Here is a 144,179-nt window from a genome sequence, read left to right as displayed (position 1 = left end):
TGAGGCATGAATTGAAGAGGTGAGTCACTGGTGGTGGACCCTGGAAGGGTGCATCTTCCCTGTGGCCCATACTCCTCTCTTTCTCTGTTTCCTGGCCACCCATGAGCAGAGCTTTACTACTCCATTACACCCTTCTGCCATGATGTTCTCCTTCATGTTGGATTCAGGACAATGGGGTCAGCAGATCATGCACTGAACTTCTGAAACTATGAGCCAAAATAAACTTTTTCACTTCCAAGTTGTTCTTATCAGGTATTTTGGTCATAGCACCAAAACCCTATCTAACTCAGTTATTTTACTGGAGGGATGGGGACTGCAGTTTATATTGGGCTGAAGAAGGAATTAGAGGTGAAAAATGTAGAAAATTATAAGAACGATTATTTTAAAAATACTCAATTGTGAAAACAATGATCAAAGAGTTTCCATTTATTTTATTGACTGCCATAAAAAGTCCAGTAGATAGTCAAAGGTCAAAATTCAAGGGATGATGGGGACTATTTATGGAGCAAGGCCTTAAAGTAATAGGGCAGCAAAGAGTTGGAGGTTGCACTGCAGTTTTTAGCTAATGGTTCAGAAGAAAGGTATTTGAGGCACAAAAGTATGAGGGTATGGAAAAGCAAATAATACAGGCAGAGATGAAAAAAATGTTTCATTCCTTTCAGTTGAAAAGGAGTCCTCCAATTCTACTGAACTTCTAGGGAAGAAGAGTGGAAATAAATGCAGATACAGATATGGTTGTGAGTATGGCAGCAGAAAATTAGGAAATCTTATCTTCTGATATCTGTTTTCTCTGTCAAGTAAGTGATGAAATCATATGATGAAAGCAGAGAATTCAAGGACAGTAGCAAATGTCTGAAATAGCTACTGGGATAAAAGGAATATGTGGGAGAGAGAGGCATATAAAGAACTAAAGGGCAAGTTGGCATTTAGAACTGGAGTTTATAAAGGAACATGTGCTTAGAGATATGCTTTTTTCCTTAGCTGTGATTAGCACACTTGGTTGATGTTAGGGAAAAAACAGAGTTGATAAAATCAGATTTTAAAGCTGCAAGTGAGAGGTTAGAATGGTCAAAAAGGACAGAAGGTTTTGTGTATTGTCAAGAAAGTGTTTAATGTTATAAATTTACAAGAGAGGGAAGGAAGTGAAGACAGCAGATTGTTGATGGAGAAAATGTAGAGGCAAATTCTTAAGGTATCAAGATCATATATAGATTTTAATGGTGTTTTAGTCAGCTTTTTCATGACTGTAAGAAAAACACCTGACAGGAACAGCATAGAGAAAGAAAAGTTCATTTTGGCTCACTGTTTCAGAGATCTCAGTCCATAAATGGCTGGCTTCATTTCTCTGGGACCAAGGTGAGGCAGAATAACATGGTACAAGCGCGTGTTGAACGAAAACAGCTCAGGACATGGCAAACAGAGCAGAGAAAAAAGCAGAGAGAGTTCCGCTGATCAGGGACAAAATATAACCCCCAAAGGCACACATCCAGAGGCTCATCTCTTCCAGCCACACCCTACCTGCCTACAGTTACCATCCAGTTAATTCATATTAGTGGAATAATCCACTGATTAGGTTATAAATCCCATAATCTAATCATTTCTCCTCTGAATGTTCTTGCATTATCTCACAAATAAGCTTTTGTAAGACACTTCATAAAGAAATCAGAATAAGTGGAAAGAAAGGAAGGAGAAAGGTGAAAAGATATGAAGTGGTGATTAGAAAGTTACATTAGAGTTTAAAGTGTCAGAAGTATAGAAATATGAGTGACAACTGTTTTCAGGATATGCCATGAGATGCTGTTCTCAGTATGGAGGAATGGAGAAAACAACTGGAATAGAATGAATTAAGAATGTGTAGAGTTAAGGAGTTAGCTGATTTTTATAAATGGACATTGAAGACACAGAAGATGAAAAAGATGAGAGGGAGGATATGAATAGGGACATAATGACCAGAAGGATTGTAAACAATAATGATAAAGAAGGCTTGATGATTATATATAATCAGATGACATGAGAAGAAATTTTTATGTGATGGCATAAGAAAAATGATTTAGAAGTGGCCATTAGGTATTGGGGAGAATGTTGGAATCATCTTTAGGTATGTGGTATGTGGATTTGAAAGAACCATCAATTCTTTCATAAGAGGTTCATGAAAAGGAAATGCCCTTAAATGAGAGCCAAGTATGAGTTTCAAGCATTCTGCAGATGTGGAAAACCAGTGGAATTTTCAATCAATGGAAAAGGTTCAGAGGAAAGAAAGAAAGTTCTGGATATAAAAGTATGAGGGATTTGATGAGCTATCATTATGGACAGAGATGACAGATATAACATATGTTGGGATTATCTACTTTCAAGGTTTTAAGTGAAACTCAGGAACAGGTGCTGTCTCAGGTAGTGCAGAGTAGAAAATCTGACAGAGGAAGGTATATATTTATTTATTTATTTTCACAAAATCCACTTAGAACACTAGTGAAAAATTTGGAGATCTCAGGAGAACTCTCAGCTTATAATAACATGTCAATAAAATTTATTGCCCCAAGACTCTTCAGTTCTTGGGAAAAAACAAAAGCAGTCTGCCAGGAAATAGGGAGTGATTAGTTACAGTCCTAAAGAGATCTTTACTTAGTTGTATAGGGACCTGAGCAGATGCTTTCTTCTGATGAAAAGACGAGCAGCTCCTTAGGAGGTGAATGAATTGGGGGAGATGTGCAGTACAAGAAATATCATAACAGAAATAATATTTGTTCAATGTGGACCTTGAACCTCACTGGGGACCTACAATAAGGGCTAAAGTGTTAAAGTTCACCCTGGCATGTGTAGTCATATAAAACCCCAGAAGCCCCACTCTGTTGCCTCAACTGGTTCCCTTAATAATCAGACATATGCGTTTCTAATATTTTCTTTCAGTTTCACCCCTGATAAGCCCTCTTAATTACACTAGGCAGACTCCAGAAGAATCTTGGCCTTTAAAAGTTCCAGGTAGCTCTCATGTAATTTAAAAACCCACAAATATTGGTGGAAAGGGTGGGTGTGAGGAGGTAGTCCTTGCTTCTAGAGATGAAAATTATTCTTGGGACAGATTTCAAAATACAGCATTTGAAAAATTAAGAAGAAAACCCACTCATTTCTGCCAAAACCTCACTGAGAAAAGATTTCAGTACTTTTAGCAAAACCTAAATGTCACAACACAACATTGTCATCTCAATTCCATGCTAATTTGAGGAAAGGAGATGTAATTCACGGTATTTGGCAAAGTTCTGTGTATTCCAAATCAAAAGAAAGATGGTCAAATGATAATAGGAAAAAGAAAGGAAAGATCAGCAATTCATGAAACACACAAAAAGTATGGATGAGAGTGAGCTTTGGACTCATCATCTCGCTGCCATGTTCAGTTCACTCATGAATTATCTACTATATAATAGCTCATGTACATATCCTCACCACACACACACACACACGCACACACACACCTTTTTCTACACTACCTCTCTCTGATAATTTTATTTTTCTCAATAAATATTTTAACAGATTAAGATACTAGATTTATCCAGAGCTTTGTAACACTCATAGCTAGCATTCGTTAAATGCCTGACATGGATTGTATCATTATTACACAACAGTCTAATTAAAAATTACTAATATCATCCCCATTTTCTTCAGAAGTGGAAACTAAGAAGTCAACCTGACTGAGGCTACACAGCTAGGTTGCACATTGAGTTCTAGAGATAGGAATCCTTTGTAGGTATCCAGGGTGGAAAAATCACTGTGTAACTCTATCTTTTTTTCTTTTTCTTTTTCTTTAAGTCAAAGTACTTTATATTCCAATAGCAGATAAATACAGTATTCCAAGAGTTTAAAATTTTTAAATACATTGTTCAACATGGCTGCTAGAATACATTTTTTAAAATTTCTTTTTATTGTAAAAAAATGGGATACATCTTGTATCTCTGTACATGAAGTAGAGGCATACCATTTGTGTAATCATACATTTACCTAGGGTAATAGTTTTTGACTCATTCTGTTATTTTTTCCTTTCCCCCACCCCTGCCACCCCTCTTTTCCCTCTATACAGTCCCTCGTTCCCCCATTCTTGCACCCTCCCATGCTTCATTATGTGTCATCATCTGCTTCTCAGTGAAATGATTCGTCCTTTGGTTTTTTTGAGATTGGCTTATCTCACTTAGCATGATATTCTCCAATTTCATCCATTTGCCTGCAAATGCCATAATTTTATCATTCTTTATGGCTGAGTAATATTCCATTGTATATATATATACTACAGTTTCTATATCCATTCATCAATTGAAGGGCATCTAGGTTGGTTTCACAATCTGTCTATTGTGAATTGAGTAGCTATGAACATTGATGTGGCTGTATCTCTGTAGTATGCTGCTTTTAAGGCCTTTGTGCATAGGCCAAGGAGTGGGATAGCTGGGTCAAATGGTGGTTCCATTCCAAGCTTTCTGAGGAATCTCCACACTGCTTTTCAGAGTGGCTGCACTAATTTTCAACCCCACCAGCAGTATATGAGTGTACCATTTCCCCCACATCCTCGCCAACACCTATTGCTGCTTGTATTCTTGATAATTGCCTTTCTAATTGGGGTGAGATGGAATCTTAGGGTACTTTTGATTTGCATATCTCTTAATACTAGAGATGTTGAACATTTTTTCATGTATCTGTTGATTACTTGTAGATCTTCTTCTGTGAAGTGTCTGTTCATTTCCTTAGCCCATTTGTTGATTGGGTAATTTGTATTCCTGGTGTAGAGTTTTTGAGTACTTCATATATTCTGGAAATTAGTGCTCTATCTGAAGTATGAGTGGCAAAGTTTCTCCCACTCTGTAGGCTCTCTCTTCACATTACTGATATTTCCATTGCTGAGAGAAAGCTTTTTAGTTTGACTCTATCCCAGTTATTGATTCTTATTTTTATTTCTTGTGCTATGGGAGTCCTGTTGAGGAAGTCTGATCCTAAACTGACATGTTGAAGATTTGTACCTACTTTTTCTTCTATAAGATGCAGGGTCTCTGGTCTGATTCCAAGGTCCTTAATCCATATTGAGTTGAGTTTTGTGCAGGGTGAGAGATAGGGGTTTAGTTTCATTCTCTTGCATATGGATTTCCAGTTTTCCCAGCACCATTTGTTGAAGAGGCTATCTTTTCTCCACTGCATATTTTTGGCACCTTTGTCTAGTATGAGAAAATTGTATTTATTTGGGTTTGTGTCCGTATTTTCTATTCTGTACCGTTGATCTACCTGTCTATTTTGGTACCAATGCCATGCCGTTTTTGTTACTGTTGCTTTGTAGTATAGTTGAAGTTCAGGTATTGCGATACCCCCTGCTTCACTCTTCCTGATAAGAATTGCTTTAGCTACTCTGGGTTTCTTATTCTTCCAGATGAATTTCATGATTGCTTACTCTATTTCTGTGAGGTACATCATTGGGATTTTAATTGGAATTGCATTGAATCTGTATAGCACTTTTGGTAGTATGGCCATTTTCACAATATTAGTTCTGCCTATGCAAGAATATGGGAGATCTTTCCATCTTATAAGATTTTTTAAAATTTCTTTCTTTAGTGTTCTGTAGTTCTCATTGTAGAGGTCTTTCACCTCTTTTGTTAGATTGATTCCCAAGTATTTTATTTTTTTGAGGCTATTGTGAATGGGGTAGTTTTCCTAAATTCTCTTTCTGAAGACTCATCACTTATGTGATTTATGAGCATTGATCTTATATCCTGCTACTTTACTAAATTCACTTATGAGTTCTAAAAGTTTTCTGGTGGAATTTCCTGGTTCCTCTAAATATATAATCATGCCATCAGCAAATAGGGATAGTTTGAGTTCTTCTTTTCCTATTCATATCCCTTTAATTTCCTTGGTCTGTCTAATTGCTCTGGCTAGAGTTTCAAGGCCAATGTTGAAAAGAAGTGGTGAAAGAGGGCATCCCTGCCTTGTTCCAATTTTTAGGGGGAATGCTTTCAGGTGCTTTTTTTCACCATATAGAATGATATTGGCCATGTACTTAGCATAGATGACTTTTACAATGTTAGGGAATGTTCCCACTATCCCTATTTTTTCTACTGTTTTGAGCATGAAGGGGTGCTGTATTTTATCAAATGCTTTTTCTGCATCTATTGAAATAATCATGTGACTCTTGACTTTATGTCTGTTGATATGGTGAATTACATTTATTGATTTCCAGATGTTGAACCAACCTTGCATCCCTGGGATAAAACCTACTTGATTGTGGTGCACTATCTTTTTAATATATTTTTGTATGCAATTTGCAATGATTTTATTGAGAATTTTTGCATCAATGTTCATTAAGGTTGTTGGTTTGAAATTTACTTTCCTCGATGTGTCTCAGTCTGGTTTAGGTATCAGGGTGATATTGGCTTCATAAAATGAGTTTTAGAGGATTCCCTCCTCTTCTATTTCATGGAATACTTTGAGAAGTATTGGAATGAGCTCTTCTTTAAAGGTTTTGTACAACTCGGCTGAGAACCCATCTGGTCCCAGACTTTTCTTTCTTGGTAGGCTTTTGATGACTTCTTCTGTTTCATTACTTGAAATTGATCTATTTAAATTGTGTATGTCCTCCTGATTCAGTTTAGGTAATTTATATGTCTCTAAAAAGCTCCTGATATCTCAAGATTTTCTATTTTGTTGGAGTAGAGATGTTCAAAATAGCTTCTAATTATGTTTTGTATTTCAGTCGTGTCTGTCGTGATATTTCCTTGTTCATTCTGAATTTTAGTAATTTGAGTTTTCTCCCTCTTTCTCTTTGTTAGTATGGCTTAGGGTTTATCAATTTTGTTTATTTTTTCAAAGAACCAACTATTTATTCTGTTAATTTTTCCGATTGTTTCTTTTGTTTCAATTTCGTTGATTTCGGCTCTGATTTTAACTATTTCCTGTCTTCTACTACTTTTGGTGTTGGTCTGCTCTTCTTTTTCTAGGGCTTTGAGCTATAGTGTTAAGTCATTTATTTGTTGGTTTCTACTTCTTTTGTTGAATGCGCCCCATGAAATAAATCTTCATCTAAGTACTGCTTTCATAGTGTCCCAGAGATTTTGATATGATGTGTCTTTGTTCTCATTTACTTCTAAAATTTTTTTTATTTCCCTCCTGATGTTATCCATTCATCATATAATAGTGTATTATTTAATCTCCAGGTATTGGATAAGTTTCTGTTTTTTATTCTGTCATTTATTTCTAATTTCAATCCATTATGATCTGATAGAATACAAGGTAGTATCTCTATCTTCTTGTATTTGCTAACAGTAGCTTTGTGGCATAAAACATTGTCTATTTTAGAGAAGGATCCATGTGCTGCTGAGAAGGAAGTGTATTCGTTCTTTGTTGGATGGTAAATTCTATATGAGTCGGTTAAGTCTAAATTGTTGATTGTGTTATGGAGATCTATGGTTTCTTTGTTCAATTTTTGTTTGGACGATCTGTCCAGCGGTAGAGAGGTGTGTTAAAATCACCTAGTATTATTGTGTTGTGGTCTATTTGATTTCTGGAATTGAGATGGAATTGTTTGATGTACATGGATGAGCCAATGTTCGGGGCATAGATATTTATGATTGTTATGTCTTGCTGATTTATGGTTCCCTTAAGCAGTATGTGATGTCCGTCTTTATCCCTTCTGACTAGTTTTGGCTTGAAGTCCACATTATCTGAAATGAGGATGGATACTCCAGCTTTTTTGCTGTGTTTGTGTGCATGGTATGTTTTTTCCCATCCTTTCACCTTTAGTCTGTGGGTATCTATTTCTATGAGATGAGTCTCTTGCAGGCAGCAAATTGATGGATTTTTCTTTTTAATCCATTCTGCCAGTCTATGTGTTTTTATTGATGAGTTCAGGCCATTAACATTCAGGGTTATTATTGTGATATGATTTGTATTCCCAGTCATTTGACTCATTTTTGTTTTTTGACATGATTTGGTTTCTCCTTTATTTGGCTATTCCTTTAGGCTAGTTCCTCCCATTGCTGATCTGCATCGTTGTTTTTTATCTCTTACTCATGGAATATTTTGCTGAGAATGTTCTGCAATTTTGGCTTTCTTTTTGTAAATTCCTTTAGCTTTTGTTTATCATGGAAGGATCTTATTTCATTGTCAAATCTGAAAGTAAGTTTTGCTGGGTATAAGATTCTTGGTTGGCATCCATTTTCTTTCAGGGCTTGGTAAATATTGTTCCAGGCCCTTCTAGCTTTTAGGGTCTGGATTGAAAAATCTGCTGATATTCTTATTGGTTTCCCCCTGAATGTAATTTGATTCTTTTCTCTCGCGGCCTTTAAAATTCTTTCTTTATTTTGTATGTTAGGTATTTTCATAATAATGTGCCTTGGTGTGGGTCTGTTGTAATTTTGTATATTTGGAGTCCTATATGCCTCTTGTACTTGGTTTTCCATTTCATTCTTCAGATTTGGGAAATTTTCTGATAGTATTTCATTGAATAGATTGTTCATTCCTTTGGTTTGTTTCTCTAAGCCTTCTTCAATCCCAATAATTCTTAAATTTGGCCTTTTCATGATATCCCATAATTCTTGTAGATTCTGTTCATGATTTCTTATCATCTTTTCTGTTTGGTCAACTTTGTCTTCAAGATTCAATATTTTGTCTTCAATATCTGAGGTTCTGTCTTTCAGGTGTTCTATCCTATTGGTTATGCTTTCTATGGAGTTTTTAACTTGGCTCATTGTTTCCTTCATTTCAAGGATTTCTGTTTGTTTTTTTCTTCAATATATCTAACTCTTTATTGAAATGATCTCTTGCTTCCCGTATTTGCTCCTTTAACTGTTGATTGGTGCGATCATTTAATGCCTGCATTTGCTCTTTCATCTCCTCCTTCAATGTCTGCATTTGCTCTTTCATCTCCTCGTTTGCTTCCCTGATTGTTTTAATTATGTACATTCTGAACTCCCTTTCTGACATTTCTTCTGCTGTGCTGTCATTGGGTTTTATTGATATAGTATCTAGGTTTGTTTGGGACATTTTCTTCCCTTGTTTCCTCATATTGGTCAGATGTCAGTGGGACTTTGTGATATTGCAGAATTCTTCTATTTGCTTATAGTGTCCCTGTAGATTTCCAGTGTATCACCTTCCTGCCTTCAGTAGCCTGAAATCTTGGAGTAACTTGATAATGCAGTACTTCCAAGAAATGCTGCCCCTAGCCCGCTACTGGATCCAGGAGTTGGAGCTGGCTCTGTGTGGAAAGGCTCTCACTGGGTGGTCTGCTCCGAGAAGCTAGCCTGGAAAGGCACTTCCCACCAGAGGGGGCCGGGGTGTGGGCTGCTTGGGGAAGTCCCTGGTTGCCCTGTCCTGGTCCCTGAAGCAACCTGTGGGCAGGAACTCACCGCCCTGGTTCAGGGACTTGAAGCTTGGTTCTGTGCAGAAAGGCTCTCACTAGGGGGCCTGCTCCGAGATGCTGGAGAATCTGGCCCTGTGGGAGGAGCCCACCCCCGGAGTGCGCAGAGCTGCCTGGGGGAGACTCTAGTTGCCCTACCCTACTTTAATAAGCCATCCGAATCCAGGCCTGTCGCCCGGGCAGCACTTCACCGGGTGGGGGAGACTCACCCCGTGGCTCTATTTTAGTCCAAGTCTCTCAATGCCTCCCCTTCTTGAATCCTGGGTTCTGGAGCGACTGGAGATGCAGTCACCCTCTAGTCTGCCATCTTGGATCACCCCATGGAAAAAGCCTGTGGCCGGGGACGCCGGGGGGCAGGTCCGCCTGGAGAGGTCTCTAGCTGCCTTGCCCTGGTCCAAGAGGCTGCTTGCACGCCGAAGGTCACCGCTGGCTTTGGGACTGTGGCTGGCTCTGTGTAGAAAGGCTCTCACTGGGTGGTCTGTTCCAAGAATCTAGCCTGGAAAGGCGCTTCCCGCTGGAGGGGACGGGGCTGCGGGCTGCTTGGGGAAGTCCCTGGCTGCCCTGTCCTGTTCCCTGAAGCAACCTCTCTGATCATTTTAATTATGTACATTCTTAGCTCCCTTTCTGACATTTCTTCTGCCATGCCGTCATTGGATTTTATTGCTGTAGCATCTAGATTTGCTTGGGACATTTTCTTCCCTTGTTTTCTAATATTGCTCAGGTATCTACCCCTCTAGTAGTGAAACTCTATTGACTTATAGTGTCCCTGTAGATTTCCAATAACTCACCTCCTAGCCTTCAGTAGCCTGACGTCTTGGAGGAACTTGATAATGCAGTGATACTCAAGGAACATGCCCCTCTAGGGGTGGTGGCCTTCAAGTAGGTATATTTCCTGCTGGTGAGAAGAGGCACCTCCACTTGTTGACTGTCAGTCAAAAGGGGGACTAGACTGCGGGCTGGGGCATGGCTGATCTGGGCCTGTGTCTCTGGTTCTACCACCCTGGTGGGAAAGCTTCACCTGGCAGGGAAGACTCACCAGCGGGGACGTCTCACTGGGCAGCTCTCCAAGAAGTTCCCTTTAGTCCAGAACTACCACCTGCGCTGGGCAGCCCTCCTCTGTGATGTTCCCAGGGGTCTGGACCTACCTCCTGGGCTAGGGAGCCTTGCCCTGTGATTGAGTCTCTCGCTGGGCAGCCCTCCTCTGTGACATTCCCTGCGGACTGCACCTACTGCCAAGGCCTGGGACCCTCACTCTATGCCAAAGCCTCTTACTGGGTGGTCCTTATCTAGAATGCTCCCAGTTGTCCAGTTTCATGGCTCCAGTGGGGGAGTCTCACTGGGCAACTCTACTCCATGAAGTTTCCTGCATTCCAGGACTACTAACCCATCCAGGGAGCCTCACCCAGTGGGAGAGACTCACCCAGCAGCTCTGAGTTGGTCATGAGTCTCTCAATACCTTCTCTTCTTGAATCCTGAGTCCTGTCAAAGGTCCTCTAGCCTCCTGTAGTTGTCTTAGGAAGGGAACTGCCCTTCCAATGATGATGGCCATGCCCTCAGGAATAATTCAAAATGCCTGCACCAGCCTCCGAAGAAGCTGGGGAGCCCCAGCAAGGGTGTGCTGAGTCAGCACAGAGGCAAGTACAGTGTCCCTCAGCAGTAGAGGGGCAGGCAGGCAGGCTCAGTGATGGTGTCCGACTGTGGCACGGGGGTCAGTCAGGACAGCTAGCTCCGCTCGATGGCATTCGACTTCAGCTTGGGGGTCAGCCTCACTCTAGAATACATTTTTTACCACTATACATCTTTTTTTAACATTAAAAAAATTATATTAACTAATCTCAACTTTTAATTTCTTTTTCTTAGTTGTAGATGGACATAATACCTTTATTTATTTTTATGTGGTTCCGAGGATCGAACCCAGTGCCTTATACGTGCTAGGCAAGTGCACTACCACTGAGCTACAACCCCAACCCCACTAATCTCAACTTTTAGGGGGACACTTTTGGATTAGGTAATCATGTGGTACAATATTAATGTGAATTGCAAAATGTCAACATAACATAGTGTACATAGTGCTCTTTATACTTATAACTTTGCATTAAGAAGATTCATTATTAATAAAAAATCACACAATTTTATTGCTGCAATGGATGATAACAAACTTTGCCACTTATTACATCAGGCAAATAAAGTGAAGTTACTAAAGGGAAAGTGACTAACTCAATAACATATATAGCTCATTTATGGCAGAACTTAGAATATAAACCATGTCTTTCTGACTGCAAAATGTTACTATCACTGTCAAGGTATTTCCTCCATTGGCCTACTGCAGTGATTGCAAGTCCACCAATAGGAACTTCCTTTGAAATAGGGTTTTGTGTTACTCCACCTATCTTCATAATTCATTTGCATAAAGAGAAGGCCCATTGCTAAATTTATTGGATAAGCCATTTTGATGGTTCATAGGACAGGATTTTGGTTTGGAATTTATTGGGGTTTTTGTTTTTGTTGTTTTTGTTCTTGTTGTTGTTTTATTTGCATACTGGGGACTGAACACAGGGCCTTCCACATGCTGAGCAAGTGCTTGACCACTGAGCTATATCTCTGGCTCGAAAGTAATTTTTGATGAGGAAGAGGAAGAAAGGAAAGAACTATAACTAGAGAAATGCAGACCAGTGCAGACATCAGTGTTTACTTCAAAAATAAGAGGACAAAAGTATATTGAGTAATGGGAGAAAAGAAGCTAAAGAAGTACTAAAGGAAGTGCTGGGGTGCAATGAAGGGAAATAGTGGTGAGTGGTAAAAACATACCTCGCCTATTTATTAATTAATACAGTTTGAAAAGTGCTTTTGTATTTATAAAGTGCTTTGTGTAAAACACTTTCTACAGAGTATGCTGCTAGGAAGCATTAAATGAATTGTAAGTTTATTTTCATTTATTTTCCTCTAACTTTCTATTCTTGAATATACTTTGAGATGCATTGGATCAGGTGGTGCTATTAGTTTTAATAGTAGGCTGTGGTGTAGTAGAAAGAGTGTGGTCTTTGGAGCCAGCCATCTAGGATTTGAACCCTGTTTCAGTCACTTATTATTTGGAGTGAGAAGGTGAAAACACAACCCCATTCCTGGCAATGATTTCTTTAGATTTTCTGCATACATTGTTTGATTAAGTCACTCTTCCTAAACTACCAAAAAAGTAACAGAAGAGTAGGCATTGGTTCCAGTAGAATAAAAACACTCTTATTTTATAGATGGAAATGAGGATCTTCCCTTACATTTTTTCAAGATACTATAGACCAGCCCTGCAATTGACATTCTTTTTGCGGAAAATGCAAGTCCTCTGGTCAGGATAGTATGCCTTATATTGTTCCCTTAATGTAGGAAGCAAAATATTTGCTCTTTTGTTCACCTGACCAACTTTGGATTCTGTAGAATTCCTAAATACCCTTGAACTTCTGACTACCCTCTTTTCCATGTCTTTCTGTATTATGGTCTTCCTTGAATTCTACCTGTGCTTGTCCCCAGGTTTACCCTATTGTATGCATCTTACAATCTTATGTCTTCTATTTGCAGGAACAGTTTCTGATTTGATCTTTGCTCTAACCTTTGATTTGAGTGTAATTTCAGGTTTCTAGCTGCTTCCCAATCTAGATAAAAAAGACTTCATATATTTTGAATTCTGGCCTTCTAACCTGTTCTTTATCATGTCTCAAACCTGTGGGTGTCTGCAGTATTCAGGAAATAAAAATGCTATGAACACAGAGTACTCTTCATAATGCATAGAAAAATAAAAAAAACTATTCTATTACTGAACAAGCATATCCATGTTAGGTGCATATATAGGTAATCTAAATGAGACTATGTCAAAAGATAAAATTACAAAAATTTTAAAGACCTTAGGTGTCTTTGTGATTATAGAATCAGGAAACACTTCATTCTATAAAGTACAATAAATGTTCTAGTGAGCTGAACAGAAGGGGTGGAATTTGTACACAGAGAAGGGCTGAAGAAAGCAGGAACAAAGAACAAGGAGTGAATTAGTTCTTTCAGAGTTCCTTTAAAAGTTACTTTCCTTGTAAGGAGGGACCAAGACAAAACAATATCAAAATAACTGATTGGTTAACATCAGGTTACTTCAGGTTACTTTTTTATGTTAGGATTGAAAACAGAGAGGATTTCTTTATCATGCTGATTTAAACTGGGCTGTTTGGGAAAATTGGCTATTATTTCTTTCTCTTTATCTTTGGAAGGTCAAATAACAACTTAATTTCGGCTTGGTGGAAGTTTAGTATGAATAACACCATTTTCACTTTTAGTCTGGACTGTTGGGGCCTCACAGAAGAATTTAGAATTCAAAACAATGGCCTCTGATAATTTTTTTAATGTTATAAAGTAGGGCATTTTCACACACATTTATAGAGATAATTTGTAGCTAGTACAAAACACAAGTCCTTCAAGTTTTATGGTATTTTTTTCTCTTATAAAAGAACTTAACAACGCAATTCACACATTGTTTTCATTATAGTTCCTCCTAAATTCATTATCAAATTGATATAGCTGTTCTACTTAACTTTCTTCATCCAAAGTATAAGAGAAACTCTCCTGAGATAGAAACTTGAGTTAATTCTCCAAGGAGCCAAGGAGACTTCCCAGGGTGTTTACATTTCAAAAAGGATGAAGTCCAGACTCTTAGAGAAAGTTATTTACATTCCAAAAGGTTAGAGTAAGGACCCATGGTTAATTAGGTTTCCTGAAGAAAAGCTCCTAGAAGAGGAGGGGAGACGCTCTATTTGTCCTTTACAAACAGACAAAATCATTACATTTGCTCTGTCACTGACAACAGCAGGCCTTTAGACCCAAAGAGCAGTTGTGGAAACTGCTTAACATGCAGCAAGAAAATCCACCCACAGAGCAGAAAAGACTTGAGAGTCTTATCTTCCTGTCTGATCTTATCTCAAGAGCACTAGAAAAATATTGAATTGCTCCTAAGTTCTCTATCAGTATCCTAGAGACCCAAAAGATTAAGAGCTGTCTATTTTCAAGCAGTACAGGAGAATCAGTTCATGTTGATCAGGCACGAATGCTGGCAACAAAATACTAGAAACCAATTAGCATCCAAAGAAGAGCAAAATAGTAAGTTTACTCATTCAAGTGCTTATATTAACTTACATCATTTCTTTGTTTCAGACAATTCATTTCAGTGGGTACTTTTGCTTTCCTAAATACATTTGAATCAAAACCATTTGTCAAAAGAGGTCCATGTATCTATCAGTTGGTTCATACACACTGTTATATTTGGTACTACACATATCTGTTAGCCTTTATTTTTAGCTTAATATAACATTTCCTTGTATGTCAAGTGCTAGGTGTCACAAATTCCTCCTAATTATAAGTATTATTACTATTATTATTATTTCTGATCTCTAATCTCATGATCTTATTTTAAAATACTTAATTTAAATTTTAAGATACTTAATGAACCTTATGGCATTCATGGAGAAGTTGAGGAATGCAAATCACTTAGAACACTATTACATATTTTGCTCAAATTTGTTGAAAGAGAATGTCTAGTGAATTTCAATTTTAAAAGAGAGTGATTGCCAAGGTTTCCAAACAATCTAGTTGAGTGACTATCATTCACAGTTTAACAAAAACACATTATGTAGATTATACCAAAAAGGTTCCTCTGAAAGAACGCTCAATCCTCTAATTTGTTATACGTTTGAAATAAGATAAGGGATACACAGACATGATTTAAGACCTAAGGGAGTGATAGATCAGACCCACTCCAGGAGCTTCAAAAATAATAAAAGGAAAACAGGGAAGTGGGCAACAAGGATCAAGGACAGGAGGGGATGAGTCAGAGAAGAAGGAAGAAGTGGGGAGAAAAAGGAAAGTTGAGTTTTCAACTTTGAAGAGTTAGCAGATATCTAACTGCATAGGTGGAGGCTAAAGACAGAAAAAACATAAATGGTCTTATCAAACTAAAACTATTTACCACTTAGATATTTACATGCAGATATAAAGGAGATCAGAGAAATGGTACCAACTTAAAATTTAGGGTGAGTCTGAAAGGTTGACATTCTAATGTGTTTATCATGCTGGGGAAAATCAAAAGACTAACGAAGTAAAGCAATGAGTGAAATGATACAGTGTCATTACTTGAAGGCACAAATAATCATTTCAACTCTCTCCTTTTATGAATGAGGAAACTAAGGTTTCCAAGGTACCAGGGAAATCATAGATGGAATGCCTATGGAAACTGAAAGCATATGGAAACTGAAGTGATTTTCCAAAACTCAGACATATGTTCCAAAGCCAGGCCTTTAAATTTTTCATAATGTGCTTGCATTTTTAAAGTTTTCAAAGCTTTTTATGCTCACATTTTAGATTTGGATTTTTAAATAAATATATCTATTTGATATTTATAAAAACTAGAAGTTCACAACTTTGAATGCAGAAGAATTCAAGCAGAGATGAACAATCTTAGTATCAGAGGAATGCTTACATTGTAGCTCAGACTGGAAGAGTTGGTTATGTTGTCATTAACTAATGGCATATTTGAGGTGAAGGGACAGGAATTAAAGCTAACACATTCATTACCAATAGCAGTTTAGTGTAAACATGAAAAGCTTTGAGAAACTAAGATTGTTCTATTTAATTTTGGGTGGGAAGGGAAATGGGATTCTGCCATCCTTAAAAAATGATACTTTTTTTTTTTTTTGCGGTGCTGGGGAATGATACTAAGAGCTGATTATAAACTGAATGTTTAGGGTCATGAGTATAGAGGAAGGATTTGCTGCCTTGCAAATTTAAGACATTTATACCTTGGGTTCTAGAAACATATGGATAAATATAGATCCATTGCATATTCTTCTCTGCAGCTTCCATAGTGCCTCCCACATGAGAAATACCCATTTAGCCTCATTATAAGTCAGTCTTTCATCTGGGGCTAGACTGTTAATCCCACCATGGACAGGTCAATATCAACCTATTAATGATACTAACTAAATTAATACTCCCAAATCTTCATATATTCCATCTTCATATGACCAGTGTGACATTGTGATAATCAAATTTCTTTGCCATAATCAGTCACAATATCTGAAATTCTCAGCAGTAGTTTAATCTACAAAGGTCCAAGAGGAGGAAGGAGACTGATGTTTGTTATTTGTCAACTATATGCTACTAACTTTACCTACATTATCTTGTTTGAATCCTCACAAAAATCCTAATAGGTAACATAATTCCCATTTTACAGAAGATAAAATTAACTTCCCTAAACTCAAATATATAGTAAATGGCAGAGTTGGGACTACAGTCTGGGTCTTTCTACTGTGCCATTTCTTGCTCTGTACAGCATCCTACACCACTACTCTAAAGGTCAAGGGATGCTTATTTTGAAAATTAACCAGTATGGACAGAATTGTAGCTGTAAAAGCCATCCTTGATTTGTTCCTATAAAAGACAGTTACAGAAGCCAAGTTGATAGTGCTGTACATACCTCCGAGTTGTTGTTTCAGCCCCCCAAGAAGAGTTTGTTCTTTTGTGTCCTTTCTGATAGTGCTCCTGTGTGGTCAAATGAATATAGCTTTTTCAACTGTTTTTCCTTCAGCCTTCACTGATTTGAAGAAGTTGATTCCTCATCCTTTTAGTTCCTTTGCTTTTTAAATCTTGCCTAAGACCTGGAGCTCAATTCTGGAGAGAAAAAGAAGAAAAGAGCAAATCAAGTTTGAGAAATCGAATGGTTCTTCCAGGTTTCAGGGATCTGTCTTAGAGATAATGACTTCCAATCAGTCCCTCTGAAAAGAAGAACTGAAACATAATAGATAACAATAATCTGTACCATTCAATCAATTATTGTGGAATCAGCTTAAATAGATTCCTGATAAAAGGGTGGCCTGATTATTATGCCTACAAATGTACATTTAACACTCGGTTATCTATAAGTAAGGAAGTGAGGAATAACAAATGATCATACCATGCCAAATTAAGGCAAATTTCTCATCATATCATTCCTAAATATAGCAAACACCTAGTTGCAGCCAAACAGGTGATTTCTTTACTTTGCTTCTGTGTTTGGCCTATAAACTCAAGCTGCTTAGTGAAATTTCTGAACCTTTTCTTGTTCTGAGTGCTGCCTACTTCATGAATCGTTCTTTGCTCAAATAAATTCTGTTAAATTCAATGTGTTTGAAATTTTTCTTTTATATATGTAATAAATACAGAATACATAGAGGATAGAGGCAACTACATAATTAATATCAACCTAAGCCAAACAAGATGGAAACCAGTGTGTGGACTTTCCAGCTATACAACTTCCCAAATGTCCAAATGCCCAGACAGCTAAATAAAATAAAGTGTGATCCCTTGAGGCTTGATCCTCATGTCATGTGTCTGTTCAGGATACAGAGGCTTCAATGACCAGGAATAAATATTCACACAGTGAATGATAGTATGAAAAAGGAAATGGTGAAAGCATCCACAAAGATAGACAGCCTTCTTTTTAACTTCACAGACAGACTAAATTAGACAAAGTGAGAAACACAAAGCAGGATTTCATTACTACAGGGGTCTTAGTCAAAGGCAGCCGCCTTCCATGTGCACTGAGGTAACAACTGAGTAAGCAATAGATAAAAGGCATCCACACACAGGCCTAGGCAACTTAGTGACCGCTTTGAGTAAACAAGTAAACTAATTAACACAAACCTATGACCCAGTCACTATTTCTTCTTTCGCAATCAAATCAAACAAGATGAAGAAACTTTCCCAAAGTTTCATGACACTTTGGTGACAAATCTAAGGTTATAACTCTATTTGTTTTTCCACTTCATAACATCATTGCCTGACTTTTCTGTTTGCTCTTGGATTTGCAGTGCATTGGAAATGAGAAAAATCAAATGATAATAAAGAAACCAAGATTGTAAAATATTTCATAATACTTTAAACATTTTGCCAATTGAAGACTTTATTCCAGTCCATAATACAATTTTAGACTAGAATATAAAACAGATTTGTGAGTCTGTAGGAAAAAAGTGAACAATTGAAATCTGGAGCATACTCAATTTCAACTATGAAGACAGTATTTCCAAAAGGATGAAATTTTGTCTAATAAGTGAACATTTATTAAAACAAATTTCTGGGGAATGATATTAGCCAAATTATGTTGTTATATCATGTGCATGTATGAATATGTAACAATGAATCCCATAATTGTGTATAATTATAATGTACCAAAAATATGGGGGGAAAGGAGCAATTTTCAAAAACATGAAAAATAAAACTAAAATCCAAATCTGAGAAAATAAAACAGAAGTATTTGATGATATCCTGCTTGGTCCTGACATGGAAAAAAAGTACTAATGAAATTATTGTTGAGTTCATTAATCATAGATAGATAATAGTATTAAAAGTATTGTTAAAATCTTCCTGTTGCTAACACAGTGGTGCATGCCTGTAATCCCAGAGGCTCAGGAGGCTGAGGCAGGAGGACCAAGGGTTCAAAGCCAGCCTCAGCAAAATCAAGGCACTTAGCAACTCAGTAAGAACCTGTCTCTAAATAAAATACAAAATAGGGCTGGGAATGTGGCTTAGTAGTGGAGTGCCCCTGAGTTGAATCTCCAGTACCAAAAAAAAAAAAAAAAAAAAAAAAAAAAAAGAATGTGGTGAAGTAACTATTGCAACCCTAGTGGGTCCTATTTTACAGTTTCTACTGTTCCAAATGGTTCTTTGTGAATTTGAAGACATAGGAAAATTGTTCTCCCTCCCACCCCGAGCTTGAGAAAAAGGTAAAAAGAAGTTTTATTGCTTTGCTAGTAAAGGAGAAATACATGTGCCTCCTGTCCCAGAGGCTGTGATTCTGCACATCGGGGGAAATAGTATTTTTTAAAGAGGTGATTCAAAGGCTACATTCCATGTTCTCTTTGTTCAGAATTGTAATTCATTTTTTTTTTTTTTTTTTTTTGCCCTGGAGATTGAACTCAGGGGTGCTTAACCACTGAGCCATATCTCCAGCCCTTTTATATTTTATTTAGAAACAGGTTCTCGCTAAGTTGCTGAAGCAGACTTTGAACTCATGATCCTCCTACCTCAGCTTCCTGAGCTGTTAAGATTACAGGCCTAGAGTAATTCACTTATTACATGGCTTTTTCTGAGATACTCTCTTGCCATCCCCAAGTCCAAATTACTTTGTTCCTGTAGTGGGTGTGTGCTCAAGGACAGATAAGTCTACCTATGATGGGGAAGAGAAGTCATCCTGTTTCCCCTGAGATTAGGAAGGGGGAGGGAGAGAGGAAGAGAAAGAAACATGTCTATTTTAAAAATAATTCGCAGTCCACAGAGCAGCAAGTGAAGCAGAAAGTGAACCACTGCTACATTTCCCCACTGACAATTTCTACATTCTATTTCTATGGAAAAATGGGCAACGATATCTCCAAACTGCTTTCTGCTGAGAGAGGGCAAAACTGGGGGAAGTGGCCCAATGTCCTTGTTCTCTATCAAGTGGGACATGAATAGTTAAGGGTATTCAGCATCAGGGCAGTACAGAGGTCCATGGTGGCAGTAGGCAGGTAACTGGACAGGGAATAAATAGGGCAGAGACAATTTGGATGGACAAAAGTGTTGCAACTTTACTGCCTTCAGTTTCCTTTTCCTCAAAGTGGACCAAGATGGAGCAATCCCTACCAATGAGGGAGAGAAGGTAGGAGTACTCTGAAGCAAAAGAAGTTTTGGCAGCTGCTAGGACAGTCCCTCAGTTCCTCCCTTTACTCACAGGAATAGCTCCTCCAATTCATCCAGAGGCAAACTCACCTCTTTTCTAATTCTCCAGAAATTGACTCAACAATTCAGTCATGGAAGTCGGAGGGCGGGGGAGTCACTCAGAGAGCCAGACATGCCCAAGAAATCTGGTGTGGAGACTGCTCTTGGGTCCCATCTAGTTTGCCAATTTGTTATCAAAAGCTTGGTCCTTGTCCATGAGGCCAACCCAATAATGAGCACACAGTTTTGAGAAAAAATTAAAAAATAAGTTTTATTGCTTTGCTAGCAAAGGAGAAGCACAGGGGACTCCTGTCCCGGGGGTGTTATTCCCCATAAGAGAACTTATTCTTACAGGTATAATACAGCTATAGTTAATGCCAGGTGAATTATTAGAGAATCAGGACCAGTTTGATATGTATTAAGTGATAAGATCCAGGAGGCAAAGGATAGGGAAATTCTACTTAATAAGAAGCATGGGTTTCCTGGTGCACCCTTGAACAATAAAGAGGGAAATGTTAAATGGAAATGGTAGGGATTTTGTGCCCATGATTCCTGGAGAATATTAAATATTATACTGGAAGTATTCTATAAGTATATTTTGGGTATAAAACACTAGAGCTACTTCATTGTGGGATTGTTATCTAAAAAGTGTCTTTGGGGCAAATGGAGTGGAGGTAGGAAAAGGCATGGACTAACAGTGATAACTATTATGATCATGCTTGCTTCCCCCTTCAGGCTATTTCTGACCTTCATCATTTTCTTCCTTGCCTTTTGTTTATACTCCAGGTCTGGGTTCTGACACCCAGAGTGTGCACATCCATCTTCCCTTTATTGACCTATGACATATTTTCATGTTTGCAGATATCTCAAAACTTGGCCCAGAAATATAAAGAAAGAATGATCAAAAATCAAAATTACATTGATTTTGGTGTGCTAGACTTACAGTAACCAGACAATAGTTTTTTGTTTTTTTTTGTAACCAGACAATATTAAAGGTGAAAATCTGACTGCAGATTACTTTTTAAAACTTGCAATATGGAAACCCTAGGAAAGCTCTCACTAGGCAGCACCATTGATTAAATCTCCAGCAATACCTAAAGATTATAATTGACTATATTTGCAACCCAACTTAAATTAGTATAAGGTCTTGCTGAAGAAGCTAATATGTACAAGAGCTAAAAAGATAGCTATTGTCCAGATGCAAGAGGAGTTGATGGCATTATATCTGGACTGTTATGCACCATTCAGGATACCATAATTTTTAAGTGTCATGATCAAGAATGGTAAAGAACCTGTAATTAGGTGTGTTTCTGCTGCTGTAATGCTCCTGTTGACTTCCCATTCCTCATTATCTCATCCGCCCCTGCTTTTTTCTTTCTCTTTTTTTCTCCCTTCCTCTCTACTCCTCCTTTTTGAAGGTTTCAGCTGCTTCTTAGTTAAAAGTCCTGAAGGAGTTTTCCATGCTCTGAAAAGTGACTTCTATTCCTGTAAGGAAGTCATCTAGTCCATGTGGATAGTCAAATTGGAAATGAGTCTTCCTTTTCCCAGGCTGAAACAGAAGATGGCCAAGAACATTTTGGTAACTGAAGGGTGTTGGGAATCAGGGAGATGAGAGCCAGTGTTTCATGGTGGGGACCTAACTTGAAGCTGCAATGCTAGGTCCCCTATCATCCCTTACATTGTAGGCAATGGACAAGGGGTATAAAGGTGGCTTTGGATATGTGGTAGTGGTAACTTCCCATAGACAAGACAGGATGCTCCTCTCAATGCCAATGACTATGTTGAAACAGGAAGATTGTTATAGCAACTAACATTTACTGAGTTCTTCCCATGTGCTTGTGATACCCATATGTTATCTAACTTAATCTTTACAATAACTCAGTAAAATGATGTTAATATTTGTACTTTATGGAATAGAAAACAGAATTTCAGGAGGTTACATGAGCTGCCAAATGTCACACCATTCGCTGATAATAGGAAATTGACTAGAACCCAGGTCCATCTGCTGATAGAGCTTCTGCTTTTAGCCATTACACTATAAAACCTAATTGTTAATTGGATATGATAGAATAATCTTAAGTATCCCTAAAGAGGCTTGTATCAATGTTAATTGCCTTGATCAAATAATTTTTCTGTGGTTATGAAAGACAGTGGTACTTAGAAAATCTGCAGGGTGAAATACATATGAGGATTCTCTGTATTTTTCCATTTTTTTGTAAAAATTTGTGAAAAGTTGAAAAAAATTGAGAATTGAAAATAAATGTGATCTTAACATGGCTTTAGAAGGTTACAGAAAGTGTGGGAAAGGATGGCATGAGACTTGAGCAAACCTCATGTTTTCAATATCTGCTTATCAATGAAGAATGAATATAATGGAAGGAGTGTGACCTCTGAAGTCAGACTTGGATCCAAATTCTTGCTCCAATATTCTTACCTATAGTAAGATATTACCTATAGTTTTTTATGTGTAGACATTTGCAAAATAAATTGCCTTAAATATCAATTATACTATCCTGTTTTTAAGATTAAATGTACAACCAGGTGCAGTGGTGTATGCCTGTAATCCTGGCAACTGTGGAGGCCAAGACAAGAGGATCACAAGCTCTAGGCCAGCCTCAGAAACTTAGATACCCAGTCTCAAAATAAAAAAAAAATAAATAAAAAGGGCTTGGGATGTGGTTAATTGGTAGGGTGCCCCTGGTTCAATCCCCAGTAACTGCAAATAAAAAAATAAAATAAAATGAAATGCTCAAATCTTAAATATACCACTGAATCAGTTTTGTGAAGGGCATGCACTACTATAACCTAACACCAATATCAAGTCAACACTTCCATCACTTAGAAAAGCACCCTATTGCTCTTTGTAGACAATTTGTCAACCTCTGAAACTAGAGGAAATCAGTGTGACTTTTACCATCAAAAGTTAGTTTTATGTGACATTTTAGAAAGTCACATAGATTGAATTATATATAGCATTTATGAATATATCTACTTTTATTCAGAATAATGCTTTTGAGATATCCAATATTGTTGCAATATTAATTGCAATATCAACAATGAATTCTATTTCATTCTTTTTTTTTTTTTTTTGCGGTGCTGGGTATCAAACCCAGGGCCTTGTGCTTGCAAGGCAAGCACTCTACTGACTGAGCTATATCCCCAGCCCCTTCTATTTCATTCTTGAGTAGTATTCTATTATATTAGTGGAGCATAAATGGTTTATGGATTCTCTTACTAATTAATATCTAGGCTGTTTGCAGTTTTTGGTTATTATGTATGAAATCTGCTATGAACATCTTTTTACAAAGATTTTTGGATATGTGTTTTCACTTCTCTGGAATGAATACCTAGGAGTGAATTACTGGGCCTTAAGTTATTAATATTTAACTTTTAAAAGCAGTTGATAGTCTTATAACATTTTAATTCTCACAACATAAGAACAAAAATATTCATTGTGATTGGAGAAAGGTCTGGCTCAAAATAATATGAATTTCAAGGGGCCGGGGGATGTTAGGTGACAGAAAATGAATCTAAAATTTTTTTAAGGTGAAAATTTTCTTAAGTTAGATAATAGTCATGGTTGCATAACTGTGAAAATACTAAAACTGGTGAATCAAATTATTTTAAAGGTTGAATTTTACAGTACATGAATTATACTTAAGTGAATCTATTATAAAACATCACCACTTTTTAGAGTGACCAATAGATAAACTTTTATGGATTACTAAGTTTTACATTCTTTTCAATTCTCCTACTCCTTTTCCTAGAGTTCATTTCAGTTCTCATTTAAAGAAAATTTTTTTACCAGGATCCCAAAATGTGAGCAAGGACAAAGAAGTCATGGTTTTTATTAGATGCCGCTCCACATTATCTCAAATACATCCAAAGAAATAGTTACTTGTCTGTGAAGTCGTGAGTTTGAGACATTATTTTTAAAATAAGGAATATACATGTATGTATATATATATAAGGTATCATGTTTTATACTATATACACTTTCATTTCTCAATTATATATCAAAAATTTGGCAAAATAATAAAAAGGAAAAAGTGAATGTTTTAGAATTTTTCACTTTATAGGTTTTTCACCTAAGCCACCATTACCATTATTACTAGTATTGTGTTAACATATTAGTAACATTTATGATTGCAATATAAATTTTTTAAAAATTCTGTAGTCATTCCTTGAAATAAAAGATCTGTGTTAGTAGCTTTAAAAAATGAATATGCAATTATGTCACCCCTAAGTAAATATACATATTCAATATAGAGACATTAAATTCTATATTCATAATAGGGAGCAGTAGCATACATGATAACTAAAATGTTAAGTGGAAAAAAATAATTATTCCTTTCACAAGATTCTGTTAAAAGAAAAGCTAAAGACAGTTGAATTTAACAAAGCTTACTTCAGCAAGAATATGCTAATACCAGGTACCATTAGAGACCAAAGATGGTTCAGAAATTCCCCCGTCCACCATCCCCTCCCAAGTCAGGTTATATTTATAGACAAAAAAAAAAAAAAAAAAGGTAAATGACATGCAAAAATAACCCGATTGGCTGCCGTTTGCATTTACCTTATATGGTCATGGTCTGGTCAGTTGGCAGCCTGTGATTGGCTGAAGTTCAACTGGTGTGATTGGCTGAGATTTTGTTCCTTGGTTACAAAGGTCTACTCTCAGGCTACTTTTTTTTTTAACACATCAAACTAAGTCTGGAAGCTGATTTAGGCTAAACTTTATCACTGAAGTATGGAGGCTGGTTTGGACCAAATCTATTTCTTTAACAATTCTAACTCCATAGTATAAACATATCAAACTGTGACTTTAAGGTATACCAAAATGTTAAAGGCACCTACCTTTGTGTGGTGATTTTTCTCTTCCTGCATTTTCTAAGTTAAATAGATTTTAGGTTATAATAAAAACCCCATCTAAATTCAAACATCAACAAAAGGGAAACTAATTTGCTATATTGGTTTCTCAGGAAATGGAAGTGAAAAAAGATGGATTTTGTCCTACAATATGGTAATATCCTCAGTGTCACTATTTATGATCCAAGGATTTCTAGCTTTTGTCCTAATTACTAATTTTATTGGTTTCCTAAGCTACTCCCCTGAACACAAATAAATAACTTACTACAAAGGAATCACACAGCCTAGATGAAAGTCTTGATACTATGTATGTGCCATTTATTTCTTTTCAAATTTTGTTTCAGGAAATATAGAAATGTATAATGTGTGTGTGTGTGTGTGTGTGTGTGTGTGTGTGTGTGAGATGACTGCAATATAGTCTACAACAGCAATAATTTCAGTTGTAAATCAAGTATGAACAAGGTTGTTAGATAATAAGGAACTCTTGTGTACTGCCACATAAGAGAACAAGTTGGTAGTAACTATTAAAATGGAAACTGTGAATACTCTAAGATCTGTATAAAACTACTGTTGGTTTTCTATTGCTGCTCAACAAGTAGTATAAAACATAGCTTAAAGGAATATGTATATATATATATTTTTTTCTTTCTATTTCTCTTTGTCAGAAGTCTGAAATATGGTTTAACTGGGTGTTTTGCTCAGGGTCTCAGAGCTGAAATCAAGGTGTGCACAATACTATTTTTGTTTTCTGGATATCTGGTTTTTTCTCCACATTTTTATTGGTGCATTATGAATATAATGGTGGGAATTGTTACGTGTTAGTACATGCACACAATATAACAATATAATTTGGTCAATATTCCTTCCTAATGCTTCCTCCTCCCTCATCTCCTCTTACCTATTTGGCCCTTGCCTCTACACTACCAATCTCCCTTTGCTTTTCATGTGATCACCCTCACCTTTCTTTTACTTTTTCTTCTCTAGCTTCCATATGACAACATATGACCCCTGACCATTTGAATTTGGCTTATCTCACTTAAAATAATGTTCTCAAGTTCTATCCATTTTCCTATAAATGACAAGTTCATTTTTCTTCATGGATGAATAAAACTCCATTCATCTGTTGATGGACAACTAGGCTGGTTCCATGGTTTGGCTATTGTAAATTGTGCTGCTGTAAACATGGGTATGCTTGGATCACAGTATATGATGCCTCATCTTTTGAGGAGCCTCCATACTTATTTTCTTAGTGGTTGTACTAATTTACAATATCACCAACAGTGTAAAATGTTCCTTTTTGCCACATCCTCTCTAGTATTTATTGACTGTCATTCCTACTGGTATGAGATGAAATATCACAAATTCTTTCTTAAGTTCATGTGGTTGTTGGCAGCTTTTAGTTTATTGTGGTTACAGGATAGCAATCCCCTTTTCTTGTCTTCTGTCAGCCACAGACTTCTCTCAGCTCCTAGAGGTCAACAGTGGTTCCTGGTGTCTGTCTCTCTCACAATATAGCAAGCAGCCTCTTTTTTCAAGGCCAGAACTGAAATCTCTCCAATCTAGTTAGTCCAAGTCTTATATAATATAATCATGTTAATCCTGTAATCATAGGAGTGATAACTCATTATTTTTGCCCTGTTCTATTGGCTAGAAACAACTCTCATGTTCTGTCCACACAAATTGTAGTTATCACATACAATCATCACCCCCTTAGGACAATCTAGACACCACTGTAAGGTATGCTGACAGGTGGTAATATTCATTCCCTGGAAATTTTAGTTAAAGATGAATCTTTATAGATATGAAAAAAAAAGACAAAGAGGATGCGGAGGGGTAGTGGGGGAGAGTTCTCAGTGTTCTAGATATCCACTCTTCACTTCCAAGGAGGGTTTCATAAGATACACTTGAAAAAATTAATTCATATCTTTATACTTTAAGGGATGAAAGCTATCCGTATTTTAGTCCCGCCTGTAGAAGACTGAAGGGGACAAGCTGTGACTAATGCAACACTAGCCTGCTCATAAAATTATACTATGGCTCTGTTGGAAACATACTACAGTTTCATTGAAAGCATAACAAAGGTGTGAGTTGTTCTGTATACTAAATACAATTCCAAGAGAAGAGGGCTCTTCTGGGGTAATCTTAAAATTAACCACATGCAAGAAGACTGTCTAGAGGACACCAAGACCTCTGAAGACACAGATCCATCAGAATCTCAGGGATTGAGAGGGATCTTAAAAATGACAGATGAAGGGGGCATGGTTCACAGTCAGATATTCCCAGAGAAAGATCACCAAGAAACGTCCTTAAGCACCCTAGCAGATGAATACTCAGTATTTTATCTACTTTATTGAAGGTCCTGATTTTGGATGACAACTACAAGTTATCATGCCCTGTTCTGTCCATCAGCACGTCTTCCTCTCCTCTTTCTAATTATGTAATTGCCAGGAGGAATATTTAGTTAGTAGGGAAGATGGAGAAAGAAAAGAGTGAAGAAGTTGATTTTATCCTTCCTCTAAGCTATAGAGTTCTTTGCCTGAGGCATCCATACTAAGAAATGGGAAAACGCTGATTAAAGGGTGCAAAATTTCAGTTAGATGGGAAAAATAGGAAAGAGAACTTTCAAACTAGTTAAGGATTTGATTTTGACATTACATTTGATGTAACTTCATAATGATAAATAAACGAACTATTCTTACATGTGAAAGAAGCCCCAAAAGCTGCTAGATATGACCAAGATTTCCAAAGGAATGAGAAAAATAATTCATTTAACCATATTTAAAGGTTAAATGTGAAAAAGAAGGATGCTTCTTTATGCTTCAATCTATTGAATCAAATTCACTTGATGAAATTAATTGCTACACATGGTGTTAGATAAGAATTCTTGTGCTGGGCACAGTGGTACACACCTGAAATCCCAGCAGCTCTGGAGGCTGAGGCAGGAGGATCACAAGTTCAAAGCCAGCCTCAGCAACTTAGCAAGACCCTATCTCTAAATAAAATATATAAAAGGGTTGGAGATGTGGCTCAGTAGTTAAGTGCCTCTAAATTTAAACCCTGGTACACCCCCACAAAATAATTCTTACCATTGACTTTATGGATTTTATCCAAGTATGGCTCTGCAAGACAGGCCCTGATGGTCTTCACAGGAAAGCACCATGTAAAACAAGCACTCTTTCCAGCCAATTTTCTTTGCTCTTGTCCATCTAGATGTCAATGCGTGTTTGTCCAAGAGTTCTCAGTTGGTTTCAGTCTCCTAGATAAACAATACACATATGTATTAACTTACTACAAGCAAGTTGTGTATCTATTCTCTCTAGAATGCAAGAGTCAATTTTATAAGCTTTTTCATTTCTTTATCCACAATTATTTATTATCAGTCTTATTTGTATGTTGAACTCTTCTTGGCTTGGAAATAAAGCAGCATTTGAGTGAAACATATAAAGTTGTTGTCCACATGGAACCACCTATCCCTATGTTATTGTAGATGGAGGATAACAATAGACAACAGAAAAAAGAAAAAAGAAAGTATATGATGTGAAAGTGAAAAGTTATTATGAGAAAACCAAAGAAAAATAGGGCCATATTATATATGTTAGAGACTGCATATTTGGTGGGAAATAAAGCACTTTGTACCCCTATAGGAGCATTGGAAGCAATGACTTTAAGCAGTATTAACAATGGGAACTGTTAGGGACTTGGTAGAGGAAGTTCCTGCTTGTCAGCACTGGTTGAACATTTTATGGAAATTGCCAAGGTAACACCAAAATTCACTTGGGAATACAGAGAGATCAGGGATGGTCAAAATAACACTGAAAAAGTACAAAGTTGACCCTTTTAACAATCCCAACTTCAAAACCTGCAAAGCTACAATAAGAAAGACTTTTATGGTACCAGGAGAAAAATAAACATTTAGATCATTATGTACTTACATTTATGTTCTTGGATAGGCAGAATTAATATGGTCAAAATGGACGTACTACCAAAAGTGCTATATAGATTCAAAACAATTCCCATCAAAATTCCAATGACATTCTTCATAGAAATAGAAAAAGCAGTCGTGAAATTCATTTGAAAAAATGAGTCCCAGAATAGCCAAAGTAGTTCTTAGTGAGAAAAGAAAAGCAGGAGATATCACAATACCAGTACAGCATGGTGTTGGCACCAAAACAGGCATGAAGACCACTGTAATAGAATAGAAGACACAGAGACAGACCCACATAAATATAGTTATTTCATACTTAACAAAGGTGCCAGGGGTGGGAGGGCTGGAGGAAGGAGAGATAGTAGGCTGAGACAGACAGTATTACCCTATGTATATGCATGATTACATGAATGGTGTGACTCTACATTGTGTACAACCAGATAAATGAAAAGTTGTACCCAATTTGTGTACAATGAATCAAAACACAGTCTGTAAAATAAAAATTTAAAAAAAAATTCTAAAAGGTGCCAAAACATATACTGGAGAAAAGATAGGCTCTTCAACAAATGGTTATGGGAGAACTGGAAATCCATATGTAATAGAATGAAGTTAAATTCCGTCTTTAACTGCACAAAACTCAAAGCAAATCAAAGACCTAGAAATTAGACCAGAACCCCTGCACCTGCCAGAAGAAAATGTAGGCCCAATACTCCAACATACTGGCTCAGGAAATGGCTTCATTAACAAGAATCCTGAAGCCCAACAAGTAAAATTAAAAAATCAATAATTGGGATGACATCAAATTAAAAAGCTGCTTCACAGCAAAGGAAACAATCAAGAGCATGAAGAGAGAACCTACAGAATGGGAGAAAATATTTGCGACCTGCTTTTCAGATAGGACATTAATATCCAGGGTATACAAAGAACAAAAAAAACCCTTAACACCAAACAAACAAACAAACAAACAAACAAACAAACCAATCAATAAATGGGCAAAGGAACTAAACAAACACTTCTCAAAGAAGAAATATGATTGGTAAACAAACATATGAAAAACTACTCAATGTCTCTAGCAATTAGACAAATGCAAATTAAAACTACAATGAGATTCCATCTCACTTCAGTTGGAATGGCAATTATCAAGAAAACAAGCAACAATAAATGTTGGTGAGGATGTGGGGGAAAAAAGTACACTCACACATTACTAGTGGGAGTGCAAATTGGTGCAAGCATTATGAGATTCCTCAGAAAACTTGGAATGGAACCACCATTTGATTCAGTTATTCCACTCCTCAGTATATATTCAAAACATTTAAAATCAGCATATTACAGTGATGCAGCCACATCAATGTTTATAGCGGCTCAATTCACAATAGGTAAGCTATGGAGCCAAACATGGTGCACTTCAATAGATAAATGGATAAAGAAAATGTGGTATAAACATGTAGAGACATATTTACAGCTGTTTGAGGAAGTAGCTCTAAGATGGTGGCTGGCGTTGGGCCAAGAGGTGATGCGTAATTAGTGTTAACATGGCGTGATCTCTCCTGACCTTTTGCCTGATTGGTTGATGTCTCTTCTGCCCTCGTGGTCAACACATGTTCCTCATTCTTTCTTAATTGGTACCGTGGCTCGTGCTCCTATCGTGCTACTTAATCCTAAGCTGATTGGCTGACTTAGCGTATATAAGACATTCCCTTCCTCTGAAAGAAAAGCACCTCTGAAAGAAAAGTACCCCTGGGAGAAGAAGCACCCCTGAGAGAAGAAGCACCTCTGATAGGAGGCACCTTCCTCTAAGAAGTAAGAAAGCACATTCAGAGAAAAATAAAGAAGTTGTTCATCCCCAGTCTGCCTCCGATTCCTTCCCGAGGTCTTGTTGCTGCAGGTGGCAACATATACATACAACAGGATATTACTCAGCCATAAAGAATGACATTTGCCAGTAAATGGATGGATCTGAGAACTATCATGCTAAGTGAAATAAGCCAGTCCCCAAAAGCCAAAGGTTGAATGTTTTCTCTGATATGTGGAAGCTAACCCACCATAAGGGGGTATGAAAAAGAGAATGCAAGTTCAGTAGAGTAGACAAAGAGGAATGAAGGGAAGGGAGGAGGCATGGAAACAGGAAAGATAGTGGAATTAATCTGACATAAATTTCCTATGTACATATATGAATATAACACGGTGAGTCTCACCATTGTGTACATCCACAAGAAATTAATTTTAAAAATAACTATGGGTGAATAGCAGAAAGATCAGCAGAGTAGACCAAAGGGAGCAGGGGGTTGGGGGAGGGCAAAGGAAGGGGAGGTACCCGGACTGAATTAGATCAAGCAAGGTATATTCCATGCTTGTGTGCTTATGTCAAAATTGATTCTACTGTTATGTATAACTAAAAAAAAAAAAAGAATCTATATAACTCATCAATTAAAATATAATCAAATTTTAAAATGGGCAAAAACCTTGAATAGATATTGCTCCAAAGAAGGTGCACACATGACCAGTGAGCATAAGAAAAGATACTCAACATCATTATTCATCAGGGAACTCTAAATCAAAACCACAGAGATAATCACTTCCTACCCACTAAAATGGTTGTAATAAAAAATATGGATTATAACAAGATTAGACAAGGATATAGTGGAACTAAAACCCTCACATATTGATAGTTGGAACATAAAATGATACAGTCACTTTGGAAAATATTTTGGCAGTTCCTCAAAACACTTAACCTAGATTTACTTCCAGTACTTGACTTTTCCTGGGAGGAAGAATGAATAATCCCCTTGGGTTGCCACTTTCAGTAAGTTTTTCCTAATGCATCTCTTCAATTAATTGTATGTGTGATGGTTCTTCTTTGGGAAGGGAGATTCAAGTGAAATACAAACACATTTTCACACAAAAATTATACACCAAAGCCTATAATTATTTATAAACACCCCAAATTGGAAATAATTCATGTCTATCAACTGATGAATGGATAAATAAACTATGGTATTTTAACAATACAACGAGATATTGTTTTGTCTTTCATGAAGACCTACTACTCCCAACCCTTTCTTAGTCTCCCCCCAATGCTCCAGAAGCTCTAGCATGTGAGTACCATGGCTTAGAGGCATGTTTTCCAAGGGCCAAAAGTCTTGCCATATCAGAATCATCTGAGATCCTGTATAACAAAATGCCCACGGACTGAATCCCTAAAATGGCATTAACCAGGTGGCTGACTGCCTCCCCAACCTCAGGCAACAAAAGAGGAAACAAAACTACACCCAATGGGGAGCAAGGCTCAAAAATCTAGCACAGAACTTTGTCTTTGAGCTCAGTGCTAGGCCTGCCATGGTGAGCACCTAGTACAAACCAAACTCTCCATGCCAGGCTAGAACTCATAAACAGATTCTGGACCTGCCCCAGGGTCAGATGGAGACCTGTGTGTTGGTAGGACAGATTCAATTTTCAGCCTGCATCATTGCCAGTCTTTCAATGGTCCTGGTACAAACCACACACACACACACATACACACAGGACTGCATACTGATCCTATGGGTGAAACTCAGGTGCTCCTCAGCTTAGTGTTGCAGCCTTGGTGGGCAACAATTTCTACAAACCATTCCCCAACCTGGGGCAGCACAGCTATCCTCAGACCACTGTTGGCTGAAGGAGCTTCTAGATCTATCCCCAGGACCAAGAAGACCCTTGTGCTCCAGTGGAACAGACTCACGTTTCAGGCTGCATCACTGCCAGTTGTGGCATGGGTCTCATTGCCCCCTTGAGAATGTGCAGGTTGTTGTGGCTATGAGACTCTGTCATGAACCAGCTTAGCATCAGTCTGCATGGCCAAGGGACTGCCTTCATCAACACTACCTGACAAGACCCCATTCATTGGGGTGCTCACAGGGTAGTGAGCACAAACTTTGCTCTGGAACTGAGTGTTGAACTGGGAAAACGTAACAATGGGCAAATCCTAACGGCTTTTCTCTCCAGGCCTGCCTGTGAGAAGAGCCTCTGGAATAACTGCAGTGCAAGAAGAAGCCATGTGGCCCTAATATATCAGACTTTATTCTAGTCAGCATCACCCATGAATTGTTGTAGCCACCTTGGGCCACCATTCCCTCTCAGAAATAGGCAACCAATAGATGTGTGGATCTTTGTCCTACCCAGGTGCCGTAAGTGGGCTGAGATCTCAGTGTGTGACATGGGTCTGTGATATTATTATGGACATGTTGGCATAACAGCACGGGCACTGGTTCCTCCATGGTAAAACTGCTCAGAGCCAAGTAGAATTTTGCAATACCCGAACACAAGCCAGTGACTGTTTACGAGGTATCTGGGCCTACACCAACCCCAGGGAGAAAATTGTGGGGATAGATTACTTTTTTTAGGTATTGTGATTCATTCTCAGCAGCATACTGACTGTGTATTTGGGGAAAACCTGGGCTTGGATTGACCTCTAGTGGTAAAAATGTGACAACACACCAATAGCAGATTCTAGGCAAACCAGGACCTGAGCACCATCCAGTGTGAAAGTAGTAGAAATGACTACAGACTCAGAGAAAACGAGCAGCTTACTTAAAATTACAGGAAATACAGGCATGAACAAAGTCGGATAACAAAGACTCAAATAAATGCCTAAGCTTTCAATGTGCAGATTTCATCATAAAATAATCATCAAGAACTTTCAAAGAACCATGACTTCCCCTCATTAGGCACCAACATAAGTCTCCAGAAACTGACCAGATGGTAACCAGTATAGACAATCTCTCCAACAGAGAATTTAAAACAGATGTTTTAAGGAAACTCAACAAGCTTCAAGAAAACACAAGAGTAATGATACAATATTCTGACAAAGAAAATTAACAGAAAGATGGAAGCAATTTTAAAATGTTAAACAAAAATTACTTGACCTGAAAATACACTAAGCAAAATTAAAAACATGATAGAAAGTATCAATAGCAAGAAAGGTCTTACAGAAGAAAGTATTAGTGTGCTCAAAGATATGCTTTCTGAAAATACAGTTAGAGGAGGAAAAATTTAAAATGCAGAGGAAAGAAGAAAGTTTATAAGCACTTTGGGACAGCGTTAAAAGAACATATATTTGTATTACTAAGGTTCTACCCCAAAGGGCTAGAAAGCTTAATTAAACTGATAATAATGAAAAACTTTCCAAACCTAAAGAAGGATACAAATGATGAGGATGGGAAGGTCAGAGGTCACCAGCCAGATTTAATTTACCTAAGTCTACCCCCAAGGCATGTTATAATTATCTCTCAACATGAAACAAAGAAGATCCTCAGGGCTCTATGAGAAAAGAACACAATAGGGTGTCTGCAGTCTTCTTAGCAGTATCCTTACAGGAGAGAATGACATGAGAGTTTCATAGTACTAAAGGAAAACTGCCAACCAAGATGCCGGTACCCAGTAATACTATCCTTCACAAATAAAGAAGAGATAAAGATATTTCCAGGCAAACAAAAGGGAGAGTATTTATCACTTACCAGAGTTGTCCTACAAGAAATGCTAAAGGAAGTTTTTCAAACTGAAAGATATATTAATGAGTAAAAAGAAAATATCAGAAGATCTAATACCCACTGGTAAGACTATTCAATTTCAGAATGCTTAAATATTGCAAATCTTTCTCTTCTTTACTATGAAGAATTAAAACAAAACAAGTAAAACAAAACAAGTAAATTAACATATGAAGAGATAGACAATATAGAAACGTCTAATAAAATATTTAAAATTCAAACTGTGGGAAGTAATGGAGGACATGTGTAAACTTTTAAATTAATATATTCTATTACTTTTGTTTCTTTTGTTATTATTTCAGTCTTGATGAGTTGCTATCATTTCAAAATAGTGTCATAATCAAAAAATGTTTATATATGCCTCAAAGTGACCACAAAGCAAACAATCTATAAGAGACATACCAAAAATAATAAACACGGAATCAAAACTTAACTACTAGAGTAAGTCATTTAAACACAAAGGGAGATACTGCAAAAGAAAGAAAGAAAAAAGAAAGGAAGGAAGCAATGAATAAAATTTTACAATAAAATTAGTAAAAATGAATTACAAAATGGTGGTGGTAAGACTTTACCTATCAATAAATGTCATACATGTAAATGGATTAAATTTTCCAATTAAAAGATATACAGAGATTCTCCAGCTTCATGGAGCAGACGCCCCAGTGAGAGCCTTTCTGCACAGAACCAGCGCACGGCCAGCTCCGGCCCACCCCGCGGCCAGCTCCAGCCAGCCCACAGGTTGCTTCAGAGACCAGCACAGGGCAGCCAGGGACTTTCCCAAGCAGCCCGGCTCCCTCCGGTGGGAAGCGCCTCTCTAGGCTAGCTTCTCAGAGCAGACCGCCCAGTGAGAGTCTTTCTACGCAGAGCCAGACACAAGTCCCCAAGCCAGGGGAGACCTCCGACCTGCAAGCAGCCTCTGGGACCAGGGTAGGGCAGCAAGAGACCTCTCCAGGTCTCTCTCCCTGGAACCAGTAGCGGGCTAGGGGCAGCGTTCTTCGGAAGCACTGCATTATCAACTTACTCCAAGATTTCAGGCTACTGAAGGCTGGTAGATGATACACTGGAAATCTACAGGGACAATATAAGACAATAGAGGAAATCTGGAATATCACAGAGTCCCACTGATATCTGACCAATATGAGAAAACAAGGGAAGAAAATGTCCCAAACAAACCTAGATACTATATCAATAAAACCCAATGATAGCACAGCATACGAAATGTCAGAAAGAGAGTTCAGAATGTACATAATTAAAACAATCAGGGAAGCAAATGAAGAGATGAAAGAGCAAAAGCAGGCATTAAATGATCGCACCAATCAACAGTTAAAAGAGCAAATACAGGAAGCAAAAGAGCATTTCAATAAAGAGTTAGAGATACTGAAAAAAACAAACAGAAATCCTTGAAATGAAGGAAACAATAAACCAAGTTAAAAACTCCATAGAAAGCATAACCAATAGGATAAACACCTGGAAGACAGAACCTCAGATATTCAAGACAAAATATTTAATCTTGAAAACAAAGTTGACCAAACAGAAAAGATGGTAAGAAATCATGAACAGAATCTACAAGAATTATGGGATATCATGTAAAGGCCGAATTTAAGAATTTTTTAGATAGAGGAAGGAACAGAGAAACAAACCAAAGGAATGAACAATCTATTCAATGAAATACTATCAGAAAATTTCCCAAATCTGAAGAATGAAATGGAAAATCAAGTTCAAGAGGCTTATAGGACTCCAAATATACAAAATTACAACAGACCCACACCAAGGCACATTATTATGAAATTACCTAACATACAAAATAAAGACAGAATTTTAAAGGCTGCGAGAGAAAAGAATCAAATTACATTCAGGGGGAAACCAATAAGAATACCAGCAGATTTTTCAATCTAAAAGTTACAAGGGCCTGGAACAACATTTACCAAGCCCTGAAAGAAAACGGATGCCAACCAAGAATCTTATACCCAGCAAAACTTACTTTCAGATTTGACGATGAGATAAGATCCTTCCATGATAAAGAAAAGCTAAAGGAATTTACAAAAAGAAAGCCGGCATTGCAGAATATTCCATGAGGAAGAGATGAAACAATGATGCAAATCAGCAAAGGGAGGAACTAGCCTAAAGGAATAGCCAAATAAAGGAGAAACCAAATCATGTCAAAAAACAAAAATGAGTCAAATGACTGGGAATACAAATCATATCACAATAATAATAACCCTGAATGTTAATGGCCTGAACTCATCAATCAAAACACATAGACTGGCAGATTGGATTAAAAAGAAACATCCAACAATTTGCTGCCTGCAAGAGATTCATCTCATAGAAAGAGATAACCATAGACTAAAGGTGAAAGGATGGGAAAAAACATACCATGCACACGGACACAGCAAAAAAGCTGGAGTATCCATCCTCATTTCAGATAGTGTGGACTTCAAGCCAAAACTAGTCAGAGGGGATAAAGAAGGACATTAAATACTGCTTAAGGCAAGCATAAATCAGCAACACATAACAATCATAAATATCATACCCCGGACATTGGCTCATCCATGTACGTCAAACAAATCCATCACAATTCCAGAAATCAAATAGACCACAACACAATAATACTAGGTGGTTTTAACACACCTCTCTACCGCTGGACAGATCGTCCAAACAAAAATTGAACAGAGAAACCATAGATCTCCATAACACAATCAACAATTTAGACTTAACTGACTTATATAGAATTTACCATCCAACAAAGAACGAATACACTTCCTTCTCAGCAGCACATGGATCCTTCTCTAAAATAGACCATGTCTTATGCCACAAAGCTACTGTTAGCAAATACAAGAAGATAGAGATACTACCTTGTACTCTATCAGATCATAATGGATTGAAATTAGAAATGAATGACAGAATAAAAAACAGAAACTTATCCAATACTTGGAGATTAAGTAATACACTTATACGATGAATGGATAACAGAAGACATCTGGAGGGAAATTTAAAAATTCTTAGAAGTAAACGAGAACAAAGACACATCATATCAAAATCTCTGGGACACTATGAAAGCAGTACTTACAGGAACATTTATTTCAGGTGCGCATTCAACAAAAGAAGTAGAAATCAACAAATAAACAACTTAACACTACAGCTCAAAGCCCTAGAAAAAGAAGAGCAGACCAACACCAAAAGTAGTAGAAGACAGGAAATAGTTAAAATCAGAGCCGAAATCAACGAAATTGAAACAAAGGAAACAATTAGAAAAATTAACAAAATAAATAGTTGGTTCTTCAGGAAAAAATAAACAAAATTGATAAACCCTTAGCCACACTAACAAAGAGAAAGAGGGAGAAAACTCAAATTACTAAAATTCGGAATGAACAAGGAAATATCACAACAGACACGACTGAAATACAAAACATAATTAGAAGCTATTTTGAAAATCTTTACTACAACAAAACAGAAAACCTCGAAGACATCAACAAGTTTCTAGAGACATATGAATTACCTAAACTGAACGAGGAGGACATACACAACTTAAATAAATCAATTTCAAGCAATGAAACAGAAGAGGTCATCAAACGCCTACCAACAAAGAAAAGTCCGGGACCAGATGGATTCTCAGCCGAGTTCTACAAAACCTTTAAAGAAGAGCTCATTCCAATTCTTCTCAAAGTATTCCATAAAATAGAAGAGGAGGGGATCCTCCAAAACTCATGCTATGAAGCCAGTATCACACTGATACCTAAACCAGAGAGATACACTTCAAGGAAAGAAAACTTCAGACCAATATCCTTAATGAACATCAATGCAAAAATTCTCAACACAATTTTAGCAAATCGCATACAAAAATATATTAAAAAGATAGTGCACCATGATCAAGTGGGTTTTATCCCAGGGATGCAAGGCTGGTTCACCATCCGGAAATCAATAAATGTCATTCACCATATCAACAGACTAAAAGTTAAGAATCACATGATTATTTCAATAGATACAGAAAAACCATTCAATAAAATACAGCATCCCTTCATGCTCAAAACACTAGAAAAAATCGGGGTAGCGGGAACATTCCTTAACATTGTAAAGGCCATCTATGCTAAGCCCATGGCCAATATCATTCTATATGGTGAAAAACTGAAAGCATTCCCCCTAAAAACTGGAACAAGGCAGGGATGCCCTCTTTCACCACTTCTATTCAACATCGTTCTTGAGACTCTAGCCAGAGCAATTAGACAAACCAAAGAAATTAAAGGGATACGAATTGGAAAAGAAGAACTCAAACTATCCCTGTTCACTGACGACATGATTATATATTTAGAGGAACCTGGCAATTCCACCAGAAAACTCTTAGAACTCATAAGTGAATTCAGTAAAGTAGCAGGTTACAAGATCAATGCTCATAAATCTAATGCATTCTTATTCGTAAGTGATGAATCTTCAGAAAGAGAAATTAGGAAAACTACCCCATTCACAATAGCATCAAAAAAAATAAAATACTTGGGAATCAATCTCACAAAAGAGGTGAAAGACCTCTACAATGAGAACTACAGAACACTAAAGAAAAAATTAAAGAAAACCTTAGAAGATGGAAAGATCTCCCATGTTCATGGATAGGAAGAATTAATATTGTCAAAATGGCCATACTACCAAAAGTGCTATACAGATTCAATGCAATTCTAATTAAAATCCCAATGATGTACCGTACAGAAATAGAGCAAGCAATTATGAAATTCATCTGGAAGAATAAGAAACCCAGAATAGCTAAAGCAATCCTCAGTAGAAAGAGCAAAGCAGGGGGTATTGCAATACCAGATCTTCAACTCTATTACAAAGCAATAGTAACAAAAACGGCATGGTATTGGTACCAAATAGACAGGTAGATCAATGGTACAGAATAGAGGACTTGGACACAAACCCAAATAAATACAATTTTCTCATAGTAGACAAAGTGCCAAAAATATGCAATGGAGAAAAGATAGCCTCTTCAACAAATGGTGCTGGGAAAACTGGAAAACCATATGCAACAGAATGAAACTAAACCCCCATCTCTCACCCTACACAAAAATTAACTCAAAACAGATCAAGGACCTCGGAATCAGACCAGAGACCCTACATCTTATAGAAGAAAAAGTAGGTCCAAACCTTCAACTTGTTGGCTTAGGATCAGACTTCCTTAACAGGACTCCCATAGCACAAGAAATGAAGGCAAGAATCAACAACTGGGATAGATTCAAACTAAAAAGCTTTCTCTCAGCAAAGGAAACTATCATTAATGTGAAGAGAGAGCCTACAGAGTGGGAGAATATCTTTGCCACTCATACTTCAGATAGAGCGCTAATTTCCAGAATCTATAAAGAACTCAAAAAACTCTACACCAAGAATACAAATAATCCAATCAACAAATGGGCTAAGGAAATGAACCGACACTTCACAGAAGAAGATGTACAAGCAATCAACAGATATATAAAAAATGTTCAACATCTCTAGTAATAAGAGAAATGCAAATCAAAACTACCCTAAGATTCCATCTCACCCCAATTAGAATGGCGATTTTCAAGAACACAAGCAACAATAGGTGTTGGCGAGGATGTGGGGAAAAAGGCACACTCATACATTGCTGGTGGGGTTGCAAATTAGTGCAGACACTCTGGAAAGCACTATGGAGATTCCTCAGAAAGTTTGGAATGGAACCACCATTTGACCCAGCTATCCCACTCCTTGGCTTATACCCAAAGGACTTCAAATCAGCATACTACAGTGATACAGCCCATCAATGTTCATAGCTGCTCAATTCACTATAGCCAGATTGTGAAACCAACCTAGATGCCCTTCAGTTGATGAATGATTAAAGAAACTGTGGCATATATATACAATGGAATATTACTCCGCCATGAAGAATGATAAAATTATGGCATTTGCAGGCAAATAGATGAAATTGCAGGATATCATGCTAAGTGTGATAAGCCAATCTCAAAAAACTAAAGGACGAATGATCTCTCTGATAAGCGGATGAGGACATATAATGGGGGGTAGGAGGGGATAGCATTAGGTTTAGGGTTAGGGTTAAGGAGGGTGGTAAGAATGGAAGAAGGAAGGGCTGTATAGAGGGAAAAGAGGGATGGGAGGCGTGGGCGGGAAGGGAAAAAATAACAGAATGAATCAAACTACATTGCCCTATATAAATTTATGATTTTTAATAAAAAAATGGAAAGAAAAGATATACAGTGATGGAATAGATTTAAAAGCATAAGAACCATAAACTGATGACAAGAAATTCATTTTTACCTCTGAGGACATGCATTTGACTGAAAGTGAATGAATGGAATAAGACATTTCGTGTAAATTGAAGCCAAAAGAAAGCAGGATTAACTCTCTCTCTCTCTCTCTCTCTATATATATATATACCTATATATACCAATTAAAATATACCTTAAATCAAATGCAGTAAAAATAAGACAAGGAAATCCATTATATAATGTTTAAGTGGTCAATTCATCAAGAGGAAATAACAATTCTAAATATATAAGCATTATATATATGTATAAATATATATAAAGCAAATATTATTAAATCTAAAGGGATATATAGATTCAGTGCAATAATAGTAGGGGGACTTTTAACACCCTACTTTCAAGCAATGGAGAGGTCATCCAGACAGAAAATCAACAAAGAAACATCAGAGTTAAACTGCATAGTAGACCAAATGGAATAACAGACTTCTTAAATGACATTCTAATTAATAGCTACAAAATACTTATTCTTCTCTTTAGTACATGGAATATTATCCACGATAGATCATATGGTAAGCCACAAAATAAGACTCAATGAATTTTGAAAAATTCAAATCATATGAAATACGATTTGATCACATTCTAATAAAACAAGAAAACTTTCCCACTCCTTGTCTATACCCTAAGGACTTAAAATCAGCATACTACAGTAACACAGCCACATCAATGTTTATAGCAGTTCAATTCACAATAGCTAGATTGTGGAACCAACCTAGATGCCCTTCAATAGATGAATGGATAAAGAAACTGTGGTATATATACACAATGGAATATTACTCAGATATAAAGAAGAATAAAATCATGGCATTTGCAGGTAAATGGATGGAGTTGGAGAATATCATGATAAGTGAAATAAGCCAATCCCAACAAACCAAAGGTCAAATATTTTCTCTGATAGGTGGATGCTGATACATAATGAGGGGGGACTAATGAAGAATAGAGGAATGTTGGATTGTATAGAGGGAAATGAGGGGAGGGTAGGAGGTGGGCAGAAGGAAAAATGGTGGAATGTGACAAACATTATTACCCTATGTATATGTAAGATTACATGTATGGTGTGACTCTATATCATGTACAACCAGAGAAATGAAAAGTTGTACCCCATTTGTGTACAATGAATCAAAATGTATTCTGCTATCATGTTTAACAAGTAGAACAATTTTTAAATCTTTGGGAACTCTACAAATGCATAAAAATCTAAAAATTTTATCTTGAAAAACCAATAGAATAAGGAAAAAATCAAGAAGAAAAATTTTAAATTTCTTGAAACCAAAGAATATTGCAGACATAGCATGCCAAAACCTATAGGATATAACAAACCTGAGAAGGTGGTTTATAGCAATCCACATTTGCATCAAACAAACAGAAAGATTTCAAATAACCAATTCCTTGCTACAAAAACTAGAAAACAAAAAAAATGAAGAGTTGGTAATTCTTTCCAATTCATCCTGTGAAGCCAGCTTTACCCTTATACTAAAACCAGACAAGGACAAAACAAGAAATGAAAACTGCAGGAAAATATCCTTTATGAACATAGATATAAAAATCCTCAAAAAAATACTAATAGATCAAATCCAACAGCTCACTGTAAAGATTATTCACCATAATCAATCGTATTCATCCCAGGAGGGCAAGGATGGTTCAAGGTTCAACTTATAAAAGTCAGTTAATGTGATACACATTAATAGAATGAATGACAAAACAAATGGTCACTTCAATAGATTGAGAAAAGGCATTTGAGAAAATTAAACATCAATTCATGGTAAAGACACTAAAAAAAATCATATATATAAGTAATATGCCTTAAAATGATAAAAGTCATTTATAATATGCCAAAAGCTAATGTAATAAGAAATTGGAAAAACTGAAAGCTTTCTACAATCTAGAACAAAAAAGGATGTTCATGGAAGATTATAAACAACTGTTTAACAACTAATAAGGTAGCCTAGAGGGACAAAAACTAACAAAACTGACATGATAAAAATTGGAATATACATTCTGATCTTAAAAACTAAACATTGAATCAGTAAGCAAAATCCTTTTAACAAAGTAAATCCAAGGACCAGATGGTTTTGTGAGTTTTAATGAAGATTTTTAAAAAGAATATCAATCCTTCTCAAACTCTCCCAAAGAATAGAAGAGTAAGCAATATCTCATAACTCTTTCTCTGAGTCTAGCACTGCCCTTATATGAAAGAAATGACATCTGAAGAAAATTATAAACCAATAATGCCTATAAATATAGGTCCTAAACACATATAAGTAAAGCAAATATAGTAGTATATTAACAGGCTTACCTAATAACATTTTACTAGACCTCATCTCTGAAAAGTTCCACCAATTCAACACTGCTGCTACAGCTCATATGAATCTTTGGGGAAAATGCTCAAACCATATTCGAACCATAGCAGTGGTTCAACAGGCAAAGATCAACCAATGTAATACATCATATTAATAGAATAAATAGAAAAACAACTCATAATTTTCTATATTAATGCAAAATTTTTTAAAAAGTCCAACATACTTTCATGATTAATCAATCACTCAGAAGACTAAGAATAAAAGGAATATTCTCAACAGTATAAAGAGTATTTATACAAAACCCACAACTGATATTACATTCAGTGTAGAAAGACTAACTTTCCCCCCTGTATTCAGGAACACGGCAAGGATGTTTTTGTCAGTGCTATTCAACATTGCACTAGAAATTCTCTTATTTTATTCTGTGGTACAAGGGATTAAACTCTGTGGCACTCTACCACTGAGATACATACCCATCTCTTTTAATTTTTTATTTTGAGATAGGGTCTTTCTAAGTTACCAGGCTGGCCTCCAACTTGTGATCCTCCAGTCTTAGACTTCCAAGTAGCTGGGATTAAGGGTATTCACCACCACGCTCAGCTAACATTGAACTAGAAATTCTAGCTAGAGCATTTTAGCAAGGAAAAGAAATAAAAGGCATGAAAATTGTAAAAGAAAAAGTGAAAATACCTCTAAACACAAATGAAATGATCTCACATATAGCAAATCCCAAAATATAACAAAAAAGAAAATTCTGGAGATAATAAATGAATTAAGAAAAGCTTCTAGGTACAAGATCAACACGTAAAAATCAGTTATATTTCTATGAACTGGCAATACTTATTCTTAAAGGAATATAATAAAATAATTCCATTTCTAACAACATGAAAAAGAATAAAATATTTAGGAATGAATTTAATCAAGAAAGTGCATGCTTTGAACAATGAAGACAATATGGTGAAAGAAGAACTAAATAAATTTAAAGGCATCCAGTATTCATGAATTGGAAGGCTTAGTATTGTCAGGATGGCAATACTACTGATGCAATCTACAGATTCAATGCAATCTGTGTTGAAATCACATCTTTTTTAGAAATGGAAAAGTTTATCTTAAAATTCATATGAAACTGAAAAGGACTTGAATGTCAAAAGTAATCTAAAAAAGAAAAAGCTGGAAGACACAATTCTTGGTTTCAAAACTTACTACAAAACATCCACAATCAAGAGTGTAATGCTGAAATAAAGATATACGTATATAGAGATGGAACAGAACTAAATCATTAAAGAAATCCTCACATCTATGGTCAAATGATTTTCCAAAAGGATGAGATACATACAGGTGATTGCAAGTAAAACTATATTTGAATATGTTTTTTTTCTTTGCAGTGCTGGGGATTGAACCCAGGGCCTTGTGCTTGCAAGGCAAGCACTCCTACCAACTGAGCTATATCCCCAGCCCTGAATATGGTTTTTTGATTGTACTGATATCAATTTCTCAGTTTTCACATTGTGCTATAGTTGTGTGAGACAATGCCATTTGGAGAAACTAGGAGAAGGGTTTACAGTGCCTCTGCATTATTTTGGCAATTCTTATGAGTATATTATTATTTAAAAATAAAAAATTTAAATAAAACAGGAATTAGGGGGACCGAGCAGAGTACTTGGCCATGTAGGTAGGGAGTGTGAGTAGATGTGATCAGGAGCAGAATGTTGAAATATGAGTGGAATATACATTGTTGGTGGGACTGAAAATTAGTGAATCCTCTCTGGAAAGCAGTATGGAGATTTCTCAAAAAACTAAGACTGGAACCACCATATGATCCAGCTGTCCCACTCCTTGGTATACAGCCAAAACATCTAAAATCAGCATACTATAGTAACACAGCACATCAATGTTTATAACAGCATAATTCACAATAGCCAAACTATGGAACCAACTCAGGTGCCTTTCAACAGATGAACGGATAAACAAAATGTGGTATACATACACAATGGAATATTATTCAGCCATAAGGAAGTATAATATTATGGCATTTGCAAATAAATGGATGAAACTAGAGAATATCATGCTAAGTGAAATAAACCAGTCCCCAAAACTAAAGGTTGAATATTCTCTCTGATATGCAGAAGATAGCCTAAACTAAGGGGGAAAAAAGAGGGGGGAAGGGGGGATTGCATTAAAATATAAGAAATATTGGTGGACTAAGTGAAGGGGATTGAGAGGGAGGGAGAAATGGTGTGATAATGGAAGAACAGAGGAATAATTCTGACCTAACTTTCATTCGTGTGTATGTGTGTGTGTGTGTATACATATATATGTATACCACAGTGAATCTCACCATCATGTACATCTGCAAGACACTAATTTTTTAAAAGATTAAATGTAAATATAGAAAGATCAGTGTAATAGAGAAAGGGGAACAGGGGGAGGGAGGAGGGAAGGGAAAGGAAGGGGAATACTGGGGACTGAATTAGAACAAATTATCTTCCATGCTTTTTAAATTATGTCAGTATGAATCCTAGTGTTATGCATAACTAAACAGAAGCACTAAAAAGAAAGTGGGTTACCAAGAGTGTTAGTAGAAAGCAGCAGTGGCATTAGCCTAGTGTAGTGTGTCAAAGATGAGGTAAGACAGCAGTGGCTGTAATGCTATGAGTCAGACTTTGGTTCAGGGTGAAATATTTATCTCTACTCAGGACAACACTGCTAGCAGCCCTCTGCATGGTGTTGAAGTTTGAATGATGTAAGGGGGATAAATGGCTACAATACTAAATCAATTAACATAATGAGTTTTGGACAGAAACGAGGTTCAGATTGTGGTGTTCAGTTCTAAGTGACATAAGGATACTAATGAGAGTGAGGGTAAAAAGGGGGCACAGAAACTGTACATAAATTACCCTGCTCTCAACAGATCATTCATCTGTGACACAAAGGGACACATCATTTGTACTTGTTTGATGCCTCAAATTCCAAAAATAAAAAAATTCCTGAGTTGGCTAGACTGTGAAACATACTTCCTCTCCTAAGTAAACCTAGATAGATATGGAGCAAAACCTGATTAATGCTTGACTATTCCAATGTCCTCAGTGATTTGAACTCTTAAGTCCTTATCTTTCAGTAGTGAATAAGACATCCTGGTCTTCATTTCAAAAATGCATATTCAGTCATAAAGACACTCAGTTTATACTAAGTAGAAAGTCGTGGGGCTGGGGAGATAGCTCAGTCGGTAGAGTGCTTGCCTTGTAAGCACAAGGCCCTGAGTTCGATCCCCAGCACCAAAAAAAAAAAAAAAAAAAGAAAGAAAGAAAAAAAAAAAGAACTAAGTAGAAAGTCACTTATTACAAGTCCATGTGGGCAAGGTGGGGACACTTACAGGATTGCTGAAGAAGATTATTGTCTCTTTTGGCTGGAATGTTTGTGTCCCCTCCAAATTTCATGTTGATAATACCCAATGCAACAGTACTAAAGTGGTATCTTTAGGAGGTGATTAGGCCCCAAGGGCTCAGCCTTCATGGATGGAATTAGTACCTTAAGAAAAGGCTCAAGAGAACTAATTGGTTCTTCTTTTGTCCTTCCACCATTCAACTATGTAAGAGTGCAAGAAAAAGAACCTCACAAGACACCAAATGCTGGTGTCTTGATCTTGGACTTCCCAATCTCCCAAATTGTGAGAAATAAATTTTTGTTCTTTATAAACTACCCAACCTAAGGCATTTTGTTATAACAACAGAAACAGACAGGCAGAAATTGGTACTGAAAAGTGGGGTATTGCTATGACAAATTTCTGAAAGTATGGAAGTAACTTTGAAACTAGATAATGGGTAGAAGCTGAAAGAGTTTGGAGGTATGTGCAAGACAAAGCCTATATTACTATAAATGGAGCCTCCAGTGTTTTTGGTGAGGGCTCAGATAGCTATGGCTCATTTGGATCCAAGCTCCGGAGAGCACAAGTGTTAAACCTTGGCAGCATCCACATGGTATAATCATGCAGTGTACACAAGCTGCAGAGGCATGGTTATCTCATCCTAGATTTCAAGAATGTCATGGAGAGCCTAGGGACTTAGACAAAGAATTCCCACTGAAGCAGGGCTGCTGTAGAAAGACTCCACTATGGAAATGCCCAGTGGAGCCATAGGGTCAGGACTGCTGTAGAGTTTCCACTAGGGCAATGCTCAGCAGAACTGTGGGGGTCAAGAATACTTCAGAGAGTCTTCACAAGGGCAATGCCTAGTGGAGTTGTCATGGATGGGCTATCCAGCATGATCTCATACCTATGGAGTTACCAGCATGGAATCAAGCCTGGGAGAACTTCAGGTATCTGATTCCAACCCATGAAAGCTGTTCATGGGTTGGACCTGACAAAATCATGGGTACAGGCCCACCTGGAGTCAAGTGGGCCCAACCCCTACCCTGTGTGTCCAGAAAGCAGGTCATAAAATTAGTCTCAACTTCAAGATTTAATGTTTACCTTGTTGGGTTTTGGTCTTACTTGACCCGTTTTCCCTTTCTTCTCCCCTAGTTCTTCCTTATGCTTGTCCCACTATTGTATTTTGGAAGTACCTAGCTTGTTTGATTCCACAGGCTCACAGTGAGGAAAAATTTGCCTCAGGATGAATCACATCTTAAGTTTCATACATAAATTATTTAATTGATATTTAGATTATACTTTATACTTTGACTTTAAATTTGATGCTGGAATGAGTTGAGACTTTTGGGGATATTAACACTGAATAAATATATTTTATGAGAAAGACATGAATTTGGAGGAAGCCAAGTGCAGAATTCTATGGTTTGTATCTTCCAAAAGGACTGAGACACTCTCCCTTTGGCTATTCTCAATTTCAATCTCCAGGGTAATTTCTAGAGGACTTCATTAAAAAATGCTACAATTGCACAGGCTGTGCTCCTTCAGGAGCTGATGAAATGAAGCTTGGCACAAAAGCACATGTTTAATTCCAGTACTTAAACAAGCATAAAGTCAATATCAATAAGCTTCTAGAAGACAGAAATAATTTAAATTAAACCTGGTTCATCAGAGAGTAAGCTTATATTTACTAAAACGTCAAGCTACAAGTGCAGAAAATAGAAATTACAAGCATCATGTGTAATACCTAATTGGTTTTTGGTTTATTTGGCAATTCACTGATAGTAAATCACAAGAAAGAAAGCACTTTTCCTATAATGGAAAATGAGAGCATAGTGAGTGTGAGACACAGCCCAAGATGCCCAGTTCTTCCTCACCCCACCCAATACTGAGGTAATTGTCACAGCTGTTTCCAAAAAGAGGCTGGGAACAATGAAAAGTAGCCACAAAAATCTACTAATCACTCTGCAGACTCCATCAGGATGATTGCCTCTGAGCTGCTTGGGTTGCCTGCAGAACACACCTCCATGTGGCCCCCAAAACATTCCAAACATTCCATGTACTTTATGCTCCCCACTGGATCAGCTGTGCAAGTATACAATTGTGGACTGTTAGTATAATTGTGTAATGCAGTCAGCCAGCTGACTTTGCAAGATTGGGAGAAGGCACACTAACTTGAGCATTTCAGGGCACTATCCTAGGGGGAAAAAAGTGAAGATCTTAACACTAAGACTGACTTTGCAGGATTGAGAAAGGGAATCAACAAAATGACAAAGCAACCTAGGACATGGGAGAAATATTTGCAAATTATATATCTGATAAGAGGTGTCTTAGTTCATTTTGTGTTGCTATAAAAATGTGTAAAGATGGGGATTTTATAAAGAAAAGAGGTTTATCTAGCTCATGGAGTTAGAGCAAGGCATCTTCTTGGGTCTGATGGGGACCACATGGCAGATGGCATCAAAATGGCAGGAGCACATGTGGACAAGTTCAAATGGAAATAAAAGACTGGGGAGAGGTCAGGATCACTCTTTTCATAGCAACGTGCTCTAATGTGAACTAATCCACTCCTACTAGAACAGACCCACTCTCACAAGACAGCACGTGTTAGTCTAAATAATAAAATGCTGGAAGCTGGATAACTTCTAAAGAAAATAAGTTTATTTAGCTTAAAATTCGGAGGGTCAAGGGCATGGTACTAACATTGTCTTGGTTCTGGTGAGGGCCTCATGACAGATGGCATCACAAAGGTGGAAGCTTGTGAGAGAGGGAGAGGTCACATGATGAGACAGGAAGCCAGATATATACTGTGGACTTACTGGGACCCCATAAGAAGTACCTTAATCCATCCCAAGGGTATGCTTCCAATGGGTTAAGGACCTCCTACTAGGCCCCATATCTTAAAGGTCCCAACACCTCTTAACATTGAGACTGATGAGCTTCCAATGAATATGCTCTTGGGGGAGAAATGCCCAACCAAACCATAGCACAGCATTAATCTGTGCATGAGGATGGAGCCCCTATGACATAATTACCTTTTATTAGGTCCCACTTCTTAAAGTGTCTCCTACCTCAATACTCCACACTGGAAACCAAGCTTTCAGCACATGAAACTCTGGGGGACAACCATAATAATATTAATATTCAAAAAATATAAGGATCTCATATACCTCAATAGCAAATAACGATCATCATCATCATCATAATCCTATTTGTGATAACTGCCTACCCTTGAATAGACAGTTTGCCAAGAAAGACACATATATGGCCAACAGGTACATAAGAAGTTTGTTAACATCATTCATCATCGGGAAATGCAAATCAAAACCACAAGATATAACCACATACCTGTTACGTTGGTTATTAATTAAATGTCAAAAGATGACAGGTATTGGCAAGAATGTAGAAAAAGGGAACACTTATAAATTATCAGTGGGAATGTAAATTTTTGAAGCCATTATGATAAACATTATGAAGATTCCTCAAAAAACTAAAAATACCACATGCGATCCAACAATCCCACTACTAATTGTATATCCAAAGGGAATAAACTATCTATTTTGAAGAGATAGCTGCCTTCCCTTATTTATCACAGTATTATTCACAAAAGCCAAGGCATGGAATCAACTTAATTGTCCATCAACAGAAGAATGGTTAGAGAAAATGTCAAACACACACACACACACACTGAAATATTTATTCAGCTTGGGAAATGATAGAAAATGTGCTATTTGCAACAATACGTATGAAACTAGAAGACGTTATGTTAAGTGAAATCAGCTAGACACAGGAAGATAAGTACTGTATGATCCCATTTATATATGAAATTTTAAAAGTTAAACTCATAAAGTGCAGAATCATAGTTTTCAGGGTTGGGGTGAGGGGAATGGGTAGATGTTGGTTGAAGGATAAAAACTTACAGTTTTAAGAAGAATAAGGTCTGGAGGCCAGTTCTGGACATTAATATTCAGCATGGTAACTATAGATACTAATGTATCATATACTTCAAATTTTCTAAAAGTGAAGATCTTAAATATTCTCATCATCCAAAAAGCAACCATCTGAAATACTAATATGTTAATTAGCTTGTAGCAATCATTTCACATTGCATATATATAAAACATCACATCATACACGTTTAATTTATATAATTTTTATCTGTCCATTGTACTTCAAAAAGCTGAAAAACATGGTTATCTCAGCAGTTGCGAAAAGTCTATTTATTATGTGATATTTCATATTAATTAAATATCCTTAGAAAGCAGAAAGTTTTTAATATTTCTTTTTTTCAGTGAAACCACTTATATTTTTATTTTTTCCAAATAACTAACTTCATGTCAACTACAAAAATCATGAAATGAAGAACCGATCATGAAACTGCAAACCCCAAATCACTGGAATGATGAACAGTTTTCCCACTATTAAAAGTAACTAGGATATCATAAATTTATATTGAAGTATTAAACACAACATCAAAAAATAATATAGAATAGCAGAGGGCAAATTAACAGCACAAAGAGACTGAAGCATAGTTTTTAATACAGATGACATTTCTAGAAAAAAGTTTTAGGCATTAAAGAGGACACAGAGGCATGTTAGTGTTCACTGCTCTGTACAAAAATATAGTCTGAATAAATTACATTACAGGCTATACAATTAAACATCACCACTTAGTTCATGGCATATATAATAATATACAGATACATGCTAACCCATATATATCATTTATATTTCAAACACATAGATCTCTCTATATTTATGCCTTTAAAATATACACATTGAAGTTACAAAAAGCTAAATACTTATGCAAGAAATATAAATAGCCCTGCTGAGTACTTTTATGAATACTTTTATGGTGTGTTTGTGTGTGTGTGTGTGTGTGTGTGTGTGTATTATTTCTCTAAGATGAACAATGGGTTTGTAGTTAACAATTTTACTTATGCAAACATAAAGCAAACCTAAAGCTACAAATATATAATGTTAAGTGAAAACTCCACTTATGTTTATTCTAATAGATAAAAATTTCAGATAAGCAACAATTTTCCTGTTGTACTGAGCCTTGTTAGATACGAGACACTCTCAAATATTAGTGATGGTAGAAATATTTTGTAGGGTTCTTTACTGGGAAGGGGAAAATGTTATAGAAGAAATCTACTTTTCAATAAATGGCAAATATGTGTGCCTCAATCTATGGCATATTCTGTCACTGCCCAGCTTGTCATACTGACAGAGGATAAAAACTTGATTAGACTCTAGAAAATATATTGGTCTAACAGCACACTGAATCCTCCACTAGATTCAAGAAAAGTGCCTCAATAATGTGAGCACCAAAGAACTGTACTTTCATTTTTCAGGAATAAAGAGGTCTCACAATAAAGTGTGTTTGGTAGCTGAAATCCCTATTCAAATATCATATTCCTCATGCTGCTCTTACAATAGGCAATTAACAACAATACAGTCTACCCCAGATTTTACTATTTCTCAAGAAAATTCCTTCAAAATATTCTATAATACTAATACCTTTCTGCAAATTTTCCACTCATGGTTTCTTGAGATTCTTTATAGAATCTTATACTTTTATAAAGGTTTCTCTTTAGGATACATTTAATCATTTTTGTCTATCACAACAAAACCTAGTAGTAATAAACCTGGTATTTTTGCTTTGTTATTCTACTGAAAATTCACAAATATCTAGCCTTTGGGGCATTTGAATAATAGTTTTATTTGAGGGGAGTAGGGCTGTTGGTTTTGACAACCATTCTTAAGATAAGCTGAAAGCAGAACTCTGTTCTGGACAGTAAAGCAAATTATTAAATACTTTTGTTGACATCCTACTTTTAATTGATGTTGCAATACAATAGCACATAGGGACTTTTTATTTTTCCAAAGCTTATTTTTGCAAGAGGACCAAACCAGAACATACTGTTTCAGTGTTTTGTCAACAAAATAATTATTTATGACTTTTATAGAATCGTATATTTTAAGTGTGCCAGTAAGGCTAGCCATGCCATGCAGCCTGGGACCTCTAGGCCACTAGCTGTGGGCAAGTTTATCTAAAGAGGGTAGCTTGGTGAAGTGCTCTGGTAATATGTGCCTGAGGCAGGGTGGGAGCAACATGCCCTCCTTGTCAGGAGCCAGCACTCCTGCCTAAAGCAAGCACATCCTAGTTCTTGGTGTGAAGTAGCTTTGAGCAGTTTGGCTGCTTTTTAGAAACCAGCTTTGTTTGATTTTGGTCTAAATTTGCAACAGTTCTTCTCCACGCGGCAATGTCTGGAGATGAGCAGGAAAATAGTACTATAGCTATGTCAGTGTGTAAATGATGCTATCTTGTACAAACCTAGCTACTGGAATCCCCAGTAGTAAAGTAAAATATTCAAGTGTCTCCTGCACAGACAATGGCTACATTGACCTTCAGTTTAAGAAAAACCCTCCTAAGATCCCTTACAAGGCCTAGCACTTATCATTATGCTGTTTTTGATTTACACCTTTCCCATTATTTTAGGCTCTATCCTGCTGTCAGGCTACATTAGCAAAGTGGGGGCAGACCAAGTGATTCTTATCCTGATCATTGGCATTGTGGTGTTCCTGCCAGGATTTTACCATCTGTGTACAGCCTACTATACATCCAAAGGCTACAGTGTTTACTCTTATGATGTCATTCCAAACTTTGATAATTAGCACTCACCTAAGCACTGAGAAGAGCCAAAATGGGACTACCCAGCTTTAAGAGTTTGAGCAAAAACTATGACTGAAGACTGAGGAATCCTGCAGTTTGCAGATGTTTAACAAAAAAATGGCCAGCGTTTATGGACCCATTCCAAGAATGTTCACTGAGCTTAATTAGCTGAGCAGGACATGATGTTTTTCATCTCCTGTCCCTGGCGAAAGCTCAACAAGTTTTACCATGTGAGTGTGTATCACGGAAGAATAGAAATGCTAATTGGGAATGCAGAAAATTTTGCTGTAAAGTGTTACCACTACTTCCCTCTTTACAGTGAGCATTTCTTTTAAATAGTCTTAATTGTCAATTTGTTTTTGTACCAAATGGAAGAGTGTGGTATGTCTAATTTCTTATTACTACATAATTTATTTTTAAAATATCAAAAGATCTTAACCCCTGCTCTTAACTCTACTTTCATGTTCTGGTGGGAGATCTCAGCAAAATCAAACATTGGTGTGGTCCATCTGTAATATTTTTCACTTGGTTTCTTAGTGCCATGAACAAGGAAATTTTTTAATCCTTTTTTAATCCACAGAGCAAGTTTTCAAAGTGTAATACTTCAATAACCAATCCTTGGTCAGTTCTGATCTGGTTTCCCAATAGGATGGCCTGAATATAATTTGGGTCATCCTATCCTTTGTAGATTAACATGTTCTGTGTAGCATGCCTTTAAAGACTGGGTTTTTGGCTGTTCCATAATGAAAAATGAAGATAAGTGGTTACTAAAAAGGAAAAAATTGTGTATTTTGTATAAAAATAAGTTCATAATTCAATTTCTAAATTTGTATATAAAACTTCTAAATTGTATATTAAACAGTATTAACACAAGCTTGCAATGAGAGATTAGTTGCAAACTTATTTCTTAGCATTGATATTTCCTTCCCTCGAAGTAGTTGGTACTTGTTATGGTTTGGATGTGAGGTATCTTCCAAAAGCTTACATGTGATACAGTGTGAGAGAGTTCAAAGAGAAAATGATCTGGTTATGAGAGCCTTAACCCAAAGGTGAATTAATCACCTGATGTGATTAATTGAGAGGTAATAATTGAAGGCATTTGGGTGATTGAGAGTATGGATTTGGGGTATATATTTGTATATGGCAAGTGGAGATCTATCTCTCTGCTCTCTGATCACCATGGGAGCTGCTTCCTTCTGCCCCACTCTTCTGCCATGATGTTCTGCCTCACCTTGAGCCCCAAGGAAGGGAGCTAGTCTTCTATGGAGTAAGAAACTGTGAGCCCTCAAATAAATTTTTCCTCCTCTACAATTGTTCTGGTCAGATATTATAGTTACAGCAGTGAAAAAGCTGACTAAAACAGTACTGAAAGCTGGGTCCTTGTCCCAAATGCCAATCCAATAACAAGGACATGGTTTTGAGAAAAAGGAAAAAGAAGTTTTATTGCTTCACTGGCAAAAGAGAAAAACAGGGACCCCTGTTTCAGAGGCTGTGGTTCTCTCCATCAAGGGAAGCAGGGTTTTTTTAAAGAGGTGATTTGAAGGCTACATTCAACATGTTCTCTCCTAGAATTTTAAGTCACTTCCTAGTTTGGGTGATGGTCATTTCTGAGATATTTGGGTGCCATCCCCAAAGTCTGAATTACTTAGTTCCTGTGGTGAGTGTGTGGTGAAGGACAGATAACTCTACCTAAGATGGGGAAGAAAGGTAATCTTATTTTCCCCAAGATTAGGGACGGGGAGAGATTAGGGAGGAGGAAGGAGAGGGGAAGAGAAAGAAAGTGGTCCTTTCAAAAATATTCTCAGTGGCAGCACCAAATGCTATATTCAAAACATCAAGTGGACCATTGTTACATTTCCCCACTGTAAATTTCTACATCCCATTTTTATGGGAAACAGGCAAGGACATCTCCAAGCTGCTTCCTGTTGAGAGAGGGCAAAGTTGCAGGAAGTGATCCAAAGTCCTTGTTCTATATCAGGTGGGGCATGGACAGTTAAGTGTATTCAGCATCATGGCAGTACAGAGGTTCACATTGGCAGCTAGACAAGGCATATGTAGGACAGGGATCAGATAAGATGACAGTAAACAAGACAGCAAAGAACTACTTTTTTGTTAACAATCAGCATAAAAACAGTTAGTATTTCAGCCAGTCTGAAAACTGTGAAGACAGTAACCCATAATCATGCCAGTGAAAAACAGATCAAGTTTATATATGTAGGAATTTGTGAAGATTTGTACGTCTATGAGATTACACTCAAACTGACTCAGAACAAACCTGTGACTCTAGAATTCTTTGTGATCATTATTATTAGGCACTCCCACACAAGAACCCTTCTTTATAGACTTCAGCTTTGCTTACTTTTGGTAGGGTTGATGAAAGTGCACATCTTAAGTTACATTAAAAATACATTTCCTTCCTTTTAAGTGCCCATATAGGACTCTGCTTTGGCTGTACTCTCCTGTCAGGTGTTTAAGACCTAGTTCGTCAAAACAGACCTTGTTCCTACCCACTGTTAAGAGACAACTGAGGTTCCTCGGAGATCACTCTAGGGAACATGTGTGAAGTGTCTTGGCTCCTTTAGTTTTCCTCTACAAGTAATGCCATCTGCCAGGATGGGTCAGAGTCTTGCTGACCATACATGGCTTTCCTTGGGAGTATCAGGGACATTGCCTCCTCCCAATGACCTCCACTTTAGGGTCCTCTAAATACCTCTAATCTGCAGATCCAGTGACTCACTGGAGTTGCAGGACCCAGAGAGGGATCCCATCATTCTCTGGGTCTTGGCTAACCTTAGAGGGCAAGGGCCAAAATATTGACTGCTCTTTCCTTGGCCCTTCATTGACTTTGGTCTCTAAGTTTTGGGTTTTAAATATCCAGCAGGCCAGTTTTACCAGTCTTAAAGTGGTTACAACTTCAATATCTATAATTTTACAGTTACTCTTTTCTTTTAATTGGGGTCAGTATTAGTACCAGAAGTCAGCATTAATATTCTATCTGTTCTATAGGTGATGGCTTATTGTCTCAAATTAATTAAGGATGTTCTGCTAGAAGTAATACTTCTGCAAAACACTAACAGGCAACAGTTATAAAGTTTTACAAGGAAAATACAAAATGAACACTAATGTGTCTTCGATGTCTATTTAACCTCTATAAATACCCATATATTTATCAACTCAATTACATACAAGTTTTATGTTCTTTTAAAACTCTTTTACAAACCTAAATACCTTTTTTCAATTTACCCAAACTTTGACTTAAGTTTTATATTATATCCCCTGTTTACTTTGAGATCACAGTAATCTTTATAACAACCACCGAAAAAAATCTATCTTTTTAACACAACTTAATTCTAGCCTACTTCAGAGTCATCCTAACATGGAGAAGGACAAGAGGCAGAGCCTTAACTCAGTGAGGCTGGCCTATTAGCAATTTTAAAAAGTGTTTTGTTTCTGAATCTCATCTTTACCCTTTTAAAAAATATCATGTATCAGTTTTCATGTATCATTTTTGAGTCTATCTGAATATCAATTAATGATACAATATTACATTCACAACATAATCAAACAAAACTATAAGAGCTCTTAATTTCCCTTTTGTGGAAAAGGTGGCAGAATATTTTCATGGTCCACATTGTCAACCTTTGAACAAATCAGTCTCCCCCTATTGCCTTCCAAAAATACATTTAAATTCCCATTCAGTGTAAAGGAACACTAAATTTTATGTATAACTGACAACAGGCTATGACAGGAGCCCTCTTCAAATAAAGTCTAGGTGGCATAGCTAGCGCTATACTAATCATGTGCACTTGCATTCCCTAGACAAAGAGAAGCGACATAGCATTGTCTGGGCATATGTGCAACTCTGCCCATACTCTGGGCACATACACAACCCTGCTGACCCCTCCCCTCTGTGTACCTGCACAGCTCTGCCATAACTTCCTTATGAATTTATAGTATAGAAAAACCCACAAAAAAATGTATTTTTCTATATAGGGGAAACAAAGGGACTAGTATGTACTGAGGAGGGAGAGAGGAGCATAAGGCAAAGCCCCAGTGCATTCACAGGCTCAGTCTTTGGATGTAATTCCCCTAAGTTCTGTGCTGGCATAAAATAAACACTGCTGCCTGTTGAACACCCCAGTGCCCTGTCTCTCTGTATATGAATCCTGCAACATTTCTAGAGAGTTCATGTCTAGCATTCAGAGGCAATGATAACACCTCCTTTGTCACCAGGGTACAGGTTCTAGGATTCCAGGGGAGGTGACCTCACCTGGCACCAGAGGACTGATTGATCTGTAGTGGACTAACCCTCCTGGTGTGCCAGCATAAAGACCCCAAGAACACAAGGGAACCCAGTTGGGCTGCAGGAACCAGCTCAAGCAGCTCTGCCTGTTGGACAGGTAGAAACCTAGGTTCAAGAGGTAGACCTGCCCTAAATCAGCAGAAGGAGAGCCTGATCCACTCTCAGAGTGGCCCCACCAGTCTTGATTGCACTAGACGAAGCCACAACTCTAAGGTGCTGGGTGGAAGGTTGGAGACTGGGTGCAAGTCAGTGGCAATTGGATGACGCAGGCTAAGCCCAGAGGAGTGAGTATGGATCCGAGTTTCTCTGGTGATCCTCACACAGCTTATGGCAGTGCCAGGCTCTCCACAATGTCTTTGAGCCTGGTCCAGGTTAGGGGTTTATACCAACGTGCCAATGATAAGAGGTGCCTGAAACATCCCCAATAGGGGAGTGGCCAGAGATGGTTGAAGTGATTGTACACTCTTCTTCCTCTTCCCCTTCCTTCTGTGTGTGACTGTTGTCTTTTAGGTGGAGGAAATGTGTTACAGAGTAAGTGTATACCCCTAGAGTGTATGGTAAGTAATTTTAAAAAGGGATATTCTAGAGACCATGGGGTTAAGTTGACTCCTAGAAAACTCTAGATCTTTTGTGAAATAGATTGCCCCTCATTCGGAGTAGGCTGGCTCACCAAGGGGTCCCTAGACAAAGAGCTAGTTAGCAAAGTACTTAGGGTCATTATAGGGGACATTGGGAACATTGACCAGTTTCCTTATATTGGTTGCTAGCAAGACCTGGTCCTCTCTTGGCCATGTCATCTAAAGGCTTGTCTGGAAGAGATCTGCAAATTTATGATGGCCCTGGTGATGGCTCCCTCAAAATGCTGATTAGAACCCAAGAAGCCCATTCTATCTGAGGAGATTCCCTGACCTTATGCACCCCCGAATCCCTTGCTACTGCCTGCAGTTCCTGCACCTACTGAAGCCAGAACCCTGCCAAAGGCTGCTCACCCCCTAAGACCACTCCTCCCATGAAGCCACCCCAAATGGCCCTGACATTAGCCACCCTGGAGCCACCAGTTTTAACCCTGTATACTTTGGGTGGGAAGTGTCAGGAGGACCCTGCTGGCAGTCCCCCTCCCAATAGATGCCAAGGTGCTTTGCAGATGCCATTGAAAGAAACTTAGGGGCCCATCAACTATGATCAAGATGGTCAGGTGCAAGGGGGACAACGCACCTTTACCACGGATCTCCTGAATTGGAGAAACCACACCTGTTCCTTCACTGACAAGCCTCAGACTGTGACTGATTTAATGCAATCCATCATTCAGATCTACAAGCCCACTTGAACTAATTGCTGCCAGCTACTCCTGACTCAGTTTAACACTGAAGTATGTCACCAAATTACCTAGGCTGTATTAAAGTGGCTGGACAAACACGCCCTGGCTGTAACTGTGAATGTCCAGGCTTATGCCCAGAGTCAATTCCCTGAGAAAAATCTCCAGTAGGGTCACAACAATGACCTGGGATTTCAGATGCTTGAGCATTATTGAGAGGTGGTGTTGGGCAGCATGAAAGAAGGAAATGAAAAGGCTGTGAACATGAGCAAGACCTCAGAGGTGCTCCAGTGACCAGAAGAGAGACTAAGTCAATTCTACTAGAGGCTATGGGAAGCATTCCATCTTTATACCCACTTCAGCCCAGAAGCAGCTGAAAACCAGTGGATAGTTAATTCGGCTTTTGTCAGGTCAAGGAAGACATCCAGTATAAACTGAAGAAGTGCAAGGGCTTTGCTGGAATGAATGTGAGCCATTGGAAGTTGCAACGAAAGTATTTGTCAACCAAAACCAAGAAGCCTGGTGTGAGGCAGACTAGAGAATGAAGAGGAAGGTAGATCTGCTTGCTGCCACCCTAGTGGAACAGTCACACCCCTGGAGAGGTATCCTGTCAGGCTGGAGCTGAAGCCAAAGAAGGAGATGACAAGTAGGACCACCTTGCTCAGAGGGGAGATTAAGGTGGAACCAATGTGCTTGCTGCTATTAAGGTCACTGGAAGAACAAGTGACCCCAACAGTCAGAGGCCCAGTCCCTGGAAGAAGAGGGAGGGGCCAAGTGATTCAAGGACAGTACCAACCACCACAGAAACTGTATGTAAGTCCTGGAGGGTAATTTTGTTGGATTGACCACCATGGGAAACTATGAAGAAGACTAGGACTAATTGGGTTCCATTTTGTTAGGTCCCCAGGAGCCTATGGTCTGAATGACTGTGTGGGGCTGGCCCATGAGCTTCATGGTTGATACTGGTGCAAAACATTTCATGGTGACCCAACCCCTCTTGCAGAGACAAGCCACTATTTGGGGAGCTACAGGTAGCCAAGCTCATTACCCCTTCTTTCTGCCCTGACAATAAAATTTAGACAGCCATGAAGTTATTCATGAATTCCTATACCTCCTGGACTATCCTGTGGCTCCAATGGGTCAGGACCTACTGGGAAAACTATAGGCCCAGATAATTTTCAACTATTGTGGTCAGGCTGCCCTGACCCTAGGAAAGCCAGAAGAAAAAATTCTGATGTTCACAGTCCCCCAAGGAGAAGAGCATCACCTGTAGAGGTGTCTTGTCCAAAGTCCACAACAGGGACCTGAGCTTCCATTCAAGGTGCCTGGGGGCATGTGCTGAGGACAGTCCTCCTGGATGGGCCCAAAACATACCCCCAACAATAGTAGAATTAAAGCCAAGGACTGCACCTGCCCACCAAAGCAATATTTCATTCCTCACAAGGCACATATTGGGATACAGAGGTACCTGGAAAGGCTTCTCAAGTATGGAATCCTCCAACCTTGCCTGTCAGCCTGGAGCATGCCTCTCCTGCCAGTCCAGAACCAGGTATTATGGTTTGAATATGAGGTGTCCCCCGCTCCCCAAGCTCACATGTGAGACAATGCCAGAAGTTTTAGAGGAGATATGATTGGGTTGTGAGAGTCTTAACCTAGTCAGTGAATTAATCCTTAATGGAATAAACTTAGTGGTAACTGGAGGCAGGTGGGGTGTGGCTAGAGGAAGTGGTTAATTGGAGGCATGACCATGGGGTATATGTTTTGTATCTGGAAAGTGGAGTCTCTCTCGCTCTCTCTCTGCTTGCTGATAAATGTAATGTGAGGTGCTTCCCTCTGCCACTCTCTCCTGCCATGATGTTCAGCTTCACCTTGAGACCCTAGGAATGGAGCCAGCCTTCTATGTATTAAGACTCCTGAAACTGTGAGCCTTCAAATAAACCTTTCCTCCTTTACAGTTGTTCTGGTTGGGTCTTTTAGTCACAGCAGCGAAATAGCTGATTAAAACACCAGGAACAGATGATTATTGTCCAGTTCAAGAATTAAGAGCAGTAAATCAAGCCATAACTCCTATAATCTTTTGAGCCTCATCTCCACTGAATCTGCCTTCTTCACATGTCTGAACCTCAAGGGTTCCTTCTTCTCTATTCACCTGGCTCCTCTAAGTCAACCAATCTTCATCTTCCAATAAGAAAATCCCTGAGAAAGGGGATGAATTCCAGCTGACATGGACTAGACTGCCTCAAGGATTCAAATATTCTCCAGCCATTTTCAGCACCATGTTAGCCTCTGACTTAAAGCCTTCCCAGTGGACCAACATAGCTGTACACTGGTTGAGTGCATAAACAACCTGGCCAGACAGATGCAGGAGGATTGTATAGAAGGGACATGGCAACTCTTCACACTCCTATGGAAGCTGCCTGAAAAGTTTCAAGGAAAAAGGCACAAATCTGTCAAGAAAAAGTCAAATACCTCAGCTTTCATCTATCCAGGACCAATGTCAACTCAGCCCAAAGAGAAAGCAGGCCATCTGCTCAATTCCATTTCTGTCAACCTGATGCCAGTTTCAAGAATTCCTTGGAGGTGGTAGATTTCTGTAGATTCTGGATACCTAACTTTTCTATCTTAACAAAACATCTTTATGAGTCCACAAAGCAGGGAGTGCAAGAACATTTGTCATAGGAAACAGCCCAACAAAAAGTCCTTTGAGGAAATCAAGTGTGCTCTCATCAACATGCTAGGCTTGGGACTCCCCGATGTGTCCAAGCCTTTATTTATTTATTTATTTATTTGCACTGCTGGAGATTGAACCCAGGGTCTTGTGCTTGACAGACAAGCACTCTACCAACTGAGCTACATCCCCAGCCCAAGCCTTTATTCTTCTATGTACATGAGTATACTGGTGTTGCAGTGGGAGTGCTGATCTAGATGTCAGGGTCAAGGCATCCTCCAGTGGCATACCTCTCCAAGCAACTTGACTCTGTTGCTCAAGGCTAGCCACTCTGCCTATGAGCACTTGCAGCCATGGCTGTCCCATGCACCTGTGCAGTTTTACCCCAACTTCCTTACAAATTTGTAGTATAGAAAAATCCGTGAAAATGTATATTTCCATATAGTGGAAACAAAGGGACTAGTATGTAGTGGAGAAGGAGAGAAGGGCACTAGTAGGGGTATATAAGGCAAAGCCCCACTACAATGAAGGGGCTTGACCTTTGGATATAATTCCACCGAGTTCTGTGCTGGCACAAAATAAACACTGCTTCCTATTGAAGGCCCTGGTGTCCTGTCTCTCTGAACAAGAATGGTGCAATAGGGTACCTTTATCCAGTTAGGAAACATTAAATTACATAAATAAATGCCAACCAAATTTGTCATTTTGATATAAATCTGAAGGAGACTATTGCTACAGTTTTAGTTTGGAGAACACTAACTTGGAAAAGAGCTCTCCTAAACTTTACATTTAACTTTTAAATTTAGAGTAAAATTTAAAATCCATAGTAATCACAGGTCTGCATGGGTTAGCAGTACTAGGAAAACTCAAAGGATAGCCTTAAATCTCTTATACATCTAGGAAGCAGTGTTAATGATCAGAAATAGACTTAATCAAAGCAAATAGATATGAAACAGGTCTTCAAATGACAGTGTGATCCTTCTATGTTAGATACAATGTATAAAAGGGAGCACTTATCAGTTACCTTGCCAGTAAACCTAGATAGAGAAATTTCCATTTTTTAATTTTTTATATAACAATTAGACAAGGCCCATATATAGTTCTCAGATGTATACATATATCTAGTTACATATTTGGGGTGTCAACTATATTGTTATAACCTAAAATAACAGTTGTTTATTTAACCCATTACAAAGTAATCATTTAGAAGACTTTAAAGCAGGTACGAACCTTAATTCCTTTAAGACTTAGTTTACCTAAGTAATAAAACTTAACAGAGTCACGAAAATTATCTCGATAGATAAGAGTAGATCAATGTTTCAAGTTTTTCTTCATACATTAGAATTTGAATAACTTTGTGATAATTATAGCCAATTTAATCACATACACAAACTTCTTGAGATTTACCTTCCACAAACCTTCTGAACTTAGACATTTGCAACTTCTTTACATCCTTAATTTTGTCCTCTTTCGTCTTGGACTTTAGCACAAGAATATTACTTTACCAGACAAAATACTTTCTCATCCAGAAACATTTTCTTTACCTTGTAATTTTCCATACAAAAAATATTTCCATACCTATAACTTTCTTACATCTTTTTTCTAGTTTCAGACCCTTTTTAAATTCATTCTGAAACAATGCTTATGAATGTTATCTGTGCATTTAATTTACAAAACAAATTTTATGGATAATCTAGCATATACAAAAACTGTGCCTTAATCATTTTTCTCCCAGATTCCACTTAAGGGGTTGGAGCGCAGGGTATTTTTGAGCCTGACCTGTCTCCTTTATCATTATCACAATGCCATCAACTTTAAGGGAGTTACCCACTGTCAACTGTACCCAGGGTTTCTTCTAGGGGCTTTTTTGTAAGTAAGCATATTGATATTCAATAGAGGAGTCCCTTTCCACTCTTTTCTTTAGGCTTCCTTGAAGATCCCTTTATAGAGGCTGTCAACAAAGCACAGGTTGGCCCTAGTTCCTGTTTTTTTTCTGGGTGCAGTTGTTTATCCTGCCAGTCTCCCCATGCATTTAGTTTGATGGGAAACTGCTATAGCAGGAATTACTTTGCCCCAGTGATGGATATCCCCTGGTCAAGTGGGGTGTTCTGATAGAACTTAAAAGAGGAGATTATTCCTGTCCCCAGGTCATAAACTAACAGTATTGGAAACTACTGTCATGTTCTTTGTGGCTAGTAGACCCCACCCACCATGGGCAAAAGGGTCTGGAAGGCAAGGCAGAGGCCAGGTTCCCCTTGTCCATTTTTCTACAGCCCAGGAAGCTTTCCTGGGATTTTTTTTCCAGTCCAGGGCTGGTGTCCTTGATCCACAGTGAGATGATCTGCAGTCACTGGAGCAACACTGAAAAACAGTGCTGGGACTGCCAACACTGAGTTGAAAGGATTTACATATTTTTAAACACTTTATTCTGTTGTCCTATCCTTGCACACCAGAGGCAGTGCCTTCTTACACCTTCAACTTGACTGTTCAGATTCTTTATCTTACAATTGCATAAATGCCTATACATACAGAATTTCCATGTACTTTATCTCTGACAGAACAACTCCAACTATGAGATTGAATAATAACCCAGAAAAAACATTCAGAAGGCCAGATTGTGTTTACAGAAAAGCATCTTACTCTTAGACAGAATTTTAACTATAGATGGCCCATTCAGTCACAATTTTCTTCCTGAGAGGCAACTAGTAATATCAACGTAGAATGGCCCATGCCTTAAAGGGACAGTGTCAGACACAAAAAAACGAAACACAGAGACAGACCACCAGAAAGAATCCCCCAAACCATGGCCAACACATGGGAGCCTTTAAAACAGACAGACCTGCACATATTGAATTTCTTCCACTTACTTTACCTCTGACAGACCAACTCCAAGTGAAATATTCTACAAAAAAGAAACACAGAAACAGACAACCATAGAGGATCCCTAAAACCATGACTGACAGAGAGGAGCCTTTAAAACAGACTATCAAGATCTTTCACAAGAGACTACCTATAGGATCAACATAGCATTTGTCCATGTCTTAAAAGGGGCAATAACAGATACAAACAAAAACACAGATGATCAGAGGGAATTCCCAAACCCAAGGCCAACAAACAGATGAGAACCTAGAACAGACCGGAAGGGAGCAAATATCCTAAATTCTCACATGTCACTTAATCATGCTCCACATATACCAGTGGCACCACATATGCCCTACACAGAGGGACCAGATGTCCCCACAGAGGAATCAGATGTGTGGAATCAAGAGTCATGGTGTGGACACCAAGGGACTTACTAGATGACCAAGTTTGTCATGACTTTCCTGAATTCCATTTCCCTTTTCTCAAAGAGGACCAAGATGGAGCAACCTATACTGTTCAGGGAGAGAAGGTGAGAGTTCGCCAAAATAAAAGGAGCTTTGGCAGTTGTGAGATGCTCCCTCATTCCCTCCCTTTACTCACCGAAATAGTTTCTGTTTCAACCTGAGGTAAAATCACCCATCTCCTAACTCTTGCAGTTGGATCTCAATAAGTTCACCAGCACCTTGCATCCTCAGCATGGAAGTGTGGTTCCTTCAAGAATCAGGCCTTCCCAAGAAAGCTGGAGTGGAGGCAGCTCTTGGGTGCTATCTGGGGTGCCAAAATTTCTTACTGAAAGTTGGGTCCTCGTCTCTATGCCAATCCAATAATGAGGACACAGTTTTGAGATAATGGAAAAAGCAGTTTTATTGCTTTGCTATTAAAGAAGCACAGGGGACTCCTGTCCCAGAGACAGTTGTTCTCTCCATCAAGGGAAGCATGGGATTTTTAAAGAGGTGATTGAAAGGCTACATTCTGCATGTTTTATGCTGGAATTTTAATTCACTTGTTAATTTGGGTGACAGTCATATCAGATATTCTGGTGCCATCCTCAAAGTCTGAATTACTTAGTTCCTGTGATGAGTATGTGGTGAAGGACAGATAAATCTACCTAGGATGGGGAAGAAAGATAATCTTGTTCCCCTGAAACAGAGAGGGAGGGAAAAAGAAAGATCAATAACATATCTGTTTTAAAAATAACTTGCAGTGGCAGACCAGCAAGGACTATATTCAAAAGCATAAAGTGAACCATGGTTACAAGACATGGGTTTGAGAAAAAGGGGAGAAAATGGTATATTGGTTTGATAGCAAAGTAGAAGCACAGAGGGCTCCTGTCACAGAGGCTTTGATTCTGCCCATCAGGGAGAACATAGGATTTTTAAAGAAGACATGGATTCTAGGTGTTCCTGGTGGGGAGAGTGGGAGGGGGTGTTGTGATTCACTTGTTAATTTGGGAGATAGCCATTTCTTAGATCTTCTGGAGCCATCCCTGAAGTCTAAATGTCTTGGTTTGTGATCAAAGACAAATAACTCAGCCTAGGATAGAAAAAGGGTAATCCGGTTCCCCATCCCCAGGTTAGGGAGGGGCAGAAGGAGAAGAGGAAAAGAACACAGGTTCATTTTAAAATAAGCCTCAGTTGCAGAGCAGCTAGGGTTATATTCAATGCATGAGGTGGTCCACTGTTACATAGTCAGTAAATGATTCCCCTAACATAAATCCATCAAAATTCTGTGCAAGAATCAGTCCACTAATTGAATTTACTGGACCAGGTGATAATCACATGAATTATATTCCTCTCTCAGGAAATGTATATAAATCTATGGCTATTTCTTTTTTAAATTAAGACATTTTAAATACTTGCAAAAATAGCAGCTTTCTATTTAAGTGAATTTCACACAAAGTGATCATCCTAATTGCTACTCTCTTTGGAACTGCAGTGCTTACAGAAGAATCGTTAATACTGAGATTAACACCATTTCAATTTTTCTTCTTAGGCAATTCCATTAATATTTTCCAGTAGAACAATATGGAACATAGACCAAAATCTTTAAGGTATATGTACTACTGTATGGTAAATAAGTTTGAACCAATCTAAGCTTCTTAAGAATGTATGTAAGATTAGTGTTCAATCCACTTCACTAGAGCAAATAGTAATTTTATGTGTAATTTGTAAATGTATGTGGAGGGTTATGAAACAACTTATTACCATTTATACTAATAGTTCACTTTTTTCTATAAAAATTTATGCACAATTGTTTATTACAATGTTTGGTAAATGATTTATAGTGCTCAAAAGGAACTCATGCATATTTCTTTCTGATTATCCCACGGAAAGCAGAGACTTTCAATTTCCCCCCATTCTACATGGGTCTGACTACATAATGAAAAGCACATGTCTCCAAGTCTTAACTTCCTTCCCCAGGGAGATGCTGATTGCTAAAGCGTAACCTCCCATTACAAAGAGTATTCTTGAAGGTGGAATGTATAACATTAACCAATTATATTCACAATTCACATTTGGTGCTGAAGGGCATTCACTTTTCAAGAGCTCACTGAAGCAAATAACCAGCACTCACTGTAATCATTGAGTGGGATAAGCAGATGATAAGAACTCTAGCCATGGAATCCTTGTCAGTGCGAAGGAACTTTTATTTTTATTTATTTTTATTTTTCTTTATCTTTTTTTATTGTAAACAAATGGGATACATGTTGTTTCTCTGTTTGTACATGGAGTAAGGCATACCATTTGTGTAATCATACATTTATATAGGATAGTGGTGTTTGATTCATTCTGTTATTTTTTCCTTCCCCCCTTCCCCTCCCACCCCTCTTTTCCCTCTGTACAATCCCTCCTTCCTCCATTTTTGCCTCCTCCCACCCACATTATGTGTCATCATCCACTTATCAGTAAGATCATTCGTCCTTTGGTTTTTTTGAGATTGGCTTATCTCACTTAGCATGATATTCTCCAACTGCATCCATTTGCCTGCAAATGCCATAATTTTATTATTCTTTATGGCTGAGTAATATTCCATTATGGCGATTCTCAAGAATACAAGCAACAATAGGTGTTGGCGAGGATGTGGGGGAAAAGGTACACTCATACATTGCTGGTGGGGTTGCAAATTAGTGCAGCCACTCTGGAAAGCAGGATGGAGATTCCTCAGAAAGCTTGGAATGGAACCACGATTTGACCCAGCTATCCCACTCCTTGGCCTATACCCAAAGGACTTCAAATCAGCATACTACAGAGATACAGCCACATCAGTGTTCATAGCTGCTCAATTCACCATAGCCAGATTGTGAAACCAACCCAGATGCCCTTCAATTGATGAATGGATAATGTGGCAGAGGAATTTTTATATGTTGTTATGCCAGCTGCTCCCCTGCAGGCAATAAGAAATTCAGGTAATTCTCATCCCAACTAGTTTCTCACAATGGTTGCTGTTTCATATAGCCCCTTCACTTGTCAAGAAAAATGACATGGACGTAGTGGAAGTTTGCAGCTTTTGCCTATGTCTAATCAGTATCTTAATTTGTGCAGGTCACTAAAATGGATGTAAAAGCTGGTTATGATGTTGACAGGAAAAAGACAAAGGATATTAAATCAATTGAGCAAACTGATTTATGCATCACAAGTGTTTTAGAAAATAGTTAAAAAAGAGAAGTACATCTTTTGTTGATTGGTTGCTTTTTCTATTTTTTTTTTTTTTTTTTTGGGTCTTGGTTTTAGTAGTAGCTTTCATAGTTCTTAGGGTTCAGGCAGTACAAATGGCACCCCCAAATGAAAATAGTTGCACCCCACACACTATTACCCCAGTTGAACTCAAGGTAAAATTTAAAGCTTACAATTTCAATCAACTTGATTTGGTAAAAGATCAGACTGCACACTTGTAAAACAACTGCTGCAAAAAGCATGACAGCAACAAGTCTGTAGAAGCACCTTCAATATTCCACCCAGATATAAATCAAACCCACCAGGAATGCAATGAGGATGGCAGTGCCTCCCAAGAGTAAAGCCAGAGAGGCTTTCCTCCAAATGCTGCTGAATGTGGACTTGAAGTGCCAGTTGTGTAAGCTGGTGGGTTTCTTGCAAGACTCCCACAAGAACAGGTAGTACTGGTGGTAATTGGTGATCCTAGTCAGGTACAGTACCATTAGCATAAAAGACTGGTGTACAATGAATCAAAATGTGTCTGTAAAAATAAAAAATATTTTAATAAAAAAAAGAAAAAAAAGATGCAAACTGCACGAATCATCTCCGCTGTTTATTCAGGAACGAAGTTTCACACAGGAACAGGGGATGCGGGGATGAAATGGCATTGGTGGACCCACTTTCCTGGTGGAAAATGAGTCACTGAACAAAGAAAGAAACTGGGTTTATATAAGCTATTGTGAGGGGTGGTCTAGTGAGCATATTAGTTTTTCTTGGGCACTCAGGATTTTGGGGTCTGTTCTATTAATCAGTGAAAGTGACAGTTTGAGGGCTTGGGAATTTAACCTTCTGGGTCAAGGGTCTGCAGACAGCATCTGGAGAGGATCTGTTTTGAAGGGAATTAATGCCTTTTAGGGACTGTCACTTTAGGGTTGATAAAACACTTCCTCCCTGTTTGTACTCAATATCTGGAAAACCTTTGTCTCAGGAGATGCAGGCTCTCAGTGTATGCCCTTCTTTTTCTCTCCCTTTTCCCAGGCCACATTATCTTGGGGATTTTTCATTTTCCATATCTAATAAGTACTACTTTCAGGTCCAGATACAGCGCCAGGAAGAAGTATACAAAGGCAACCAGCTTCAGTGGAGTTAGCACCTCTTCCATGCCACTGCCTGCTAAAACTGCCTGGAGTGCAGTAGCTGCCCGCCCCAAGGTGACGATGCAAATTGGGTACTGAGAGCTAGAGCCCAACCTCCTGAGGGGCAAAGCAGCCAAATCACTGGGAGGTTGCGGGGGTGGGGGGATTGTTCTTCGGCCCATGGGAAAGTTGAGTCTGTGGAGGCAGGTGGTCAGATGGAGGTCGTTAGGTCGTTAGCAGCCACAGTGACACCGATCCTGCCACGCATGGACTTTCACCGTGTGCTCTCTCTGAATATTTCTTTAACTTGATTAATCAGACAGCTCTAAAGGGAAAGAGAAGATCTTGCATCCATGGGTCACACATAGTGTCCCTGTTATTAGAAGCAAGCAAGGGTTCCTTTGGTACTCAATATTAATTATTACCCAAGAATTTTAGACAGTGCATCTAAGCATGAACAAAAACTACAGAAATGATGACATGAAATCGTATTTTCAAGCTGAAAGGACTGCATGCCTAAAAAGTGCTGGAGGAGGAAAAGCAGAAATAGCAGATACAAATCAATAAAATATTACTTGACAGTTTAATGACTTCAACTCTACACACAATTTGGATGAAAATTGCATAAAACGTGTAATCATGAAAACATTAATATCTAAAAAGGAATATAACAGGTTCATACATATGAACCTCCCTATTGAGAGAGAAAAACTCAGAACAGAAAAAAAAGACCAAATTTCACCCAAATTAATTTACAGATTTAATCTAATTCAAGTACAATTTTCCAGAGTACTGTGTATTATGTATATGTGTGTTTGAACATTAGAGAAAAATAAGAATAAAGAAAATTCTTTTTTATTGCTATTTGAAGAGTAAATTTCATTCTTCACACTATAAACAAAGGGCCAAGACAAAAATTGCCCAAAGCAGTTCTCCAGGTACATGGCCTTGGAAAAGCTATTCCTGAGGCAAACCTGATTTTGCAACTCACAAAGAAGTAGTTAGCATAGTTGTTCATACTGCGTCATTTTCTCTTCTTACCTTTCTTCTTCTCAAGTTGGGCTCATGATTCATGAAGCTCTACCGTGATAAAACAGACTTGAGATTGCCTGGAAAAGAGGATTGGTTCTGGAATCATGACAAATATTCAGACAAGGTTTTGGGAAAACTCAAAGTCTGAGTGAAGTAAAAGCAACCTAGGAATTTATGTAAACAATATACTCCAGCTCAATTCTCATTGGATAGTCCTATTGGACCTCAACAGGTCATTAATCAGCAAAGTAGCAGAAAATGGCCTTCGGAACATTTAGTTTGGAAAGACTCCACCTGTAACACCTAGATTTTTAAATTTTTGAAAGTTATAGATGGATACAATACCTCTATTTTATTTATTTTTATATGGTACTAAGGACCAAACCCAGGACCTCACTCATGCTAGGCACTCTACCACTGAACCACAACCCCAGCCCAACACCTAGATTTAATAGGTTCCATAGAGAGATTTTCAAGCTTTTATTTGGAAGTACATACATTAAAAATACATTTTTCAAAGTACCCAGTTAACACGAAGAACGACACAATGCACAAAAATAGCTAACCAAAATATTCAAACAAAATGAACTTTAATAGGAATGAAGAATTCTGAGATTAATCTTCTAATTTATTGCGTTTTAGTCTATTATTTTATTTTTCTCTCCTACTGTATTTCTTTCTCTCTTTTGTCAATATACTATCCCTGACAAGTGTTTTATGACCTGTTATATGGGAAAAGAACACTGATAATATGGAAAGGACCAATCAGAACAGCAATTGTTGCCCTGTCCAGAGGCTCCAGCTGATAAAGCACTTCACCTCAACGCCAGCCACAGTGGTTCCTCAGACGAATAGGGGTACAATGCCATAAAGAAGCATAAAGAAACAGGGAAATGTGGTCTTCACTGCATGCATGCATATCCTCTCACACACACATTCATACAAGAACCAGGTTCTGTTATCACAATACTGGGATTCTCTTAAGTCAGTGTGCTGGGTTCAAAGTAGACACATTCAGTTCACCAGTGCAAATAGCCATGTGAACTCTACACTGAACTGTACCCTTAAGTAGTATGCAGACTCAGAAAAAATGCCCGTCACACAGTGTAGATAATAGGTAATATCAGAACACTCTAAAACACCATTGTGAAAACTGATGGAATTCTAGGCAGAGATTAAAAGTGAGTTAATAAAGAAAACAATGGAGAGATGATTTGTTGCCTATCAGATCAGCAAAGTCTCACATTATTTCTAATGCATGGAAAAGCAGGCACTTTCATATTTTGTTGTTGGAAATATAAATTAGTAATAGCATTTTGAATGCAAATAAGTGTTAATTTAAATACAGCTTTTATGGATTTGAAAGAACACTTTCAGAATTCTATTACACATGAATGCTTACAAATTCACATTACTAGGGTACTGATGAAAAGTATTTTGAGAATTTCATATTACAAAACACTACATCAATGTAGAAACAAAAAACAAGCTTCAGTTGTAATGAAATTTAAAATGTTGCCTTGCAAACGTTTTTACATGGAATGATGGTTATAAAGATTATCAAGGTTAGAAATGACATAAATTCATTTTTATACAGATCTCTATCCAGAGCTCTCAGAATAAAAATAAAATGATCTTTTACTTCTACTCGCATAAAGCTTTCTCCTTAGCATTGAAAACGCACATTCTGCCTAGAGACCATCAGTGTCCCTTTAGACAGAGAATATCCACTTTTCCACCCAAACCTCCATAAAGCTATATCTGGAAGGTTTGAAACACAGCCCCCTCCCCTACCTGCTCAGGGTGTTCAAGCTGCAGTTCAGAATTAGGTTACAAGGCAACAGTAATGTACCAATATTTTCAAACTTTTCTACAAAGTTATGGAAGGAGCAAAAAAATATACCTACCTTAAACTTAATTTATGAACTGGGCATGGTGGCACATATCTGTTACCACAACCACTGCAGAAGCTGAAGCAGGAGGATCACAAGCTCAAAAGACAGCCTCAGCAAATTAGCAAGTTCCTAAGCAAATTAGCAAGACCCTGTCTCAAAATTTAAAAATAAAAATAAAAAGGGCTGGGGATGTGGCTCAATAGTTAAGCACCCCTGGATTCAATCTTTGGTATAAAAAATGGTTTATGAACCTATGTACAGAAATATTCTAATTCTTCTGAAGAATACTGAAAGATGTAAAAGAAGATGGTTAGTTAGCTTTCCATAGCCATAACAAAATACCTGAAGTAATCAATTTACAAAGGAAAAAAATGTTTATTTTAGATCATTGTTTTGGAGGTTACAGACCATGATCAGTTGACTCCATTGCTTTGGGTCTGTGGCAAGGCAGCACAACATGTTGGGAGTGTATGACAGAACAAAACCACTCACCTTGTGCCCAGGAAGCAAAAAGAAATAAAGAAAATGAAAAAGGAAGAAGCTGGGGTTCCACAATACCCTTCAGGGACACACCCGCAATGACTTAAAGAGCTTCCACAGGGCTTCACCTGTCAAAGTTCCCACCACCTCCCAATAGTGCCACCCTGGAAATAACCTTTTAACATGTGGACCTTTGAGGGACCCTCAAGATTCCAACTATAGCAAAGACTAAAAACCGTTATTCTGGGGCATCCATAGGATGAAACATCAAAGTAACTCTAGTGTACTTTGGTAGTTACCAGCAGGTATAATGCAGGCAGGAAGTCTGTTAGAGGATTCGCATGCTTGGGTGGAGTCTGGGTAGTTTCCAAACTACCCTGGAGAGGAGGTGAACGAGAGGTAGTGGGTAAAGTCTCAGAAGCCTGTGTAGGGTAAAGTAATGGAGGATGAATGCCCTGTTTTGCAGGAGGGGCCCTTCTACAGTGTAGACATTTCAACCTACACTAAGGGAGGAAGAAATAAATCAATGAACATTATGTAGCTTTTGGGAAAACAGCAAATAGAACTGCTTTAACCTACATATGAATTTCCAAAACAGAATTGACGCCATAGTAAATAAACCATCCCAAGACAGTTGTTACTTTATGCAAAATACACTCCTTTTCATTAAACAACGAAAACGGAAATTGTTGTGATGCCTCCTAGTGACCGGATCCAGCATTGCAGACCAGGGGGTTCAGCGGCAAGAAGAGGATGAAGTTGGATGCTTGGTTTAATGATATCAACCAGAGTTTTCTGGTATTTTTCATCTACTGACAAATAGTCATTCTGTGTCCATTACTTCCTGGACTATCTAATCTAAAATTGGAAGTCTAGTTCCTGTTTGAAGTGAAGGTAAAACTGGTAAAGCTGCCTTGTGAGTGTGTAATGTGGGGAGTATACAACACACACACACACACTACCAAAGCAATTGTTTTTATCTGCTTTGTTTCCCCATAAGATCAAATAAAGTGATTTTCCAAAGTAATATATATGCAAATTCCTTTTGTTAACCTGATCACAAGTATTTTCTGTGTTCAAATTTTTGAGAAAAAATATTTTATTGATTAAAAATTTGAAACAATGGACAAAAGTATATTCATAAATTGGAAATTAATTTACATCTCCAATTGGTCTGACTCTGTCCCTTGAGTCAAATATATCTGTTGTCCATAGAATGGAACATATTTTCCAGATGTGTCCCTGTAGGTGAAGAATAGATGAGCATACAGACCTACACACACACACACACACACACACACACACACACACAAACACACACACCCATAGCATTTTCCAAAAGCAGAATCACAGTAATCCTCTTCTATAGGAAGTATTCTTTTTCACTTCATATTCTCAGAATTCAACTTTGTATCTTATTAGTTGTTGTGTTTGGGTATATTTTAATGTTTATTGTTCATGTATATTTTATATGAATTACCTGTTTAAATAGCTTCTTAACATTTTTGCTAGAAAGTGTGTTTCACAAACCCTGGATACTAACCCATTATATGAGTTTGTCAATGTATTCTCCCTGGTTTTCACACAATTCTTGGTGTGTTTATTCTGTGAGAACATGTTTTTAACTTTCAATAATATTGTGTCTTAAAAGCTATATGAGGCAGGATATTTTTTTTAAATGTTGAAAACAACCCAGGGAACATTTACTAGTAGCCCCCAGGGACTCTGAATTAGACATTTTGGAGGTCAGGATGATAAAAGACAAAATTGGGGGAAGAGAATCTTTACAATTATTCCAGGGTTTGCTGATCAGGAAATAACAAAGTTGTTTCTGATTTGTTTAAACTCCCTTAAAGTTAGTACCCTAATCTGAATAATGATGATAATAATGAGTAACTTTAACAGCTTTTGGGATAAAGGAAATGAAATATAATGTGCATTAGCATAAATCATTCAGTACTTATTATTTTTTTATCTCTAGTTTATTGGTCTCAAGGATAACATCTGAACTTCTTCCTGCCCCCACTTGCCACTTCAAGGACCAGCCACCTCATGTGGTCCTAATCCCAGGTGTCCTGGCACAGAGGTTGGAATTTCTTTTCTATTTTTGTCATGGAAAGGGGTTGTTGAGTGGGGCCCATGGGACCCCAATAGCAAGGAAGTGTAATCTGATCATGTCTCAGGCTCTGGAAGCCTAATTTCTGCCGGGTAAACTGCACAGTTACCTCTAGGGAGAGCCAGGAATGGAACTTCATTTCAATCCTCACACTTACCTTTAGAGGTGACATAAGCTCTGTAAGTATGAACTTGGTCATCTGTGAAAAGGAACTTAAGGCATATTTCTTACTAATCTGTCCCAGGGGTTAAATAAGAAAACCTGTCCAGAGTCCATAGCATGTAGTTGGACTTTGTTTAAATAAAGCAACAGGGGCTGACTGAGCTTCTGAGCTGACACTGACATTTTATCCTGCATGGCATCCTGCCTGGCACATTCCAGGCCACTCAGCATGTAGGAATGAATGAATGAATGAATGAATGATTGTGACTACTGGGTTAAATCTCTACATGAGCACCCACATTCTTAGGCATGGTCTTGCAAAGATGCAGAGTCTGAGAACCTCTGTTCCATGGCTGCTGGGTATCATCTGCTCCTAAGTCAAAGGGCAACATATTTCAGGAACCCTTATTCTCTCTCATGTAGATACAGAACCAAGCTCCTGAAAGGAATCCAAACACAACCCTACCCTCCATTCTGGGCATTGATCCTATTAGGAAATGGCTCTCAGGAATCTGATGAAAATACCTCAAAAGTAGAGATCTCAGTGTTATCTGACTGTATGATGGGGACTTAGCAGGTGAGAATTTTATTCCAGTATCAGAAAGATGGTTCAGAATGAACCTTTGAAGGTCCTTCTTGGAGAAAACCAAAAATTACTGATTTCTGTTGGATAGAATAGGAACCTATATCATAAACATGCACTCATGTGTATAGCATGATCAAACTTTATTGGTAATGGCAGAAATACTAAAACCTTGGGATCGTGTGCTGATTTTGAACATTCCTCCCTGTTGCTAACCTATAGCGAATATGGGTTAGAACCTCAGCAAAGGAAGCTCTTTACTACTGTGAGGTGAAAGCTAGACACAATAATGTAGTACAAATGTGCACCATTGGTAATGGGCTTAGATGAACTGTTGTCACTGCCCTATTGTCTTCTCAGCCAACCATTCAGGACTGATTCTCTCCCAGTGCCCTGTGACTGGAGGATGAGGTGGTATATGAAAAAGCAACTTCCTGCCAATTCAAAGATGATGGTTCAGACACAGTACCATAGTACAATGGAAAGATTAAGTGGAAGGAGTCACCCTTCTAGAAACAAGACAGGCACAAAGTCAAGGCAAGTATTCTCTAGCAAAGGTCTAAATGAGAGTGTGTCTAAAACTCCTCCTTCCTACCTTTAAGAATCCAAGCACTCCAAGGATTGCCTCATCCTTTATTCAGCATCCAGCTCCATCTGGAGTGAGATTCTATCAGAGAAGGTAACATGTCAGTATTTGTTTGAAAAGAATTGGAAACACTAAGTACTGTGTGAAAATTTAGGTTCAGACATATCATTTTATTTCTCTTTATAAATATTCTGACTTTCACTGGGGAAAACAAAAAAAGTAAAAAATGGAGGAAAAGGAAATTGATGCCATCTGGCAAAGTCAGAATTGCAGCTCACAAAGTCTCAGACCAGGGGTCCAGCAAGTAGTGTGGGAATGAGGGAAGGGTCTATGCTTCATGACATCAGCAGAACTTTTTGGAATCTTTTACCCATTGGCAGGAATTCCTCTGAATCCTTAACTTCTTGACATGTTTAATTACAAGATGTGAAATATAACCGTGACGAGAAGGCTGCATTTCAATATTAGAGGTGAAAGGGTTTGAGATTGATACATACATATGCCAATACACACACACACACACTCACTCACTGTCAAATATCTTAGAAACAAATACAGATAATAACATAAATATTTGCTTTCTAATAAAATTGATTTTGCTTCTTTTACCTATAAAACTTATTTTCAGTTTATTTCCAAAGTAATACCACAGATATATTTCTTTTTAAAAATGTTATCTCAATAATTTTCCTATTTACAGTATGTCAAGCAATATGGAAGTACATATTTAAAAAATAAAATTATCCTGTGTCACCCACCTGCCTAATCCTTACCCCTGGCCTAAAGTTGTCTACTGTCTACAGATTAGTGCATGTTTCCCAGATATGTTTTTCTATAAATCATATGTCAATTTGTATTTAAATAAAAACAAATATATATTCACACTCATGTGTTCTTCAATATTGGAATCTCATTTTCCATATTCTTCTCAGGATTTTAATTTGCTGTTTGTCAGTTAATATGCTTTGGCATATTGTCAGATACTTATTGGGCATGCATATTAATTATAAGAATATTCTGTTGTAATCATCTACCCATTATCCCCTATTTAAATAGAACAAGCTTTAAACACTATGGTTACCAGTTTTACATTGTTTGCTGATATTTTGTTGACTTTTCAGCCAACTTTTATTTTGCCAAATAGATGATATTTAAAATTTTCCAACAGTATTTTGACTTTAAAACAACACATATTGTAATAGAAATTGAGTAATACCATGGCCAGCATCAATTGCCAAGGGAGATTAGAACATTCATAGCTCTGAGGTTTCAAAACACAATGGAAAAGCTTTAGAGTAATTCCAGATTTAATTATTGCACAGGGATACAAAACTGTGTCTCTGATTTATTTAACCATCTCCTAATTCATGTAATTTGATCTGAATAATGGGGAAAATCACATGCACTGTGAATAGCTAAGATTAAAGCAAATAAAATGTAAAACAACTCTTGCTTAAAGAAATAAACTGACTTTTTGCTGGCTTCTGGTTTTCTTTCAGGAATAAACTATACCTTCGCTTGTATCTGAGCCCCACACAGTCTTTCATCTGAGTCTTTTGACCTAAAGGGCAAAATTTCATGTCTTGTTAGATGAGTTCCATCCTACTCACCAAAATGGCGTTTAAAATTAATGGTCCTCAAGCCAGGAAGCTCATTGTCTACATCTGTAGTTGCTGAGAATCCTGTGGGATGGACAAGAAATAGAGCTCCATTCCTGTCACCCAAAGATGTTTGACCCTAGAAGAAGATGTTCCTTTCAGAGCTTGAGTTTAGTCATATGTAAAATTGAAATAACATAATTTTTCTCATACTTAAATGCTAAAATTTAGGAAGTATGAGTAATACATCATAGGACTTAACAAATACTTGTCCTGTCCCTATGTTGCCTCCTCACTCTCACAAAAGAGATGGCTATGATCTAAAACAAAGGGTTTAGCTGTCATAGCATCTGAAATGTAGCACCAGGTCAAACATACATACTTCTATGAAACATATGGATTTGGTGTCATTTCTGTGTTTTTGTATATATCCCTGATTGAGTTGAAATAATGGAAGAAAATTGTCATGTCTTTTTATCTAATCCCACCTATATGCCTTTCACTGTTTCTTTACATTTTAGATTGAATGTGAGAAATGCAGATTACCATTGAATTCTAGCAGAACAGATATTCCAGGGGAACAACACCTAATAAAGGATCTGTTGGACAGAAGATTGGCATCAATGGATGTGAGCTTCAGATACTAGAACCATCACTGACCACAGGACCTTGGGTGAGTCACTTCTGTGCTGGCCTCAGTTCTAACACAGAGTGAGTCATACTCGATATAATCCTGTGTTTAGGGACAGGGACTTTAGAGTCAGATAAACTGGAGTTTAAATCTAGACACCATTAATTTCTGGTTGCATGGTATTGAGCAAGATCTCCTTTTGTTCCATGTCTCCATGTCTTAATTTCTAAAATGGAATAAAACCTACCTCATATGCTTATAGTGAAGAATAAACGAGATAATATTTGGAAAACATTCAATACAGTGCTTGATACTTCATAATCAGTAAGTATTCATTCCTTTTAACAATATTGGTATTATCAATAAGAAGCATAATACAGGCAAATTTACTGTACTGTATGCATATGTGCAATGTGTGATGCTATTTACTATCAGATACATATAGTTCAATAATGGGTTTGTCAAAATAAATTCCACTATTATAAACAATTATAATACACTAATAAAAACCATACATTTTTTTAAAAATGGGGCTGGGCCAATTGTACACTGTTCCCCAAAAAAGAAAATTTAGATACTTTCCTCATACAATTTTATGTTCAAAAGAAAAAAAGACAATGTGCGTGTGTCTATGTATATATATATATATATATAATGTATGTATATATATTATGTATGTATGTATATTATGTATGTATATAATATGTATTATATATATAATCATAGCCATAGGAAATGAATAAATAATGTGTGTATTCATATAATACATTTGGATATAATCATACATAAAATGGCAGAGGGGTTAGAATGTGAGCAACTTTAGGAAGTCACTATTCTTCCCATGACAATATTTTAGGGCTCTATGACTATGTGCACAATAATTCTTAATTCTTATATCTTAAATCGACAATTTTTTCATTATGAAAGGTCCCATTTTATCTAAGACTTGTGGATATTTTTTAAAGTTTATATTGCCTCATATTTGTATAGCCACATCAGATCTCTTAGGATTCCTGTTTACATGATATATATTTTGTCATTATTTAACATAAATCTACTTTTAGTTTTTAACTAGAATGTCTCCCATAGAGAGCATACAGTTGGTGGGTTTTTGTTTGTTTTTACTGTGGTGGGGATTGAACCCAGGGCCTCACATATGTGAAGCAAGTGTTCAAACACTGAGCTACATTTCTAGCCCAATAGTTGACTTTTTCTAGTCAAATCTGATAATCCATTCTTTTTGATTGGATCTTAATTCATTCACACTTTTCTATTATTGGTAGAATTTATGTCTGTTAATTTACTTTTTGACTTATGCTATGTCTTTTTTGTCTCAAGAGGAAAAAACAATGAATTACATTCCTCAGAATGTTTTCATATTATATTAATAGATTTCATTTAACATTTTTCCTTTAAATACTTTGACTTTTTGTTTGAGATTTTGTTTTGTTGTGAGAGTTTAGGGAGGAAAATTCAGATAATAAACCAGCGGGTATTATTGATAATTGAAAAATTAAAGCTGAAGAACATTATATCTACTATGACACATTTTTAAAGCATATTGTTTCATAAATTGTATTAAAATATACCTAGATTTACATATCTACAAAGAATTGTTAACAATGTTGATTTCAGAAAGTAGAGATCTAAAAAGACGTTCACTTTCTATTCCAAATATTGTTAGCTTTTTTTTTTTTTTTAAAGAATCATGTACTATAATCTGGAAGAAATAAATATAGGCTGAGACTAGAGATGGGGGTGAAAAATATCCCTTTGAATTGTATCTCAATAGTGTCACTTGTGGTCTACTTAAGAATGGTTTTAATGAGCTGCAAGGACAGAAGACAGATGGAGTAGCCTGAGGAGTGAGTAGGAGGTGAAAAAGTTAGAGAGTGACTATAGGTTACTCTTTGGAGAAGCTTGGTTGTTAAGGTGGAAAATAGGAAGTAACATCATCTGGAAGAGAATAAGAGTAGAGAGAAAGTAGGTGAATATGAAGGGAAAAGTTTAAATTACCTGGATGTAAATTTGAGCTTGTTTACCTCTTGATAAGGGAAGGTTGGTGGATGAAATATGACAATCTGCAAACACTCTCTTTTCTTTAAGCAAACACTCTCTTGTATATGTTTTACTTGGGGAAGTTTTCTCCTTGAAATAAGCTTTGTTGTAGAGTTCTTAAATAATACACACAGAAACATACAATACACGAATAAATCTAGAAGACTATATACCTAACTATAAACATGAATATCTCAACGTGTCTTTAAAAATTATTGTTTTATAACCTGAATTTTATATAAGAAAATAATTGAAATGTATTTTAAGATATGGAATGTGGAAAATTTTTGCTAAAATTATTCATTAAAATATTGTAAAATATATTCATTATTACACAGTAGATTTTTTTCATTTTTATATAAAATTCACCAAGTCTACAACCTAAAATGTGCTCATGTTCTCTCACATTAAGTACATACAAATATGAACATACACACATTACCCTTCCTTCCTCTATTAATATCAAGAGGCAGGAGCAGTATTTCCTATACTTAGGCTTAGAGATCCTGGTGGAAGAGATCACACAGTGTCTTGGGCAATGTTGCACATCCACAAAGGGCCATCTGATGGGTTGGAGGTGGCCTTCTAATGCCCTCCACTCAGCTTTCTCACCTGGGATGGTCAAGATACATTTCTATTTCTGGCCACTGGAAAGTATTTTCTTTCATTTTATTTTTTTTTCTTCAATGAAATGGTGAATTGGCAATAAGAGAAAAATATAAAAAAACACTATTTTGTACATTTAAAAGTTTTGAAAGAAAATATACAAAACAAGTCCTTATTTCTTTGAAATAAATAATACTGTAGGTCATTCTTTCTGCATTAACTTTCAATGGGTTCATTTTACAACCACCATTAAAATATAGGGAAAATCAAACTGCAGAAAAATAGACATACAAATGTTTTTACAGGCATATGCAAAGGTACTAAACATCACTAATTATCAGGAAAAAGTAAGAAAACCACAGTAAGATATCATAGCATACCTGCTACGGTGAATATTATCAAAAAGATAAGATGGGGAGAAAAGGAGCCCTTGGACACTGGTGTAGGAATGCAAAATAGTGCAGTCACTATGAAAAAATTAAGAAGTCTACTCAAAAAATTAAAAATGAATTCTACTACTGGCTAAATATCTAAAAGAAATAACAACCAGTATTTTAAAGAGATATCTGTACTCATGTATTCATTTCAGCATTATTCAAAATAATTCTGCAAATAATCTAAATATCTATTGATGGATGAGTGGATAAAAAATGTGTTTTGTGTATGTAGGTGCACATATAAATAAATATACACCCAATATTCTGTCTTTAAATTAAAAGGTAATCCTATCATTTTTGACAACATTGATGAATCTGATAGACATTATGCCAAGTCAAATAAGCTAGTTACAGAAAGATAAACACTGCATGAACTAAGTTACATATGGAATATAAAAATGTCAGACTCATGGAAAGAGAGGGTAGAATGGATGTTAACAGGGACTAGGGGAAGGGATATGAGATGTTGATCATGGGTGAAAGTTTTGGTTAGGAAAGATAATAAGTTCTGGAGAGCTAAGGTACAACAATATGACTGTAGTTAACCATGTTGTTATGTATACTTGAAATTTGCTGTGAGGGCAGTTCTTAAGTAGTCTTACCACAAAAATGTAGCTACATAAGGCCACAGATAAGTTAATTAGCTTGATTAATTTTACACAATACATACATATATCAAATCATCAAGTTCTACAACTTAATGTGTACAATTTTTAAATGTCAATTATACCTCAGTAAGTTGGGGACAAGTAAGGTATTCATAATAGTCTGTTGAATAGAAAAACTATTTGCTTAATTTACCAGACTATTAGAAGTTAATATTTCTAGTTGATAAAATTATATGGCATTTATATATTCAATTTACAGATTTAAAATTTCTAGCTGTGTATCAACATACAAGCTTTATTTTTTCTAAGAGAATATAACACAGAGAACTTAGACTTTTAAACAGCAGGCAATGAAAGACTGCAAAGTGTGATCTCAATTCTGTTCCAAAATGCCTTTAGTTGCATTTGGTGATGACTCCATATCCACATTTTCTTCCTTTATTCTTTCTTTTATGCTTTCCTTCCCACTTTCTGCATTTCCCTCTCTTTTTCTACTCCATTTTGATAAATACTTGTTGGTTGAGTGTTGTATGCTAGATAGTGTAAGCAAAGACCTATCTTACCATCTGAGATCTTTCTTCTGACCTTCAGGCCCAGAGCCACCTGCTAACTGGACATACCATGGACCAAAATCATAATGACATATATTCATATATGTGGATCACAGCATATATATATGTATGTATGTATGTATGTGTATATATATACATACATATATATATATGTCTTGAATCTACTTACTCAACAAATTTCTGAAATTGGGAAGATTGCCATGTAAGAATGATAAATTTCATATAGTGATAAATGAAAAAATAGTTTCAATAGTAAATGTGAGTTAGAATTTCTGTTTTACCTCTTAAGAACAGGTTGACCTTAGAAAATGCACCCAATCTCTTTAAATTCAATTAAACTCATAAACAAAGGGATATTGCATACTTCGGAGGTTTATGGTGAGGAGTTAAAGAAAAATTCAATGCATCATCCACAGTGACGGCAGCAATTAATATATGATAGTTTCTTTCTCACAGTCTCTACTTCATTCTATAAAAGAAATGTATGTGACATACCCTAAATAGTGTAACTAGCATAAAGAAACATTTGGAAACCTCACAATGAGCAAGGAAATGTACAACTTGTCATAGCATATGAGCTGATATACCACATTTGTGTGATTGAGTCATATGATGAGTTTCTAGAAAGGAAGCGTGCATTCCACCATTTCTGTGTAAACAAGTGGAGTGTAGTTTGGGTAAAGACAATCATCATCCCTGTATTAGTCAGCTTCTTGTTTTGATATAACAGAATACCTGAGATAAACAATATGTGAAGTTTCAGAGGTTTCAGTCCACAGTCAATTGGCCCAGTTGCTTTAAGACTTACGGTGAGGCAGTACATCATGGCAGAAGCATGTCATGAAGGATAGCTGCTCACTTCATGCTGGCCAGGAAGCAAAGAGAGAGAGGTCATTTTTATAATAAAGCCTCTCCCCTAAACACATTAAACTATACCTAAATAAGTGGATGAATCCCCTCATGCCATCATAGCCCTTATGATCCAATCACTTCCCAAAATCCCAACTTCTGAACACAGTTGCTTTGGGGACCAAGCCTTCAACACACAATCTTTAGGAAGATATTCACGATCCAAACCATGAGAATCACCCTTTAACTTTTCTAATGTACCTCCTTATTCAAGCTAATTTTAATTTCATAGCTTAATCTTTGGAGGGGACCATATCATTGAATCCCCAGCAAGATAAACTTTGGCAGATTAAGGCATTAGAAACATCTGCCTAACATCACAGTAAACACAACACCTTGGGTTGGTCATTTGTCCTTTGCTGTACAAAGTTTTCTTCCAGAGTGTGAAAGAAAATGCCATTCTGGAATATTATAGAATGGTGTGAAGGAATGAGGGAATGAGCTTGCTACCACCTCTCAATTGCATTAGCAATGTGAACATTGGAAACAGCCATTGTTTATTTCAGCAGTATTGAAGTATAACTCAAAGACACGTTGTATATATTTAGAATGTACAATGTGATGATACACATACACGTGGTGCAATGATAATCACAATCAAGTTAATCCATCTCCTGTTATTTTTGTTATTGGTTCTTTGTATTTTCTGTGTGCAAACACTTAAGATTTACTCTCTTAGCAAATTTCAAGTATATAATAGAGTGCTATTAGTTATTTGCTGTACATACAATACCATACATTATATTTTTCAGAACTTATTCATCTTATAACTAAGTTTGTACCTTTTTGGAAACCTTGCCCCATCCTCCTCTCAGACTCTGGCAATCATCATTTACTGTTTCTGAGTTCTGCTGTTTTCTAAGAGAGTTCACATATAAATTATAACATACAAAATTTTTCTCTCTGTGTCTCGCTTACTTTACTTACCACAATGCCATGCTGGTTTATTGATGTTATTGCAAATGGCAAGATTTCCTTCTTCATATGCCTGAATAATATTCCTTTATATATATATATATGTGTGTGTGTGTGTGTGTGTGTGCATAAATATATATATTTATATCACACTTCCACATTTTAATTCATTAATCCATCAATAGACATGTCTTCGCTATTATGAATAATACTATAATGAACTTGGGGTGTATATATCTCTTGGAAATACTAATTTCATTTCCTTTGGATATATACCCAGGGATGAGGTTGCTGGATCCTATGGTACTTTTATTTTTAACTTTTTTTAGGAACTTCCATGATGGCTGTACCAATTTACATTCCAATGAACAGTGCATGAAGGTTTCCTTATTTATACATGCTCACCAGCACTTGTCTTTCCTCACTTTGATAACAGCCATCTTAACAGGTATGATGATTAGTGAGTGCTTCTGAGCACCTTCTTAATATTCCTGTTGGTCATTTGTATGCTTTCATGGGGAAATGTCTATTAAAGTTCATTTCCCATTTTAATTGTTTTCTTGCTCTTATATTGTTTGTGCTCCATATATATTTTGGACATTAACCTCTTGTCAGATACATATAATTGAAAGTATCAATGTTTATAGCAGCTCAATTCACAATAGCTAAGCTATGGAGTCAATCTAGGTGACCTTCAACAGATGAATGGATAAATAAAATGTTGTATGTATAAAATGGAGTATTACTCAGTCATACAAAAGAATGACTTTATGACATTTGCAGTAAATGGATGGATCTTGAGACTATCAGGCTAAGTAAAATAAGTCAGTCCCCAAAAAACTCAAAGGTTGAATGTTTTCTCTGATATGTGTATCCCCACAATAAGTGGGGGGCAGAGTAGAAGAACAGAAGTGCAGTAGATTGGACAATGGGAAATGGAGGGAAGGGAAGGGAGACAGGAAAAGGAAAGACAGTGGAATGAATCTGTCATAATTTTCTCATGTACATATATGAAAACAACAGTGAATCCCACCACCACGTACATCCATAAGAGTGAGATCCTAACTAGAATAAGATATATTCCATGATTGTATAATTATATCAAAGTGGATTCTCCTACCATGTATAACTAAAACGAACCAATAAATAAGTAAAAAAAAAAGAATGTTCTCTCATTTTCTAGGTTGTCTATTTACTCTGTTCCTTGTTTCCTTTGCTGTGCAGAAGCTTCTTAGTTTGACATAATCCCATTTATTTATTTTGTTTTGTTGCCTGTGATTTTTGGAATCTTGTCCAAAAAATCATTGCCAGTCTGATGTCATAGAGCCTTCCCTTTGTTTCCTTATAGAAGTTTTGTAGTTTCACATTTCATTTGAATCTTTGATTTTCAGTTGATTTTTGTATATGGTGTGAGACTAGGATCTAATTTAATTCTTCTGCATGTGGGTATCCAGTTTTTGAAAATATCGTTTATTGAAGAAACTTCCCTTCTCTCACTGTGTGTTCTTGGCAATTTTGTTAAAAACCAGTAGGCTGTAAATGCACAGGTTTATTTATGTTCCATTGGTCTATACGTCTGTTTTAATGCCAGTACCATGCAATATCAGTTACTTTAGCTTTGTGGTATAATTTGAATTCATGTAGTGTGATGTGTCGAACTTTGTTATCTTTGCTCAAGTTTGGTTAGGCTATTTGGGGTCTTCTGTGGTTCAATTCAAACTTCAGGGTTTATTTTCTATTTCAGTGAAGAAAGTCTTTGGTATTATGATAGGGACGGCATTGGCTCTACAGACTGCTTGTGTGCAGTGTGGATACTTAAGCAATATTACTTCTTCCAATCCAAGAGCACAGATTTTTGTTTTCATTTGTCTTCATTTTCTTTCATCAATGCATCATAGTGTTCAACATAGATATATTTCACATTTGTTATATTTTTTCTAAGTATTTTACTTTTGGAGCTATTAAAGATGGCTTGTTAGAAGATTTATTGATTACACATTCAATCTTCTTTTCAGTTATAGATCTACTCAGATTTTCTCTTTCTTCATGACTCAATCTTGGTTGGTTGTAAATTTCTAGTAATTTATCCATTTTTCTAGGTTACATGAGCTTTTGGCATGAAATTGTTTACAGTAGTCTCTTATGATCCTTTGTATTTCTGTGGTATGTTTTAATGTGTTCTCTTTTGTTTCTGGTTTTAAATTACTTGAGTCATATATCATTTTTACTTAGTGTAGCTGAATGTCAATTTTTTAAAAACAATATAGGTACCAATATATAGCACCTTTTTTTTCTTTATTAAATGTCCCGTGGACCATGACAGGAAATCTGGAGAAATTTTTGTAAATCACACAGGAAAAATTAGCTATGTCTTAAGGCTTTTCTTGAACTAATAAGACCCACTTTTACTCTGTCCCTTTACTTCTGTGATCCCATGCTTTCCCCCTAAAGCTTTTATGAAGTCATGTAATATTTACTGCACTCTTTAGCTAAAGAAACAAAATGACCCTGGCACATAGAAAAAAATCTTGAATACTGACTGCTGATTGCCACTGACCAGCGGGACAAATGACACGTACACTTAAGAGGTTCATGAAGCAGCTTCCAGCTTCTGCTTTATTCAGATAACACCCTCAATATATAAGCAGTTTCATGCATATGCAATTGTAAGCAGATATGTCCATCCAATCCTATTAAAGGTCAAGCAATCACGAGCTCAAGCATACATGTAAGATATATCTGTCCATGCGCTAGGCGGCTGAACTAATTATCATACAGCCAATGGTAAATGCTTCCTGTTTTTCTCAAGGCGCATTCAGCACGCCGTTTGGCTCTCTGCCAGTCGCCATCTTGGATGCATGTGGCATAACCCTGGGCCCCAGGTCCCGCCTGCCACAACTGACTCATTCCCCTTTCATATTACAAAGATAACCACATCACAAGGACATTTAGGCCTTCTTCAAGCAATTCTGAAAGATGGAAGGACTAATGGATATATACACATATACATTTTATCTTACTGCTTCTCTTATGACTAGTTTCTTGGATTTTAAAATGTACATCATTTCTATAAACACAAAATCTTTCAGCATGTTTCTCTTTTGAGTTAATTGACATAAAGAAAGAATACATGTAGGTATATTTCCCAAATTTCAGGTGCATTCACACATTTTAAAGAACAGAAGATTGACTCATGGGGTATTCTGAGGAAAGTAGATTTCATTTATCAGTTTATTTCATTAGCTGAAACTACATGATTCAATGATTTGTCCCCCAATTTGTTAATTTTTATTCATGCTAAGGTAAAGAATCTAATTTCATTTATAAGCATACTGCTTGAAATTGTATTAGTTGGTTATTTTCTCATCAACTCAATTTTTCATGCTTCATCAGGCAGTGGTATTTGAAACCATATGCACATAAAGTGCAATGCATAACTCTTCCCTCAAAGATTCAGGACTTGAGGAATATTAGTATTATGCAGATTTCTCTTCCGACAATTATTTAAATTAAATTCTGTTAGGAGAAGGTTAAAATACTCAAATAATGTTTTCCTTTTTCAGTTTACAAAGTGACAGACATGCCAAGAGCTGCCATAGAAGGCACCTGTTACTCTGGAGTATCTCATGGATATTTCTGAGGAGGGCAAGAGAGAATGAAATTTTGACCTCCTCTTACCTTCCTCCTTCCACTCCCCAGATCAAGCTTCCCAGCCTGGGTGCTCTGTTGGTCCAGACCTGCTGTGAATCTCTGGCCTTGCCTGCTTCAGGACACACACCTGACTGATTTAACTTCTTTCTTTTCTTTATCACATAGTACTTCTCTTTCTTCATTGAAGCAATGAACTCATAGTGTTTTTGAAACATGTTGTCCCAGAGATTCATAAGGGTGCAAATCAAACATTCAGGCACATGTTTCAAATCATTATCAGAATCCTCATTGTTAGGAGAATTCTTCATTTTTACATTAATTCATAATTATGAAATTCAGAAGGACTAGTGATACTTCTGGTTTCCCACTTTATTATTGCTTTATGAAAATTTTCAATAAGTATATTAAATAACTGCAAAAAGTACATACAGAAAGCAATTTTAAAAACAAGTATACATATTCCTTTTCTTGAATACCTGATTTAATAGGTCTGAGGTATGGCAGGGGAACCTAAAGAGTCACCCCAGGCAATTGTCCAAATTGGTTAAGTTAGAAAAACTCAGAGAGTATAAAAGTTCTGCTTATTAGTTTGCCTAATAAACATTTCTTTAATTCCTAGTTCATCACATACATAACTTGTTTTATATATTGTTTCAATATGATTAACTTTAGCCTACTTTAAGATTTTTATATGACACAAACATTAATAAGGTAGAATCTGAACTGATATATCTCTGTTCCTTCCCCCTTATGTGGAAGTATGCATTTGTCAGTAAGGTTTCAAGCAATTCTGAAAATTAGTCAAATCTGGATAACTTTTGCTCAGTTTAATTAATTATTATCTTAAACTCTTAATTTTCTTTAGCTATTTTATTAGTGATGTCTTTGGAGATTGAAATATTACACTTATAGACAACTGAATTTTTTTTCTTTCATTTTTAATGCCATTCAAATTATGCTTTTCCATATTGTCATTATCTTTAATGATTGTTTAAAATATTTTAAAATAGACATGTACACTGCAGCAAGTTAGTAAATTTGGTAAATATTCCTACTGGATTTTACTATGCAAATGTGTATGTGAAGGGCAAGTTTACCAACTCAAGGAAGAATAATAAGAATAAGAAGCCAGGCATGGTAGCATACACCTAGAATCCCAGTGACTTGGGAGGCTAAAATAGGAGAATTGCAAATTGAAGACCTGCCTCAGCAATTTAGCAAGACCCTCAGCAACTTAGGAAAACCCTGTCTCAAAATTTTAAAATAATAAAATAAAAAGGGCTGGAAAATTAGCTCAGTGGTAGAATATCCCTCAGTTCAATCCCCAGTACAGAAAGAAAGAAAGAAAGAAAGAAAGAAAGAAAGAAAGAAAGAAAGAAAGAAAGAAAGAATAAGATAAGAGCTGGGGGTGTCACTCAATGGCAGAGCACTTGCCTAGCATGTGTGAAGCTCTGGCATTGATTCTCCAGCACCTCAAAAAATACAATAAATGTTTTTTCAAGATTACTAAGCTGTGAATAGCTTCTAAGTGGAATACTGCTTATGCAAGAAACAATTTTTTTCACTAATCTAAGTAACCCTTACATGGTAGATGAGAATTTTCTACTGCTAAAAGTTATACTATTGTTCTTTTAATCATCATTAAAGATTTCATTTGCTTCAAATTGAAATATTTTCCATATAACACAAGTCAATAAACAATGGCAATTGTGAAAAATAAATATACTTTAAAATTTGCAACAGATACTGTAACATCTGGTTCTAATTTGCCCTAGAAAAATGCCAAAGATTCCTCAAAGCTGAAATAAAAGGTCAAAAGGAGATAAACTCACATGAAGAGATAAAATTATAATGATAAAGATAACTATATAGGTAAACATAAAAGCCAATCATATTGCATTTTTGTTTGTAAATCGTCTTTTTCTCTAAATGACTTAAAAAGCAAACATACAAGCAAAAATTATAAAGGTATGTTAATATTCACACTATGAATAAAGATGTTTTTGATGACAACCACATAAGGGAGAAAGAACAAAGATATATCAATTCAGATTCTAATATAAATTCAGTTGTTTGTAAGATTAATATTTTAATTTTCAAAGAAATCACTAATGAAATAACTAAAAATTATAAGAAGGGGAAATGAGAATCAAAAACATATTATACATAATAAGTTAAACACAAATGAAAGCAGCAATGGAGAAAAATAATTTTTAAAAAGATATAACAGATATTTGGAAGAAACACAAAACGGTCCATTTACATTACTAATTATGTAAAATATAAACATGACTATATTAAATTCTCCATCTAAAGGAAGAGGTTGGCAGAATGAAAATATATGCTCCATCTCTACTTTGTATACAAGAAATTTAATTTATATCAAATGACAAAATTAGGTCAAAAGTAAAACGATTTTTAAAAATTATGTCAAGCAAAGAGTACCAAAAGAGGACAGTAGTGTCTATGACTATATCAGACAAAATTACCATCATGTTAAATATTGTTACAAGAAGCAAAGATATTATTTATAAATGAAGGTGTATGTTCACCAAGAAGGTAAAGTGATCCCAAAAACACACATACCTAACAACAGAGACTCAAATAAACACCACATCCAACAATAGCAGAATATATTCTTCTTAACTACGCATGGACTATTCTCCAGGATAGAATATATGTTAGATGAGAAAACAAGTCTAAATAAATTTTAAAAAGACTGAAATAACTTGAATTTCCTTCATCCACAATGGACATAAGAAAGAAATCAATAACAGAAGGAAAAATAAATGATTAAGAAATTTAACAACCAATAAGTTAAAGGAAAAATCAGGGGGATTAGGGCTAGGGTAATGGCTCAGTGGTAGAGCGCTTGCCTCACATGTATAAGGGAGTTGGTTCAATCCTCAGCACCACATAAAAATAAATAAAAGGCATTGTATCCATCTATTTAAAAAAAAAAAAGCAGGGGGGTTTGAAAATACTTTGAAATGAATGAAAATGAACTCAAACCAATAGAATATACAGGGTGCAGTAAAAGCAACGCTCAGAATAAAAATTTTTATGTGAATATATACAATATAAAGGAAAGAAATATCTCAAATTATTAAGTAAATGTATACCTTTAGAAACTAGAAAAAGTAGGAAAACTAAACCCAAAGGTGTATAAGGAAGGAATAATAACTTATTTGGATATATTAATATGCCATAATAAAATTATTATTCTGTATAATTATAATGCACTAATACAAAAACAAGCAGGAGTAGCTATACTCAAAAAAATATATCATTATATATTGATAAATGATGAATTCAACAAGAAGACATAACAATTGTAAACATATTTGCCCCTGATATGGGATTACCCAAATATATCAAGCAAATATTATTTAATCTAAATTGAGGGACTGGAGTTGTGGTTCAGTGGTAGAGCACTTACCTGGCATGTGTGAGGTACTGGATTCAATCCTCAGCACCACGTATAAATAAATAAATTAAATTAGAGATCCATTGACAACTAAAAAATATTTTAAAAGAATAAAAATTGAGAAACAAATTCCAACAAAATTACATCTCACTTTCCTCAGTAGACAGATCATCCAAACACAATATCAACAAAGAAACATCTGACTTGAACCAGACATAACTACAACCATCTGACCCTCAATAAAAGTACAAAAACATATGTTGTAGAAAATGCTGCCTCTGTAACAAAAGTTTCTGGAAAAACTGGATATTCACTTGAGGAAAATTGACACCAGATAACTCTCTCTCACCCTGCAGAAATATCATCTCAAAATGGATTAGGGAACATCTGATTTAAACAAATGGACCTAATAGATATTCACAGAACGTTTCATCCAACAGCAACTGAATACATATTCTTTTTGGGACTATGGATGTGGCTCAGTGATAGACCACTTGCCTAGCTTGTGTGAAGTACTGTATTTGATCCTCAGCACCACATAAAAAAATAAACAAATAAAATAAAGGTATTGTGTCCATCTATAACTAAAAATATTTTTAAAAGAATACATACTTTTCTTCAGCACATGAAATATAAATTGTATCATATGTGATCTTAGACCAAAATAGAATAAAAATATAAATCAACATGAAGAATGGAAAGAATACAAACACAACAAAAAAGATGTAATTAAGTTGAATTGTCAACTTGATTAGATTAAGAGATGCCAATAATTAAGAGGCTTCTGGGTGTGTCAATGAGGGCCTGTCTAGGAATGATCGGAATGTGGGATAGTGAACTGAAGTGGAGACCCTCCTTAAACATGGGAAGCACCACCCAATAGGATGGTGGCTTGGATGGAATAAAAGTTGGAAGAACAAGAAAGCAGATGCAGATGCAAGCTCAACTCTTCTTAAATGGGTTCTTGATTGATACTTCAATCATTGGAGGATATCAGACTCTCGCTTCCTTACTCTTCCAAGGTGGGCTCTGCCAGTGATTCTCCAGGTAGTTCCCAGAAGCCTTGGTCTTGGACTAGGGTAGCACTGTTTATCCTTTTTGTTCCTGGGGCTTCTGCCTCTTGGACTGCACAGCTACTGGTTCTTCCAGTTCTCTAGCCTGCAGATGGCCATTTTGGACTATTCAGCTTTTGGTCATGTAAGTCAATCTAATAAATCCTCTTTTTATAATCAAACTTCCTGTTGATCCTGTTCCTCTAGAGAACCCTGACTAATACAAAAGATATCCTGTGTTCAAGGATTGAAAGAATCATTATTGTTAAAACAACCACTACTACTCAAATTGGTGTATAGATTCAATGAAATCGCCATCAAAATTTCAATGGTATTCTTTACAGAAATAGGGAAAACATCAAAATTCATATGGAACCACCAAAATTCCAAAGCAATCCTGAGCAAAAAACAAACAAATCAAAATAAGACTAGAGGCATCACAATACCTGACTTTAAAACATGCTGCTAACTAGTTACTAACACAGCATGGTCCCAGTATCATTACAGAAACAGATCAAAGAACAGAATAGAGATCCAAGAAATTAATCCACACTCAGTCAGCTGATTTTTGACAAAGGTACCTTAAAGAAACAACAGAGAGAAGAGAGTCTCTTCAATAAATCATGCTGGCAAAATTGGATATGCATATGCCAAAGAATGAAACTAGATCCCTTTCTTTCAACATAAACAAAAATCAAGTCAAAATGGATCAAAGACCTAAATCTTAAACCAAAATATATGAATTTACTACAAGAAAATATAGGGGACTAACATTTCAAGATACTGATATAGGCAATGATTTTTCAGATCAAACTCCAAAAGTACAGATGAAAAAAAATAAAAATAGAAAAATGGAATTACATCAAATTAAGAAGCTTGTGCACAGCAAAAGAAACAATCAACAAGATTAAGAGACAGCCTATAGAATGGTAGAAAACATTTTTCAAATGGTATGTCTAATAAGGGATTGACATGCAGAATATGTAAGGAATTTTAAAAGTTGATTATCTCCCCCAAAACCACACAAATTCTATTTGAAAAATGGGTTAAAGAACTAAACAGATACTTCTCAAAAGAAGACATAAAAATGGCTAAGAAATACATGAAAAATGCTAAGTTTTTGTTAATCATCAGAGACATGCAAATCAAAACCACAATGAGATATCTTCTAACCCAAGTTAGAATGGATATCATCAAAAAGGCAAGAAATAACAATTGTTGGTGAGGTTGAGGAAAAAAGGGAACTCTTAAACATTGTTGGTTAGAATGTAAATTAGTACATCTAATATGAAAAACAGTATGAAGAGATGTCTCAAAAAACTAAAAATAGAACTACCACTACTGATAATTCCTTTACTGAGTATATACACCCAAAGGAGATGAAATCTATACCAAAATGATACCTGCACCCCATGTTTATTCTAGCCCTATTCACACCAGTCAAAAAAAATGGAGTCAACCTAGATACCTTTCAGTGGATGAATGGATTTTAATAAGTGTGATATATTTACACAATGAAATACTACTCAGCTATAAAGAGAATGAAATCCTACTGTTTGCAGCAACATGAATGGAACTGGAGAATATTATATTGAGTGAAACAAGGAAGAGACGGAAAGACAAATACCAAAATGTTTCATTCACTTATGGAAAACAATAGGTCAATCTTGTAGAAGTATGGGATAGAATTGTTATCACCAGAGACAGGAAAGTGTAGAAGGGATGTGGGACAGAAAATATTTAAGAGGGACTTTTGGAACTGAGAAGGATGCTTGGAGGAGAGGGATAGAGGGCAGAAGTAGCATGGATGGGCATGATCAATGCACAATGTATGCATGTATGGGAATATCACAGTTGATCCCTTTAATTTGTACAATTTACATATATTAATAGATATATTTTTAAAAAGTGACCAGAAAAAAAGGCAATTTAAATGTGTATTTCATTCTAAAATCCAGTTTCACCATTGGATTTTTGTGCTCAATATTGTATGTGGTCATCAGAGAAGCTAACTTTGAGCTCTATCTTGCTCTTTATGGAACTAGTTAAACCATGCACATGTGTGAACACACACACACACACACACACACACACACACACACATCACAGAGCAGTAAATAAATTGGGGCAAACTCATATTGAGAAATAAATATCCAATGAAGTGTCTCTATTCATTGAAAACAAAATAAAGAAAAAGAATAATCAGGTTCATGAAGCAATTTTAAATTGATAATCATTTTCTGTTTTCTGCATCTTAAAGAATTTGTGTATTATTTGTGTAATTTCATCTTAAAATGTTTGGAAGAATTCACTAGTGAAGCCATCTGGTCTTGGAGATTTAGTTTTTGGATAGATTTTAGTTGTGGATTCAATTTCTTTAATAAATATGGGATTGTTCCAATTTCTATTTCTTCTTGAACCCATCTGTTTAGCTTTATTTTCCAGGGATTTTTTTTTCATTTTATAAAAGTTGCCAAATTTATTGGCAATGATTTTTTAACCACTATCATATTTGCATCATTGATGTAAATTTCAACACAGTATAAAAGATACATGAACATGAATCAAGGCTGTGGCACCAAATTGTAATAGTGTTAATTAAATTCTTCACCTGCACAGTCTGACAGTAAGAAAAAGAAAGAGAGGAAGAGAGTAAGGAATAAAGTTTCATTTGCAAATGTCCTTTATGAAGCAGTGTAAATTCAATTCCTTTTATTAGATCTCAACACTTGAGAATATGTACTTTTAATACTCTGTGTGATAAAGTCAAAACTACATATGAAGTGTTTTTCTACATATTAAAGCAGGATGATCATATCATCTTGAATAAAAACACTCATATAATTGTTTTAGTTTTATGCAATCTGTGAGAAAGATTGGTAAAGAGAGGAAGTGGGTCGGTGATATAGCTCAGTGGTGGTGACCTGCTTGTGCGTCAGGCAAATGTGAGCTGGAATTCTTATTATGCCTTATATTAGTTATCTTAAAAATGATCTTAAACTATTTGTGCCTCATTCCTCATTTATAAAGTGTGAGCAATGATTCTTACATTAGTGAATTATTGTAAGTAGCTAAGGAAACAACATATTTAAAGTGCCCAGTACAGCAGTTGTCATCGAGGGCATAGAGCTGATATCACTTCCCCCGTCACTTCATACCCTATTTTAACATTGGGATTTGGTGGTGTCCAGGAATGTATTTCCCGTGGCTGTGCACAGACTTATAATTTATATGGGTTGATCCGCTGAATGTACCACCACAAGCCATATAGGAAAAGATAATATTTATTAAGACATATAAAGTATATACAAAAGGAAAACCATCCCAGGTAGCATACCAACTCAGCACCAGAGAGACATCACAGGCATTTCGCAGCATACATAAACAAAGAAAGCAGTCTTGTCACCTTTGAGTTCTTCTCCTCTCTCTTAAATACACTGGAATAAACATATAAAGTTGTTGTCTGGAGCCACTGGGCTCAGAGCCATCAGTACGTTTGGTCTCCAGATCCTGTCCTTGAACGGGGGCACTGCCAGACCACTAAGTTTCTCATGTAAGTTGTTTACTCCTTGCACTGATTTCACTTTTTGAAAGCACTCTTAAACAAGACTCCATTTTTCTCTACAGGTGGATGATTAGGGTATAACTATCTACATGATTAAAATATCTGTGACTAACATTGGAGTCATATGTGAGAGTTCATTAGGTCAGCCTTAAGTCTCATCAAATACATGGTGAAGAAGGTTCCTATCTATTATTACCAGACAATTTTCACTTACCTTATAGATAAAAAAAAGCCTTAATATCCAAGTCCTTCATCTTCTTTATTATTGTAAGAGATGTAATGATCTTAGTGATTACCCAGCCCACCAACTTCAGTTTGTAGACAATGAATCTGAAGCTCAGAGAGGCAAAAGCAATTAGTAGCTGAAAGAGTAGCAGACCCAAAATAGAAACCACTCTTGTGATTTTCCTGGAAGGCCTGCTGAGTGCTCTTACCATTTAATAATTGTGTTTTCCTGTCCGATTTGCATTTTTGCTTTAGGTTAATATCAGAAAAATGAGTGAATTGCACGTCTATAAATAACTTTGAGCCCTGAAAGATAAAAAAAACCCTGTATGAGAAGGTCTTATGAAAGAATCAATCATAATTGAGCTACTGGTCAACGCACTACAGGAGTCAAAACGTCTTTATATTAGTGCCTGAATCATCACTGACTCTCACAGTTTGGCTAAGTCTCTCTCACATCAATATTCTCATCTGTGTAATAGGGTAACACCATACATTATTCTCAGTCATCAGAATATGTTGTGCAGAATCCTTCTTTATACCATATGCTCTACAGGAATAAGAGCAGAATGACAAAATTTATATACATTATTATCAGTGTAATAATAAAATAAGTATATTAATATATAAGAACATAATTATCAACATAAATGCACTAATATTTTATCTGTATAGGAATTTTAATCATGATTGGTTTGGCTTATCTATTTAAATCCTCAAAGGTTATAATCTGAAACACTCATTCACATATTACTTCTCATACACATAAGTGTATGCATGAAAGACACAAGCTTGCACTAGTGTAACACGTATTCACATGACATGGGAGTAGAAAATACATCTTAGCCACCCAAAATAAAGTACATTTTATCTTTTATAGCAACAAATGAGATGCTATGGAAAACTGGAGGGAAGCACAATTGCTTCCAAATGATAGGGCTTGAAGACATCAGAGAAGGTTTTTAAATGAAACTGTTTGAGACTCATTCCTACCAAACTGATCTTAGTCACTACTGATGGGTTTATCTAGTACCAAATCCTGTGAATTCTCCTGCAATAATTATCTCACCACATACTTTAGGAATGAGATAAACACTGTACTTTCTAGCATTGTCTTTGGATCATGTGACCCTACTCTTTAATCCCACATTGCAGGTTAGGAGATCTTTGCTAAGAATTCAAGGTTTTCCCTTGCTGTCCAGAGATAACCTATCTTAATTTATTCAGTGAGGAATAGAGAAAAGGATGATTTAACAATTAAAAGCATTTCTGCTTCTAGCCCTACCACAAACTCCTAAATTTCCTGCTGGAATAGGGGTAGGAGGAGAAAAACAAAGGGAAAGGAAGTAAACATTAACACTTTGCAAGTGTGTCCTCCGCATAGGTTTTTTTCATTCCTTTAGGTGTCTCCAGAACTTAACAGTAATTCTCTTAGTTCATATGCTGTATAAGTACTAGAAATTTTAAATACCTGTCATTCAATGTTAGCTATTTGAGTTCAAGTTTCTAGGATCCTCAACACAAAATAACATACCAATAAAATATCACAAACATAGTAGAGATTTCTTTTTATAGGGATTTTTGGAATAAATTTTATTGAAGTGTAAAATACACACAGAAAAGTGGTCAAATCATAGTAGTATAGCTCAATCATATTTCACAAAATGAATACATCTCTGTAATCAGGAATGTGGAAACTAAACCACAATAAGGTGGGGGAGGGGTCATGAGAAAGAACAGAAATGCAATAGATTAGACAATGGGAAATGGTGGGTCAGGAAAGGGAATAAGCAAAGGATAGAATAAATTTAACAATTTCCCATGTACATATATGAAAAAACACAGTGAATCCCACCATCATGTACATCCATACTAATGAAACTCTAGAATAAGATATATCTCATACTTTTCAAAACAGATTCTGCTGTCATATGTAACTAAAAAGAACCAATAAATAAATAAAAAGGAACAGGATCACAAAACATAATATTATATTCAAATCAAGAAGCCATTCTTGATCCTTTTCACTCACCACTGGCCCATCCTAAACATCTAAAGCCATTGGTTAGTTTCGTCTGATTTTGAACTTTATATAACGAACATCATACTGTGTATCCTGTTTTGTGCCAGGTTTCTTTTGACCAATATTATATTGGTGAGTCATTCATATTGTTTGTCTCGGGCTTCTATTAAACCTTTCATTCACATTTTTAACACAGAATGTATGTAGCTGGGTCATAAAAGCTTGACCACCCTGTGGGCAGGAGTGGGCAATAAGTAGGTTCTCTTTTGTACAAACTATTATCTGAATTCTTCTTTTAGTTCTGAATCTGCATTGATAATGCTTAAATGTCAAAATAGATCCAGGTATGGTGACACATACCTATAATTCCAGTGACTTGGGAGGCTGAGGCAGAAGGATCACAAGTTCAAAACCAACTTCAGTAAAATAACAAGGCCCTATCTCAAAATTTTTTAAATATTAATTCAAAATGTTTTAAATGTTTTAAAAGGTTTTAAAAACCAGATCCTTGGATCCGTATGATTTTCTTTCAGGGGATTTTATTTGCATCCATATGGAGACTGATTATGAAATATATACTATGATACTCTTTAAGCAACCAGAAAACAGGAAAGCTTTTGGGGAAAAAAAGAGTATTTGAGTCATGTACTTTTTTCTTCCAGACACCAGAAGATTTTTGTAAAATTAAACTTTTTTAGAGATGATCATGAATGTACATTAAGTTATAAGAAATAATACAGAAAAAAATCTCATGTACTATTTACCCAGTTTTCCCCAATGGTTAACATCATGAAAAACTATAGTACGATATCACAAACAGGTCTGGGGATATAGCTCAGTTGGTAGAATGCTTGTTTCACAAACATAAGGCCCTGGGTTCAATCTCCAGCACTGCCAAAAAAAGAAATCATAAACAGCAAATTGACAGATAAAGTCAAGATACAGAAAAATTTCATCACTATAAGAGTCCTTCCTATCCTCCTTTTATAGTTGGAGCCCTTCTCTCAGGTCCCTCTCTTCCCTTTCTTCATCTGGGGCAATCACTAAACTGCTCTCAAAAGCAGTCAACTTTTGGTCAATTTTATTTGTTAGTTGACAACTTTTTAAAAAGAATTATATATATAAAAAGTCATGCAATGTATAACCTTTTAGGATCTGCATTTTATCATATAACATAATTCCCTAGGAGGTCTGTTAAAATTGTTACAAGAATCAATAATTCATTCTTTTATATTGCCATGTAGTATTCCATGGTATCACTGTACCCATTGAAGGACATCTGAGTTGTTTTCAGTTTGGGGCTATTTATAGATTTTACATGGAAATAAGTTTTTATTTCTCTGGGATAAATAGTCACCAATGCCAGTACTAGATCATATTGTGAGAATACATTTATTTTATTTTTTTAGAAAGCTGGCAAAGTATTTTCCCAAATGGCTGAATATACATGAATGAGTAACCAAGACACAAACACATATTAGCTAGCCCTTTTCAGGGTAAGGATCATTGATATCACTGTTTTCCACCTCTGTATTTTGTAAGGTTTTCAGAGGCAACAGCATGGATGGAGCTGTAATATCCTATAACAATGTTTTTTTTTTTTTTTTCTTTCTGATTTACCTCCTGAAGGACATATCTGAGGCTCTTCAGGTGATGTCACTTTTCAGAATTATGTACACAATGGTTTACTTTGTTTGCTTCAGTTTTTCATCCTAGATTTGCTTTTCTATTAATTAAAAATTTCCAGTGTTGGGATTCGTGTTTCCAAACTTTTTAAAGAGATTTTTTTTATGAGATTTGTAAAAGCTTTTGCTAACCCCCTTTGCTGTTAATTTTCATGGAATTTTTTCTTTCTTTTCTTCCCCTACAGGTTACTTTTCTCTTGGTTCTTCTTTAGCTAGGTGTTCCTGTTTCAGTTCCATTAAATTTCTCTGGGACCACCATTGTAAACTAGGTCTATTATTGACTAGAATGTTATGCAGCGCATGGTTGTATGTAGAACACTTCACAAATGCAGGATACCATTCTTTTCATGTATAGATATTCTGTAAGATGGACAATATGCTAAGCCATAGCATAAATCTCAATAACTTTAAAAAGTAGGAAATCACAAGTGTTATTTTTTTTCTTACCACAACCAAATCAATTGAAAGTAAGTGAAAAACACAAATCTGGGTAATAAATATTTAGAGATTAATATGCTTCAGAATAACACATGGGTAAAGGAAAAACACAAAAAAGGATATTAGAAGATATTCTGAAGTGAATACTCAATCACAATATATATCAAAGTTTATGGATGCAGCAGTGTTTCGAGATACATTTATATCTTTAAACACTCACGTCAGAAGAGTGTTTCAAACCAACAACCTAAACTTCCATCTTAAGAAACTATACAAAAGAAGAATTAACTAACACAAAGCAAGAAGAAGAAGGCAAAGAGTAGAGCAGAAATGAATGGTGACAGAGACATAGGAATAACAGTAGAGGAAAAAAATTGGTGAAATCAAAAGATGATATTTGGATAATATATGAAAAATTGGAATACTACCCAGCTTGGATTCATTTATACTTTTAAAATCAATAAAATTCTTGAGTGAAATCATTCGTCCTTTGGCTTTTTGAAGCACTGTATAGAGGGTAAAGAGGGGTGGGAGTGGTGGGGGGAAGGGAAAAAATAACAGAATGAATCAAACAACATTACTCTATGTAAATTTATGATTACACAAATGGTATGCCTTTGCGCCATGTACAAACAGAGAAACAACATGTATCCCATTTGTTTACAATAAAAAAAACAAAAAAAAATTCTTGAGTGAAAAAATTGACAAATCATCAGTTAGACTGACATATAAAAATACATAAAAAGTAAAAATGAGTAATGAAAGGTGAAGGATATGGAAAATAACATCCCCTAAGAAAAGGGGAATGGCAGCCCCCAAGGAGAAAAGGAGAACAGTGTGATCTGGCAGGGGAGGAGGGGAAGGCAAAAATGGGACCTGGTCTCTGGGCTTTCATCCCAGTAACAATGAGTTTCAAGCTTTTACAACTGTTTTCCTGAGTTAAGAATTTAAAATTCTCTCTTGCTCAAAGTGGTGGAGCAGATGTATAATCCCAGCATCTCAAGAAGCTGAGGCAGGAGGATTACAAGTTGGAAGCCAGCCTGGACAATTTAGCAAGACCCTGTCTCTAGAAATAAAGGCCTGTGGATGTAGCTCAGTGGTAGAAAACCCATGAATTCAATCCCTAGAACTGTAAAGTCAAATAAGGAATATGTTATGGCTTAGATATTATGTGCCTGCCAAAAGTGGATGTGTGAGACAATGCAACAAAGTGTAAAGATGAAATGATTGGGTTATGAGAGCCTTAACCTAATCAGTGCATTAATCTGCTGATAAGGATTAACTAAGTGGTAACTGTAGGCAGGCAGGCTGTGGTTGGAGGAGGTATGTCCCCCTTTGGGTGTGCTTTATGTTTTGTCCCTGATGAGTGGTATTTTCTCTCTACTTTTTTTTTGGGGGGTGGGGGGTGCTGGGGATCGAACCCAGGGCCTCGTGCTTACAAGGCAAGCACTCTACCGACTGAGCTATCTCCCCAGCCCCCCTCTCTACTTCTTGATTATTATATCCTGAACTGCTTTCCTCCATCACATCCTTCTACCCTGATGCTCTGCCTCACTTTATGCACAGAGGAATAGAGTCGACCACCTATGAACTGAGACCTCTGAAACCACGAGTGCCAAATAAACCTTTCTCTAAAATTATTTCTTGTCATGTGTTTTGGTCACAGCAGTGCAAAAGCTGACTAAAACAGAATGCTATCAACAACTTTATGCCAATAAATTAGACAACTTTGATGAAATGGACAAACTCCCAGAAAAATACAAATTATCATAACTAATGCAATGAGAAATAGTTTGTACAAGACATTAACAGATAATGAAAATGAACTGGTAATTATAAATCTTCCAACAAAGGAAACCTAGGCTTAGATGGCTTCACCAAAGAACTCCATCAATATTTCAAAAATTCATTTGGAAAATGATAGCAGTATTACATTTATTTAAAAAATGGAACAAAAGTGACAAAAGAAAATTAACCTATAAATGAATATTCTATATGAATATAGTCATGAAAATACTTTAATAATATTAGCAAATTGAATCCAGCACCATATCCCTAGAACATCTAAAAATCAAATAATTCAATATATTTTATTTGTAGAATAAAATAAAAAAACACATCATCATCTTAATTGATGCATTAAAAAATTGGCAACATTCAATACCCTTCAAGGGAATATGAAGGAACTTCCTTAGCATGATAAAGGGCATCTATTGTGGGTAAAACCTGGTGGACAAAATTTCTTGGTTTTGTTTTCTTGCCTCAAGGGCCCTGATATTCTAGTATGGTCTCCTCTCAAGTTAATAATTACATCTGCAAGGAACTTATTTCCAAATAAGGTCACATTCTGAAGTACTAGGAGTTAGGATTTCAACAAATCATTTTGGAGCATGATTCAACCATTAACCCCTGTAGTCACTCAATTGCTTTGGCCTCTATGCTCTTTCTGTTACTTTAATATATTTCTCTATTGGAAGATTATAGAGAAAATCCAAATTGAAAATACCACCAGGTACATTTTGACCTATCTACTTCCTGGACATTAAATTTTTCTGCTCACAGGTCAGAAGACTTAGGGAAAGCCCAGGAATTATTCCATGCATTCTTGTAAAATTCCAGTCTTCGGCAAACTGACAGAGATCAATTTAGAGACAAATGAAAAGGAATTGTAGGATATCATGATAAATCATTGAAAGCATCCAAAATAATCCAAAATGAAAGAGCAATTGTTTATGAGGAAGTAGGTACAGATAACATAATAGAAATCCAGAAATAAAGATCATACCTCAGGGAAACCATGAGCAGAGATTCTACAGAACACAGTTGAAAAGATCAGGTGGTGTGAACAACTGCAAAAGGCATATTTGAGTAAAGCATGACAAGCTTATGTGTTTACAATAGCACAAAGTTTGCCAAAAATGCAGCTCTGTTTAGGTTGGTAGTCAGATCTTGATTCTACAGAAATGACCAAGTGGGAAGCAAAGCTATGCAGGGATAGAGGAAACAAAAGGAAATGCCGAAATTGTTAGTACACACACTCATGCACACATACTCTCAGGTACACTCAAGTTCCATTACCACAATATTAGAATTTTCCCAAAACACTTTGCTTGGGATAATGAGAGCACATTCAGTTCACTAGTGTAACTATTCAGGCACAATGTTCTCTGAACTGTGCTATGAACTTTATCAGTATGCAAACACTAGAAACGTGTCATCCACAGTGTTGATAATATGGAATATTAATAACACTCTGAATAACACATATTTGTGAAAACTGATTATATCACAACCATAGGATAGAATCCTAGGTAGGCAGTAAATATGAGTTGTAATGTCCTTTTAGGCCAGGCAGGGTTACAGGTATATTGTTTTGTGGCAAAAAGGCCTGTGGGGGTCAGCACAGTGGGCCCATTTTATGGAATTACTCTCTTAACCTCATGTTCCCACCATCCTCATCTGTCTGTCACCTAACAGTACCAAAAAATTTGTATAAATGGCTATTTCAATAAACAAAAACTACCTTACTGTCTACATTTTACAGTTTTATAGTGATGCAAGATATATGTGCTTTTGTACAATGGAATAAAATTATGCCAATGTTGTAAATATTATTACTCAGAAACATTGAAGTATGTTTGATTTTTAAAAAAACATGATGAGAGATGATATTTTGTCTATCAGATTAGCAAGCAACCATCCCCATTATCTTCAATGTATAGAAAAAAAAGCACTTTCATACTGCAAGATTAGGAATATAAATTAGCAATAGAATTTTGAATATAATGTGTTAATATAAGAGTTAACAAATTGTATAGTTTTGAAGAACATTTTCAAGAACTTATAATAAGAAATGCATTAAAATGTCTGCATATATATGAGAAATATTGTCAAGTACACTATTGTGTATAACAGAAAATAAGGCAAGGAGTCTAAATTACTACAGTACTGATGAAATTCATTTGGGCCTCCATACATATAATGAAAACCTCAATAGATAGAAAAAAGAAAACACAAATGAAATTTTGCTGTAAAGTAATAGAAAATATTATAGAAATGTATTTATATAGAAATGTCATCATAAGTAGGGCAAGAGTAGATTGCAAAGTTCATATATGGTACAGGGTTTTTTTTGCACTGGAGATTTAACTTAAGGGTGCTGAACCACTGAGTCACATCTTCAGTACTTCTTATTTTTTATTTTGAGACAGAGTCTCACTAAGTTACTGAGTGCCTCACTAAGTTGCTGGGGCTGGCCTTGAACTTGCAATCCTCTTGTCACATCCTCCCAAGTTGCTAGGATTACAGGAGTGGGATACCACTCCTGACAGATCCATTTTTACTTGTATAAGTCTACCTATCAGGATGTCTTAAAGGATAGAAATAAAAATTAAATAAATTCATCTCACATAGAACTTTCTTTTCATCATAATGATAGTCTGTACTTTATGATTGAAGCCTTCAGAATCCCTGTATATTGGGAATGCTCCCTTTTCCATCTGAACTTCCAGAAGGTTCTGGTGGGCTCGGTCACAGCCCCTCCCTCCCACTTTTCCTGTTCAGCAGTTCACGATGAAGTTCATGCTACTGTCACAAGGTGGCATCAATGTACCTTCATTGTCAAACATCTCTGCAAAGAACTGTATACAAGGAGCCAAAAAAATACAGTAGTTCCTCTTTATTCATGGTTTTGCTTTCACAGGTTACAGTTTTTGATAGTCAAATTGGGCCTGAAAATACTGTTATAGTGCAATGAGGAACTAAGATATTTTGAGAGACAGTGCACACTCATGTAAGTATTACAATGGTAAATTGTTATAATTTCTCTATTATTTTTGTCAATCTCTAACTGTACCTAATTTTCAAACTTTATTATAGGTATATACTAAAGTAAAACATATAGTATATATAGAATTTGGTACTATCCCCAGTTTCAGAGAACCCCAGAAATTCTTGGAATGTATCCCCTGAGGATAAGAAAGTACTACTCTAACACCTCTTAAAACCCAGCTATAAACTTATGTACAAAATGATTTTAATTGCATCCAAAAAAAAAAACCTGGGAGGTGTGAAAAAGGATTGTAAAAACACATACACAGGTAATGCATACAATAAAATACCAGGTAGCTCTAATGAACCTTGGCAATCACCAGTGGGCATCAGTCAGTGCAGTGCAGGTAAGAGGTGATTAAGAGGATGGGGCACTAAAGCAGGGTCTGAACAGTTGTGCCCACAATGTTCTGGAGAAGGGATAACTGGAAGGGAGGTTGGAAGTCTGGAAAGCCTCTGCAAATATGGGTAATGGAGGGTAAAGGTCCTGCTCTCTGGTAGGGAACCCCACTGCAGTATGGACATCTTAACCTACATTAAGGAAGAAGAGATAAATCAGTAAATGGCATGTAAACTTAGGGTCAACAGCAACTAGAACTTTAATATTCATGGGAGTTTTCCAAATAAAATTACTATCTTTGTAAACAAACCAGTTGATGATATTGGATACCCTAGAAAATGTATTTGTTTTCATTAAAAAGAAAGTGCATATGATTGCCACCTTTGATTAGATTCAGAACAGCAGTTCTGAAAATCTCAGACCAGGGGACTCTGCAGCTGGAGGGAGGAGGGAGGAAGTTTGGAGCTTGGCTTAGTGTTATTAAGTAGAAAGTTTTAAAATTTTTCACTTTCTATGAGCAATCCTTCTGTTTCCACACTAAATTGAATGCAACAGATGCTCTTCTTAATTAAGGAATATATGTGCACATTACTTTTGTCTATATTCCCCTAGTATTTTGTGTGAAATTTTTATGAAAAATTTTTTTGCAATACAATATTTCAAATGATACACAACCATATGTTTATAAATTGAACTTAAACTGCATCTCCCACTAGTTTCCCTCCTAGCCCCCTGACCCCAAAATGTCTGTTGGACATACAATGGTGCATACTCTCCAGACGTGTCTACTTATGAAAAGTGTACATGAATACACACACACACACACACATACATACACACACACAGAGTATTTTCCAAAAGTACAACCTCAGCATTTGGTTTATATTGAAACTATTCTCTTTCACCTAATATTGTCATAATTTTTCTTAACATTTCACCAGTTACTGTGGTTTTTGGCATATTTCAATGTTTCTTGTTGGTATATATCTTCTATTAGTTATCCATTGAAAGTGCTAAGATCTTTATTTATTAGTAAGTGTGCTTCTGAAATCATGGATATTGAGCCACTATATGAGTTCACAAACGTTTTTCCTCATTTTCACACAATTCTTAGTATATTTTTTCTTTTAGAATGTTTTAAAATTCCAATAATATTGTTACTTAAAAACTATACAGACCTTATATTTTTTTTTATTTTATTGTAAACAAATGGGATACATGTTGTTTCTCTGTTTGTCATGGCGCAAAGGCATACCATTTGTGTAATCATAAATCCACATACAGTAATGTTGTTTGATTCATTCTGTTATTTTTCCCCTTCCCCCCACCCCTCCCACCCCCTTTACCCTCTATACAGTACTTTCTTCCTCCATACTTGCCCCCCTCCCTAACCCTAACTCTAACCCTAACACTAACCCTTCCCTCCCCCCCATTATGTGTCATCCTCCACTTATTAGCGATATCATTCGTCCCTTGTCTTTTTGAGATTGGCTTATCTCACTTAGCATGATATTCTCCAATTTCATCCATTTGCCTGCAAATGCCATAATTTTGTCATTCTTTATGGCTGAGTAATATTCCATTGTGTATATATACCACAGTTTCTTTATCCACTCGTCAATTGAAGGGCATCTAGGTTGGTTCCACAGTCTGGCTATTGTGAATTGAGCAGCTATGAACATTGATGTGGCTGTATCTCTGTAGTATGCTGATTTTAGATCCTTTGGGTATAGGCCAAGGAGTGGGATAGCTGGGTCAAATGGAGGGTCCATTCCAAGTTTTCTAAGGAATCTCCACACTGCTTTCCAGAGTGGCTGCACTAATTTGCAGCCCCAACAGCAATGTATGAGTGTACCTTTCTCCCCACATCCTCGCCAACACCTGTTGCTTGTATTTTTGATAATCGCCATTCTAATTGGGGTGAGATGGAATCTTAGGGTGGTTTTGATTTGCATTTCTCTTATTACTAGAGATGTTGAACATTTTTTCATATGTTTATTGATTGCTTGTACATCTTCTTCTGTGAAGTGTCTGTTCATTTCCTTAGCCCATTTGTCGATTGGATTATTTGTATTGTTGGTGTAGAGTTTTTTGAGTTCTTTATAGATTCTGGAGATTAGTGCTCTATCTGAAGTATGATTGGCAAAGATATTCTCCCACTCTGTAGGCTCTTTCTTCACATTACTGATAGTTTCCTTTGCTGAGAGAAAGCTTTTTAGTTTGAATCTATCCCAGTTATTGATTCTTGCTTTTATTTCTTGTGCTATGGGAGTCCTGTTGAGGAAGTCTGGTCCTAGGCCGACATGTTGAAGATCGGGACCTACTTTTTCTTCTATAATCTGCAGAGTCTCTGGTCTGATTCCAAGGTCCTTAATCCATTTTGAGTTGAGTTTTGTGCAGGGTGAGAGATATGGGTTTAGTTTCATTCTGTTGCATATGGATTTCCAATTCTCCCACACCATTTGTTGAAGAGGCTATCTTTTCTCCATTGCATATTTTTGGCACCTTTGTCTAGTATTAGAAAGTTGTATTTATTTGGGTTTGTGTCTGTGTCCTCTATTCTGTACCATTGATCTACCTGTCTATTTTGGTACCAGTACCATGCCGTCTTTGTTACTATTGCTTTGTAATAAAGTTGAAGTTCGGGTATTGCGATACCCCCTGCTTCATTTTTCCTGCGAAGGATTGCTTTAGCTATTCTGGGTTTCTTATTCTTCCAGATGAATTTCATGATTGCTTGCTCTATTTCTGTAAGGTACGTCATTGGGATTTTAATTGGGATTGCATTGAATCTGTATAGCACTTTTGGTAGTATGGCCATTTTGACAATATTAATTCGGCCTATCCAAGAACATGGGAGATCTTTCCATCTTCTAAGGTTTTCTTCCATTTCTTTCTTTAGTGTTCTGTAGTTCTCATTGTAGAGGTCTTTTACCTCTTTTGTGAGATTGATTCCCAAGTATTTTATTTTTTTCGATGCTATGGTGAATGGGGTAGTTTTCATAATTTCTCTTTCTGAGGATTCCTCACTTATGTATAAAAATGCATTGGATTTATGAGCATTGATCTTGTAACCTGCCACTTTACTGAATTCACTTCTGAGTTCTAACAGTTTTCTGGTGGAATTTCCTGGTTCCTCTAAGTATATAATCATATCATCCGCAAATAGGAATAGTTTGAGTTCTTCTTTTCCTATTCGTATTCCTTTAATTTCCTTGGTCTATCTAATTGCTCTGGCTAGAGTCTCAAGAACGATATTGAATAGGAGTGGTGAAAAAGGGCATCCCTGTCTTGTTCCAGTTTTCAGGGGGAATGCTTTCAGTTTTTCACCGTTTAGAATGATATTAGCCATGGGCTTAGCATAGATGGCCTTTACAATGTTAAGGAATGTTCCCACTATCCCTATTTTTTCTAGTGTTTTGAGCATGAAGGGGTGTTGTATTTTATCAAATGCTTTTTCTGCATCTATTGAAATAATCATGTGGTTCTTGACTTTAAGTCTATTGATATGGTGTATTACATTTATTGATTTCCGGATGTTGAACCAACCTTGCATCCCTGGGATAAAACCCACTTGATCGTGGTGCACTATCTTTTTAATATATTTTTGTATGCGATTTGCTAAAATTTTATTGAGAATTTTTGCGTCAATGTTCATTAATGATATCGGTCTGAAATTTTCTTTCCTCGATTTATCTCTGTCTGGCTTGGGTATCAGGGTAATATTGGTTTCATAGAATGAGTTTGGGAGGGTACCCTCCTCTTCTATTTCATGGAATACTTTGAGAAGTATTGGAATGAGCTCTTCTTTAAAGATTTTGTAGAACTCGCCTGAGAACCCATCTGGTCCTGGACTTTTCTTTGTTGGTAGGCTTTTGATGACCTCTTCTACTTCATTACTTGAAATTGTTCTATTTAAATTTTGTATGTCCTCCTCGTTCAATTTAGGCAATTCATATGTCTCTAGAAACCTGTTGATGTCTTCGAAATTTTCTATTTGGTTAGAATATAGATTTTCAAAATAGCTTCTAATTATGTTTTGTATTTCAATCATGTCTGTTGTGATATTTCCTTGTTCATTCCGAATTTTGGTGATTTGGGTTTTCTCTCGTCTTCTCTTTGTTAGAGTGGCTAAGGGTTTATCAATTTTGTTTATTTTTTCAAAGAACCAACTATTTATTTTGTCAATTTTTTGTATAGTTTCTTTTGTTTCAATTTCGTTGATTTCAGCTCTGAGTTTAACTATTTCCTGTCTTCTACTACTTTTGGTGTTGGTCTGTTCTTCTTTTTCTAGGGCTTTGAGCTGAAGTGTTAGGTTGTTTATTTGTTGATTTTTACTTCTTTTATTGAATGCGCTCCATGAAATAAATTTTCCTCTAAGTACTGCTTTCATAGTGTCCCAAAGATTTTGATATGATGTTTCTTTGTTCTCATTTACCTCTAGGAATTTTTTAATTTCCTTCCTAATATCTTCTGTTATCCATTCATCATGTAATAGCATATTGTTTAATCTCCAGGTGTTGGAGTAGCTTCTGTTTTTTACTCTTTCATTTATTTCTAACTTCAAACCATTATGATCTGATAGAATACAAGGTAGTGTCTCTATCTTCTTGTATTTGCTTACATTAGCTTTGTGGCATAATATATGGTCTATTTTAGAGAAGGATCCATGTGCTGCTGAGAAGAAAGTGTATTCGCTCTTGGTTGGATGGTATATTCTATAAATGTCCGTTAAGTCTAAATTATGATTGTGTTATTGAGATGTATGGTTTCATTGTTCAATTTTTGTTTGGAAGATCTGTCCAGTGGTGAGAGAGGCGTGTTAAAATCACCTAGTATTATTGTGTTATGGTCTATTTGGTTTCTGAAATTGAGAAGGATTTGTTTGACATACATGGATGAGCCACTGTTTGGGGCATAGATGTTTATGATTGTTATGTCTTGCTGATTTATGGTTCCCTTAAGCAGTATGTAATGACCTTCTTTATCCCTTTTGACTAGTTTTGACTTGAAGTCCACCTTATCTGAAATGAGGATGGATACCCCAGCTTTTTTGCTGAGTCCATGTGCATGATATGTTTTCCCCCATCCTTTCACCTTTAGTCTATGTGTATCTCTTTCTACGAGGTGAGTCTTGCAGGCAACATATTGTTGGATCTTTCTTTTTGATCCAATCTGCCAGTCTATGTCTTTTGATTGATGAGTTCAGGCCATTAATATTCAGGGTTATTATTGAGATATGATTAGTATTCCCGGTCATTTGGTTCATTTTATTTATTTATTTATTTATTTATTTATTTATTTATTTATTTATTTATTTATTTTGAGACAACTTGGTTCTTCCTTTATTTGACAATTCCTTTAGGATGGTTCCTCCCATTGCTGATTTGTTTCTTTGTTTTTCATCTCTTCCTCGTGGAATATTTTGCTGAGAATGTTCTGTAATGCTGGCTTTCTTTTTGTAAATTCTTTTAGCTTTTGTTTATCATGGAAGGATTTTATTTCATCATCAAATTTGAAGGTAAGTTTTGCTGGGTATAAGATTCTTGGTTGGCATCCATTTTCTTTCAGGGCTTGAAAAATGTTGTTCCAGGCCCTTCTAGCTTTTAGGGTCTGGATTGAAAAATCTGCTGATATCCGTATTGGTTTCCCCCTGAATGTAATTTGATTCCTCTCTCTTGCAGCCTTTAAAATTCTGTCTTTATTTTGTATGTTGGGCATTTTCATTATAATGTGCCTTGGTGTGGGTCTGTTGTAATTTTGTATATTTGGAGTCCTATAAGCCTCTTGTACTTGATCTTCCATTTCATTCTTCAGATTTGGGAAATTTTCTGATAGTATTTCATTGAATAAATTGTTCATTCCTTTGGTCTGTTTCTCTAAGCCTTCCTCAATTCCAATAATTCTTAAATTTGGCCTCTTCATGATATCCCATAGTTCTTGGAGATTCTGTTCATGATTTCTTACCATCTTCTCTGTTTGTTCAACTTTGTTTTCAAGGTTAAATATTTTATCTTCAATGTCTGATGTTCTGTCTTCAAGGTGTTCTATTCTATTGGTTATGCTTTCTATGGAATTCTTAATTTGGTTTATTGTTTCCTTCATTTCAAGGATTTCTGTTTGTTTTTTTTTTCAATATCTCTAACTCTTTATTGAAGTGATCTTTTGCTTCCTGTATTTGCTCTTTTAACTGTCGATTGGTGCGATCATTCAGTGCCTGCATTTGCTCTTGCATCTCGTCATTTGCTTCTCTGAGCATTTTAATTATGTACATTCTGAACTCCCTTTCTGTCATTTCTTCTGCCGTGCTGTCGTTGGGTTTCATTGATGTAGCATCTAGATTTGTTTGCATCATTTTCTTTCCTTGTTTTGTCATATTGTTCAGGTATCAGTTGACCGCTCTGATATTGCAGATTTCCTCTATTGTCTTATAATAGCCCTGAAGATTTCTATTATATCCCCTCTTAGTCTTCAGTAGCCTGAAATCTTGGAGGAAGTTGATAATGCAGTGCTCCACAAGGGAGATGACTCCCTAGGGGTGGTGACCTTTTGGTGGGGTATATTCCCTGCTAGTGGGCAGAGGTACCTTCACTTGCTGATGAATGGTCATCCAGAAGGGAAGTAGGTTGTGGGCTGATGCAAGACCAGTTTGGGCCTGTGTCTCTGATTTTACAGTCCTTTTGGGAGAACCTCACCCAACAGGGAGGAGTCACCCAGTGGGGAGGTCTCGCTGGTCGGTTTTCCTCCCAGAGGTTCCGTTCAATTCACAACTACCGCCTGGGCTGGGCAGCCTTCTTCTGCAATGTTCCCAGGGACCCGGACCTACCTCCTGGGCCTGGAAGCCTCACCCTTCGCAAACAAATCTCCTTAGGCTGCCTCTCCTCAGAGAAGCTGCCTGCAGTCCTGGAGCCTTCGCTCCGCCCCTCAGTTTGTCTGTGGGGCCCTTCCACCAAGAAGCCGTCTAGGACCCTGCTCTGCACTTTTCGCCTGGCTATGCGGCCCCTCCTCTGAGCAGCCACCTGGAGCCCCTTACAATCGCTCCGAGTCCCAGTGACCCGCCACACGCCTTTTCCTCCGGCAGCCACCTGTTGTTCCGTGCGGTCGCTCTAAGACCAAGTGACCCACCACGCACCACTTTCTCCACCAGGCAGTCACCCAGAGATCTGGTGCGTCACGAGACCCAAGAACTCACTGTGCACCTTCTTGTCCCAACTGCCTCCCGTAGCCCTGGTGCAGTCACTTCGAGCCCAAGCACCCCGCCGCGCTCCTCCTCCTTCTCCAGACAACCCACCTGTGTTCAGGAGCGGATGCTCTGGGACCAAACCACTCACCACGCTGTTCCACCGGATAGCCGCCCAGAGCCCTGGCGCAGCTGCTCCAATTCCAAGCAATGTGCCGAGCCCGTATTTCTCCTTCTCCTCTGGGCAGCCCCCTGTGTTCAGGGGTGGTCACGTTCAGTCCAAACAGCTCACCAAGCACCTTCTCCTTTGGGCAGCCTCCCAGAGCGCGGGTGGGTTGCGCCGAGTCCAAGCGCTGTGGTGAACAGCCACCTCTCCAATGCTCCCAGCTGTCTGCGATCACTGCTCCGGCGGGGGGAGGGGCGCCTCGCCGGCAGTTCTACTTTGCAAAGATCCCTGCTTTTGGGGCTACCGCCCTGTCCGGGGGCTACCGCCCCATCCGGGATGCCTGCCCAGTGGGAAACACTCCCCCGGCTGCTTTGAGTTGGCCCCAAGTCTCTCAATATCTCCTTTTCTTGAGTCCTGAGTCCACGCTGCTCCTCCGGATAGCCGCCCGGAGCCCTGGCGCAGCTGCTCCAATTCCAAGCGATGTGCCGAGCCCGTATTTCTCCTTCTCCTCTGGGCAGCCCCCTCTTCAATGCTCCCAGCTGTCTGCGATCACTGCTCCGGCGGGGGGAGGGGCGCCTCACCGGCAGTTCTACTTTGGAAAGATCCCTGCTTTCGGGGCTACCGCCCCGTCCGGGACGCCTGCCCAGTGGGAGACTCTCGCCCGGCTGCTTTGAGTTGGTCCCAAGGCTCTCTATATCTCCTCTTCTTGAGTCCTGAGTCCTGGAGCAACACGAAACGCAGCCACCCTCTAGTCCGCCATCTTGAATCCCCCAGACCTTATATTTTTAAAAAGTTTTAAAACACCTCAGAGAACATTTAATAGAAGCCCTGGAGATTAGACTATTCAGAGCTGAGAAAGAATGAAGTCAATTGGGAAAAAAAAAAAAAAAAACTTTACAGTACTTTCAAGGCTAGCTGACGATCAGGAGACAACAAGGTTATTTTTGATTTGTTTAAACTCCCTCAAAGTTAGTACTGTAATCTGAATAATGGTGCTAATAATTGGTAACTTGAATAGATGTTGGGATTAAAGGAGTGAAATATAAAATGCATTAGCACAAAGCTTATTTCAGTACATATTATTTTCTCTCTAGTTTACTTGCTTCAATGGCAACAGCTGAACTTATTTCTGATCCCATTCACCACTTCAGGGATCAACCACCTTAAGTGGCCCTACACCCAAGTCTCCTGGCACAGAGATTGGTATTTCACTTCTTCTCTCCTTTTCACCACTGAGAGGGCTTGTTCTACGGGGTCCATACAATAGCAGGGGAGTTAAGCTGACCATTTCTCAAGCCCTGGAAGCCCATCTTCTTATAAGAAAATCTGCTCTGTGACCTGTAGGGATAGTAAAGGATGGAACCTCATTTCAGTCCTGCTACTGTGACTTAGGCTTTGTGAGCCTTGACTTGGTCATCCATTAAATAGGACTGACCTGAGGATAACTAAGAAAACTTGCCCAGAGAGTATGGCATAGAGCAGGACTTCAGTGTCCTTTAAAATGTTGGGGACACAGCACTAGAAGCCTTAGGGCTAACTAAGGTAGGCATTGTGAAATCATTTCTCAGTGTTTCTGCTAATAAGAACACAGACAGCTGGACAATGGAAGCAAATCTCTCTCAGAGATGGCTTGAAATCAGTTTTAGAAACAGAAGTTTTTCTATATTCTTGGATTTTTCATTACCTTATAAAGTGGTTCCATATCATTCACCTGAGCAGATCCAATTCCAGTTCCCCACAATGGGAAGACAGGTGTGTCTGAACTCATCTGGTAAACTCAGTGATAGATAACACTAGTGAGTTTGCCTAATAGCTGTTCCTAGACTGCTTAATATGATAATATATTTAGAGGAAAATTTGAGACATCCCACAGTCACAATGTCCTCAGATCACATACTATCCAGTCTTATCACATTATTCAGTCATCTATTGTGTCTTTCACAGAGACAACAATCCAATTGTTACTGGCATTTCTTTTACACACATTTTTCCATGTTTCATTAGAATAACTATTGTGCTTAAAACCCATACTTCACTGGAGGCATCTCATGTGCTCTAATGTGGAAATGAAAAGACAAATACATGGGTGATTTTAAAGGTTAAGTCTGAGATTAGATGGCTCCTTCAACTTAAATTTTGTACTTGTTCTAGTTTCAAGATATTGAAGGTTTTCAACAATCCCTCTTGGCCCCATTTACCCATACCTGCACCAGATAAATATTCTGCCTCTTTCTTCCCTTTCCCATTTAAAGTTCTGAAAAAGTTTCAGACATTTCCTTTTAACATTTGTTACTTCCCACTGAGTCATCCTACTGCACCATGGTTTCTGTCCTCAGGATTGCAATATTAGGGTTTTCCAAGGTCACAAACTATTTTTTTTGTCACTAGGTCCAATTGTTTGTGTCAATAAATATACTGAGAAATACTTTTAATGACCTAAAATATGCATGTTTATGCAGACTGCTTGTTCACTCAAAGGACATATTTATTTGACAGTTTCCCAGGCTCTGAAGCACAACATACGTGGCTCAAATGCGAGCTGTCCTTTTCCCTAACTGTGCAGTCTTAGGTAATGTCCTTATTATGTCCTCAGTTATTCATGTATAAAAAGGATATTAGCAATATTAGCTGTATTGTAAGGGTGCTGTGAGCATTAAACAACTCAATGCCTTAAAAATATTTGGTACATTACATTCTACCTATTTTTATTTATTTTTATCTATCTTTATTGGCCATTAGTATTTTTACTGTTTTTATAAACATAGATTTATATTTATTCACACTCAATGACCTTTGAAATATGCTCTTAGTAAGACTTGCAGGTTACAAAACTTTTATTTTAAATTTTTAGAATGAGACTTTTCTTTTTTTAAAAATATTTTGTAAAAAAATTTTTGTAAAAAAAAAATTTTGTAGTTGTAGATGGACAGCATGCCTTTATGTGTTCTTTATGTGTTTATTTTTATGGGTGCTAAGGATCAAACCACAGTGCCTCACACGTGCTAGACAAGCACTCTGCCACTGAGCTGCAACCCCAGCCCAAGACTTTTTCTTTTGAATAAAAATATATAAATGCATACATTTCTGCACAAATAACTGCATGAGAAATTTTCTATGAAAATGTTATGGAGATAAAGACATTATCAAGACTTCAATTTGTATGGTCTGTTTTAGGGTAATATTATTTTATTTCTCTTCCTATGTTATTTATTTTTAATTATAATATGCCCCTATTGGTGTTGCAATTACACAAAATAATACAATGGCAGGGAAATTTAAGCATTTATAGTTCTAATCACAGAAAAGATACTCATTTTCAGTATGAGGAATGTTTGTTAGGCTCAGGAAGGAAGACAAGATATTGAAGGAGAACTTACCACTGTATTACAGGATGTTTTCCCCAGATTTCAAACCACAGTGATAATTATCAATATTTTTAAATGCTGCCCTCTCCAATAAGAAACACCAAGACACCTTTTTAAAGTATGTTTTAAATGCTAAAAGTTATTGGACAAAGGATGTAGTTCAGTGGTTGAAGACTTACCTAGAATGCCTAAGGCCCTGGGTTCAATCCCCAGCACCACAAAAAAAGAAATTCCTTTCACACCAAATGTCACTAAAATATATAAGAGTGAAAATTTGGGAGAAGTTATTCTCAACCCATATTCAATCAGATTTTATACTTCCAATGTATAAAATACTCTTAAAAAATACAGATTGCCCAAATACTTCAAGAGACAATAAACATAAAAACAATCCTGAAAACCACTCAGAGGCATAATAAAACATGTAATAAAAGATGAATCATATTTAGTTAGTCACACAAATTGTAAACTATAATATAGATTATAAACTCTTGATACAATGGAATATATAAATCAACATGGTTTTTGAGGATTATATGATAACTAAATATGTTAGTAGGCTAAATAAGAGAAAAAATTTGGAGAATATACACCAATAAATTAAAGAGATTCTAATATGGAGGATTAAATGGTGAGAATAGAATGAGAAGCAGAGTATTTTTAACTTCTACCATAACTTTTGTTATGTTTGATACATCTTAAATAACAAAAGAAATTAACAAATAATGTGACAAAGTTATGAAGAAAAAATTCTGTAGATGAGGAAAATGTGTAAACTGGGTTACAAAATGAAGTGCAGAAAAACATTTGTTGATGAAGTATCATGTTCATATACTCAGTGAAAATAGCACATTAAAAATCAATAATTTGGTGTGTAGGTACTGACTGAGGATTTGTTACTTTTATGAAGGTATATTTTCTAGTATTTTATAGACAGGATCCTTTTTGTATAAAATGTTGAAAACCTGGTTGTGAATTGATTATAAACATGATACTCATATATTCATTGATTTGGAAACATGTTCATGGTATATTGCTTTATGTTTAAAAGAAGCATAAAACAATTATTTGACAGTGTATCTGTGGGGGTATCTGTTTCTTGTGTCTCAAACTTCTTTGCAGTAAGTACTCATATACTATCTTATTTGATTTTTTACTCAGTTCAAATAGGGCCTGGACTTACAGTCCCAGGGAAGAAAGGTCCCAGAGTAGACATGAAGATAGTAGGATTTCCACTGGTATGTAGAAAAGTCCAGAAAGTTTTGGACTACACAAAGGAATTCAGGCATCTTCTTCATCCAACTGGTATCATGCTCCATTTTCTAAAGGTCATTTTTTTTTCAATGAAAAGGCATAATTTTTATAATCAGAAGACATTTTTTCCTCAAAGCTAAAGAAATAGTACATTGAAACTGAAATAGTACATTGACTAAAGAAATAGTACATTGAAACTGAAACTGTCTTTGAAAAACTCATATGTGAATAAGAAGAATGAAATGTCATATACTTAGTTTCATTTCCTACTTACTCCTACATCTACATGTAATTAATTTGATTACATGTACTTTACTTATTATTGCCTTCCAGGCACTGTCAATCCAATTCTGTATGTGCATCCCACATTACCCTTGCATAACTGGAAATGTCCACAGGGAGAAACATGGATGTTGCAGCCCAGCCCATGCTATATGACCTCAAACTCCATCTAGGAGGCCCTAAACAGGAAATTATATGGCTGAATGGGGAGACGTGGAACTGTGGGAAATTGAGAAATCTAGTGCTAATGGGCAACCTTCTCCCCATGGGACCTCACTCACAGAGAGTAAAGGATGAGGAAACCCTTGTGTGTAATCAATTATAGTCTTAGTTCTTCTCACGGATAGAGATCTACATCCTTTTCCCTTTAACTTTTTGCTAAGTCAGAGTAGTGGATTTCTGAACTGCATATTTACTTCTTTTCCCTGGGAGGGAGGTTCCTCCTATTGAATCTTCTGATGAGACGTGGAGTTTTGATTTATGCAAGACCCCCTCTCCTAGTTGGCAGCAATGACCTAGAGCCACAGAGACAGAAAATAATAAAGATTGAATTCTCAAAAATAAGCACAGAACTAGGCCCCAGTCCAAACATCTAATCGTTCTTACTTAATGGAATAATTTTCACAAATTTCTTACATGATGTTAATATTCTTTCAGTTCTTCTTAGAAATTGTGAGGACATAGGCACTTTTAGGCATTGTTGGTGGTAATATCAAATGGAACAACACCTCTGGAGGGGATTTGATACTGTCCAGTAAAATTACATGGGAAAAATTATGCAGGCATTTATTCTAGAAACCAGCACTATCTCTTCTAAGATTGATACCAGAGAAACACTGTGAAAAGACAAATGGTATAACACAAAATTCTTCCTAGAGGAACAGCAGAAGACTGGAAACATCACAGTTGACCACTAAGTGGGAACTGATTGAGTAACCTAAGGTACATCAATATTCAGTGTTACTATGCAATCATAAGAAGCAGTGAAGACTCTCTAACGATATTACTATGGAGCCATCTCTGGGATAGATTGTTAAGTGAAAAACAAAGGTGCAGAAAGAAGTGCTAGCTGTCACTTTCCAATATAGGAGCCAATAGCTACAGTTGGTAATTTAAAATTGATCAAATTTAAATTGCAAACTCAGCTCTTCATTAACCTTCACCATACATCACCAGCTACTGGCTACCATATGTGATGATGCAGAACATTTTCATGTCCACAGAAATTTCTACTGGACAGTGCTGGTGTATAATATGCAACATTCTAGCTACAAACAGGGGAGGGAAATAATTTACATATTGTGTTTGGTTATATTTTTATAATGGCATATTAAAATAACAAGAGAGAAGTAGCCCAGGATGGAAGTGGATTATGTCTATTCTCTAAAAAATAGAATACCTATTTACTGGATTCATATACTTAAAAGGATAGAAACAATGAGCATCAAAGTATCAATGAGATACTCTAGCACTCAGACTGAATCCTCTAAAACTTCATCCTCTTTTTAAAAAGTGAGTTCCCTTTGAGAAATATCTGATTCTAAGTCTAGAGTCTGGATTGTACTAGACCAGTATGGACCAAAATATCATACCAAAGAATATGTTGAAAAGATGCAAAAGTCAAGCTGAAGAAGCTGCCACTAGACAAAGAACACCAAAAAGGTTAATGCTTACAGGGTATTAAAGTACACCAAATATAAGAACACCTATGAGTTCACGAAGACATTCTACCAAAAAGCAAAACACAAACAAAACGAACTCAATGTTTCTCTTTCAAGGGTCCTAGGGAAACTAGGAAAAAGTAGAGATACTGAAAAAGAATTAAATATACACCCTACCCTTCCTGTATGCTACTTACCATACCTCAGTATATCCAAGTAGTTGATTAGGGGAAGTTTCTTTTACAGAATTCCAACTGATGAATGTAAAATAAATCAGAATTAGAACATCATCATTTTATAGCATTTTATGAAATGCAGCTTTAGTTGGCTGTCTGCAGAGACTGCAATAATCATGAAGTGAAAAGCAATAGAGAAATTGTTAATGGTATTCCTTTTTCTAGGATGCATAGTCCACATGCTTTTCTGATGTTAAACTAGGGATTTTTTTTTTTAAAAGCAAGTGGAATAAAGGAAAGTAAGAGGGTGGGAAAGAACATGAAATGCAAGCGATAGGGGGATGATGTCTTGCCTATCCCCACTCAGTTTTTTTTTTCCCCAGATTTATCCCACAACCCTCCCACACATAGCAGAGACACCGTAGCTCACTCATAATGGAAACATGGGCTTCTCTTTGCTTGCTGCTGTATTTACAGGTATTCTCTGTAGTTATGATATCATGTTAATGTGAGAGGCATCTCACTGACAGAATGAAGTAAAGTTAGAAAGGGGAGCTAACATTTTGTTGAAGGCCTTTTAGACACCACACCCCATAGGTTGTTATTTTCAGGCTTTTTCTCTTCCAGTCCTCAAAGCAATGCTTTGAGATAGGCATCATGACTTCCTTTCTACAGATGTGGAGATGATCAGGCTCAGAGATCAAAGTACATTCTCAAGGAATTCTAGGGAGTTATCAAAAATGGATACTGAGGTCAGCTTGAAGGTGCTTCTGCTGGTCAATTCTACAGCAATTTCAGCATCTAAATATGAAAAGAGAATAACAGAGTAAATTTTTGAGAAAAATGTGAATCTCTGAGTCATACTAATATATTAATAAACACATAAACAAGGGAAAAGTGAAAGCTTTATATAAAAATTCCAAGTAATTATCATAGAACGAATAACAGTATCAGAAGAGCAATGTTTGTCATTGTAGTAAATGATTAAGGTAAGAATCATAAATGGATGCTCAGTTTGTACCAAACCTACAGCAGTCATTGAGTCTTTGGTAACAATGCTAAACAAGGAAAGCTAGAAGAAAACAACCACCACCCTGATCTTGTTTGTAATATGTTCTAGGAACCAACTGGGGCTGATATGATACACAGTGATTAACTTCATACAGGTCCCCTCACAATAAGAACACCCCAAATTATCAGAAAATACATATTCATGTATACACACAAACCCACATACATACATGTTATCTTCCCCTGCACCATTATCACTCAAATTCCCAGGAATTCATGGAGATAGATTGCTGGGGGATAAAGAAAAGAAACCACATGATTAAACCCAATCAGTTTTGGTCACACATATGTAACTGAAAGCAACTGAATTATTTTAGAAATGGATTCTTCTGGAAGTGATCTGTTGACTTAGCTCTAGGATATTTTTCTCCCTAGTTTCAATACATTCACAATAACATCAAAAGTGACATAAGCAACTACACAGTGAGTATCCTGAGATATTAATGTCATAGATTAGTTAACAATTACTGTCAAAAATTTTGCTGCTGACATCTCAGTGCTAATAAAATACATGAAAATGATAATTTAAAATGTTATATATAATAGCATAAGTAAGTATGAAATAATTAGGAATATCTTCTTACTGATATATAATACCTGCACACTGAACATTACTAAACATCACTGAGAGATAACAAATCTAAATAGAATGACATACCATATTCATAAATTTGATGACTCATTATTGTAAAGATGTCTACTCTCCTCAAACTGAAAAAAGACCAACAGACACTTTCTTTTAAAGAAATTGACTGGCTGAGTCTAAATTTCATGTGGAAATGCAAAGGATGTAGAATATGAAGGAATTGTAAAAAATAAAAACGCCAGGGGGCAAACTGTCTGATTTCAACACTCCTTATAAACCTGCAGGAATTCAAAGAGTGATGCTGGCATCAAGATAAAAAGAATTCAGTCAGAAGAAAGGAATAAAGAATTGAGAAATTGACATATAGTAATATTGACAATTGATTTTTGACAAAGGCACAAAGTCATGACATTCAAAAAGGATAGTCTTTTCAAGAAGTTGTGCGGGGACACGTGGATATCTACATTCACAAATAGAACCTGTGATGTAAGTGTCAATTCAATATAGATAACAGGTCTAACCATAAGACTTAAAGCTATACAACTTTGAGCAAAAAAAAAAATCATAGACAAGAGAAAACCCTTGTCATGTCGGACAAGGGTTAGGTAAAGAGTTCATAGTTCATATATGAAACACCCAAACCACAATCCATAAGTAAAAGAAATAGACAACTTCCTCAAATTTAAAAATTTTGACACTTCCAAATACATGGTTGAAAAAAGAAAAAAGATAAAGCCCTGATTGGGAGAAAACATTTGAAAAATTGTATATTTGGTAAAGGGCTTGCATCCAGATCATAGAAAAAATTATTATTTTGGGGGGCACCAGGGATTGAACCCAGGGACGCTTAACCACTGAAGCATATCCTCAGCCCTTTTATTTAGAGATAGGAACTCGCTAAGTTGCTTAGGGCCTCACTAAGTTGCTAAGGCTGGTTGAAGTTGTTATCCTCCTGCCTCAGCCTCTCAAGCCACTGGGACTACAGAAGTGGACCACTGTGCCTGGCCAGATTATAGGAAACTTTGAACAAACAATAAGAAAACTGACAATCCAATAAACAAATTGGGAAAGGATTTGAAAACAGACTCCACTAAAGAAGATATGCAAATGTGAAATAAACAAGTGAAAAATACTCAACATTATTAATCATTAAAAAAATGTAAGTAAAAGCTACAATGAGATATTATTAAATTTCAGGAGAATGACCAAAACTTAAATGACTGGCTATAACAACTACTGGAACATTTTTGGAGGATGAAATTCTCAAATACTGCTGGTGGCAATAAAAATGTTACAACTCCTTCAAAACAATTTTATGGTTTCTTACAATGTAAATCTTACATTTACCATATGATCCAGTCTTTGAATACCTAAGTATAAACTCTAGGGAAATATTGCATATTTCCATGAAAAGAATCACTAATATTCACAAAATCTTTACCTACAAGAGCCTAAAAATGGAAATAATTCAAATGTCTATCAACAAGTAAATGGATAATAAAATTTGTGGATAGCTGGGTATGGATGGTGCATACCTGTAATCCCAGGGGCTTGGGAGGCTGAGGCAGTAGAATTGCAACTTCAAAGCCAGCCTCCGCAACATAGTGAGGCCGTAAGCAACTTAGTGAGACCCTGTCTCAAAATAAAATACAAAAAGGGCTGGGGATGTGACTCAGTGGTTAAGTTCCCCTGGGTTTAATCCCTTGTATTAAAAAAAAAGTGTGGGATAATCATATGCCAGAACACTATTCAGCAATTAAAAAAAGAATGAAGTATTGACATATAAAAAATGGATAATTAGAGTGAATGAAAGAAGCTGGATTGTGCTGAAAACAAACAACCCCATTTGTATGATTGCATTTAAATAAATTTGTAGGTCATGAAATCTAATCTATAATTTATTAAAGTTCTGTGTTTGCCTGAGACCAGGGCAGTAGAGGGGTGGGGAGCCTGGATACCACAGAACTAAAAATGTTAAGTCTTGGAAAATGCTAATGATGTTTAGGCCTATAGAGTTATTTTAGGGGACATGACTGGGTATCATCATAATATAGCAACCTATAAGGTAATTATTATTTTTTGAAAATACAGAATTCTTTTTAAATTTTATCTTTATTAACATGTATTAATTGTGTATGTCGATGGGGTTACCACAATATTTCACTACATACATACAGCATACATGATCATTACCACCCTCCCTTTTATCCATCCTCTTTCCCCACTTTCCAACTCTCTAGTGATCACTATTCTGCATTCAGATCAACTTTTTAAACAAATTATACACATAAGAGAAACCAAACCTGACATTTCGACATGTTTAACTACACTTGACATAATTCTGACTTAATAAATTTTATTTTAGGATATATAATGGTGACCATTTTAGAATGCATACCAAAATCTCAAATTGCTAGGGAGAACATATAACCAATGGCATGTTTCAACATTCAAGAGAAAGATACACAGGGATCACTGATAATTATTTGAGCAAGTGTTACCCCTGAAGGTCCTATCAATCCCATATGTGAGCATTCTTACCCCAATTTTACAAAGGAGAAGCTGGGTCACATAGGGTCGTTCCCTGTCTTATCCTCCATTGCCCCTTTACATGGAAAGTAGGTCCAGGACACCCTGGAGCAGGACACCACACTTGTTGGGAACAGGAAGGTCCCACATCCCTCTCCTTCTTGAGACAGGGGGCATTGAGTCCCAAAGTTGGAATGAGGTGACTTGAGTCTGGGATCTCTTCTTCTCCCCACACCCCAGGGAAGTTCAGCTCCCATAGACAGGGTACCCACACCCTCACTGGGACCAAACACCTGGAAGTGGGACCCTTTTCTCAAACCAGATCATATCAGCCTCCATTAAAAAGTTGTCATGGTCATGATAATGTCATCAGGTTTCTATGGCTACCACTATGCACAGACCTGTCGCTCATATCTGAAAAGTCTTTGCATATCCATATGTCCTAATTCATAAGTTTGGAAGAAAAAAAAATGGTGTTGCTCAGTCCGGGTCCTCTCCCTTCAATAATTTTGGTAAGAGGCTGACCTTCAGAATGCTCATTCTGCTCTACCCTCAAGGGTGATTATTATAATAGGATCAAAGCTCTACTCCTCTTTATTTGTGTCCTTAACCTCTCAGTTTTTCCTATAGACTTACTTCCCAGTACTTGGATTGTGACAGGAGTCCACTTCATGCTCTGAATATAACCCTTTCTGCTCTGTCACTGTGGCTTATTTTAAAACTGACACAAGTTTTTTTTCTTCCTCTCTTTTTTCCCTCTCCCTAACCATGAGGGGAGGAAGATTAACCTTCTTCCTGTTCTAGGCCCAGTTATCTGTCCTTAAGCTCATGCAACACAAGAATGAAGGAATCCAGACTTCAGGTCTGGTACCAGAAGTTCTAAGAAATGGCTACCTCTCAAGGTTACAAGTGAATTATCACCCTTGACAGAACACAGTTGGAAAGTAGCCTTTGAATCACCAGTTAAAAAGCCCTCTGTTTCCCCTGAGAGAATCACAGCCTTTAAGACAGGAGTTCCCTGTGCTTCTCCTTTGCTAGCAAAGCAAAAAAACTTATTTTTCTCCAAACCTTGTCCTCATTTTTGGATTAGCCTCAGGGAGAAGGATCAAGCTTTTGGTAACAGGATCTTTAAAAGGCCCCCAAAATATGTTCCTACTCATAGTGGGGGCTTTAACAAACTAAGCAATGTGATTGAAGAATAAGAGAAGCAATATATTGACTTGATTTCTTATAAAAGTAATATTATAGAATACTGACTTAGATTTGCTAGTAAGTTGCCCTTCTAAATGAACCCCAGAACTGGACAGTCTCATCCAACTGAGTGCTGTTTGGGGATAGTCACGAAGTTGAAGGATTGCAATGCATAACTTTCTGCTGTCTGCTGAAGGAGTCCTGGCTGTGTGCCTAAAGAGACTTCCTTTCGAAGGGACCCTGTAGCAAGAGACAGTGTCTTCAGGATACCTTCCTTAAGAAACACTTCTCAAAGTAAATAAATGTGCCTTGTTTGGAATGAATACTCACTAAGCCAGCTCACAAGCCTTTCTTTATGGAGTGGTTTATGTCAACAGCCTCTCAGTATCTTCATTAATGTGACTGCAGTAGAGGCTCAAACTTCCAAGGTAGCTTGAAAATCATAGATTGTGAAAATTACCCTTGGAAATCTCTTTAAGAAAAAAATTGATGAAATCTTCAGAAATTTATATAGACACATAAATCCATGCACAGACTATTGACAAAATCATAATGAAGCCCACCTTCAAGAATAAGAGAATTTCTTATCTAATAATAACATATTACAAAAGAGGTAAAGTTCATCAGAAACATATTTGGATATCCATTTCTGTTAAGCAAATGCACAAAACGACCTGAGGTTCAGACTTAGGCCTAAGGTAACCATTGTAAAAATTCACTGTTCATTGTTTACCCTTCCTCTAGATGAAGGAAGCAAATATCTCTCTTTCTGATACACCATGAGTTCAAAGTTTTAGTGACGGAAGTTGCTCTCCTTTTTGGTGTTTCATCAGCTCAAAAGAGCTGTTTTACATTGTGCCTCTCTCTGAGCAGTCCCAAATCCAGTTTCCCACGCTGGAAAGAGGAATGCCTTTGAACTCATGTGGGGATCTCAGTGACAGATCACATCAGGGAAGCAAGGCATGGTGTCTGCCTAATGATTATTCCTGAATCGTTCCATATGTTAACATTTGTGTAGAAAATTCTGACCTAGACCCTCATCACCAGTGCAGGGTCCTTAGATGATACATTATCTGGCCCCAATGCATCAGGGTTTCAGATACCTGCTTCCTTACACAAATCCAATAATTAATAGAATTTCCTTAACGTATAGTTGTTTGTTCTTTCATTCACTAATAACTGAAAGTTTTGTACTGAGCTCATAATCCATGCTATTCTACCAAGGGCATCTCATAAAGTAAAAATAAGGAGGTATGAAGAGAAATGAATATATGACCAACTTCAAAGGTTAACCTGGGATGAAATGGCTCCTTCACTTTTACTTTTAAACTTGCTCCAGTAACAAGGAAATGAAGATTTTTTAATCTCCATTTAGCCAAAGGATCTCACCTCTACTGTGAGATCCTTTCTCTCTCTTCTTCTTCTTCAATGTTCCACAGAGTATTTTATACTTTTCCATGTATTTTATTCTATTCCCTGTTAACATTCTTCACTTTCCATTGACTCCTTATTCCACTGCACTAGGGCTGCTGACACTGGGACTGCAATGAATGTGATCTCATCAAGGTCATAAACCACTTTTTGTAAGTAGAGGCAGTTATTCTGCATGGATGTACCAACATACGAGTATTAAATTCAATGTCCTTCTAAAATGTTTGTTTTTGTAGACTACATATTTCACTTAACAACAAATCTTTGAGAGGTACTCAGGCTCTGGAGTATCACATATTGGGTACAATTTTAAGCTATCCCATTCCCTAACTGTGCAGTCTTGGGCAAAGCCATTATTATCTCTGTTCCTCATTTTTTTCAACTATGCAATGGATATCAGCCACAATATCTACCTTATAAGGAGCTATCAGCATTACATGGTCAATACCTTATAAATATTTGACACAGAGTACATTTATTTCTTTTTTTTTCTCCATCTTTATTTGTCATTCATAACTCAACTATCTGTGTTAGAGGCTCAGGTTTACTTATAATAAATAACCTACAAGGTATGCTGTTAGAGAACCCAGTGTGTTGGACAATGTAGACACAGAATATTTTCATCTCTGTGGGAATTCTATTGGAATCTACCAATCTAGAGTACATTGATTTTTATACTTTGAAATAGGAGAAATCTAATGTAAACACATTTGCTCGTGTTTTAGAAATTACAAGGTTAAACCACAAATTGATAAAAAGGATTACCTATAAATTGATGAATCTTCTTTTAATTAAAATTCAAAGGAATTACTAAGTCCACCATGAGATGTTGCCATATGCTACCTAGAACATCAAAACTGAAAAAGCTAGAAAATACCAAGTGTTTGCAAGAATGTGGAGAAAGTGGAGTTTCACTTGTACAAAGTTGGTGGGAATACAATTTGAAACAACCTATTTGAAAAACTGCTTGGCAGGATGTACTGGGAAAAAAAAATACATATATCCTATCAGAAATGCCATTCTTTATTACCTGCCCAAAATAAATGAAAATAAGGGTCTATCCAACTTTCATTATACCATTATTCATGATGCCATAAACTGGAAAACACCCAAATAGCCCTAATAGATAACTATATTGTGAACTGTGAAACAAATACAGATGGTCCCTGGCTTACAATGGTTAAACTTAATGATTTTTTTTTTTTTTTACTTTATAATGGTGAAAGAGGGCTATGCATTCAGTACAAACTGTGTTTTGAAGTTGGATCTTTTCCTGGGCTATCAAAATGCAGTATGATACTCTCTTGTGATACTGGGCAGTGGCAGTAAACTTAAGCTCCCATTTAGTCACACAATTGTGAAGCAAGGACAGAGGCCAGGCAGTTAGTGTAGATAGATGGGTTGGGTCTGGAAGATGGAAGCTGATTTGTGTTGGGAAGATGGAAGCTGATTCAAAGGGAAGGGAAAGTTAATACCTTCAGGACACAATCCCCCCCACACCTGAGGTCAAAGTCACCTGCCTCTGGGGGATTGAAATATTAAAACCTTCAAGATATATCCCCCTCCCCTCACATGCAGCTAAAATCACCTGCCTCCAGAGGACTGTTCATCCCAGCAAGGAATTGTTAATGAGTATCCCCTGGGCCGCTCCCTTCCTACTTTTCTGGGCAGACAATGGAAAATAGGAAGAGGTACCCCTGGATTGCCCCCTTTCCCACCTTTTTGCATCATAGGTGGGATAGAAGGGAGCATGAGAAGAAATCTGGAAACTATAAAAATACAAGATTCACCCCTTCCCGCAGATATCAGCTCTGGATCCCCTTCTTCCTCCTAGGAGAAGTCTGTCTCTGCTCTAGTCTTTAAATAAAACTTGCTTTCTACACTTGCCTCAGTGTTTCTCAGGTGTTTAATCTTCACATCTGGGGAAACTGAACTGGGGGCCCTGATTCTCATCACTGGTATCAATCACAAGAGTAAACACCTGATTCTCTACAATGTACTGTGTTGGTAAGCTATGTTCCATAGATTGGGTATATTAAATCCATTTTCAACTTATGATATTTTCAACAACGAAAATTAAGAGTACATATAATACCTTATGACAATGAGGATAATCAATCTACAATGAAAGATAACAATAAATGTTAATCTCACACACATTATGCTGATTGAAAAAAAGCCAGACACAAAAGACTACATGCAGTGTGATTTCAGGAATTTTTCTTCTAACTTCCCAGTGAAGTTTGGGGCAGGATAAGAATATTATCAACCCATTTCCTTTTCTTCTAAGCTACTCATCGTCCGCCCATGTTAACTATGGGTTTACATCAGAGAAGTGAAGCAAGTTTTCTCTGAGCCTTTGAAAAGTGATCAACTACATATAAGATCAAAGGTAATACTATACCTGACAGACAGGCAACTAGATGTTAGTGATTCAGGCAAGAGCACTAAGGGGATGCTATCTGGACAAAATCCCACAGCAGTCACTGGGTCATGTGGTAACTATGTTGGACAAGGAAAGGTGAGAAAAAACAACATCGCTGATTTATTTCCTATAATGTGGTAGAACCTGAAAGGGAATGGCATGACCTTAGTATTTTCCATCTAGTATTTCATACTATTTACTCCTTGCAAAATCAGCAATTTTATATATAAGTACACACAGGTACACACACACACACACACACACACACACACACACGCATACACACACACTTTCCCTCTTTCTCTTACCATTAAAGAAACCAGAATTCATTGAGGTAGGTATGCTAGGGGTGGGTAAAGAAGAAAAATACCATTATTCAACAGATTCACCACAAATACAAAGATGGAAAAACCACAACTATTCTTTTAGAGATTTGTTTTTCTGTAGACGACTTGCAAAATTTTCTCTAGGACACGTTTTGTCCTCTCCTTGAGTTAGAAGACTCAGTTTTGTAAACTTGTATATTTCTCCCCAAACAATCAACACTTACATGTATTTCCAATCAAATTTTAGCAGCTTTTTTTTTTTCCAGAAACTGGCAAGGTAATACTAAAATTGATGTGGAAATTCAGAAACTGGCAAGGTAATACTAAAATTCATGTGTAAATCCAGAAGATATAGACTATGAAAAAACACCTTCAAAAAAGGAAGAACTGTTTTCAAGAATAATTATAAACCTATGGTAATCAAAAGACAGTGAGCTTCTTGCAACAGGATAAGACATTAGATTAGCAGAACAGAATATGGAATCCAGAAAAGGATTCATGCACATATGGACAACTGACTTTCAACAAAGGTACAAAGGTGGAGAAAGTACCATGTTTTCAACAAATGTTACTGGGATAGATGAATATACATACACTCAAATGTAAACTGTAATTCATATATCATATCACATATAAAAAATAACTAAAAAATACCAAACACCTAATATAAGATCTAAGCTATAAATGTTCCAGAAAAGAACTTGAGCCTCTCTCTCTCACTTGGTTCACTCTGCTGTACCTTAGAAAGTACTACTTTCACCTTCACCTTCAATAAATCTGTACTTTGTCTGTTACTCTGCATGTCTGAGTCAAGAAAAAAAGTTCCAGAAAAAAAAAACATAAGGGAAATCCTTTTGACTTTGAATCAGGTGAAGACTTTTAGATGGGACAAGAAAACCACTATCAATAAGTGAACAAATTCACAAATAGGACTTCCTGAATGTTAAAAATAACTGTTACTTCAAAATCAATGTTAATAAGGTAAAACACAAACCACTTAATAGAAGCAAATATTTGAAAATCATATATCTGATAAAGGACTTGTATACAAAAATAGAGAAAATCTCTCAAAAGCCAATAAGAAGAAAACAGAGACACTGCAGTAGCAGTAGCTAAATTGAAATAAAAAAGATTTGAAGTGACACTTGACCAAAGAAGATATAGAAATGGTACATATGGACATCATTATTAGCCATTAGGGGCATGTAAAGTAAAATGACATCAGACATAACTTTCCTATCCTTGTAATATGAACACATGACCAAGGTAACTCTGGATCATGTACAACCACAAGAATAGAATCCTAATCAGAATTAAGTTATACCCCATGTACATATGATATGCCAAAATACACTCTACTGTCATATGTACCTAAAGAACAAATAAAAAAACTTTGATATACCATTATATTCTGTGAAAATGATCAAAATTATAGAATAATCATGTCAAGTGTTGGCAACGTAGAAACCTCTCTGTGAGTTGCATCACAGTTTTCAAGCACTTGGCAGCAAGATATAGGTACAACAGCTTGATTGTGAGACTTGGTGTAGGGTTGGCAGGGTCCATGACAGAAGCCAATACCCTAGTCAGGTTCCCAAGGTCCATGTGCTTAGAGGTGGATGAGAAGATGGTATAGGTGCTCTGCAGACATGTCTGTTGGTCTATGTGGCTTCAGGATTGTCCGAAGGTGAAGAAACCTATCTGTGAGAGGTGCCATTGTGCTCTGGCACCTGGCATCCAAGCAAGGGAGCTCCAGTGGCAGCTGAAGACTTCCTGACTGCCATAATGATTTCTTTTTTTAAAAGTCCAGGGGTGCCAGTCACAGGGGCCTCCCACAATGTAGTAAGTTTTACCACTAGGGATTCCACTAAGGTCTCACACTGAATATAAGAGGTATACGTGTTTTATAAGAGTATCAAAATACATGAGGCAAAAATAGATAAACTGCATAGAGAAACAGATTAATCCACTATTATAGTTGGATGTTTTATCACCCCTCTCTCAGAAATGGAAAGATCCAGCAGACCGAAAATCAATAAGGATATAGGTAAACAACAGCACCATCAATCAACTGTATATAATTGATTTTTATAGATTATTTCATTCAACAATAGAATATATATTTCTTCTCAAGCTCACATGGAACATTCATGAAATTACACCATATTTTGAGCAAAAAAAAACTTAACAAATTTAGATAGTGGTAATGTTTGTACAACATTATTAAATACTAAAAACCACTTAGTTGTACACTTAAAGAGTTAAAAAGAAGAATTTAAGCCAGATGTGGTGGCACACACCTGTAACCCTGGTAGCGCAGGAGGCTGAGGCAGGAGGATTGCAAGTTTAAAGCCATCCTCAGCAATTTAGTGAAGCCCTGAGCAACTCTGGAGACCCTGTCTCTAAATATAATATGAATAAGGGCTAAGCATGTGACTCAGTGGTTAGGTGCTCCTGGGTTCAATCCCTGGTACCAAAAATGATGGCTACAGGTTCTAAAAGGAAATGGGTCTTCATATTTATTGATAGAGGCATGTTTTCATTTGAAAGTCAATAGTGACCATGAGGAGGGATACCTATACCATCAGTACCCCCAGGTAGATGAAAGGCAGGGAAAATCTAGTAATAGCAGATCTTTGACCTATGTCTTAGAGACAGTTCTTTATTAGATATATGATGTTTATGTCTAGAATGGGATTTTCACATAGTTAGCTGCAAACATTAGTGGCTTGTAAAATTGGCAGGGCATTTTTAAAGGGAACTAAAGATTAAGACAAATGGAATTAAATATACAGTGGGTTTCAGGTCATAAGGCATTATTTACTGGTTCTAGTTATAAACAATTATGTTTATAGTAAATCAACTGTTAAAAAATCTAAAAAACACTGGTCTACAATAGCTAGTGAAAGTTTCTGATGAAAACTATTAATATTACATAGGTTTAAAATAATCCATTTACTACATTCACCAATAAGTAGGACAAAAATTATATTTACTTAATCCATATATATAATAAATTACATCTAAGGATATGTTACATGAATATTTATAAAATTACTGAAGTTGAAAATATTTATGTGATTATTATTTTCTTAACAACTTCCCTATTCTTGGACTTAGATTTGTAGGCACAAAACAATAAGTGTAGGAACCAACTCATTTTCTTGCATTGATTTCTATCATCATCAAAATCCAATAGCTGATTCATAACTGGCAAAATTACTCGTATTTTTATCACACCTTGGTTTAGTCGGTGCAAGTTGCTATCATGAATTAAGTGGCTTAAATAAGTTTTTTTCCTTATAGTTATGGAGGCTGAGAAATCCAAGATCCAGAGACCCATATATTCCCTATCTGGTTAGACCCCCTTTCCTGGTTTTGCAGATAGCCCCTTTCTTACTGTGTGTTCACACAGTGGAGACAAAACCAGAGAGATCTTTCATCTATTCTTACAAGGGCATGAATCCCATTTAGGTGTTCTACCCTCATGATCTCATCTAAACCTAATTACCTCCCAAAGGCCACATTTCCTAACACTACCACATTAGGATTAGGGAATCAACATGTGAATTTAGGGGGACATAAACATTCAATCCATAGCATATATTTTTAGGAGAGTTTTACCACTCCAATTTGTTATATTCATTGTTAAATATTTTCTATAATCCTAAATCTCAACATAATTCTGCTGGTATTTCTTTTTTGGTGTATTTATAATGGGATATTTTGATGATCCATAAAAGAATTGGCAATCCCCAGGTTTCTCAAGTACAAGTCTTTCTCTAGTGGACAGTATGCATTAAATATTCATGTTCATGTTCCCCAAGTGTCCACAAATAATGCTTATGTTGCTTCATAGGTTCATTTCTAATAAAAGATAATTTTTAAAACTATAAAGAGGTTAAAAGAATCAAGCCATACTAATTCCCTCCAAAAAATGAAACTGTATGATTTCATTTACATGGAATAATAGGAAATCAAAACTGATTCAATAAAAGATCAGTACTTGCCTTGGGACAGGGTATGGCTGGGGAGAGGGCTGTCAAGTATACAGAAACTAGATTATAATGTCCTGGGAACATAATCATAATAATATTTTAGAATTTTTGGTTATAAAGGATTTTGTTGGGTATAGTTAGAAGGGGGGACTTCATCAAAATAGAGAAAAGATCATTAGAGTAGACAAAGGGGATTGAGGAGGAGAGAGAAGGGACAAGAAAAGCAAAGAACAGTGGAATGAATCTGACCAAACTTTCATAAGTACACGCATGGATGTGGCACAATGTATCCTGGCACTGGGTGTATCCATGGGACAGCAATGTTTTAAAAAAGTAAACTGTAAATTGATTGAAGATGGATTGGTGGAGTGGAAGGAGAGGAGCAGGGGATAGGAGGAAAGTGCTGGGGACTGATTTGGAGCAGGTTGTATTTCATGCTTTGTGATCATGTCTGTGTATTCTGGTGTTGTCGACAATTAAAAAGAATAAATAAAAATAGTGACAATACATAGATAATTATTCTTTTTAACAATTATAAATTTTTGTAATTAATATATTTAATTAATACCTGGAGTGTTCCTAGCTTTCAAAAAATGTCAGTATAGAAAGGATAAAACTGTGGTTACTGGGGAAAAATTCATTTACAATCTCAGAATGCTAAGAAGTTCTTCCCTATAACTATATATTTCAACACCTGAGAGATACATGGCAATCACTGATTATTGTTCATGCAGTCAGAAAAATATATGTACATTTGCCACAAGCACATGTTAAAATCAGGTTTCTTCTCCAAGCTGGATAATTGCTTTAAGACAAAGAGGATAGGTCTACGATGGATCTCAAGGTCTATTACAAAACATGTAGCTGTTGGTGTAAGGAAATTCCACCTGCTAAAACTATTCTCCAATGATGAGTTCAAAATTACTTCTCTACTATCGGGCTATTTTGTGAAGCTCTCTGACATGTTTTCGCCATTTGATATGACCTCAGTCATCCACATCAAGAGATTCTCAGGGACAAAGAATCCAGCAATCATGATGCTTTATTGGAGTCTATGTGCCTGCAATAGGCAAGGCACTGATCTGAAACCAGTGACAGTAATACAATCGGGTAGTGATCATAACAACAACAAAAAAGGTACAATGGGCTTCTAACCAGGGCCTTTTTTATTCTCCTTGCCTCAGCTGTCCCCTAAAAACATATTTGAAAAGGAATAGTAAGTATCCTGAATTCATACAGGTATTTATGGTCCCATAATAACCACTGGGTTATGGGTTTGCATGTATTTTTATCACTGAAGGTTCCCGCAACCCTAAGGGTGAGCATTCTTATCCTTTTTTTTTTTTTAATTGGGGATTGAACCCAGGGGCACTTTAGCACTGAACTATATCCCCAGCCCTTTTAATTTTTTTTTTTTTTTTAATTTTGAGGCAGGGTCTTGCTAACTTGCCGAAGTTGGCCTCCAACTTTAGATTCTACTGCCTCAGACTCCCACTTACTAGATTACAGACGCGTGCTACAGCGCCTGGATCTTACCCATTTTACAGAGGAGCGGTGGCTCACAGAGAGCGGTAGGTACTCCTGTGTTACTCTCCCGCGCCCCGCCTTCACACGGAAAGCCGATCCAGGACACCCTGGAGCAGGACATGTCGCTGCCTGGGGTCAGGAGGGTCCCACATCTCTCTCCCTCTCCAGTCAGCGGGGCACTGAGTCCCAGAGCGGGAACGAGGCGACTTGGGTCTGGGGTCCCTTCATCTCCCCACACCCCAGGGGAGCTCAGCCCCCACCGCGGGGCACACACACCGTCTGCAGAGTCCAAACACCTAGAAGTGAGGCCCTGCTCTCCAACCAGAGCAGGTCGGTCTCCTTTAGAATGTCGTCACTGTCGCCCTAATGACATCAGGTTTCTGTGGTAACCGTGATGCGCAGACTGTTCTTATACTCCGGAAGTGACTTCCACGCAGTCTTCCCTTCTGTCTGCCTTGCCTTTCCCTTAAAGCAAAACACCTTCACCCTTCAGACCACCTGAGAAAGCACACTAATTAGAGAACCTAGGCGGGTATGCAGGCAATTTGGAAGGCTTTGCCCATGTCGTTGGAACAAAGCATGTGTCTGTTACCAGGAATTTTATTTGCCTTAAAAATGACCTTGGTGGAGTATTTTCAGTAAACAAAGACCAAGTGAGGTATTCCAGGGCTCTAAGAGATGAACTAGCCTTCTGAGGGGAACATGCAGAACTCATGCACTGTGCTATACAGTTAGCCATCTGTAAGAAACTAAAACTGTCCATAATCCATGACTGAATGATCTAAGAACACCAAAAAAATGTCATTTGAGGAATCTCTAAGTCACTTTAGGAAGGGAGACCTACAATAGTACAGCCATTTAGTAGGCAGAAACTTAGCTCAACCATATAATACTGTATCCTGGGGAATTCTTATGCTCCATTTCTGATATTTTCTTCTATGGGGTGGACCATTCATAAAAAACACATCTAGCCTCTCTACTCACTCACTCCTGATCTATGGCAGGAATGACTTACATGATTGGTGCATCTGGAAAACAATGCAGAGTCCAGGTCATTTCCCTTCAACCCTCTTGGTAGCAAGCTTCTGTCCAGGAGCACTTTTCTTCTCTGCCCCTCAGGCTTAGGTCTTACAATAGCTCCACAAGTCTACTCCTATTTCTGTTCTCCCTGGCTTCCCAATTATTCTTATGTTCTTCCTCCAAAATTCTTGCATCTTCAAAGGGCCCCCAAAGAGCTCACTGCTCCAAATTTGAGTTCTAAACTAGTGATTTTTAGCAGAACCAAATGCTGTATCCTTCATGTTAGTGGCTGAAATTAATCTTCTCCACAACCCTGCTATTAAGGTATTAATAGCCTCTCTCTATTTGATGTGACTCCAAAGCATGTGCTCTTAAATACAGAGCTAGTTGGCAAAGAAGTTATTCACCAAGCATGCTTCCAGAGCCAGGGTCAGAAACTGCCAGCCTAAACACCTTGAGTTACTTATAGAATATCTGTACCAAATATATCAGGACTCATAGAGTTGAAATGGTCCATCTTTTTTCTTCCTGTAGTTATTATTCCTTCAGGAAACCAGGTTTAATGTCCCTTCCCCTTGCATCAGAGGAAGTAATTGGCAGGGCTGGAAGCAGAGGCAATCTGAAGCCAAAGTTTCCTCCATTCTTTATGAAAACTGTAACTTATAGAAAGTAATGGGTCACTTGTGCAAGATAGGGAAGGAAAGAACTCTGTGGACATAGAGAGTTGAAAAAAAATCCCTCAGGGATTTAGGGTGTGGTAGAAAGTGTACAGGTAACTCTAGGAGTAGGGACCTCAGAATTTCCCCATATCAATGCTTGGGGTGGCTTCTGAAAAGACCATAAAGCACATAAGGTAAGTATCCAGTTATGGGGAAGATTTTTCTGTTGGGATTGAGGGATAGATGCCTGTATTAACTATTTTTTTTTTAAATATTTCTTGTACACTTGAGGGTCTGGCATTTGGGGCCTTTCTGACTTGAGAGGGACTTCCCTTCCCAGGGTAGCTAATTCCTAGATCTACCAAGCAACTCACCTGTCATATTCAAACTAACCAATTCAGAGCTACCACACATACATAGTCATACCTCCTCTACTGGACTTTTTTATTCCAGGTCAATAATTCTGTGCTATAATCATACCAGGGATTGATGCCAGACAATTCAGGCAGCTCCTATGCTCCAGAGTCTGATGCAATTCTTCAGGGTACTGAATACTAAGATACCTTGTCATGTCTGTCACTTTGCATAAGAAGCACAGTAAAGACCCTTGTCATGTTTTCTTTCCGCTTCCTCTGCCTCTTAACCTCATCTGCTTCTTCCCTGTGTGGACTTGCAGGGCATGAGGAGCTGCATACGCCTCCTAGAAATGATGAGTAAACAACTATCTTCTCAGTGGCAAAGGTTCCCTGGCGTTTTGACTTCACTATACCTGAATAATAGTAAAAACCTACATTGTAAAACAGTGCTTTAGATACAGGGAGCTTGAAGGCTCTGAGCCAGCTAGGGAAGTGTTCAGCTGTGCCGAGTGATGTGGATAGATGAATGATGTCAGAGGCTCCTCTGCTACAACAAGACAATAAAATGCCCACAAGTGAGACTGCTTCCCCAAAGAGCATGAAATTTTAACACTGTTAAAATTTCTAAATTTTAACTGTCTAAATGAGTTCTACAATCTTTTTATTAGTGTATGTCCCGAACAAGTATGAGAAGAGAGGACCTGTTTTTTCACACCTGAACAAATAATGAATTTCATGATTTTTTCATATTTACTAATCTGATATCCTATTGTTAGAATGTCAAACTATTTTTCATGTTCCCTATCATGTTTTCCAATAAATTGCATAGTTCACATTTATACCTCAGAATATGTCTTGGAATAATTCTTGAGTTTGAAAAAATACCCTGATGACTGAGTGTGGGTTTATGCTACATACCACTTAAATGGAAAATATTGGGGAGAGCTCCATACAGCAGTAGTGATGGACATATTCATATAACCCATTTACAAAGATATTTGGCAACATCTATGAGAGAAGAAGATGAGGTCCCATCAGCTACTATACCATTAAGTTTGGCCTACAGATAATCTTGGAGCACTTGTGCAAGAATGGTCATGTCAGAATAGCTAGTTGTACCAAATCACCTTATTAGATTTCAGGGGCTTCAATTTCAGATACTGAAAAGTTGCAAAAGGACAATTATTCTATGATATCACTTATGTATTTGCATTATTTTCTCATAACCCTGTCAGGAAGGCACTATTATTCACAATTTTAAGATGATAAAATGAAACTCACTGGTGAAAAATCAATCTTTGAAGTCATCTATTAAGTAGCAAGAATGGAATTCTAATTCTTATCCTTTCCAAAGGACACCCAACAGTCTGTTATCAATGATTAACTGCTAGAAATTTAAAAATATATTTTTACACATTTATAGTCTTTTGTTCACATGGATACTTACTCAACAACTCCTGTCACTGAAAAAGCTGACAATGCAGAGGAAATCCCAGTGCAGTGTCCTGTAGGTGGCAGAGCATCTGCTATCAGGGTCTAAGGTTTCCTACTTCCTCTTTATTTGCGCTGTCTCTTCATTGTGGGCTTAGTAGCATTCTGCTTTTCTGATATCAAACTAGAAGATCAAATAAAGGGACATAAAATTAAACAGAATTAAATAGTTGATGATCTTCTTCCCTCTCCCCAAATCCTTCAGCAAGGTCCTCCTGAAGCATACAAATGAGTCCCCATATTTCATTTACAATGTGACTATGTACTGTTTCTTACTGCTATATTTCCAAATTGTCTCTATAGTAGTTGTGCTGTTTGGTTTATGCTGTCATCAATTTTCAAGAAGGGAGTAGAAAGTTGGTCCAGAATGAACATTTATTAGCATCCTAGTATGTGCTATCTATGCTGCATAGAACTTTACATTTTATCCCTCATGGAGCAGTTTTGTAAGAAAGGTATTGTGAGTTACCTTTTGTACATATCAATAGGAGAAAAAAGCTAAGAATGTTTCAGTATCACACAAGTAAGGGGAAGAAGTGGGGTTTCAGTTTTTGTATCCATGGCAAAGTTCCAAGTATCTTAACGGGAAATGTTGCCTCTGAGGGGTTAAAAATAGTTCTTGAAGGCAGAGAGTTAATACACATTATAATGTTTTGTGTACATAAACAGCCTTACATTTGTGGTATTAAAAATTCATGTTCCAGAGAAGAATGGCTTGATAAGAAGAAAACCCAATATCTAAAATCCTCTTTTGATGTATGATAATGAAAGAAGTTCAGAAACACTGCATATACTCTGTGACTTCTTGTGTAGATGATGAGCCACCAAGGAAGGTTTAGGGACCTTCATTTTGTTGTCTCCACACTCACTCAAAAACCTCTCTTCATGATGAAGATGGTGGAAGCAAAATCCTGCCCCAGGACTAAATTTTCTTTTTAACTTATTTGTGTTAGTCTGCTTTTCATCAGTGTGACCAAAATACCTGTCAAAAACAACTTCGAGAAGAAAAAGTTTACTTGGGGTTTGTGGTTTCAGAGGTCCAGTCTATGGATGGCTGACTCCATTGTTCTAGGCCCAAGATGAGGCAGAACATCATTGCAGAAGGGCGAACCTGCTTAGCTTAAGGCAGCCAAGAAGCAGAGAACAAAAAGGAGCCAGGGGACAAGATATAATCCCCAAGGGTAATCCACCAATAACCCACCTCCTCCAGTCAGGCTCCACCTGCCTACAGTTATCACCCAGTAATCAATTCAAATTCTTAATCATCAAATGGGTTAATCCACTGATTAGGTTATAGCTCTCATAATCCAATCCTTTAACCTTCTGCATTAACACAGGAGCTTCTCAGCTCATATTCAAACCATAATAGGCACCATGTGAACTGATTAGCTTTTAAGGTTGTAAACAAATAGGTGCTGTTGGAAAACCAGGTGATTCTTCTGGGGATAGAATATTAGTGCTTTTAAAAGCAATATAACCAATTAGTACTCTAATTTGCTTCTCCTTTAACTTTAACTTTTACTTAAGTAACCTATTATTAAATCCACAGTTTACATCAGATTATAGGAAGTTAGGAAAGCTTAAGTAAATCAGTGAAACTGTGTTGTTAGTATCTGCTCAGTGGTGGACTGGAATTTCACTAAATCTTTGTGTCCTAATTGTGCTGCCAGGAATCTGAGTATTCTAATCTCCTTGGAAACTCACATTCTGGGGTGCATGAAAGAAACCAGGAATTTCTATTGTGATGTATTCATTCAATAAAATAATACAAACTGTAAAATAAGTATACATGAATTCATGTATACTTATATGTATAAATGTAGTTATAAATAAAATTTTAATTAAGAGGTAAAAGGAGACAAATTATCCTTATCAAATAATTTCAAATATCATATGTAGTTACCTGCCCTCCATTAGTGAAGCTTGATTCTGTCCTTTATTCCCAGAGGGCAAGTTCACTTAGTGACTCTCATCAAAGAACACATAGGTGAATAGAAAATAGTTACTGTACACTGGAGAAATATGCCAAACACTGCCTTAATGAATTGATAAAAGTTAGTATCACCAGTGGTGACTTCATGTAGCCATCATGTAAATCTAGATGTGATATGAGAACAAGGGCACTTCAGATCTGTGGTATTCTTTCCCCAAACCAATAATCATAGTCCAATCACAAGAAAAACAACAGCCTAAACATGTTCTTTTCATGACTTTAAGGGCAATAAAAGTTATCTGGAAGTCCCTCAAATGAATAAACAGAGAATAACCCTATAACCCAGCAAATGCATGCCTAGGTACATACCCAAGGTTAAAACATATGTCTAAATAAAAAATTGTATTCAAATTATATAGGAACATTCTTAATAATAGTCAAAAAGTAGCACCAATCTGGAAAGCCATATGGAGATTCCTCAAAAAACTAGGGATGGAACCACCATAAGATCCAGGTATCCCACTCCTTGGTATTTTGTAAAATATCTAAAATTGGCATACTACAGCAACACAACCATATCAATGTTTATAGCAGCACAATCCACAATAGCTAAATTATGGGGCCAACCTAGGTGTCCATCAATAGATGAATGGATTAAGAAACTATGTGTGTGTGTGTGTATATATATATATATATATATATATATATATAGTAGAGTTCTACTAAGTCATTAAAAAGAATGACATTATGATATTTGCCAGTAAAATGGATGGAAATGGAGAATATCATGCTAAGTGAAATTAGCCAAACCCAGAAACTCAAAGGTCAAACATTTTCTATCATAGGCAAAAGCTAGAGTAAAATAACAGAAAGGGAGGGAAGGATATGATTATATAAAGAACCAACCAAACCCAAATTAATAGATGAGTGAAAGGAAGTCTAGTGGAGTAGAGGAAGGAGAGTGGGAGAGGAGAGGGAGGACAGGAGAGAAAAGGGAGGATCATGAACTGAATTCAATTTCCATGCATGTATGAGTTTTTTTAGATGAACCCAACTAATACGTGTAACCATGAAGCTCTAATAATAAAAGAGAAACAATAAAAACAAGCATAATTAATGTGTTAGATTACATATGCTCATTTGAATTATTAAAATTAGTTATAGTCTTGTTATTAAAGTGATTGTGTCTTTTTTTAAAAAAAGTAAGCAACAACCCATACTACTGGATAAATAGACTGTAGCATAATATTCAGCAATAAAAAGAAATGAAGTACAACTTTGATAAGCCTTGAAAATATTCTAAGAAGTGAAAAACAACCAGATACAAAAGACAAAATATTTGTATGATTCCACTTATATGAAATGTCCAGAGTATGCAAATCTAGAGATGGAAATCATATCTGTTGTTCTTCAGACGGGGTCAAGTAAGGGATTTAACTGCATTTGAACACAATGGAACCTTCTGTGGTGATGAAAAACCTAAAACTTGATTATAGTGAGGGTTGCACAATTTTCTACATTTTTTAAATCATCGAACTATACCCCTACAATTTGTGAATTGTATCATCTGTAAATTACATTGCAAGAAAAGTGATTAAAATGTGGTATTGGTCTGGTCTTTTGTTATGCCACAGTACAGAGCCAACTTTTTCTTTCAGTGCTGGGGATCAATAATCCGACTTTTCCAAAGGTCTTGATTCACATATAAACACAACCATATATGAAACTGTGGCTATATTCCAGCCCTGCTGACACTATGTCCTTTGTTCCTCCAACCAATGACTGTCCTTCCCCACACATGCTACGTCAGGTGACACTTTTCACAAAATTCAATGACATTCGACTGCTTCCATATCTGCCAAATAGCTCAATAATGGGTCTATGACAGACTCCAGGACCCACCCTCTTTGACAGGATATCAGTATGACTAGTCTTCACTCCTCTCCAGATTTCTTCAAGGGACTCTACCCAGGGAGTCCCAATGGCACTAGCTTAATGAGTGTCAGCCCTTACTAAAGGGCTTTAGTAAGGTGCATAGCCTTCAAGCCACCAGTATCCCTTATAGAGTTTATCTTTAGAATGTAGTAAAGATGTTGATAAGGATCTGGCTATTAGTATTGCCATCCTGAGAATTCTCTTCCTTCATTTCTGGGCCTAAATTTAAGAAGGGAAATCCAACAGGACACAAACCTGTGAAGAGGCAGAATGAAGCATAGGAAATGTGTTGGCAGCACTACTACATCAACCAGTTTCTGTTAACACAGTACTAGAATTTTCAAAAGACAGTTTGCTGGGCTCAAAGAGGACCTATCCTGCTCACTAAGGCAAACAGAATTCTGCTCTGAACCGTGCCCTTTAATAGTATACAGACTCTGAGAAGATGCCTCTCCACAACATAGACAACAGGGAATATCACAACTCTCTAAATAACATGGGACTGTGAAAACTGATTATGTCACATCCATAGAATGGAATTCCAGAAGGCAGAGAAATAAGTTATAACATCACTGAAAACAGTGAGAGATGATTTCTTGTATATTAGGTTAATAATTTACATTATTTATAATATGTGGAGAAATAGACATTTTCATATTTACATTAGGAATATAAATTAGTGGTTGGATTAATCAAACTAATATAAAATTTTATATTTCAAAGGGTTTTGAAATAACACTTTTAGGAATTTATTATGAAGAAATGCTTATAAACATATCTGCATATATATAGCAGTGTCTTAAGTACTCTATCGTTTATAATAGAAAATCAATAAGAGAAGTAGATTTTCATCACTAGGATACTCATGAAATAAATTTGGGGGCATCCACACAATAAAACATTTGGGTCATGAGAAATAAACAATGCAACTGAAATCTTGGTATAATTTCAAATGTTGCCATACAATTCTTTTATAGGGAAAGATGTTCATAATAAAGGTAAATGCAGGTTACAAAGATCATAAATGGCCTAATGCTATTTTTGCTTATATTTGTTTCTAGCTACTTATTTAGAGGTCTGAATGCATAATAATTAAAATGACCTTTTGTTTCTCTCCATACATAGCTTTATCTTTAACATAGTAAGAGTCTTACCTTCCTGTTACAGAGCCTCAGTATCTGTGTATGCCTTTTTTATACCCAGAATTTCAGAAAACCCTATAGAGTTGGGTTAGCCCATAGCCCCTCCCTCTCACCTTCCTGCTCAGCCCCATTCAAGCTGCAGTTCAAGATTCTGTCACAGGGTAGCACCAACGTACCTCCACCATCAAATTTCTCTCGAAAGAAGTGAATGCAAAGATAAAAATTTCAGTGACGTCTCTAAAATCCTAGCTAATAGAACTACGTAGAAGCACGAGAATTGATACCGCTGTTCACCATTGATACCGCTGTTCACCGGTGATGAGTTCTTCCTCAAATGTTGAAGTTTGAACATTAGAGAAGCACGCCAAGGCAAGCATATTAAGCAGGTTTTATTTAAAGGTAATAATACAGACTTCTCCCAGGAGGGAGAAGGGGGCTATAGCTGATGTTCTAGAATCACAAGAAGTGAGCACGCCCTACATCTTTTATAGGTTAGGGTCTCTTTTGTTCTGTTGTCTCCCCGCTTATCTCTCTCCTTCCTGCCTGACTAGTCCCAGGAGCTGTCAGTGACAGCAGAAAAGGTGAACAGCAGATGGCAGGGAGGATGGCAGGGAGGATTCAGGCAGGTAGGGACCCAGGGGGCATTAATTAGCAACTCTCTGCCTGAAGTCCTCAATAAGGACAGGTAGATTTGGTAATCAATGGGCTCCAAAGGTCTTTGACATTCCATTCTCCCAGGGGCAGTCTCCAACTTCCAGATGCAGATGGCTTTCATGGCCTCCATTTCCTGCATTTGACCAGATCCAAATTTCTACACTAACTGCCTGTCCCCAATTCTGGCTTCAGAATGATTCTAATTTTATCTTACAACTTATTTGTGCAAAGGAATAAAAAAAACCCACATATATTGCAGGGCATCCATATGATGAAATATCAGGTAGTTCGAACCCACCTCAGCTATAGCAGGTGGGCATGCATAGAGCAGCACAGGGAAGGCAGGAAATGACTGAGAAAGGATGCTAGCACTGTTGCGGGGTCCAGCC

General features: G+C 36.9%; 1 long non-coding RNA gene and 1 pseudogene across 5 annotated transcripts; one reads left to right on the top strand and one right to left on the bottom strand.

Annotated features, from left to right (window-relative positions):
* The first annotated feature begins 52,711 nt into the window (after positions 1-52,711).
* LOC306651089 (transmembrane protein 230-like) lies at positions 52,712-53,073 on the top strand (annotated as a pseudogene). Its single transcript has one exon. The product of its transcript is annotated as a transmembrane protein 230-like (transcript).
* Positions 53,074-68,466: 15,393 nt separating this feature from the next.
* On the bottom strand, positions 68,467-134,933 carry LOC306651853. Of its 4 annotated transcripts, none has more exons than XR_013761217.1 (8): positions 134,610-134,933; positions 120,746-120,817; positions 120,077-120,317; positions 119,543-119,594; positions 118,096-118,194; positions 77,334-77,423; positions 70,050-70,117; positions 68,467-69,333 (listed from the first exon to the last, which is right to left on the bottom strand). It is a non-coding gene; the product is annotated as an uncharacterized lncRNA (long non-coding RNA). The 4 variants fall into 4 exon arrangements; XR_013761220.1 differs by lacking the exons at positions 77,334-77,423; positions 134,610-134,933 and adding exons at positions 92,288-92,432; positions 127,090-127,741; XR_013761218.1 differs by lacking the exons at positions 68,467-69,333; positions 70,050-70,117 and adding an exon at positions 73,365-75,943.
* Positions 134,934-144,179: the final 9,246 nt, after the last annotated feature.

This window comes from Sciurus vulgaris (assembly GCF_902686455.1).
Source record: "Sciurus vulgaris genome assembly, chromosome: X".
NCBI lineage: Eukaryota > Metazoa > Chordata > Mammalia > Rodentia > Sciuridae > Sciurus > Sciurus vulgaris.
The sequence above is the reverse complement of the archived record's forward strand: the minus strand, read 5'-3'. Positions and strand labels throughout refer to the sequence as shown.